The 121994-nt window shown below is 34.5% G+C and overlaps 14 protein-coding genes, 1 non-coding gene and 1 pseudogene across 25 annotated transcripts; 7 read left to right on the forward strand and 9 right to left on the reverse strand.

Moving 5' to 3' along the window:
- The first annotated feature begins 7155 nt into the window (after positions 1–7155).
- LOC109006537 (B-box zinc finger protein 19-like) lies at positions 7156–11819 on the forward strand. 4 transcript variants are annotated; one of them, XM_035686268.1, is made up of 8 exons: positions 7156–7291; positions 7676–7677; positions 8014–8176; positions 9317–9413; positions 9728–9843; positions 9928–10170; positions 10277–10370; positions 10451–11819. In XM_035686268.1, exons 3-8 carry the CDS (start codon positions 8084–8086, stop codon positions 10540–10542), a joined length of 735 nt encoding a protein of 244 aa, XP_035542161.1. In that variant the 5' UTR covers positions 7156–7291; positions 7676–7677; positions 8014–8083; the 3' UTR covers positions 10543–11819. The 4 variants fall into 4 exon arrangements, with proteins under 4 accessions (XP_035542161.1, XP_035542160.1, XP_035542162.1 ...); XM_035686267.1 differs by lacking the exon at positions 7676–7677; XM_018985840.2 differs by lacking the exon at positions 7676–7677 and having other exon boundaries at positions 7158–7291; positions 10285–10370.
- Positions 11725–14373, reverse strand: LOC109006536 (fructose-bisphosphate aldolase 1, chloroplastic). The gene is made up of 6 exons (XM_018985838.2): positions 14100–14373; positions 13574–13843; positions 12904–13013; positions 12699–12789; positions 12310–12579; positions 11725–12211 (listed from the first exon to the last, which is right to left on the reverse strand). Exons 1-6 carry the CDS (start codon positions 14271–14273, stop codon positions 11933–11935), a joined length of 1194 nt encoding a protein of 397 aa, XP_018841383.2. The 5' UTR covers positions 14274–14373; the 3' UTR covers positions 11725–11932.
- A 1054-nt stretch (positions 14374–15427) lies between these two features.
- On the reverse strand, positions 15428–18600 carry LOC109006535. Its single transcript, XM_018985835.2, has 2 exons — positions 18478–18600; positions 15428–16688 (listed from the first exon to the last, which is right to left on the reverse strand). Exon 2 carries the CDS (start codon positions 16684–16686, stop codon positions 15652–15654), a length of 1035 nt encoding a protein of 344 aa, XP_018841380.1. The 5' UTR covers positions 16687–16688; positions 18478–18600; the 3' UTR covers positions 15428–15651.
- A 761-nt stretch (positions 18601–19361) lies between these two features.
- Positions 19362–19434, reverse strand: TRNAE-CUC. Its single transcript has one exon. It is a non-coding gene; the product is annotated as a tRNA-Glu (tRNA).
- A 4471-nt stretch (positions 19435–23905) lies between these two features.
- Positions 23906–26997, reverse strand: LOC109006534 (endoglucanase 24-like). The gene is made up of 4 exons (XM_018985834.2): positions 26210–26997; positions 25244–25543; positions 24912–25073; positions 23906–24801 (listed from the first exon to the last, which is right to left on the reverse strand). The coding sequence occupies exons 1-4, from the start codon at positions 26621–26623 to the stop codon at positions 24190–24192; spliced, it is 1488 nt and encodes a 495-aa protein (XP_018841379.1). The 5' UTR covers positions 26624–26997; the 3' UTR covers positions 23906–24189.
- A 1742-nt stretch (positions 26998–28739) lies between these two features.
- Positions 28740–35988, forward strand: LOC109006532 (pentatricopeptide repeat-containing protein At4g19191, mitochondrial). 3 transcript variants are annotated; one of them, XM_018985833.2, is made up of 5 exons: positions 28740–28859; positions 31818–31898; positions 32273–32395; positions 33616–34515; positions 34789–35988. In XM_018985833.2, exons 4-5 carry the CDS (start codon positions 33687–33689, stop codon positions 35640–35642), a joined length of 1683 nt encoding a protein of 560 aa, XP_018841378.1. In that variant the 5' UTR covers positions 28740–28859; positions 31818–31898; positions 32273–32395; positions 33616–33686; the 3' UTR covers positions 35643–35988. The 3 variants fall into 3 exon arrangements, with proteins under 3 accessions (XP_018841378.1, XP_018841371.1, XP_018841375.1); XM_018985826.2 differs by having other exon boundaries at positions 33616–35988; XM_018985830.2 differs by lacking the exon at positions 32273–32395 and having other exon boundaries at positions 33616–35988.
- A 559-nt stretch (positions 35989–36547) lies between these two features.
- Positions 36548–40609, forward strand: LOC109006531 (zinc finger protein GIS2-like). 2 transcript variants are annotated; one of them, XM_018985824.2, is made up of 4 exons: positions 36548–36719; positions 38004–38203; positions 39465–39557; positions 39856–40609. In XM_018985824.2, exons 2-4 carry the CDS (start codon positions 38085–38087, stop codon positions 40391–40393), a joined length of 750 nt encoding a protein of 249 aa, XP_018841369.1. In that variant the 5' UTR covers positions 36548–36719; positions 38004–38084; the 3' UTR covers positions 40394–40609. The 2 variants fall into 2 exon arrangements, with proteins under 2 accessions (XP_018841369.1, XP_035542164.1); XM_035686271.1 differs by lacking the exon at positions 36548–36719 and having other exon boundaries at positions 37937–38203.
- A 1498-nt stretch (positions 40610–42107) lies between these two features.
- LOC109006530 lies at positions 42108–45711 on the forward strand. 2 transcript variants are annotated; one of them, XM_018985822.2, is made up of 5 exons: positions 42108–42373; positions 43013–43182; positions 43788–43839; positions 45229–45307; positions 45404–45711. In XM_018985822.2, exons 1-5 carry the CDS (start codon positions 42196–42198, stop codon positions 45522–45524), a joined length of 600 nt encoding a protein of 199 aa, XP_018841367.1. In that variant the 5' UTR covers positions 42108–42195; the 3' UTR covers positions 45525–45711. The 2 variants fall into 2 exon arrangements, with proteins under 2 accessions (XP_018841367.1, XP_018841368.1); XM_018985823.2 differs by having other exon boundaries at positions 45232–45307.
- A 1578-nt stretch (positions 45712–47289) lies between these two features.
- LOC109006529 (GATA transcription factor 5-like) lies at positions 47290–48978 on the reverse strand. Of its 2 annotated transcripts, XM_018985821.2 has the most exons (3): positions 48796–48977; positions 48360–48691; positions 47297–48243 (listed from the first exon to the last, which is right to left on the reverse strand). In XM_018985821.2, exons 2-3 carry the CDS (start codon positions 48687–48689, stop codon positions 47569–47571), a joined length of 1005 nt encoding a protein of 334 aa, XP_018841366.1. In that variant the 5' UTR covers positions 48690–48691; positions 48796–48977; the 3' UTR covers positions 47297–47568. The 2 variants fall into 2 exon arrangements, with proteins under 2 accessions (XP_018841365.1, XP_018841366.1); XM_018985820.2 differs by having other exon boundaries at positions 47290–48243; positions 48360–48978.
- Positions 48979–54136: 5158 nt separating this feature from the next.
- On the forward strand, positions 54137–55311 carry LOC109006475 (annotated as a pseudogene).
- Positions 55312–58013: 2702 nt separating this feature from the next.
- LOC109006528 (SH3 domain-containing protein 2-like) lies at positions 58014–63747 on the forward strand. The gene is made up of 10 exons (XM_018985819.2): positions 58014–58308; positions 59604–59726; positions 59847–59916; positions 60011–60162; positions 60875–60976; positions 61110–61310; positions 61416–61478; positions 61610–61762; positions 62843–62917; positions 63424–63747. Exons 1-10 carry the CDS (start codon positions 58249–58251, stop codon positions 63538–63540), a joined length of 1116 nt encoding a protein of 371 aa, XP_018841364.1. The 5' UTR covers positions 58014–58248; the 3' UTR covers positions 63541–63747.
- A 1538-nt stretch (positions 63748–65285) lies between these two features.
- Positions 65286–72568, reverse strand: LOC109006527 (squalene synthase-like). Its single transcript, XM_018985817.2, has 14 exons — positions 72139–72568; positions 71759–71801; positions 70922–71011; positions 70118–70193; positions 69299–69368; positions 68520–68663; positions 68323–68427; positions 67972–68118; positions 67608–67683; positions 66503–66591; positions 66034–66125; positions 65880–65925; positions 65684–65753; positions 65286–65575 (listed from the first exon to the last, which is right to left on the reverse strand). Exons 1-13 carry the CDS (start codon positions 72331–72333, stop codon positions 65685–65687), a joined length of 1242 nt encoding a protein of 413 aa, XP_018841362.2. The 5' UTR covers positions 72334–72568; the 3' UTR covers positions 65286–65575; position 65684.
- Positions 72569–80523: 7955 nt separating this feature from the next.
- LOC109015622 (G-type lectin S-receptor-like serine/threonine-protein kinase At1g11300) lies at positions 80524–89674 on the reverse strand. The gene is made up of 13 exons (XM_035686243.1): positions 89570–89674; positions 89043–89260; positions 88742–88952; positions 88358–88595; positions 88128–88275; positions 87533–87811; positions 83889–85257; positions 83673–83777; positions 82000–82214; positions 81674–81884; positions 81331–81568; positions 81111–81258; positions 80524–81002 (listed from the first exon to the last, which is right to left on the reverse strand). Exons 2-13 carry the CDS (start codon positions 89229–89231, stop codon positions 80697–80699), a joined length of 3657 nt encoding a protein of 1218 aa, XP_035542136.1. The 5' UTR covers positions 89232–89260; positions 89570–89674; the 3' UTR covers positions 80524–80696.
- A 102-nt stretch (positions 89675–89776) lies between these two features.
- On the reverse strand, positions 89777–91157 carry LOC118344829 (G-type lectin S-receptor-like serine/threonine-protein kinase At2g19130). The gene has a single exon (XM_035686244.1). The coding sequence runs from the start codon at positions 91088–91090 to the stop codon at positions 89777–89779; it is 1314 nt and encodes a 437-aa protein (XP_035542137.1). The 5' UTR covers positions 91091–91157.
- Positions 91158–100469: 9312 nt separating this feature from the next.
- On the reverse strand, positions 100470–104341 carry LOC109006514 (receptor-like serine/threonine-protein kinase SD1-6). Of its 3 annotated transcripts, none has more exons than XM_018985807.2 (7): positions 102947–104341; positions 102731–102838; positions 102183–102400; positions 101880–102090; positions 101476–101713; positions 101234–101381; positions 100470–100903 (listed from the first exon to the last, which is right to left on the reverse strand). In XM_018985807.2, exons 1-7 carry the CDS (start codon positions 104274–104276, stop codon positions 100595–100597), a joined length of 2562 nt encoding a protein of 853 aa, XP_018841352.2. In that variant the 5' UTR covers positions 104277–104341; the 3' UTR covers positions 100470–100594. The 3 variants fall into 3 exon arrangements, with proteins under 3 accessions (XP_018841352.2, XP_035542286.1, XP_035542287.1); XM_035686393.1 differs by having other exon boundaries at positions 100754–100903; positions 101256–101381; XM_035686394.1 differs by lacking the exon at positions 101234–101381 and having other exon boundaries at positions 100754–100903.
- A 7833-nt stretch (positions 104342–112174) lies between these two features.
- LOC118344830 (receptor protein-tyrosine kinase CEPR2-like) lies at positions 112175–112573 on the forward strand. The gene has a single exon (XM_035686245.1). The coding sequence runs from the start codon at positions 112175–112177 to the stop codon at positions 112571–112573; it is 399 nt and encodes a 132-aa protein (XP_035542138.1).
- The last annotated feature ends 9421 nt before the right edge of the window (positions 112574–121994 follow it).

Raw genomic sequence — 121994 nt, forward strand, 5'->3', positions numbered from 1 at the left:
TGATTTTTGTTAAACGACACGGGCTTTTCACTTTTAAGCACTGAGAAAAAAAAAACTAAAACTTGAAAAAAGGACTTTCGAAATCACAATTATTGGATTTTTTTTAATATAGTTATGAATTGTAAATATTACATACTTATTTTTAAAAAAATAAGATTTTTTGTTAAAAAATTAAAAATTTAATTTTTTTAATTTTTTTAAAATGAGTGTAGAACGTTTCAATTTTTTTTTTCTTTTTGTTTTATGATGTGTTGAAAAAAGATATTGGAGTGGGTGGAAAAGTCAAGGGCTTCAACAGCAAGTATTGTTGAAAATGTTCACTAAACTTCTTGTAAGAAAAATAAGAGAAAATAATCAGAATTTTTATCCCTAAATAAATAGCAAATAACGATCGGATAAGGATATTTTTTTTATTCGGTTTGGAATTAATAACGTAAGTGTTTTTATTTATTATGTTTTCAAAAGGGAAAATAATTTACTAGCTGTTGAAGGATTAGGTTGACAAGTGAAATGATTAGAAGTTTTGTATTTGAAAAATGCTTGTTGCAAGCGCCTGGTACAAACAGCGTGTAAACGTGGCTGACGTGGAGACACTTGATAAGAGAAAGACCGAATTGATAGAGCTGATGAGAGAAGAAGAATTCATTTTAAATCTGACGTGGCATGAATAACTGCACGCCAGTTGTATCTAACGACTGTATATAAAAGAACTGTTTGTATTTTGAGTTTTCTATTCAACAGCTCTATAACATACATATGTTGAGAGAAAAAACTAAAAAGATATAAAATAAAAACAAATATACGATATAAAGCTGATTAATATAATTTTTCTCGTATTTTATATTAAATAATTGGTAAGCGAGTCCAACAGGTTTCTTCTATTATGGGATTACAACGGCATGGGTTCCTCATCCAATTTTAAAGTCTTTATCGTTTAAAATATAAGTAATACTAAATATATACAGTTATAAGATATATAAGTCTCGCACGTCTTATTTAAAAAAATACGAAATCAATTATTAAAAAATAATTTTTTCATATGATTCTCATATTTACTTATTTTAAAAAAAAATACTCAAAATTTACACATATTAAAATTACGAATATCATTTATCTATTTCAAAACTCCATGGACAAATGTATAGATTACAAACCCTAAAGAATTTTTTTTTTTTTCTCCCTCTTTTGTCTTTTGTGGATTACAAGTTACAAAGGAAGTAGGTGAAGAAGTCAAAAGAGAGGGAAAGATGCAATAAGGCCCCTCCATTTTGCTTGCTTTGGTACCAAGAGCTGATGTCCCACGAGTTGATGTTTTCTTCTTGTTGGTGGCTCCCTTTACGTTAGAAGTAAACGGCTAATTTTTAAATATTATTTATTTGACTAAAACGATCCTACTAATTTTAAATAATTTCACAGCACACTTAATAGACGTGTTAATATACGTGCTTACCTCTAAAATTTGGCTCCCATTTTATGTTTTTTTTTTAATAAAATAATGTCTAATGATATTCCTAGAAAACATTGCTACGTTTACTGAAAATAGATCCTGAATAAGGATCCCGAACAGTTTATTTTATTTTTTTCTTTTTATTTTTATATTTTTTTTAATCATTATAAATATTTAAAAAAATAAAAAATTCACAATATTATTAAAAAATATTTTCTTAATCACTAAATAAAAACAAAAAAATCATTCGGAATACAAATTTGGGATCATTTTCGGGACAAAAAGTATTTCTCATTCCTCTTAGATCTTACACTATTTGTTGTACATTTGAAAGAATTATAATCACTTCTGAAAAAACGAATAAAATATTTTATTTCCAATTGAAGAATGTTTCAAGCATTTTTTTTTTCCCAATAGGAAAGCTGGAAATACATTACAAATAGAGTTGGTGGAGCGTTTGTTGACATTTGAAAGACAAATATATTATTGATAATAATTATGGCCGAAATAATTATTTGAAAGAGACTGATATCTATGGCTTTGAATGATTAGATTCGTTTGGAATCTAAATATATATTAATTTATTATTATAATTTTTTTAAATTTTAATATAAAATATAATAAATAATTTAATTATTTTAAATCTTAAAATAATAATAATAATAAATAATATTTTAATAATATTTTATCATCTCAACTCAACTCAGTTTAATATTCAAATGCAACCTTAAGATCTAGTTTAGATAGTGAGATATTGAGAATATCTTACTATTATTTTTTATTTACTTTTTACTGTTATATACTATTATTCAATAATCTATCATTATTTTTTCATTATTGTTAATAAAATACTTGAGAATACCTCGTTACGTACCCAAACACAACTTAAAATACTTGTTAGCCAGTTTGGTTTCCTAAAATGCTACTGTAAATTTCATCTTAGAGTAAAGATTTATACAAACCATAAATATACACAAATATACAAGCTTTGCACAGTTATTTGTAAAAAAATAAATCTCACCGTAAAAAAGTGTAAAATAAATATATATATTTTTTTGTGAAATCCACTTTTATTTTTTATATATAACAAATTTACGTGAGATTTAGACACCTTATAAATTTTGCACCTAGCATTACTTTTCATAGTATATGAAACACTCATATGGATAGTATATATTATATATATACTGTAAAATCCACATATTATGTTTATTTTATTCGTTTTAAACCGTTAAATTTACATTAAAAAAGAAAAGAAAAGATAATTGTATCTCTATTCTTACGAATATATAATCACAAATAAACAAAATGGAACCCAATAGACTTTGTTTTAAGACAAAAGAAAAAGAAACAAAGCATCCTTTGTTGAGAGTTTTGGATTGCAACTACTAAACTATAAGTAGCTAGCTAATGAATTGAACATATAATTTATCAATTATATATTTATGCAGTCCGGTGCTACATATACCCTTGTGATCAATTCGGAGAATTAGGCCGGTTATTTGAATAATAAGATGAGTTAAAATGACTTGTAAATAATAGTACTGAAATTATTAATTAAAATTAGATAAAATGATCTGATCAAATAGTTTCATCTCGATCATGATGGTAGCACGATGTAAGACATCTCAAGTGCTGACAAAAGAATATATATATATATATATTATATATATATATATATATTGCGTGTGTGTACACACTTATGTATGCATATACCACTTATTAAACAAGATCATTAACGACTGTACTAGTAAGTGATATATAAGTGATACAGTCAAAGACTTGCAACACCTTTATCTGGGTTTATATATGCATGTTGCATGCACGCGTACCTATTATTATTAGATGGGTCCATCAGGTTACCCACTATGAAAGCAATACCATGTGAAAATTAAAAACTGTTTTTAATTAGAATATTGGAGCTATATATTTAATATATATAGCTGAATATTATATATTGGGCGAAACTTGCTTATTTTCCTGTATGTTTTCTGGTTGTAGTAAATTAATGAAACTCGATGCTGATCATTTAATTGCTTTAAATCCTTGCAAAATTCATAACTCATTGATGATCAGCAAGTGGTACTGAAGTTGGAGGCGTCACCCAATGATTTTCTTTATCAGAGTTGCATGCAATATTGGTGCATATATGAATTTTATTATTTAATTGTGAGTTAGAGAAGTGTTAGAATCATAAAGAGATCTTATAAAAATAAATTCATAAATTGACGTTATGTATGTATGCATGCGCGCGCCCCAGGTTTCACCCCAACAGGATTGTAATAATGCTCTGCATGGCATGGAAGGTGGTGGTGGGGCGGGGAGCGGGGGGGACTGGATAACCCAGTTGAAGGACGACCCCTCTACATGCATCTCGTAATCATTAAGAGCTATATATCTTTTATAGCTTTTCTTCTTTCCTGATCGCCAAAATTTCGAGGTGATCAAATATACAAAGATGTTAGTGAGCTAATTAGGATTAAAATGATGAATGTGAGAAATCACTTTTGAATAGATAAATATTTCGTCGAATAAAACTTACAAATTAATATAACTTATTGTAATGCATGATATTATAAAGCTCTTTTTACATGAATATCGTATCTAAACACTTCTCTTTCTAATATTCTTGTTCTTTTATGTATCTGTTTACTTGGGAAGCACGGCAGAATAATCACTCGGAGAAAGTTCACATGTAAAAGAATAATAATGTTATATGCAGTCATGGAATGCACAAATGACGTGCAGTTGCTTTAAAAAAAAATAGAGTCTATTATTAAAAAATTAATTTTTTTCTCATGTGAGTCTTATATATATATATATATTTTTTTTAAATAATTACGCAACGCTTGTACACTCACAACTGTAACTATCATTTATTCATATAAAATGACTAGTGTTTGACTTCTGCCCCTCCTCAAATTGTCTAATTACTTATATCTCATTACCAATAATTAGTTTAGTTAATGGAATATCCACGCACCAGTGAAGTGGTTTCGAACCAAACTAAACATCCTACTAATTCCCACAAAATGATTACACATCAAATCGTGGTTATTTAACTTAACATGACATTTTTCGGTTGTGTTTAGTTGTTAAATCAAACTCAATTTATTTCAAATTAATTATTGATAAAATTTATTACTTTTTTAATTTTTCATAAAAAATTTAAACTCATTTTAATCTATTTCATACATTTTAATCTAAAAAGTTAAACTCATATCAACCTAAAAAAGTTAAACTTGACCAACTCATCTCAACATCCAAACGTAGGCCTAGCCTTCCAATGGTACAAATGGTTAAGACACGTGTGAGGGTATCCTACGCTACATAAAAAATGGACTATATATGTTTCATGAATATTAATATTCCTGCAGAAACCCTTAGGATCAAACAATATCGTAGAAAAGTAAGGGCATACTATCAAACAAAGTAGTCGCATGTTATTTTCAAAGACACCATGATCATCTCCATCCATTTTAGCTGAAATTACGCCACAAATTAACGCTGATTTAGATTAAAAAGGTATTAATCAAGTACTGTAGTTTTATATTAATGTATAATTAAGCTAATTAAGTTTAGACAATATATATATATAAAATATCCTGTAGAAGGTCAATTGGGTGTCCTTTTTATTCCAAATTGTATATAATAGATACATTAATATTTCATGGAGCCCCTAAAGTCTTTCATGGGGACTCTTATATCTATGGAACTGCACCCATTAGAAAGATAAGTCAATCTTCCAAACAACCCTAGACTGCCTTAATTTCTTGGCTTATCTGTTGGTGGCAATGGATTCGGTTTGGATTTTCTGAAGAATGATTTTAAAGGAGGTGGGTAAAATAATAGGACCTGTCCTTCTAAGTATTGGCTGAATGGGGCTATGTTAATTTGGAGGGTTGCATGGCTTTGTCAATGGGGCCAACCATTTGAAAGAATATGGTTTAAGGAAAGGGGATGAAGGCAGAAGGCTTTCCATATTTTGTTTTGATATTTGATATGATTGACGGACTCGTTTGTTTTCGTAGATGAGATGAGTTGAGATAAATGTTGAAAATTAAAAAAAATATTATTATTATTTTAAAATTTAAAAAAGTTGAATTGTTTATTTATTGTGTAAAAATTTTAAAAAATTGTAATAATTAGATGAGATAAAATGTATTGTATTGTATATCAATATATTGCTTCTAGAGAGTATGTATATAATTTCTATGCTTTTTATACAATCAATTTCAGTTTGGTGAAACTTGAATAAAATATTATTATTCATCTTAAATTTTATCATTTTCAATCACGTTTGTTGATGTGATATCTTTTAGAAAGTATTATATATTTACCACCTAAATTAAAAAGTCATTTACAATAAATTACATCAATAAATATAACTAAAAACCATAAAATTTAAAATAAGAAATAAATTACAATAAAAATAGCATATCCACCTACATTTCAAACGAGGAATGAATCATTGAATACGGTTTCGAAATAAGCCCATAAAACAAAACAATAAAGTAATAAACCTTGGGGGCCCAGTTCATTTACCCTCTCAATGCCAGCTATTCCCTTTTCTCTATAGCTAGGCCACGCGTTCAGAATAGCCCAATTCAGAACCACCTCCATCCGAAGCCGAGCAAGGCTATAGCCTATCTATATAGAAGGCTGCTCGGGTGCCGGCCAGCAGTACAGCTGGACGTAACCCTACGCAATTTTTTTTATTTATTTATATTTTTTTACTATTTTTAAATTTTTTTAAAATATAAAAAAATATATCGATATACTAATAATTATTTCTATAATAAATGAGTAAGAAAAAAAAAATTAAATACATAAACGATTAAAATAAATAAATAAAATAAGATGACATAGTAATATTATTCACATGAAAATTACTATACTGTCCAAAACTTATCGTTCCATTTGACGACTTAGTAATTTTATTTTTATTTTTTTATTTAATAATGAAAGAAGTAATTTTAAACATATTGATGTATTTTTTATTTTTTAAATATATTAAAAAATGTGAATATAAAAATTATAAAAAAATTATAAAAATAACTAGTAATATAAACGAGCAATGAGCTACTCAGGCGACAGAGTGGCATGAATCTAAGAAAAAAGCATTGGAAAGAAGATGAGAGGGGATGGATTAATGTGAAGACAGAAATTATGAGGAAGAAAGAACAATAAAAACTAATAATTTAGATGATAAAAAAGTGATAATTTTGGATGTAGAATTATAAAAGGGATAATAAATTTAATGATAATAGGAGGTGATAAGGGTATTTTCAGAAAAAGTAGGGAGTAAAAAGAAAGTTGTATTCCGTTTAAAGAAGGAAGGAAAAGGAGAGGTGTTGAATGTAAAGGTGGGGTAATGGCAGATATGGCCGAGAATGGACTGGATGGAGCTTTCAATGACTCACTACTCTCGAATCTTGTGGCTTTGGATATAATAGTTGGTAACCCACAAAACACCTGTTTCCCCGAATTTCCTTGCATTTTCTTTCCGGATAAAGATAGGGATCCCGCTGGCGGATCCCGTTTAAATATAAAATATTTAAAACTTTTTTTTTATATTATTTTTTTAACATTTTTAAATATTTTTTTAAAAAAGTTCAAAATATTATTAATCACTATATTAAAAAAACTAAAAAAAAAAATTGAGGACGGGAAAATAAGCGGGATCCCCCCAGCGGGACACCGTCATTTTCCTTTCTTTCCAGACAAACGACACATCTCTCTCTTCTTTTGGCCTTTCGTTTCTCTATTGGTCTCTCTGCTACAGCTACAAGCTCTTCTCCCAATACGCCATCTCCAATCCATCTTTAGTACCAACTTCTTCTGGTACAGCAAATTTACTCTCTCTTTTTTTTTTTTAGTATGATAACCTATTAACATCACGATTTAGTTTTTTCATCCTATCACAAATTGTCACCATCTTAATAAGCAACTAAACATTATCAAAGTTATGATTTTTTTTTTTTTTTTTTGATTCATTGAGGAGGGAGATCGAACCTCCTGAATTTTGGAGGCTTGAGTGTTATGACATCAGTCCATATACCTTACTATTAATTAGTGTTTATTTTCTTTCGATATCTCTAATAAGACAACATCATAAATACCATCAAGCTGCAAAAACCATTAGATGTAGTAGAATATTTATGCAAGTGTTTCATTTAATGGAAGTTTGAGGTATCATAATTTTTGAAAGCAGGGAAGAAAGAAAAGAAGTGTGTAGTAGTAGTCCCTACTACTCATGAATGGATATGGTGTAATAGAGACTAATAACAAAGACAAAGTACAACAACCCAAGGGGTATTAGCCAGGTGTCAACTGTTACAGAGAATACATCTACCCACTGTCTTGTTACATGTTCTTCCATCTTCCTCGGCACTCGGTCGTTTACTTTAGAACATCCTGCACTGATCCGATTTCTTATTCTAATACAAACAACAAATCTCTCTGTTTTCATCTGTTTAAAGTTTTTCTTTCTTTCTCTCTCTCTCTCTCTCCAAGTCTGATTGACTATGTGTTCTTGATTGTGACTCCCTTTTATCTTTGAAAAGAAAAAAAAAAAAAATTACATTGAAGATGATAAAGGAGGAATGACTAGAAGCAGATTGCAAGTCAAGGAAAATGCGAACGCTTTGCGACGTGTGCGAGAGCGCCCCTGCCATCCTTTTCTGCGCCGCCGACGAGGCTGCTCTTTGCCGTGCCTGCGATGAAAAGGTAATCTCTTTTTTTTTTTTTTTTCCATATTTAATCTTTAAAACGTTGACTTCGAGAATCGGGTTGATCAGAACTTCGTTGCGTATGTATAATTCAACTCAGTGGTACCGTAAACGGAAACTTGACGGGTCCTGTTATGCTTTTTATGAGTCGGGTAATATGAAAAATGATTCTTTTAGGTTTTTTCTGAGGTGGGTTAGAGCTAATCGAATATTTAGAGGTGTGGTCAACCGTAATTTGCTTTCCATTTATTTAAATAATCGTTGTCAATCAAATTCTATGGTCTCCTCTGGCTTCAATGCAATTGTTCTCTCTCTCTCGATCGCTCCTCTCACGCACTCGCATTTGGAGGAGTTTCAGTGTCCATATTGCTCATCTCGAATAGTATGTTCTTGGCCGACCTTTACCTTGAATTCAATAAAATTCCCCTTACCTTTTTCATGTTGGTATGCGGCTTTCTTTGTCAAACGTGAGCATGCAACCTGATAAATTTCACTCATATGTGGTTGCCGGTGGGCGTTGCTCAGTGTGTTGAGATCATTTTCCCACATCACATACTCTTTTAGGTATGGTCAGTGTTTGATATGTTATTGCTTGGACAACTTGCATTAGGCATTATCGGTTGGATGGTTTATATAGATCTCTCTTGAAAAGGATAAGTTTAGTTATCTATTTATTTGTTCATAGGGTTCAATTAATAAGGTTTGCAGGGAGTCAATATCAACTAATCTAGTGCTGATTGTTATCTAGTGCCCATTGTTATCTATGCATGAATGATCAGTTTTTTTTTATCTAAGCTTGACTTGATCTGAACATGGGATTTGAGATTTGACTGGGGGGACTCACATAAGGCCTTTTTTTTCACTGTACTCGAGTAATTGCTTTAAAACATGACAAACTGGCCTCATTAAATTAAAATTGGCTGATAGATCATGGTAACTTTCTAATGTCTATTGTTCTATCAGTTCACATATCACAAATTAAAATTCTTTAAGTCGTTTTTCCATTTAGAGGTACAGGAGTTTTTTTTATAGGAGAGAGGTGATGATTATGTAAATTCTGAATCATTCTGCTTTCTCTGGCCTTCAAATAAAACAATGACACTGGCATTACATGGTTTTCTGTATTTTGGACTTGTAGGTCCATTTGTGTAACAAGCTTGCTAGTAGGCATGTACGAGTTGGGCTTGCTGCTCCCTCTGATGTCCCGCGCTGTGACATATGTGAAAATGCACCTGGTATGTTATTTTATTTTATGTTGTCTTTTGGGGTAATGATTTTAGTCCCCCATACTACTACCGTTTTTTCACAATTTGGAACCCAAAACATCAAAACTTTCAATTTGCACCCCAAACCACCACTTTTTAGCAATTGCATTCTCAGTTTGGACTCAACCATTGATATCAATGAAAAATTGTCGACTCCAAACCGAGTGTGAAAATTGCCCAAAACAAAGGAGTGCAAATGAATGGATTTTGTACTTTTGGTTGCAAATTGTACCTTCCTTTATTTTTTTGCAAGAGTTTTTCATTGAACTTTTGTATGTGCATAGCTTTCTTCTACTGTGAGATAGATGGCACTTCACTTTGTCTGCAATGCGATATGATTGTACATGTTGGTGGCAAAAGAACCCACGGGAGATATCTCCTACTGAGGCAGAGAGTTGAGGTTCGTGTCTGTGTACAAGCAACTACTGGTTTGGGTTTGTGTTTCTCATAGGCCACCTGAATCTTTGCCTTCCACTCTGTGTAGTTTCCAGGGGATAAATCTGGCCGTTTGGAGGAACTAGGGCTGCAACCCCGTGATCCAAATGAAGCAAGAAAAGAGCAGAGTCAGCCACCTAAGCTCATGGCAAGAGAGAATCAGCAGAATCACAGAGTCCCTCTCATTCCAGTGCTAGACAACAATATTGGTAGTGATAGCAAGATGGAAAACCAAATGATTGATCTCAATAGCAGGCCCCAACGGGTACATGAACAAGTTTCAACCAACCAGGTATTTGTTTTTTCAATGTCCATCTAGGTCAGCAGTTCTTTCACTGGGGCACTATTATATATCTCTCTATGCTCTAATTTTTTGGACTTAAAGATATTGTGGGAAGTTGAACAGGGTGTGGATGTTGGGAGCGGCACTAATCATGAATCTGCAAGTCTGGCTCCTTTGCGATCTCAAAAGAGAGCTGAAAAGTGAGCAAGGTACCACCTATATTTAATACCGAAGTGGATCATGTTGCTCTCTCTCTCTCTCCCAATGAAGTTGACACCATGTTTTACAGCTTTACGGATTGGGAAAATACACTACAGTACATGCTGTTCACTAAATGCTACAGGATTAGTGGGACTGCTACTGTGTGGTGGCTCAGTATGAATTTTTAGGTTAATACAAAAAAACCACAACGTTACAGAAGCTGTTGAAGAGCTGTGTATATTGTATATTTTCTCTCGACATGGAGCCTCCTTTATGCATTCGAAGGTTTTTTTTTTTTTTTTACAAGTAAATGCAGTTGAAGGTTGACTTAACTTTCGTTTGATTTCAACATTTTCTGAATATTTGTTTACTTGGGTACAAACAACATCTGTTTACTTAAGTGAGAAAAGTAAGTTCTTGAATGCATGGAATTTATCGACTGTAAAGGGGAAAGTGGCTACTATTTTAAGCATCCAGGCTCTTTTCTTATATAAAGACCCTGATGAATCAGTAGTTGAAAGCAATGAAGTGAACTGAGTCAGGCAGCCTTTTCTCCACACACGCACTCATATTTCATAATACTGGCTGCTACATCTTTGCTTGTGACCAACTGTGATAAACTAGCACAAGACTGAGTAGAACTTATCCCAAGACAAAAGGCAAACGTTCTACTTACGTCTCCCCTAACACACATTTTACATGAACTCAAATCTGACAGTTTAATTCTGAACTTGAAAGAGGAACTTATCTCCCGTTGTAGCACTCGTGATATACTTATAACGTGCAATGAGTAGCTGTAAATTGAGCCATTGCTGCCTTAACCTTAGCTTGAATTGCTTTGATGATGGTTTATGTTTTGGTCCCATACACACTGCCCCACAGGATACCGATTACTGAGACCTTAACTTGCAAAAGAAGAAATGATTTTTAACGCATCATTTGAATCACTCTTCCATTACCGTGGTGTAACACAATCCAGCTAGTAGATCAAACATGGCTAGAATACCGTGAGAAATTGAAATTTTGAATGGTAGGCTTTGGCGATGCACTAACGGTCAAAGAAAAATTGAAAATTTGGGGTGCTCATAGGTCTGAAAGAATTTATGTTTGGCTGTTCTTGTGCCAACAACCAGATCCAAAGATTAAATCAGCTTCGTGCTAGTGGTATAAGATCAACCAGTGAGATATACTAATGCTTTCTTCTGCGACCCTGTCTTACGAACTTAGCTTGATGTTGGAATACTCTGACCAGTGGCATTGTTCGAAGATGAGCTAAACAGCTACACAGAACTAATCAATGGTAACGAGGAGTTGATTCTAGCGAGAATTCCGGCCAGATTTTAGATGTTAAACAACATATCAAGTTCAAGAACTTTAGCTTGTGATGATGCAAATTTAAGAACACATGCACTACCTAATCTCATTAAGAAGGCTATTAAGTAGCTAAAAGTACATGTAATCATGAACAAAAATAGTTTCCACGCTTTAAAGCACAGTACAATCCATAGAAACTAGTATTTCATTCCTCCATCATCATCATCATCTATTGCTTTTGGCACAAACAGCTTGATTAGTAGACATAGCCCTTGACGAACATGCCTTTCTTGGCCTCTTCTGACTCTCCTTCACCAGTGTACTTTCCAAGCTGGGCAAGAGAGTTGGCATTGGCACGGAGAAGCAGTGTCTCCTGAGCTGCCTTGACGTTCTCAGGCCTGCCTCCCCATGTCTTAAGACAAGTGTTCTGGAGGGCTCTGGCATAGGAGAAAGACACGTGCCATGGGTTTGGAGATTGGTTCATGGCATTCAAGTTCAAAGTTGCTTCAACCTCAGATTGGCCACCAGACAAAAACTGCTCAAACAAAAAGAAAAATCAAAATTAGTACCTAAATCATCACTATATTCAAGAATTGTGTATAGAACTTTATTATCATATGTTGTGACACTTGCCATGATTCCAGGCACGGATGGGGGGATTCTTCTGTGAAGGAGCTTGAGGGTGTAGTCGGCGACTTGTTGAGGAGTGGCCCTGTCCTTGCATTCGGCTCCAGGAGTCACCATACTAGGCTTGAGGAGAATACCCTCAAACAGGACATTGTTCTCAGCAAGGTAGAAGAAAACCTCAGACCACACCTTCAGGGCAACCTCAAATGTCCTGTCAATGCCGTGCTCACCATCAAGCAGGATTTCTGGCTCCACAATTGGGACCAACCCATTGTCCTACAACATCCAACACAATTCATGATTACCATATTAAAACTACTTCCCATTGCTTTCAGAAACACTCTCTCAAATGCTGACTGAATATTATATATATGGTACAATTTATGTGTTCTTACTTGAGAAATGGCAGCGTAGCGGGCAAGACCCCAGGCTGCTTCCTTCACTGCCAGGGCAGATGGACCATTGGGAATGCTCACAACGGTACGCCTAGTTGATCAAGTTGATATATGTTACATTACATTCTCTTTAGTTATATATATATATATATATATATATATATGAGCTATAGTCTTCGTAAAAGATAGGGGTTTGGATTTGTACCATTTGGCGAAACGAGCTCCTTGCTGGTAGTAAGCAGCTGTGCGAGAAGCGAGGCCGTCGAGACCTTGGCACCATGACTCGTTGTTGGAACCGGCCAGGGGCACCAAACCCTTTTGTTCTCATTAATTAAACCACATATTGATGTTATTTTCCATGGAAACAAAATGTTCTCTACATACTTATATTCTCTCTCTCTCTCTCTCTCTCTCTATATATATATATCTGTGCGCGTGTGTTGGTTATCAAAAGTGCCAACTATCCATTTCATTTATTGCAGAGAGAGAGGATATTGAAGTGAAAATAAAACGTGTACAAGTTTAGTGACAGTAAAGTCTCTTTTAATAAATGAGATGTACAAAACATTAAATACCTCACTGTAAGATTTGTTCGAAATTCTTAGATAGCTCATAGCATTAAAAGTTGTAGAGTCTGTCTCGTATATCTCATCTCTTTTTAGATTTGGACCATCCGACTCGATCAGTCTATCAAAGATGATCTTTATTCGTCTTTGTGATAGCAAATATAGATATACAAGGCCTTAAAGCATATATATATATATATATATATATATATATATATATATAATATATACCGAAATTAAACGAAAACCCAGAAAACCTTTTCAACAACAAAAACTGACTCAAAATATCAGGGCTGTTTCGTCGCTTACCTTGTCAACTTTGATACCAGGGACAATTTTTTGCTCAACGAGAATATCCACAATCTTTTTTCCTTCAGTGGTGGATTGGTAGAGGGTTTCCTCAAACAGGATAGCACCAGAGATGTATTGACCCAGGCCAGGAGCTGTCACAAGGAGGGTACGGTATGCTTGGCGGTTGGCCTCAGTGTTCTCTAACCCAATTGAAGCCAGACGCTTCCCACATGTAGCATTAGACTCGTCCATGGCCAAAATCCCACGTCCTGGTGATGCGACGATTTTCTACATCCGAGAAAAGACATATTATTATTAGTAGTTTTTCCTTAGTGTGGCTCTATGAGATGCAGCAAGAGAACGGAAAGCTCGAAAGAATTGAGAATTGTGGGAATGGGACTACACTTTTTTTAGGCAATATTCTACGTGTTTGAACATGTTTCTTCCCAAGTTCTTATCATGAGTTTGTTCATGAAATTTGATAAGCACAAAGAAGTATTACTCTAGTAATGATAAAAAAGTGAAGAGAATTTTCTATCCATACCGCTGTCTTGACAAGCTCATCAGCATAGGACCCTGCGCGGATGGTGAGGGCGGATGTGGCGGTGGCCGGGTGGCACCGGACGACGGAGAACGAGGGCTGGCGGAGGGTCTGGCCCTTCACCCACTCGGATTTATCAAGGACAGGAGATGACTTGAGGAGAGATGCCGATGCCATTGCTTGCAGCTTCTTGTTGCAGATTGCAGCAATCTTATCTCCTCCTCTAGCTGCTTTGAGCCTCTTTACCACACATGCACTCTCACTCACTGTATTTATAATTGTAAGTGTACTCTCAAAGATGTCCCATTTGAGGCTGGTGTGAGCCAACGTATCACGATTCGCCAAGTGGATGATAACTTGCTGACTTGTCATGCTGCATACGTGGTTGAAATGGATGGTTTTTTTCCCACCTCGTAAAAACATGATATATAAAGAGGGAAAAAAAGGAAAAAGAAAAAAAAAATTGTGATATTTGTCCTTAGGCTCCGTTTGGATTGAAAAATGATCTCAATTCATTTCATCTTATTATTATAATTTTTTTAAATTTTCAGATAAAATAAAATAAACAATTCAATTTTCTTAAATTTTAAAATAATAATAATATTAAAAAATAATATTTTATTCAATTTTTAACTTTCATCTCAACTCTCAATCCGTTTAAGCTAAGAGGAATGGACAAAGATATCACATTGACCATAAAAGGAATCCAATCAAGCATGAGGCTGCTATTTATTTCTCTTGCTTTGAATTAATTCGCTTCTTACTAATGGCCATGGTTAAGTTTTACAGTACGAGAGGTTGTGATTTTCCTGTCGACGGTCGATAGCTTGCCAGGTCAGCTGATTCACGTGATCACCCATGATTTTCCATACCAGTAGTCCACCATGCATACACAAATTGGTGTTGACCGTTGTCCGTTTATGCATATCATTGGGTGGGTCCATCCAATTTGCATATGCACGGTGGATGTACAATGCCAATGACGTGTGGGTTAAGGTCCTGCCAATTGTTATGCGCGTATCAGGGCCCTGCTTCTGATTTTTGTTTCCATGAAGAATTCATTCATCAAAATTATGTAGAATTGCAATGCAGAACCCCAGTTCGGTGAGCATGAGGGACGCAGTTCTGGCGTTTACACGGCCTTCAACATTGCAAACAGCTGCTGCTAGTTCTACATTGAAAAATCTTGAAAAAATAAATAACTAAATAAATAGGTAATGCTGTAAACCGATTATCTTCAAGCATCCAGATAGAAGAATGAGAGAAAGTTGCAGGTAATTGACTTTCCATGAAAATCAATTGGTATTACGACAATGGAAACAAGAACAAAATCTCAAAATCTTCTACGGTTCACTGTGGAAGATTCAGGGTTCATATCTAACTGTCATAACCCAATGAACTGTTATGGCTAGATGCTATTTAAATTTCGAATCTGTCAATGCATAGTGAAAGACAGCAGGTTCAATTTCCGGGGAAAGTTTAACAACCACATCAAAACAACTTGAAACCATACGTCAGCAGCAGGGGGAAAAACAAAGGGAATATGCACATTCGTTTAACTAGAAGTTTGATTCAAAGAAAGGTCTGCCATGGCTGAAACTAGATGGTCAGGAAACACTTCTTCGACATCTTTGGATACTTCTAAATCATTCAAAGTTGATGGCATTGGCTTGAATGAACCTTCTCTTAGGGCTGCCTTGTTTAATTGTTTACCAAATTCATCTTCCTCGGATGGAATGCCCAAATCCCAAACCCTGAAGATATCCTCAGTTGAGGGCTCCATCCCATAAGCTGAAGAACCCAAATCAAGCCTTGGTTCAATACTTTCACTCTCTTTCACGCCTTCAGTGTAAGTTGGCAGAAATGGATTTCCCTTCAAAGTTAAAGACTTCAAACTGTTATTCTTAAACTTGAGTGGAAGATGATCACCATCTCTTTCTGTTTTTTTGTTAATGAGAACAAGGTCATCTGAGGTTTCTCCCTGGAACTGCACAGTCTCTGACTCCTCATAGGAAGGTAGTATTTCAACATCAGTTCCTTCGGGTAAACCACCACTAACTGCAGCAAAGGAGTCGAATGATCTGAAGTCGGAACTGACAATTTCTAGTAAGGCATTTTTCAGAGAAGCCCAACTAACTGAATCTTCGGGATCTTCGATCAGGCAGGAGTTAACCCAAGCAATATCTTCTCCGGAAAACACTTCTCCACTCAGGTTAGAGCTTTCTATCAGGCCATCTTCCACATCCATGGCTGCACATGTTTGGAGAACAATGCCATCATCACTTCTTCCTCGGAAATGCACAGTATCTGCCTCCTCCAAGGAAGGTGGTATTTCCACATCAGTTCCTTCTTGAAAAAAACAACTAATTGCAGCAGAGCTGAATGATCTGGATTGGGAACTGAGGAGTTCTTGTGAGGCATCTTTTAGAGAATCGCAACTCCCCTTTGAAATTTCAGGATCTTGGACGAGGCACGAGTCAACCCAAGCAAAATCTTCTGGGGAAAGCACACCTCCTCTCTGATTAGACTCTACCGAACTCAGAGTAAGAGAAGAAATAGAGCCTTCCTTCAGGACATGTTCTATATCCATGGCTGTAAATGTTTGGGACCAATGTCAGTGGAGAAAAGGACTTCAAAAAAAAGAGAAGTGTTAAGTTCACAAAGAGATCTCACCAAAGTAAAACTCACAAACTGATGTGGTTAAATGTAATACATTAAATCAAAAGAACTTTGCAATTTGATGCACCACAAAAAAGCCACACCAATTTGTGAACTTTAGTTTTGCGAGATTTTTTTGCGAACCAAACATTTCTCTTAAAAGAAATGATTGCAAAAGCATACAAATGGAAACAAGTTCAACAAATGACACATTATATATATAATTCCTCAGTAATAATTATTTTAAATTGGGAGTTCCATGCATGTCTAATCCGATCAGTTGCACCTATTAGAAAACTTCAAAAATGCTTACCTTGTCGTCCATTTCAGGTGCAAGTGTCCCTTATCCATAATCAGTTAGACCTAGAAAACTATACAACGCAAAAAGAGATATCCTCCTTGCTACCACTTGCACAGCAGCACCATAACACTGGCGCCAACCATTTCTTTCACATATGAGGATATTGCTTACGAGTAATATTAGATACAGTCATGGGTTGTACAAGCACCGCACACTCCTTTTGAAAAAATGTGGGGTCCACTATTAAAAAATTAATTTTTCATATGGGTCTCATGTTACTCACTTTTTTCAAAATGAAGTGCTGCACACTAGGACTGCAAGTAGTAGTAGTAGTAGTAGTAGTAGTAGTAGTAGTATAACAACCACACAAACAGCAGGAGAATTATGGCAGTTTGGGTGCCTGGGTCAAATATGCAGCTTATCAGACTCGAGATTCCTTCTATTTAACCTTTTTAAGAGAGCTCACAATTGTGGCAAGCAAAGGGCATCAATAGCAAGTGTCGTCTATACCATATCCACTAGTTTATAAACAAACAACATATGAATCTATGATAAGGCGCCTAATGAATACCATAAAATGAAAAGCAATACAGATTTCATGGAATTAATAAGATTGTTAGAACTGGAGCAAAATAAGACAATTGTCAAATCAACAAAGCTCAACATGATAGAAAAGAATAAACTTAATAGGAAAATCATCGATATACTTTTCAACACTCCCCTCATATATGGAGAAGACAGAAAACCTATCATGACATTTTAATTTGGAGATAAAATCGCAATTGGAATTCAGGATCATTGCTTTGATACCACTCTAAATCACCAATAGTCAGTCTTATCAGCTTAAACTCTTGGGATAATCTTATCAACTTGCACTCTTCAGAAAATCGTTGATTAACGCGATTAAGGCTCTAATTTTTCACGTAATTCTGGCACTTCGAACCTTAAGAAAAATCATTAAACCGTCCTCAATTAGCCTCGGGAAGCGACATCTCTCTTTTGAAAAAAAAAAAAAAGGGAAAATTCTAGGCTTCGGTAAAAATTGAAAGCAATAGTAGCCAGTAGGCAAGCTTCAAGACGACCCTTAAGCCCTAAACCTCTGCAAGAACACTAACAATTTCGGATAATCGGTGATTAACACAATTAAGGCTCTAATTTTTCATGGAATTCTGGCACTTCTGACCTTGAGGTAAATCTTTAAACTGTCTTTAATTAGCATCGGGAAGCAACATATCTCTTCGGAAAAAAAAAGAAGCAAAATTCTAGGCTTGGGTGAAAAATTGAAAGCAATAGAAGCAAGTAGGCAAGAGTAGAGATGAACCTTAAGCCCTAAAACTCTGCAAGAACACTAATAATATCGGGAAGATAAGGAAGGAATTGATATTCGAAGGCAAGAAAAATAGAGAATCGGGAGCCGCTTACCTTTGTGGATTCGAAAGCACAATGTCGCAAATAGGGATCAATACGTAAGGGACTCGAGGGGAACCCTTCAGAGAGCTAATTACCACCGATGCTTTGCTTAGAATCAATAACAACAATAATAATAATATATTGTATTTTAATTTTAATTTATTGTATTGATATTTGAATATTTTTATTAAATATATATTTTAAATATCTAATTTAAATTGTAAACAAAGAATAAATTTTTAAATTTTTAGAAAACAAAAGTCGAAAATTTTACGCATATTCTCTTTTTTAAACTTTAATGATCCCATATAAAATTGAATGGGTGGCACTACAGCGGCACCACTGTTGAGAATTATCGTTTTATGCATTAGTTATTATTTATTTTTATATTTTATATTTATAATTTATTTTTATAAAATATAGAGACATTTTTTATAAAATTGAAAGGATTTGTTTATTTTTTAAATATATTTCAACTCATCTCAATTTATTATTATAATTTTTTTAAATTTTAATATAAAATATAATAAATAATTTAATTTTTTTAATTTTTAAAATAATAATAATATTAAAAAATAATATTTTATCGTTTCAATTCGACTTAATTAAACGCAGTCTTAGAATGATAAATAGTATGAGAAGAATTTTTTTTTTTTTTAATCCAAATTGAATTGAATTGCCTATATCCACAGCTCAAATAAGCTTTTGGACTGGATTTGCTCTTATCAGAATGACTTGATCTTAACAACTTCTGGCTCTCGGACTTCCAAATCAAGGTTGGGCCTTTATGCTGTTGCCTAAACCTATGCAAATAATATCAAGAAGCCCAGTACTCAATTTATACAGTTATTGAGTATAATATCAAAGGTTTATTAACTTATTATCAAAAAAATAAATTCCGTTGCCGGGACTCGAACCCGGGTCTCTCGGGTGAGAGCCGAGTATCCTGACCAACTAGACTACAACGGAGGCTGCCTTACTTTAAACAAAAGTATTAAATAACACTTTTTTATCCACAGATGTTCTAAGTTCTACGGAATCCCAGACGAAAATCGCAGATGGATGATAGCTCCGTAAACTGACAGATGACTTTACACGTAGAAAAATGTTACTCTGCCTAGTATGGGATACGAGAAAAAAAAAAATTTAATCCTAAAACCTTTCCTTGTGTTTTTATGGGTTATAATGATAAGCATCAAGATTATAAATGTTATCACCCTCCTTCTGGTCATACTTTCATCTCACGCCATGTTGTGTTTGATGAGTCAACATTTCCGTTTAAACAACCTGGTAACCTTCACCTACCAAGTTGGTCTTTTCCACGTTTGATATGTGAATTATTCCTCCTACTCCTTTCTCTAACTCCACCATACCCGAAGTAGGTCCCAAACCTTCCTCATCCACCATAGTGGTGGATATTCCTCTTCCACCTCTATCCACTTCAGTCCCTTGTCCTGCACCTACTCCACCCTTCATTAGTGCCAAGAGACTACTTATATCTCCATCTTCAGCATCTGATACTGCCACGACTGCGCCCCTACTACACACTAACCCTCCCACCATTTCGTTAGTGACCCTTGCTACCATCGTTGTCACACGATCCAAGTCTGGTAATCGTAAGCCTAACCCCAAATATGCTCACTTGCATGACCTTGTTTTCATTCCGACTGAGCCCAAATCCATTCGCTCGGCCCTCAAACATCCTGGTTGGTTACAAGCAATGCATGATGAATTACAAGTCTTACTTGTGAATAACACTTGGACTCTTGTCCCTCAAGATTCTACTATGTCTATTATAGGTTGTAAATGGATTTTCAAAAGCAAACTCAAAGTTGATGGCTCCCTGGATCGGTTAAAAGCTCGTTTAGTAGCTAAAGGTTTTCATCAAGAAGATGGCATAAATTACCATGAGACATTCTCTCCTGTTGTCAAATAGGCTTCCCGAGCTTGGTTTGACAAATTCAACAGTTTTTTATTAACTTATGACTTTCTTTGTAGCACTACTGATTCTTCATTATTTGTTTGTCATTCACCGCGTGGTACTCTTATTTTACTCTTGTATGTTGATGATATTTTATTAACTGGCTCCTCTACTGAATATCTTCTTGAATTTATTTCCATTATTCATAGTCAATTTGCCATGAAAGACCTTGGTTCTCTTCACTATTTCCTTGGTATCCAAATCAGTCCAGCCACTGATGGCCTTACCCTCTCTCAAACCAAATATGCCATTGATATTTTAGAATGAGATAAGATGCATGACTGTAAACCTATGGGCACTCCCATGATGCCAAAGACCAAATGACTTACCTCTCAAAAAACGTTCTCTGACCCTGCTCACTACCGCAGTATTGTCAGTGCACTCCAATTCCTTACCCTTACTCGTCCTAACCTCTCTTACAGTGTTAACTTTGTTTCTCAATTTATGCATTCACCTACTGAAGCAAATTATAAAATGGTCAAGCGCATTCTTTGGTATTTGAAAGGTACTGTAGACCTTGGTCTTCATTTTAGTTCCCATTCTACACTTGATCTATATGCCTTTTCTGATACAGATTGGGCAAGTTGTCCTATTACTAGGCGCTCCACCACTAGCTACTGTGTCTTTCTTGGAAGTAACTGTATCTCCTGGTTTGCAAGAAAACAACACACAGTCTCTCGATCAAGCTCTGAAGCTGAGTACCGAGCAATGGCCCATACAACTGCCGAGCTAACTTGGATCTCGTTCTTATTACGTGATCTGGGAATTCACCTCACCTCTACTCCATTGTTACTCTGTGATAATATTATTGCTCTCTACATGATTGTTAACCCTGTCTTTCACGCTTGGAGCAAGCATATTGAAATTGATTATCACTATATTTGTGAACGTGTCGCTCTTGGACTTCTTCACACTCGGCATGTCTCGGCCTCTCATCAAATTGCCAATTTTTTTTATCAAGCCCCTTGGCCAATCGGCTCTTATTGATCTTCGGATCAAAATTGGCCTTGTCTCTTGGTACAGTTTGCAGGGGCATATTAACATAGAAGATAAGGCAGAAGAAAACTTACCTTGTGAATAACCAAACGACTACCATCTATATAAAGAACCAACGGCTACAAGCAATATTACATCCATGAATTGTGGAACAGCCAGCCCATCTCCATAAATCATGCAACGGCTAACATCTTTATTGTAATGTAATTACTTTCAATTTCCACAACATTACCGTATGTATCGTAAGTCTTCAATCAGTACAAACTCTCATGTATTGATACAATATGCTAAGTATATAAATAAAATAGACTCTCACGTTTGAAGAGGTATTTCATCAAACAACTTGTTGTCATTGTTTTTACAACTATAATTTTTGAACGAAAAAATTATGCGCTATAATTTATTGAACAACATTGATCGTACATTACATAAAGACCGTTCTAATAAATAAAAAAGGATTATGCTATAAAAAAATCTTATAAAAAGAAATCTATAGAATAACGTGATTTCATATAATATGTTAGATTTATTTTATAATAAAAATAAGTTTATATGTGCCAAATCATTAATTTAAAAAACAAAAAAGATTGCCACACAAGATTAGGTATAAACGGACTCTTACATATAAACATTTAGGCTGTGTTCAGTAGGTAAATTATTTACTATTATTAACAAATTATTTATTAAATTTTCACTATTTTTTCACCATTATTTACATATTATTAATTTCCTCATATCTAAACGTAGCCTAAATTTGCTAGCAAGTAGCATGTGAGGAACCGTTTACTCCATGCAGCTACTAGCATTAACTCCCAACCAAGAAGTGAACCAATTTATAAGTGCGGCATGGAATTGCAGATGTATCTGCCTCTAGCTTTAAAAGGTAGAGCACTTAAATTTTGGTAAATGGTAGGTGAGGGAGGGCCATGCATGCATCTTTATATCCTCCAACCACTAATGAATATGTCGGTCCATATATCATCAGTCTCCTGTATTAATAAATATCCTAACTAGGTGTGTTTATACATGTGTTTCAGTAGTACTTGCTCCTCATCCATGCACCTTAATATTCTTTAAATATCTGTTCCCTTTTATGCCTTAATCTCGAAGTTAATTTGTTAATTATCTGTTCCCTTAGCCATCGGGAGGATATTAATGCAGGCTGGGGACACATGTAGTACTTACTACTCATGATGGTCCCAACTACCTGCACATATATATATATTATTTAATTTCTCCTAACGAATTAGGTGGCTATTCATTCATTTAGAGGGGGGTGCAACTATGCCGCTCAGCGGTGTCCCAGGCCAAATGCCACTTTTTTATTTTTTATTTTATATATTTTTAAAAAATCGGAAGAAACAACCGGATTTATTCCTATGAAGTTATGAATGGTTTCAGAGTGAAGCTATTGTTTGCACCAAAATTGTCGACGACTCAGATCAGTAAAAGATGTGATTTTGGAGAAATGTTCTTGCAGAAGATCGAGGCTTGAAAATGATGCTCATATCCATACAGGGTTTGAGAGCAGTAGAGTAGTGATAAACACACAACACTTTGTACAACACTTTTCATAATACATGTTATAAAATAAGGATATTTTTGTAAAGTGATGTTAGTTTTATAAGGTATTTTACAAAAATATCCCTCCTTTTAAAATATTGTTGTAAAAAATGTTGTATAAAGTGTTGTGTGATTATCATTTTTCCTTTAGAAATTGGTAAAACGAAAACTCTACTTTTCAACTGGGCAATTGGTGCGCGGTCGGTGCGCGAAACTGCCTGCACCTAAAAAAACACAACATAATTTCTTGGGCGGCAGAATTTGTTTCTTTTGGATCATGTGTACGTGTACTGCTGCATATCATACATTGGAATCATATCCAGAGAAATGCTACATATAAATTTTAAATAGATAAATTTTATATAAGTCTTTTGTAAAAAAATAAATCTCACTAATAAAAAATAATTTTTTTTACATTTTTAAAAAGTATGATCTACTTTTTTACAAGAATTTATATAAAATTTATCTATTTAAAACTTGTACAAATTATTTCTCATCCAGATAACCTCAACACTAATAATACTACTGTAAGACATTAATAATAATTACATATAATAATCATAGATAAATAATAACATGTTCGATCTGTTACCCCAAATTCAAGATCTACTTTTTTCAAAAAAAAAAAAAAAAAAAAGCATGCTCTACTAATCCATGCAGTTCATAATTAAACTTATCATGACTTCTAATTATTGTTTAAATTGGATGCATGGCTTATATAGAATTAATATATGAGTAATTCTACATATAATTGTAAAATATATAAATATCGCATAATCGCTTTAAAAAAGAGTGGAATCTACTATTAATAAAATTAATTTTTTTTATGTAGGTCCTATATTTTATTAATTTTTTCAAAACAATTACATAGCAGTTGCACAATTCACAATTGTAAATATATTTTCTCTTAATACAAACACAAATATATATTAAATGCTCAATGTAGACAAATTGGAATTAGTAACTTCAATTTTGCATGTTGAAATAAACTTCCAAAAATCCTTCTTGAAAAAGTCACAAGAAGGTAGCTCTTGTGACTTGAAAGTGCTAAAACTCGAGAATTAATCAAGCAAATTAATACCCATAAACCTATAGCTCTTCTCTCTTTGATTTGCCAAAGACGAGAGGCATCTAATTTCCCTATGCTGCTCAAACGTTGATGATGACGAATTTGTGTGTTTGTGCTAATTACTAAAGTTGGGGTTAGCAACCAAGTATGCTAGCGCCCCAACTAATGGAGCATTAATGTAGGTTGTGGGCTCCGACTTCTTGTAATCAATTCGATCATCCTCATAAAAATCATCCTCACCTGGCCCGCCAACAACAGCCCCAACTAAGACATTAGGGTTAGGGTCTGTTGAGTTGAAGTATATGGAACCCTCTTTGCATGCAATGAACTGGGGATGGTCCTTTATGGATGGCAAAGACGAGCCACGATGGTGAATACGTTGCGGATAGTAGTTGCTATACCCAACCATATAAGATAAACCCTTAGGGTTTTCGCCCAAAATGTAATCAACTTGGCGCTTGGCCTGTTGGCGAAGCCTAGTCGGAGTTACGTAAACGTTCCCACAATTAATAGCTTGAGATGTTCTAGCCAAGGAATTGGCATAAACCAATGAAAGGAATGCAATGGATGTTGTGTGCTGCAAGTTGCTGCCTCCGGGCCTGTATATGAGCCCTCCGGGACTGTACTCTATGTGCGAGGCCGATGATTCGGGTATGAGCGTGCACATGAAGCTGTCCGCCGAGGCTCTATACGATTGGAGAGAATACATGTTTCCTTCTATGACTTCCTAATTAAAAGACCAAAAACAGTCGATGAATCTTAATAATATTATAGACTCAAGTTCTCAAACTAGCATTGAAAACATGAATTAGAACAGTTTTATTCTGTTAGACTAACCTTAGAGACTAAAACATTAAGGCCAGCATGTTTGTTGTCCCACCCAAATTCATTGATGTTTTCATCGGCTCCAAGGGTTTGGCCATTGCTTTGTATGTAATCAAGGTAAGTATCCTGCTGAGTTGCCCTCCTTAGCCATGCTGCTCCCCAGAGTAACTCGTCCTGTCCAACCCCACCAAAATTAAATACATTAAATTGAAGTTAATTTACTGATTTAATTATAAGAACTCACCTCAAATTGATCATTAGAACACGTACGTACATAAATGGTGATCTTTTTTTTTTTTCCCCTAAGCAACAGATTTAGCTTGTCTTGTGTTTATAAGCCATACCTGATAACCATCAAAGTCGCAATAATATGGGCAGGCGCCATCTTTAATATTAGAATTATCGCTGTAAGCTCCTCTGTAACTATTTGCAAATTGAAAAGCATTGATGGCATTTCGTAACAGAGTATCTGAGTATCCCGGGTCCGATGATCGGAAAGCTATGGATGAAGCTGCAAGAGCTGCTGCGGACTCTCCGGCAACATCAGAAGCTGGATTTGGTGCATCAACGGCGTAAACAGTCCTTGCCGTGTCCATATCTTCAGGTCTTTCCCAACAACTGTGGTCTATGTTTGGATCCCCCACCTACATGACCCACCATCTTTCAAAGCAAATTAAGTGATGTTTCACACACAAAGTTAATACGTAACTTTAGTAGATAATTTATACTATATTAGCTTCGTACATTCACGGGCATCCTTGGCATGTGAAACCATATGTGACTATGAGATATGTCTCATCTCCCCGTAGTATAATCTCATTTGTTTTTGTAGATGAGTTGAGATTAAAATTAAAAATTAAATAAATTAATATTGTGCGACAATATATATTATAAAACTTATTTATTTGTCAATCTTTCTTAGCGTTAGATCCTTAAATTTGAGAAATAATTTAAGATAATGTTTTTCTCGATCCTTCGATTTTAAACAAAACTAATTACTTATAGTTTTAAGAAAAAAATAAAAAACAATATTGTCTAAGATGTTGTCTTATTATTCTTAGGCCGAATCGAGTTAATTAAATAATCAAGATTTCTAGCCCTTAGATGCCCAAGAGACGGCTTGTGTGGGCGGTGGGCCAAAAAGGTCAAATGTTCGACCACCAAATGGACCACATGAGTCAAGAGAACCATATTCCTCGATTAATTCACAGATTAGATCAACTAAGCCATAAAATATTACAACTGAGATTCCCCATACTGCCCACCCCCAACAGTTAATTTACACAACCACCACTGTAGCAATTACGTACCTGCACAAAAATCCGGTTGGGCAGCTGAGACAGAGCCTTGAGCAAGTAATCCGTTGCCCAGCGGATCGCCACCAGAGAGTTCCTTAGCTCATGTGGGGGCATGGAATCGCCGAACTCGATCACGCTCCACGCCAACATCGTCGTCGTGAAGGCCATTGGGAAGCCGAACTTAACGTTGTCGCCGGCGTCGTAGTATCCCCCGGTTAAGTCGGCGTTGTACATCCAGCCATCGCTCAGTCCCGAGTTGGAACGCCAGGTGATCCGCTGGTCCTGTGGCAGGAATCCCGAGCGCTGCCCCTCGAAGAACAAGATGGCTTTTGACAACGCGTCTTGGTAGTCCTGGGTGCTTGACGCAAAATTTAGCAAGCCAACAAGAAGAGGAAGAAGCAGGCCGGGAGCCAAGGAGAAGGCCATTGATGGCGGTGGCTCAGGTTTTTGATTTGATGCGCGCGGGTACTGTGTCTGTCTGTGTGTGGGCTTTTGGGTTGGTTTTAACTTTTATTGGCTGTTGGCGTCACGAGGGAGAGACATGGGGGAGAGGGCGGAAAGGCAAAGTTCGTATAAACCGACACTGAGAAATGTGTCAGTTGTGACTCAGGGCTCACATGCTGATGCAGCCGCAAAAGGCCAGGGCACAGTCCCTTGTGCGTGAGCGACTAGGGGGCTTCTCACCTGGGGTCCGTCCAATTAGTCCAGTTAGCTTCTTTGGAAAAAAAAAAAAGAAGCGAAATGGGAGTCTGTGCCAAAACTGCAAATGGCTTTATGCTCTGTACTCGCTGCTCGGGGGACGTTGAGAACACCGTCCATCACGTTGGAAGGAAAGGGTAAAGTTGACCATCTTGCAAAGCAAGAACACATTGATGAAATTTTGAATAAGTTTTTAAGGCTTCGTCTGTTTTTACTAATGATTAATATAAGATAAATTAAAATTAAAATTAAAAATTAAATAAAATATGATTGTAATATATTTTTTAAATATTATTTTTATTTTAAAATTTTAAAAAATTAAATTATTTATTTTATTTTATGTAAAAATTTAAAAAAATTATAATAATTAAATGAGATGAGATGAGATGAGATGATATGATATGAAATTTTTTATAAAAATGAACGAGACCGTTGTGATAAGGTAAATGCTACAAGCCAAAACAAACGCAGTTGCTTGTATTATTGTATATAGAATATGGGCATGCAAAGTCCACAAAAAAATAATGCCAGTAGTTAAGTACATTAATATCATGACGTTATAAGAGCATTAGCATTTACTTCATTTGCATAATTGTAGCAAAATCTGAGTTAAAAAAAAGGCATTCAAGTGGCTTTAGTTCACCTCGAGAAAACAACAATTAAAAATGTTTAGTTGAACAACCGTAACAAAAGTCAATCTTGATTGATCAACGACTAACTTATGTTAAATCTATGTGCAATATTGCTGGTTAATAGTACTTTATACATTATCAACACTTTAGCAACTTTATAGTCAAAGCCTAAAGACAATAAATATTTAATGGAAACCTTACATAGTGAAGCTTTACCAAAAGTTTGTGGGGGCGATTTTGCCGTAGATGTAAAGAACCCTCTTAATTCTCTCTCACAAGAACGAGCTACTCACTTTTAGATAGGATTATTATTATTATTATTCTTCTTTTCGTGAGGATGGTGGTTGCTCACTTTGGATTAGATTGGGTTGTCAAGCTCGGCATGTTATAAGAAGAGTGCTACATTCGTAATGAATCATATAAAAATAATTTTACAAATTAAAGTGATTTTATTTAATTATTTAAATCTACTTTATCATAAAATTAACTTTATAATATGACGAATTGTTAGTTCAAAGGGGCTGCAAAAAAAAAAAAAAAGTGAGTGAAAAGTTTGCTTCAATATGCATTACAATGTCGTTTTCCTTAATATAATATTTGCCCCCATCAATAATAGTATGCAAACGAGTCATAAGCGAATTTGTTTATAAGATACAATAAAGTTTAAAATAAATCTGTTTGTCTAACTGTATTATGCACACTAAATTAAATCCTAAATACCCTTAATTTTACTATTCAAGCAAGAATTTAGAAAAGAGTGGGGCTACTCTGCCGCCCCACTCTTACCGCTGGGCGTACTACCCAGCGTTTTTTTTTTTTTCCTTTTTTTTTTTCATATTTTTTAATATATTTAAATATTTTAAAAAAATAAAAAAATATATAATACATTTAAAATCACTTTTTTAATCACTAAATAAAAAAAAAAAAATTTAACCAAGGGTCAAATAAAATCGGCAAAGTAGCATTTTTCTTTAGAAAATTGTGATCTGCAAAGCGAACAGGTCCGGCCTGAATTATCTACCCGACCTGTTCTGAAAAAACCAACCCGTTTAAGTGAAAAAGGGAAATGAAATACCCGAATCTTTTTTGTTTTAAACGGGTAATACCCGATACCCCATTTTAGTCTAAAACGGGGTCGTTTTTGGCCTTTCACAGAATCCATCCCATCCCATCCCTCATGTTTCCTCTCCTTTCTCCCGCTCGACGCTCTCTCCCTCCCTCGCAGAGGCAGCTCTCATCCTCGCAGCCTCACTCTCTCCCTCGCGGCTCACTCTCTCCATCGCAGCTGACTCTCGCAGCTCTCACTCTCTCCCTCGCAACTCAGAATCAAGGTTTGTGCATAGGTTTGTAGGTTTTTCATGATTAGAACAAAATATTGCCGTTTGGTTTGGATCTAGGACTCGAAATCGGAGTTTTACTTCTTTGCACGATTTAGGTTGGTTTCTCGGTTGTTTATTCATGGGTGTTCTGGTGGCTGAATAGGCTACATTTTCTTACTCGTTTGCTCTTCATGGTTTATGCTCGCCCATTCTCGGTTTATGCTCTGCTATTCGTAGTTTATGCTCTGCTATTTTTTTATTTATTATTATTATCATTTTCATTTGGTTAGGATCTCGGGTTGGAAAACAGAATCTTGCTCCCTTGCATGAGATTAGTTTGTGAGTTTGCAATTCGTGGGTTTATGGGTGTTTGGATGGTTGAATAGGTTATATATTGTTTGCTTGTTTGTGCTTGATGGTCTATACTTGCTTATTCTTTGTTTATGATCTGCTATTCTCAGTTTGTTCTCTGCTATTCATGGGTCTGTGTGTAAAAATACTGTTCTCTATTGTGTAGAACAATGTTCTCAGTAAAGTGAATGATGTTGGTTGTCGGAATCATTTTATTCTTTTTAAGTAAGGTCTAAGTTCTGGCCTAATCTTAGCCTATATCAGATATCATTGTTCCGGATATATATTTTTAAATACAGTGTAGGTGGAAGATATATCTTCAATCACTAAGGAGCCTATTCGATTCATTTCCTGTTTCTTTCATTTTGAAACTCATTATCGGAATCCTCTAGGATACGATTTCAGTGTGAATGGTTTAGGACCAACAATTTCTTTTAATGAGGTCTTTTAGTGCACTGTTTCCCTTTTATTTCATGGGGTATATTGTTTCTTATGGATTATTTATGAGCTTTTCTTCTTGAGCTTGGGTAACCTCCCTTTTTTTTTTTTTTTTAATGTCGGGGAACCTCTCCAAGGCAGGGTCCTTAAGACCCACCCCTGCAGAGTAAACCCTGATCCCGTACACAGCACACTCGGAAGTTTCCCTACACAAAACTGGTTAAATCGATGACTTTTCACCAGGGGGTGTGGCCCCAAAGGATTGTTTGCACCCATGAGGTGTTGAAACTTGGACCTTGAAGGGAGTGATATCCCAAGACCAAGACCTTCACCACTTGGGCCAACCCCTTGGGGTTAAAGCTTGGGTAACCTATGCATAAAACTGGCTATGTTCATAAAGGTTTGTGCATAGACCTTCACATAAAGGTTTATGCACAAACAAATAGAGGTTTTTTTTTTTTTTTTCCTTCTTTTCTCTTTTTATGCAGACCATTAGAACTGCATTGGGTGATTGTGGTGAAACTGAGATGGTTGTAACTTGTACCCCATGTGCTGTTTTGCCATATGAAAAGCCTCTGCCCATTGTAACATCCCAAACCGTGGATATGGATTTTCTTTTGCAAGCCAAGGAATGCTTGGGCTCGACAGTCTAAGTGTTGGGTTTGGAAAGTTGTTTTCTTTTGGGTTATCAAACCATGGTTGAACTAGTCTTGGAAAACAACAATATGGCTATTTATTCAGGATAGCCGAATATCAGGTGTTAAGCAAGCACAAAAGGCTTTGAAAGAGAATGTTTATTGTTTACAGGAGGAATAATTATGCTTATTAATAATAAAAAATCATACACAATTATTTAGAATGATTTGATGTTTTTTAATTTTGTGAGTTTGAATCTAAGATTAATGGATGAACATATATTGTTAATAGGTGTACTAGCAAGTAAATTATTCTTTTTAGAAGAATACAAGTTCATATGACCTTGCACATCTGTCATTTGTAGTTTTTTCGAAAACTCAGGGAAATGTATAGATGAAAGCTGTTTTTGAGAAATAGAAAAGAATATTATTGTGAATTTGTGAGTCCTATAAAAGCAAGCCTTCATACTTCCAAAGCTATATGTTGTAGTAGATAGTGGTGCCTTTTCAATCAAATTAGATGACTATTCAGACAAGAACCTGGACAGTTTCTGATGTAAGATTAGGCTAATCCATAAGATATTCTTTTTAAATAGGTTCCTCACTTCATTGTATTGCTTTTGAATACATTTAGATTACATTACCGATGATGACAATTGCTTTTTTCTGATTTGGTGTAAGATATCAATGGCTCTAGGTCGGATCAGGTGATCAGTCCTACTTTTAGGTACTCACCGTTGAAGTCCTTTTGTCCAAACGGGATTACTTAGCCTTTGAATGTCTATGCATGGTTGGTCTAACATGGCTCAATTTGAGCCAAATTGGTTCTTACTTCTATATGCTCTGTCTTTCAAGAGAGAAAGTCTATTTTCTTTTTTCTGTTTTTTTTTTTAAAGAATAAAGGAAGTTCCTTAATTTGTAATTTGCAAGATCTCATAATCATGTTTTAAGACAATCCTGGATCAACAACCACCAATAACACCACCCTTTCGAAGGTGCTTACTCACTCTCATGCCCAATGCCCCTTTTGAGCTCCTTCCCCACTTGCTTGTGTTTGCTCCATCACTAGTCAAAGTTCAGTTCTACTTCGCAGAACTGTTGCACACTCTTTGCCTAGTTGCTAAACCTGTTTTTTGTATTCCCATCTAACCATTTTACGTTGCTTGATGGTAATTTATATATGTGTACTCTATGACATTTTAGTTCGACCCATCTTACACTTCATCTCCATGTTGAGCTCAAGACTCTTGTCTTGACTTTCTCTCCTTCCAAAAAAAAAAATCCTACCCAGGCCTCCATCTTCACAAAACGGGCTTATGCTCTAACCATCCTGTCTATTTCAAGTACCTTCACATCTCAAATACTCAATATTTTCTCGGGCTTCAATCATTATTTGTAACTATGACAGTTTTTATATAAACTTTGTCTAGCTATGTCTTCTTGTAGTTATTAGAAATATTGAAAATCAAATAATATATGTTTCTATGTTTTTTAAATTGCATGACTAAGTTCTGTTTTAAGCATAAGGTGGTTGTTGTGCCTGCAGGTTGGGAAGCATACGGTGGTTGGTTGCTGTTCGAGATTGGTCCTGCTCTCGGGGGTTTAAGCGATTGCATTGCTTTCTTAGGTAGCCATAAACTCTAACTTCTGTTTTAAGCTTAGGTCTGCTTGTGTGCTGATGTGCTGATTGTGTAATTTTCTGCTTATTGAAATGAGGTTGGTTGCTATTTTTTCCATGTTTGTGTGCCATGCTTTTACTTTGTTAGAGGCTAGAGCTAGCTTCTATGTCTTTGTTATGGGATTATGAGTATAGGAAATTTGCACACGCAGGAATTATTCTAGCTGACTTTAATTTAAGTAGGAAAGTACCAAGTAATATGCACAGAAATTCAATTCTTTCATAAATATTTTTATAATAACATTTTTTTAAAAAAATTTTCAGATCACAATCAAATCCCTTTTATGATACTAATATTTTTTTAATTTCTTCTTTGTTTCCAGATATATGTAATGGTGGAGCCTAAGAGGCGGTGAACAATGAGATGCACATTCCTTTTCGATCTAGTTTTTATTTGTGTAGCTTTATTCATACGAAGTGCATTTGTAGTCACTGATTATAAAGAGGTATCTTATAGCTGAAAATAACCACAGTTTTATCAGCTTGTTGGCCTGAGCATCTTATCATTCAACTTGATTCTACAGATGAGTGATGACAATTACTGGCATGTTGCGTTGAAATCTTATCAATTATTATATAAACTAAAAAATGGAAAATTACTCTTGACAGCAACTGATAGATATCATGAGAGAGAAATGGCATTGATGGTATATGAGAATCATTATACATGCCCATATTATGCTAATATTAGCAGCAACTGTTACTAAATAGCTTGTTTCCATGCTGATGCATCTGTGCATATGTACATGAATGTATGCCATTCTCGAGGGCTTTGCATGAATGTGCAATTTGCAAAGATTTACTGTTATTGTATTATTTTTTAATTTTTACTAGCTATCTTGGGCGGGCCGGGTTGCAGGCCTAGTAACGCTCAGGCCGACTAGTAATCTGTAATACTCGCCTTCACCAGCGCTCCTATGTACCTCCTCAACAAGGAGGACATGGATGCAAGACTTTGTTGGCATCTTTAGTTTGAGATATTAAGCGAAAGTGAGTTCTCCTTTACTACAAAAAAAACCCGAGCTGGCCTTCTTGTGATTATGATTGGAGTGGTTGTTATAGAATGTGTATATTTACAGGACATAGATACCGAGCAAATATGTAATCTATCCGTTGGCAAATGATATAAATCTGTTGGTAAATGATAGTAGTTGAGTTGTATAAAAAATGTTTGACAAAAGTCCAAAACGAAAACTATCAATTATAGATGTGGCAAACCACCAGGTGTGGAAGCCAAGTTTATTTTAGATATTTGTACCATATTTTCTTGTGTTCATCTACTTTATTGAGCATACCCCACCCACTCCATGGTATACCTTTTGAAAGTTTTCAAAATTTCTGTTTCTCATGCTAGAGCTCAAATCCTTGGTTTTCCTCCTGATATCTCAAGGCAGGTGCTTGTGATCTGCTTGTCCCTGCGAATGGCAATCCCTTTTTCTGAAATCTCAACATTACTCTCTTCAATTTTGAACTGTGTTTTTTTAATAGCTGACGTGCCTGCCACGTCAGCGGTGTGTCCTGGGGTTTGCACACCTGGAACTGTACATAGAAGAACTCTTCCATTTTATCTCAAACACATAAATTTGAGTTGCAAATCTTTCAAGTAGAATTCTTATCTAATATGATTGCACCTAAATTCTGTCACGGTTAATTTGCTTGAATGCAGGGACAAAGAGAAGGTGCATTCTCGCATTTGTGTTCTACATTAAGCTTTGCAGACAGCCAAAACAATGAGAAATGGTAAAATATTCTCTAACTCAATATCAGAATCATGTTTTGAATTTCTCAGCCATTGGTCAATGGAACTCCAGAATCAAAGAAGCTGTGAACCATGGAAAGTCCCACAAAGCCCTCACCCTCTTCCGTCAAATAAAGCAAAATGGCATTGAACCAAACAATTTGACATTCCCCTTTGTAGCAAAAGCCTGTGCCAAGATCTCTGATCTCAAGTACTCCCAAATTGTTCATACTCATGTGATGAAATCTCCGTTCAACACCCATATCTTTGTGCAAACTGCAATAGTTGACATGTATGTCAAATGCAATCAGCTGGATGATGCACACCAGTTTTTTGTGAGGATGCCTGTGAGGGACAAAGCTTCTTGGAATGCAATAATTTTTGGGTTTGCTCGATCATGTTATCTTGATAGAGTGTCATGTCTTTTACATGACATGAGGTCTGAAGGGATTCAGCCTGACTCAGTTACATTTATGGGTTTAACTCAAGCAGTTTTGCATACAAAGAGTGTGAAATTGGTGAAGTCACTTCATTCATTTGGAATACAACTTGGCATAGGTGCTGATGTTTCAGTTGCCAACACTTGGATTGCTGCATATGCCAAATGCGGTGACTTGGGGTTGGCAGAGGTGGTATTTAATGAGATCAATAGAAATTTCAAGACTGTTATCTCGTGGAATTCCATGATTGCAGGGCATGCAAACTTTGGAAATGTCTTTGATGCTGTTAATGTTTACAAATGCATGCTACATGATGGATTTATACCTGATGCAGGTACCATTGTTAGTCTTCTTGCATCATGTATGCAACCAGAGGCACTGTTTCAAGGTATGTTGATTCATTCTCACGGAATCCAATTGGGTTGTGATTTGGACATATGTGTGATCAATACCCTTGTGTCTATGTACTCCAAGTGCGGAGATGTGGATTCTGCACGATTCTTGTTTGATAGCATGTCGGACAGAACTTGTGTTTCATGGAATGTTATGATTAGTGGGTATGCTGAAAAGGGGGATGTTAATGAGGCGTTTACCCTGTTTAATGCTATGGTTGTGGCCGGTGATAAACCTGATTTAATTACCATGCTTTCTTTGATCTCAGGATGTGGCCAAGTAGGGGCACTCAAGCTTGGAGAATGGCTTGATGACTACTCCGTTTCCAATGGATTAAAAGATAATCTAATTGTTTGCAATGCATTCATAGACATGTATGCAAAATGTGGAAGTATAAGTGATGCTCGAGAACTCTTTTACACCATCCCTACGAGAAGTATTGTCTCTTGGACAACTATGATTGCAGGTTGTGCTTTTAATGGAGAATTTACTGAAGCTCTGAACCTATTCTCCCAGATGGTGGAGTTGGGACTGAAGCCAAACCATGTAACATTTCTTGCTGTTCTTCAAGCTTGTACTCACGGAGGTTTACTTGAGAAAGGACGGGAGTACTTTGACGTGATGACTAGAAGATATAATATAAGTCCTGGGTTAGACCATTATTCTTGTATGGCAGATCTTCTTGGACGCAGAGGGAGGCTGAAAGAAGCTTTGGTGTTCATTCAACAGATGCCTATCAAGCCAGATGCAGGCATATGGGGTGCATTGCTTGGTGCTTGTAAGGTTCACCGTAATGTAGAGATTGGTGAATATGCATTGCGTCATCTCTTTGAATTGGAGCCCCAGGCTGCAGTTCCATATGTGGAGATGGCTAACATATATGCATCAGTAGGAAGATGGGATGGGGTTGCCACAATAAGAACAAGGATGAGATCTTGCAGAGTGAGAAAATCTCCTGGACAAAGCCGCATTGAAGTGAATGCAAAGACTCATATATTTACTGTTGAACATAGAGGTCATCATGAAGGCAAGCTTATATATGAAATGTTGGATGCATTAAATTTGTATTCGAAGAAAGAAGGATACTTCCAGCATTTAGATGGTGCTGATCATGAATCGTGATGAAACTAGATGAAGAATTCCTTTTCATTTCTCTTCTTAGGAAAAATTGCACGTCTATGTGAATATTAACGTGGCATTAGTTAGGATCTTTATCTTGGCCTATGAATGAGGAATTTCATCATACAAGCCTAAGCTATTAACCTCAAACAATCTTTACCAGAGTACAGACAAATCAAGACCCAATAATAGTGTCTCGACAAATTATACTGGAGATCTTACTGAGCTTTAGATTATGCTTGTATTATAATTTATACAAGTTCTCTGTGTAATGTACTACAAAAATTTATATACATATATATATGTATATATTCTTTGTGCAATGAAATTTACAATGAGATTCATTTTATTATAAGACGATATTTAATTTTTATGGACACGATGCTACTACTCTCATACATGAGTGGAATTTATGATCCCATACGTCATTCTTGTGCAAAGATCGTGCTCCTAAACACATTAGTTATTTTATTATCAGGTGTAAATGTAAAGTATAAAAAGAAAGTTTATAGAAAATACTAATGTTACATGCAATTATAGAATGTGTAAATATCGTACAGTCGTTTTAAAAAAGAGATGTCTATTATTAAAAAATTAAAATTTTTTTTTTCACGTAAGTGATATATTTATTTATTTTTTTCAAAGTTATTACATGACATTTGAACACTCATTATAACTATCATTTCTCTTTTAAAAATGAGCATTTTTCATAACATTTGAATCATCATTTATTTAAAAAGAAATTAAAAATTAATTGACAATGTCGACTATGTCGTAACGAGAGAAGACATGAATGTTATGGTTTTAGAGAACATTTATTGGAAAGTGTGGATAGTAGCCCAAAACTCGGCCATTAGGTACTTTGGACCGCAACAAGAACAAACACTTGAGGGCGGGCCTTTGATCCAAGTCTTATAACTGAGAGGTTGTCTTCACGACGTAATTTGATAAACCACGTCTTGTGGGTAGTCTCTCCCAGATCGAACCGTCACGGTTTTGCTTCTGTGCATCTTTTTGTCTGCCTGCAGCTCTCGAGCGACGCAGCATCTCCAGCTCCCCGTTACTGAGCCGTAGTATCAGGTTCGCCCCATTCGTCTGCGAATATAATCTTATTTTCTTTCTGTTGCGATATTATTAGGGTTAGGGCTAATTGTTCCCTTGAACGTTTTCGCACTTACGGATTTACATTTCTATGATTTTTTTTTTGTAAGTAGGAATAAACTTACATCTATGTATATAATGCGTGCATGTATCCTGACGATTGCCTTTGTGATTGTTTCCGTTGTTTGCCTATTCGGATTGATCTTTTGCTTGAAAGTCATAATTAGGTTTCCTTTTGATGTGGCTGTTGTGTGTGATTTGAATCTCGGTTTGCGTGATATTTATGAACATGTACCTCTTTGTTTGTAAGCTGTAGCTCGGCGGTGATTCTTTATTGACTCGAGGCTCTCTTGGAGAAAAAAGCAAGAGAGTTGTTACTTTCCCTGAGAGTGGACGGTTCTGGAGATATAAGACTGCTGTTATGATACTGTGTAAAAAATGCATAAAGAATGAGAGGTGGTTGAGAATGGTGTGACAAGTCTGTTGAAGGAGGGACTTGCTCACGAAAAGGAGAGGGAAAACGAGAGTGGGTGTATTTTTTTTCTTCAATTTTTTAGAGGAGCAATGCAAAATTATCCCTTTTTTTGAACTTTTTTTTTGTCCAATTTTATAAGCTTTTTCGAAAGCTCTCCAAGAGGCCCAAATGTTTATTGCTTGTGGTGTTTCTTTAATGAATTTATAGCTGTTAAAAGGTTGAGCTTGTTTTAAATTGGATTTGATTTTTCAACTGCGAGATTTAGCTCGTTCAATGTACACATAATCTCTCTGTATCTGCTCTATTGAAAACATACCTTTACAAATTCTTTGAATACTAAAAAATATCCTATCTTTTTCATATAATATTCCATCCATACGTAGTGTTGAAATTATTCTCCTATGTCAAAAGTTTGTCGCACCTTATCCTCTAAGTCTTCTCTTTTCAATTGCTTTCAGACATTATCTAAAGAACTTCATAGATAATTTCATGAAAAGTTGGAGTCTCGATCCAGTTTATGTATATTGATATAGGCTTGGTGTTAAATTGGGAATGTTGAATGTTTGCCAGGGATGCTTGAGTTTATAATGAAGGATACGGTTGAGGAACTGCATTATCAATATCTTGGTGTTGATTAAGTGATATTTACTTGCTATGAGATGGTTGCTTGTTCAAAAGTTTATATTCTTTGCTGTTGGGTTTTGGTGTTTTCTTTTTGAAGAAGAAAGGAAGGGGTCTGGTTTGGACTCATGGATATGATCTTGGGTGTATGGTTATATTGTGGACAGGGTGGAGGCAGCAGCAGTGTGGTGTTGTTGTGGTGTCTGTAGGTCAGTGGTGTTAAGGTGTTGTGAAGGATAATTTTGTAAATGAGTTCTGACAGCGGGAGCAGAAGCAGGAGCAGGAGCCCAATGGAACGTAAGATCCGTTCTGATCGCATTTCCTATCGCGATGCACCTTACAGGAGAGATTCGCGTCGGGGTTACAGGTTTTTAACTTTTGAACATGGATATTTATTATGTTCTTATTATTTTGCCTAAATCATATATGGGCTAGGGGGAGAAAGTAAAACTCTTACGAGTTTCACTAGTTACAACCTTCAAGTGTAATTTTCATCCAACTTTAATTTTCTCCAAATGTAATTTTCACTAGCTCTCAGGATTTTGTATTGCTCCTCTGTTTTTCTGATTAGGCATTACCTCAAATACTCCTTGTATACCTTGATAACACATCCTTTTTGATTGTCACGCAACTTATTAACAAAAAGTTCACGTTTTATAATTTTACGTCTTGAATGATTATAAGCTTTTGCTTTCGTTTTTTGAACTACTGTTTGGAAATAATGTGATCTTCTAAGAGTGTTGCCATTTCTTCTTAGCAATTTCAGCTTGAATAGTTACATGAAGGTCATGTAGGCTGTAGAATTTCTTCTTCCCATTTTGATCCATAAATAATGATTCAATGTTACACTATGCATGTTAGATTATCACCACGGGAATTTTTACAGATTTGCAGCATACTAACAATGAAGATTTATATTTCCTTGTATACCTTGATAACACATCCTTTTTGATTGTCACGCAACTTATTAACAAAAAGTTCACGTTTTATAATTTTACGTCTTGAATGATTATAAGCTTTTGCTTTCATTTTTTGAACTACTGTTTGGAAATAATGTGATCTTCTAAGAGTGTTGCCATTTCTTCTTAGCAATTTCAGCTTGAATAGTTACATGAAGGTCATGTAGGCTGTAGAATTTCTTCTTCCCATTTTGATCCATAAATAATGATTCAATGTTACACTATGCATGTTAGATTATCACCACGGGAATTTTTACAGATTTGCAGCATACTAACAATGAAGATTTATATTTTGAACGCATTTGCTTTGCATATGTCTATGCAATCATATGTTGGTTTCCTCTTATCTTGATAAGAATATGTTTAGGTCTCATTTATCTGCCGTCATTTATGGCTTTTATGTTGGATCAATCAGTCTTTAGAGGGACACAAGGATATGGGTTCCTTTTAGTTTTCTGGAGGAGCCATTTTAAAAAATGGCTATGACGTCTAACACTAATGTATTTTTTTTGTCATGTATTGCTCTTTCATTCTTGCTCTCACTGTGAGGACACCGGAATTGAATAATATTTTAGCTTCTTTTACTGAATATCAGAATAACCTTATACGTGATGATATACTTCTAATATGCTCTCTCTTGATTTTTACTGTATTTGGTTTTGTTTTCAGCCGAGACAACCTGTGTAAGAATTGCAAACGTCCAGGTCATTATGCTAGAGAGTGCCCTAATGTTGCAATTTGTCACAACTGTGCCCTGCCTGGGTCAGTAAACTTATTCTTCTCCCCTTTCTAGTTGAAAGATATATTTCATCCGAGTTACTTGTCAAAAAACAATATTTCATAAAAGTTAAAGCCTTTCTGCTAGTAATTCTATTACTTTCTCATGATAGGAATGTAATTTGCCTCATTCAATATTGGTGATATCCCTCCTAATTCTATTTTTTAATGGGATCTTTCATCCAGTGCTGATTTGTTCTTGTCTTTCTATCCAGGCACATTTTATTTTTATTTCTTTTAATGGAATCTTTCATTCAGTACTGATGGGCTCTTGTCTGTCCAGGCACATTGCTTCAGAATGCACCACAAAGTCGTTGTGTTGGAACTGTCGAGAACCTGGTCACATGGCCAATGACTGTCCCAATGAGGGCATCTGCCACACCTGTGGTAAGGCGGGACATCGTGCTAGAGAGTGCACGGTTCTGCCACTGCCACCTGGGGATTTGAGGTTGTGCAACAACTGCTATAAGCAGGGTCATATTGCAGCTGAATGCACAAACGAGAAGGCATGCAACAATTGTAGGAAGACAGGCCACCTCGCACGCGATTGTCCAAACGATCCTATCTGCAACTTGTGCAATGTAGCTGGGCACGTGGCTAGACAGTGCCCAAAAACCAACCTTATAGGAGAACGGGGCGGCGGCGGCATTCGCAGTAATGGCTACCGTGACGTTATATGCAGAACCTGCCAGCAGCTAGGTCATATGAGCAGGGATTGCATGGGCCCCTTGACAATCTGTCACAACTGTGGTGGCCGGGGGCATCTGGCATATGAGTGCCCTTCCGCCAGGTTTATGGATCGCTATACAAGGAGGTACTGATGGATGCAGACCATGTTCAGGACAAGCTATTTTTTTATATTTATTTATTTTTATCGTCCTTTTAAAGCCATATGTATTGGGACTTGATAGATTACGAGTGTATTTGAAGCTTTGTGGTAGGGATATTGCTGAATTAGTTTGTTTGTGCTTGAGTTTGGAATAGGCCATCAGAACTTTATATTAATAAAAGCTGTACGCCGATTGTTAACTAACCTAGTATAATTTTCTTGGCAATTTCCTTTTGAATTTATTATTGTCGGTTTAGAAGCTTGCAAAATCATATCATTGCAGACCGGAGATTCCGTGTGGCGAATTGTTGGGCATCTGTCGTCGATGTGCAGTCTGTCAAAATTTCAAATTTAGTAATATTGACTTGCGTTTGGGTCGGAAATTGTAATTTGTTGAAAATTTTCGCCTATTTGGGGTTTAAATTATGAAAATGAAGTAATGGAAATTTGTATGTTGGATTTCACTCTTGGTACACAACGCAACATGGGTTTTGGTTTGTTGATCGGCTTGACCTAAGAAATTATATTTGCAGTCGTGAAGTGTGTAAGCGCTGCATAGTTTTATTTTAAAAAGTGAGTAATATGGAACTTATATGAATAAGAATTAATTTTTTAATAATAAATTCTATTCTTTTTTAAAATGATTGCGGAGCGCACTCTACTGGTGGGTTTCGGGGAAGACTTCTGGGGGCACCTTTTGAGTGTGTGATGCTCGTTTCTTATTTGCCTGGGTGCACTACATTTTCAAAAGCTTCCCGTCGAACTGACTTTTATTTTTACACACTCTAAAACTGTATCTAGCATTATTTTTAATTTAAATTATTTCACTACTATTTATAGATCATCTCATCTCATTTCATTATTACAACTTTCTCAAATTCACACATAAAATAAAATAAATAATTCAACTTTTTAAAATTCTAAAATAAAAGTAATATTAAAAAAATATATTTTAACTTTCATCTCAATTCATATAATTTCATATGTAAAAACAAACGAGACTTTAATATATTTGAGACGATAATAAAAAAAATTATATTTATAAGCTGATTGGATGATGTGTTCTACACATTAGCTTGATAGTAGAATAACTCAACTAATGCATAGAAATATCTCAAATCACATCCGACATTTGAAGGTTTTTTTATTTTTATTTTTTCTAAGGACCTAAAAGTTTTCTCGCCCATAAGGATATTTATTATGTTTAGACTTTAGAGATTTCTTAATGACGTGTGATCTCATTATTATGGTAGTATCTCGGATACACAATGTTTGCTGATATAAAACATTACAGGATTTTGATTAAAAAATTATTATTATTTTTTTATTTTTATATTGATTAAAAAATTATCTTCAAACACCTCTTATAAGGTACTTAAATTCCCTTCTTCCACTTTTTTTTTTTAAATAATCATGTATATTATAAATTAGTTAAAAGCGAGTCACTTTAATAATCTTTCTATCTATCACTGACCAATATTTCCATTTAATTATTCATAATGTCTTTATTTCAAGATGAAATAGTATAACCTGCATATCAAAAGGTATTTAATATCAGTTAAAAAATAAAATAAAATAAAAGGTATTTAATATAATTTCTTACTATCTAGAAATAAAAATTAAAGTTTTAAGCAAGTTATGCAGGGTATTTTATTTTTTTAAAAAAATTAAAAATTTATTTACTTTTTAAGATGTCCATACGGCATAAACTAGTGCAAATGGCCTGGCTGATCCAGATGCTAACCTGTAGGGTTGCATAAGAGAGGAAGAGAGGGATTGGGAAATTTTTGCAGTATGGAGCCGGAGGTGGACAAAGAAGACACAGAGGGAGGATTGCAAAATCAAAAACCTAACCCTAATCAGAGCGAAGGATCAAAAGGAAAGTCATGCAAGGGATGTCTCTACTACTCATCGCTACAAAAGTCCAAATCCAAAAAACCCACCTGCGTTGGATTATCCCAGGCACTTCAAGGTCGCAACTCTCCATCTTCAATTCAATTTCCCATGTTGTTCGATTTTTGTGATGCTTGCGCTTTGGTTGGTCGCTGAGAAAATTAAGGAAATATCGCAACTTTCCGTTTGATGTTTTATTTACTTAGCTTGAATGAAATGCACGCAGGATCAGAATAGTGGAGGGTGTTATTTTCTTGTCCCCAATAATGAGAGTTCAAATATTTTAGATATTATTTGATTGTTGTCAAAATTTGATTTTTATGGTTGATTTCCTTCACTAGTAGCTTCATGATGATTTCAGGTTTTAAGTACATCATATATGGTTGCCTGACACAAAGGCTGCTTTTCAACTTAGTCTATATGCTATCTCTTGAGCATTAACACCTTTTTTATGGTGCTAGTTGCTTTTGAGAATCTAATGCTTGAAATATGTGCTCTTTGACGGCAGACGCTAGGACTTTTCACCAAAGTGTGTAATGAAATTGTTGAGATATAACTATGTGGACTTGTATACAAGGACTGATGTATCAATGATTTTTCTTTCTAGTTTTATTCTAATAAACTTTCAAAAACTATGAAAATTTCAGTTCCCAAATGAGGATGTTTTTCATTGAAACTTATGCAATACATGTACTGATTTTTTTAACTGCATGATCAGTACCAAGGTATGTTGTCGGGGAAACTGAGTTGGAAGCTTCCAGAGAGGGCCGGAGTCTTGCAGATTTCAAGTATGCTTGTCTTGGTTACTCAGTGTATGTGGACAAGAATAACTCTTCAAGTGATCAGCAGAATAAACAAGCAGAATTGCCGTTTTGTGTTGGGCTTGAGGTGTTATAACTTTACTCTTCCCCATTGGTTTTCCTGATAAATGAAACTCATTTCACATTGTATTTTTATGTTTGAGGCCTTGTTTGATATTTGGATTACAACCTTGTACACAAATGTTGTTTCGACCCATATATAACTTTCTTTTTTCGACTCGGATTTGTGCGAAATGAGGGAATATTACTAGCTATTGAACATTTATGATTTATGTTATCAGAATTACTTTGTCCAAGTGTGAGAACAAACCCTTGAGTGTAGGTACACAAAGCACAAAGCTAAATTATAAATAAAACACCCATTTCTCCAGAAGTGGATTTTCTTTCATTTCTTAAGTTCTGTGCAGTTCAATCACTGCTGAGTGCCTGCTGCTCCTTTTGGTATTCTCTTTCTGTGTATTTTCTATTTTTCCTGACTACATGGATCTGTGGATGGGATTGTATCTCGGCCCTGGGGCTTGATGAGGTTCCACGTCATATAAAAAAATGATCTCCTGCCTACATAAACTTTAATATCGAATCCTTCTATATGGAAGGGATTACTGCTGCCTGCTGTTGTCCTCGCTTATTGCTTCATCAAATTATGATCTAACATAATTTCTCCTCTTTCAGATATTGTTGGACAGAAGACCTGCAGACCATGCTCCTGCACATGTTCCTAAAGGTATTGAAATTCATGTGCTTGTCCTTGCTGAAAAATTTTATTTAATCTCTGGTTGTTGTGTCAGAATTTTTTTCCCCTCTGGCTAATTTTTATGGATGGTTCGAAGTAGTGAAGAATTCATCCCTCGAGGAGTTTTGTCACAGTTAACAATATTGTGGTTGCAAAGAGACAGATTTGCATTTAACTTTTATGTTACACATGCTTGATTAGATTGAGTCTTGAAGAAGTTTGCTTTAAGATTAGATTCTCTCAAAGCTGTGGAAAACTTGCGACTTGCTGGTCATTAGATCTGCAGTGTGTTTTCCTGAAATAATACAGTTGTGTGGCTGCAAATTGAATTTGCCATTTGTTTTCTAGTTTGTTCCTTTTTTGTTCAAGGTAAAATTTCATATGGCTGCAGAATGCAACCCCCAAAAAATAGAAGAAAAAGAAAAAGAAAGTAGCTGCAGAGTTGGAGGGCTGTTAATTCTGGGTGCTATGAATCTATCAGCCCAGTGCCAAGTTGCTGGAAAATTAAATAGCCGAATATAAATATGTAAAACCAAGGTGTAGATGTGTTGGGAAAGACTCAATTTTTTTTAAGGATTGAAGGGAATATTCTGTATTAAGCAGATGTGCCATAGCTGTTGTTTAGGTGTTACTTCCTTTCAAAATTTACAATATATATATATATATATATATATATCAAACAATTTTGTAATAATCTGGATTCCAGAATCCAAATGCCTCTAGATCTCTCAATGGATTATCTATAATGCATGAAAATAAAATCACGCTGGGATGAGTAATGCACTTTCACTGTTGAGGAGGTACCTGCTTTGCTGCCTCTGTATATGGTTTATTCTTCCGTGAGTTTTACTGACAGTTGGCCCGGTCCATGTTTTTGAAATTCTAAAAATTGTGAAGTGATATGAGATTTCTTACAGCATAAGATTTAGGACTTGTTTGGACGTTTAGAATATTTCAGAATATCTGTGAATAGTAGTGAAATGATTTTAAGTTAAGACATTTTATTGGGTTTTGGGAAAGGAGAGAAAAAGTTGAATAAAAATATTATAATGTTAAAAAATTATTTGAATGTTATTTTTTAATATTATTTTTGTTTTGAAATTTGAAAAATTTATATTGTTTTTTTTTTGTTTTGTTTGGAAGTTTGAGAAAATTGTAATGATTAGGTAATAATTAGATTAAAAAATTGAAGATTTGAAATCAAAAAGTATTTTGTGTTTTGAGTGATGTTTGGAAAGGAAATATCTGATAATATCTTGTTACTTAAACAAGGTATTCTGTTTAAGCTTGTTACACAAACAAGGAAATATATGATAATGTTTGATTAGTTTGCTTTGGACTTCTGGAATTTAAGCTCTCTTTCTGTTTCTTCATTTCCAGAAGATGCTCATGCTCTTCCCCAACCGCAATCTCGGACCTACAAGCCAGCTCATCATATAGGAGAGGAGTACCTGAACAGGCATGAAAAAAAAAATCTGATAAAAACATAGTAATATAGTAACTTATTAATGTGCTTTCCATTTTAAGTATTTCAGTGAAGTCCATGTATATGCAGGTTTAAAAGGAATGCAGGCCTGGTAGCATCAGGGGTGGCCAGGAATGTGAATAGAGTGTGCATCTACGTCAAGGATAGTTTGGATGACATTTTATACCCTTACCGAAGGCGACCCAAGTAAGATTTTTTTTATTTTTATTTTGACATCCTGTTCTGAGTAATAATACTTTTGTTGAGGAAGGAATAGGATGATCTCTTTCACAGCATTGTAACAAATAAATTATGGTTTCACTACAATTTGTATTTCTCGCTCGACATTTGTGGTTGTAGTTTGTCTTAATATTCATTATAAGGCCATGTTGACGACATGAACACTGCGTTGTTTTAGCTCTCGTTTGGATAGTGAGATGAGATGAGATGAGATGGTTTTAGATAAAAGTTAAAAGTTGAATAAAATATTTTTAGAATATTATTATTATTTTGGGATTTGAAAAAATTAAATTGTTTATTGTATTTTGTGTAGAAATTTGAAAAAATTGTAATGATGAGATGAGTTAAGATGGTTTCTCAATCCAAACAGGATCTTCAAAATAAAATCAGGAAGAATGACATATCCAAATGATGAAACTTATTTTGTAATGACTTCTCTATGTAGCTTAGATGGCTTTAGTTAGTGCACGGAGTCTATTGGGAGTCATAATTTCGTTATGTATCTATCATTGGTGAAAGATTGGTTAGCAGTGATACATAGTGAAGAGTAGTGATATCGGTTGGTGTGATTGGAGATTGAAAAAATTAGAATGAAGAGTAATATCAAAACCCTAATTTCTTTTCAAGAGAAATGTTATTCTCTATCTTGGGTTTTATCATCTTATCATTGACTTGTTGCTTATTTTAGGTGATGCTCCATCCAAAGTAGTTAACTTTGAAAATCACTACACCCTTATTTTAATATTAACTTTGAACATGTGCAAATATTTTCTTTTACCCTTGTCTTGTTCTTATCTTCTTGTTATCATCTTCTTGTTAATCTGATTCTTGATGAACAGTTATTACCATAAGATAAAAGTGTGCAGTACAATTATTTTTCATAAATCTTTGACAACGAGGAGCCATTATTGAGGGAGAAAATGGAAGTGAAATAGAATGTTAGGCAGGTTTGGGGGATGGGATGTGACACAATTTTCATCTCATCATTACACATTTTTCAATTTTTTATATAAAATATAATAAACAATTTAACTTTTTCAAATTCTAACATAATATTTTAAACTTTTAAACAAAACATAAAATTCTCATTTCATTCTTCAAACCTACTTGCCTTAGAGGCTTAGGGGCCGCTTGGTTTTACATATGGTCTCAATTTATCTCATTCTATCTCCTTTCATCTGATTTCAACATTTAAATATTATTTAAATATAAATATTTTTTAATTTCAAATTTCTAACTTTTTTTTATCGAATTATTACAATTTTTTTAAACTTCTAGACAAAATATAAAAAATAATTTAACCTTTTCAAATCATAAAATAAAAATTATATTAAGAAATTTAATTTTAATTTTATAATATTTTTAATCAATTTTTTTTCACATTTTTTAAAATTTCATAAAATATCTTAAATTAAATTATTTTATTATTATTTATAGATTTTTCATCTCATTTAAGAAATATTTAGATAGTGAGTTGAGATGAAAGTTAAATATAATATTATTTTTATTTTTAAATTTAAATTTATTAATTATATTTTATATAAAAATTTAAAAAATAATAATAATTAGATTAAATAAGACGAAATATTTTGAATTCAAACCTAACTTATATAATCAAATGATTAGGACGGGCATAGAACAATTGGCCGTACTGATATGTCTAAACCCACACGCACCTCTGGCTGTCTCAAATCAGTCTAACTAATCAAATTGCAACACCTGACCCTACCAGTCTTTTGTGTCCCTATCCATTTTAAACATAAGTTGGTCATCCATTTAACACCAAAATCCACCCAACTGTTTTGAATGTTTCAAAGGAAAATCAAAGTGAGGAAAAATAATCAAATAATTGAACTAAACATTAGAACAAAATACAAATACTAGCTAAGTTTAAACCTTAAAAATAATAATAAAAAAAAATACCAAGAAAAAGAAGAGCTATAATTAAGAACCTTCCTACGATACTGTTACAAGTCTCTTAACTCCGCTTCTCGCATGTATTCTGGGTTAAATTATCAAAAACTTGGAACCATCTGTGTCAACCCTGATCCTGGTTCAGTCACCATCTCCTTTCTCTTCCTTATCTCCAACACTTTGCGGTGGCTATTCGAGTGAATATTGCCAGAAAAAGTAGGACTACATGCCGGTCTGTACTCCGGGAAAAGCCGTCCAGACTTAAACCGTACCCCACATGCGTTACAGAGCGTTTTGGGACCCAGCGGCCCGGTTCTCCACTGGGGGGTCTTCTGCACCTGGCAATGGCTGCACCTACGCTGAAACAGGGTCCCACCGGTCAGAACCCTGGGTTTCTTCTTCTGCTTCTTCGTTGACGGTTCAGCCAACGCGAATAGCTCCATGTTTTGGAAGGTGTTGGTGAAGATAAGACAAGGTATCGAAGAAAACCCTGGAGAAGATGCTGAAGACGGTGGCGTTGACTCAGTGAGCCCCGACCCGAGTGTCCAAACGCGATTACTGGTCCTGGTCCGTTTGGTTCTGGTTTTTGAAGGAACCGCCGAGGAAAAACATGGAGGTCTTGTTGAACTCGGTCTCGGTCTGCTCTCCGGTTGTTCGGACCGGTTCGTAGTAAGAGTTTCAGCTTTCTGTGTTCCGGCGACATACGAAAGAGAGAAGTCTGACGGAGAATCGTCAACAAAGTGGGAAACCCATTCAAGCTCTGCCAAATCATCATCCTGCAAAACCCAAATAAGAAAAATATTATATTTATCTCTAAATTTAACGGAATTCTGAAAAGAAAAAAAGGGTTTTCTGAGTGAAGGAAAACATGGTTTTCATCTAAGAAACATACAGGAACGGCAAGTTCGCTGGCGAGATGAGACTCAGACTCAGCGGTGCCAGAGAAATGGGTGGAATTGGAACTATCATCGTCGACTTGTTCCTGGGAGGACGAGCCGGAGAGGGAATCTTTTACGAGTTGTTCCTCTTCTTGTCCCACGACGTTCCCATCTTCAAACTCTGCATTAGACAAGTCCAGAAGGTCATCCACGAAGAAATCCTCGCCGGGAACCCCGATAGCACAACAATAGTCGTCCAACGACAACGCTTGCTGCGTCGATTTCTCCGGCAACTCTCCACGCAAACTTGATTTAAATGCTCTCTCTTCCACGCACTGCTCCATCTCTACATTCATTCAACATATATTTACCCAACATAAATCCACAGAGTCACCCATAATCCAAAAATCCTATCTTTTGTTATTGTATTTTCTTTTATATAAGTTTTACCTGATAAGGATGAAGAGGAAAATGGAAACTTAAGGATGGTTCGAGTTTGTTGGTCGGGACACTGAGAAGAAGGCTGGTTCGTGGGCGAAACTGGTGCTGAGCTATTGGTTTATTATCTTCACTTCTTGTGTCTCACAAATTCACTGCTATTTGAATATTTAGCTTTCCCCTGAATATTTAGATACGGGGTTGCTGACTATTCTATTCTGGCTCTCCCTGAGCTGGCTTGTTCGGACACATTCCACATTTTCCTACTTTTTTTTTTTTAATACTAAAAAATATTACTAGTCATCGAAAATTTTTAAAAAATATTTTTCCATCGCATATTATTCACTTATTATAATTTAATTTTAAATTTTAATTTTAAATTTTAAATCACGTCGTATAAATTATGTATAATGTAAAGATTTTTAAATATCATTTTTTTGTGTGTAGAATATACTTAATTTAATTTAAAAAAAATTAAAAATTCAAATTTTATAATTCAAATTATGTATACGGTGTACTAATTTGAGAATAAAATATCTTACTATTATTATTTTTAATTTTTATGAACAACGTGAAGGTGACAGCCGACAGGGGGTTTATGGCGCTACCTACGATTTTTCAAAAACGGAAACCGTAACGAAACCGCCGTGATTTTGTGCGTTTCTTGGCTTTTTTGGAATTTCGGGTCTGGGTATTGCGATTATTTACGGTAATGGGATTGCTTCGCCGCGTCAATCGCGGCTCCTTTACGGCTTCCGCTTTGCATTACATTACTCTCTCCCGCTCCTCGATTTCCAATTTCGGTGAATTGTCACGGCCACGCAATGGAGTCTACTACGTGTCGAATCTAGTGGTCAATATGCTCACCCTTCCTCATCGGACGGTCTTTCTTTGTCGGAAGATGTGTTACTCGCGTGGTTATCACGTGTACAGGTAGTCGTGGTTTTGACATTCGAGTTTAGTAAAAAGCCAAGGTCGAGAATACTTAACCGCGTTGCGTTTTATAGCTGCCATGGAATATCTCGAAGGTGGTGTCTACAAATACAGACTACAATTAAGATTTGCTTCGACATATGTTCCAAATATTCTGAGCAATTAGAAACTATATTATTCAAATTTATATATATAATAAATATTAATTTTGTTGGAACATTTTTTCAGATGTCAAAGGTTTTTATTTTTTTAGTCACGCGACCTTTGATGATGCACCCAATATTCATTTGAAAATAAGGATCTCTTTTGTTGATGTATTTTTGTGTCCTCAATAATATGAACGAATGACCCTATGGTTCTTGGTGGTAGTGTATGGGAGGTGTTTATTCATGGCTTGCTTGATGATAAAAAAAAAAAAAAAAGACTATTTACATGCTTCGGTTTTAAGACTTATGTTCATTGGTCTTAAGTATAAAATTCATTATTAACACGGTTGAATAAGGCCCGATTTGAATATACAGTTCAGATGAGATGAGATGAGATCATATATTTTAAATAGTAGTGAGATTTTTTTGAGTTAAAATGAGATAAGATAGTTTGTAAAAAAAATATATGTTTGGATAGTGAATTGAGATTAGATAGTTTTGACATTTTAAGATTTGAAAAATGTATGGGTCCCATAGTATTTATAGAGTACCCAAATCATTGAGATTTTGAACTATTCACGTTAGGTTGTACTGTTCATTTACTATTTTGAATTGTTCATTGTCAGTTTTATACTTTTTATTTACAGTTTATTTAAGTGGATGTTTTCAAAACTTAGAAATTAAATACAATGTTTGAATAGACAAAACTTTAGGACCGTACAATCCAAATGAGTTACAGATGAGATGCTTTGGTCATCCAAATCGGGCCGGCTAGTTTGGTTATACAAAATTAAACTATCTTATCTCATCTCATATAATCATTATAACTTTTTCAAACTCTTACATAAAATATAATAAATAATTCAATTTTTTTAAATTTTAAAACAAAAATTATATTAGAATAATATTTTATTTAACTTTCAATAAAATATCTCATCTAACCTATCTAACTAAACGATACTGCACAGCTCTCCAAAAGTTACCTTGGGGCTCTCTGGTTTTCTCCTGATCCTCTCTAGCGATCCTCCCTCTCTCAAATGAAGCCGACCTCCTCTATTGCCTCCTCTCATTTTCAAGTCATTTCCAAACAAGCCTAATTCATTGAGACACGCTCTTTTTTCCTTTACTTCCTATCATAGCAGGCTGCTTTTATCTTCCATGACTTTCGATGGGTTTTACATTGGCGTTCCTTTTATCCCAACACCTTTATAACACAAATAATGACATTTTAAATTGCATTATTAAAGTTAAAAACATAATCATGTAATAAAATTTATATAGTAAAACTTGTAATAGATATAATATTATTCTTAAAAAATTATGATTTAATATTATGATCTCAACGTTAAATGTTGTAGTTATCTTAATCGAAAAAGATAATTATAAAAAGATATTGATCAAATAAGTACTTGTTGGGAACACAACGCATTACGCAACGTTCCAAGTGGGAGGAGGCACCTAGTTTCGTGAGCAGATGAAGTCAAGTAGAGCCAACCATTGACTAAAGAAGGAGTGGCAAACAATCTACGAATCGACATTTGGCACTGAGAGTGATCTGCGGAGAGATTAAAAACAATACAAATATATCTTCTGGTGAAAAGATGACAACCACTTTTGTTTTGAGAGATGCTACTATCTATCTAGCTTCAGTTATATTGTTTTTTTTTTTTTTTCATTAACGTGATTTTTAAGGTTTTTAAAAATAAAAATGCAAATATAAAAAGAATGGAGAGAACTTGAAAATTCACTTTTCATCTTTTTGTATTTTTATATGCCAATTTGTTTTGAATATATATTTTTATTTTTGACACCATCATGTAGTGTTACGTCAATAGAGCAAAATGAGCGGTATAACTGGAACAAAATATTGGTAATTCTCCTTTCCTTTTAACCATTAAACCTAGGGGTGATACCTGCATATGTAGGGATAGGGTCAACCCTTCCCCGTACCCCGCCCCCGCATATGCAGAGGTAGTATTTTCAGCCCTGCACCTGGCCCCATGGAGGCAGAGGCGAGCCGCCACATTGTCGGGGGGCAGGGGCGGACATCTCATCCACCTTGCCTCCTGCCCACTTCAATGGTATTGATGGTCCATTAGGCTTAAAAATTATTTTTGGATCCAAAAATATTATTTTGGATCCAAATTATTTTATAATTAAAATTATAAATTAAAATTTGTAAATATAACCATAATTTAAAAACTAATAATATTGTTTTTAAATTTGTTAGACTTGTATTCACAAGATTGTATTATCTTAACTTTCTAGGCCAACGTTTATATAGGAGACCAATGCAATATATATTTTATATATTTGTATATATATATATATATATATATAAGCAGGGGGCGGAGTGGGAAAAATGCAGGTCGGGGTTGGGCCCAGTCTGCCCTCGCTAGGATGCCAGATGTAGGGTGGGTGGAGCCACCTGCATCTAGCGGATGGGGGCGGGGCAGCGGGGTGTGGGGCCTCACTGCCCACCCCTAATTCAATCTTGAGTCTGAACCTTAACTATAAATGAGTAACATAATTATATAAATGATTATAATTTCCTTATTTTATTTATGCTCGGAATTTCAGCTATTAATATAATGTATTATATTTTCTATCCATTTCGTTTGGATTCAGAGATGAGTTGAGATAGTTTTAGATGAGTTGAATAAAATATTGTTAATATTATTTTTTAATATTATTATTGTTTTGAGATTTAAAAAAATTGAATTGTTTATTATATTTTATGTGAGAATTTTAAAAAATTGTAATGATGAGATGAGATGAGTTTCCAATCCAAACCAAGTTTCTCTAATTTTGGGTTTTTCTTTTTTCCTTTAAGATATATACCCCCTAATGTTTTTCTATAGGATAAATAGGCATTCCTTGGTATTAATTATTAAAGGGTTGCTTGAAGAATGAGATGAGAAATTTGTGATGTGAATAGTAGTGAAATAATTTGAGTTATGATGTTTTATAAGATCTTAAGAAATGAGAGAAAAAATTGAATAAAAATCTTATAAAGTTAAAATATTTTTAAAATATAATTTTTATTTTGGAATTTGAAAAACTAGATTTTTTTAAGTGTTTTGTTTGAAAGTTTGGAAAAGTTGTAATGATTAAATAAAAAAAATTGAAAATTTGAAATTGAAAACTATTTGTATTTGAATGATGTTTGGAAAAAAAATGAGATGAGATAAAATGAGATAAAACCATCTCATCTTCCAAACAACCCCTACAGTTCAATCTTCCTAAGCATGTATGATTCGAGGTAATATTTTATTGGGAGGGATTTCCAGATAGTAATTTGTAGGATTTTTAGAATATATATGTATCTGACATAATATTGTTTATAATTATATTTTAATCCCATGCTTTGATTTTTTGTTGGGATCCATAGTTCCTTAATTGGAAAATCTATCTCTTTATGGGCAAATTAAATTAATAAACTAAAAAAGTACAAACGCATATGGTAGGAACCCCAACAAAGACTATATGTAGATCCAGCCTTTAATGACTCGAGGGAAAACGAGAACAACTAAAGAAAAATGGAAGGAAAATGATGAGATATAGAGGAGGATTGCACTCTTGGAAGAAGAGGGAGGGTTGCTAGAATTTTGAGTTTTGGAGGAGAGAATTGGGAGAGAGTGTTGTACCTTGGCTACTAAAATCTAAGCTAATAGGCTGAAGTAGTTTAGAAGAGACAATTAAGGGGAACAATGTTCCTTGTGGAAAAATATCACCACCAAGGTGGTAGCCCAGTTGGCAAAGGTTAGGGGATCGTTCTTCCCTCATTAGCTTGAGGTCCAGGTTCGAAATGGTTTGTCTTAATAAAACTTGTGAACCAAAGTTTTAGTAGCCTTTGCATGCTGGCACTTTGGTGGGGTTGCGGTAATTGACTGCTTCACCCGAAGTCAGTAGCTATGGCTCAATCCGAACATGCTGCAGCGAGTGGGAACCCTTATGGTCACATCTAGAGAAGAAAGTTACACTGACCGTCCCTCCTCACTCTTTTGATGGAAAAAAAAAAAAACAAAAAAGTAAGGAAAGACCATTTATCAGTACAAAGGACATGCCCAAGTTTCATCTTAGAGATCAGGCTCTTACAGTTAAGGGTGTGCAACCGGTCCCCTTTTTTTCCGAATTCGGTCCGAAACCCGGAAATCCGGGTGCATTCGGGCGGTTATCCGCCTGGATTACACCCAGGCAGATGAGAAGAATCCGGATCCGGTTCTATGACCCTGTTATTCGTAATCGGGTTATTTAAAGCCTCATGTAGGAAAATGGATTCCAAGACTGTAGGTGCACATAAGCCTCATGTAGTTTGTATTCTATTCCCAGTTCAAAGCCACATAAAGACAATGCTAAAATTTGCAAAGCTTCTCCATCTTAAAGGTTTTCACATAACCTTTGTTAACACTGAGTTTAACCACCAACGTTTTCTGCAATCTGGAGGTCCAAACTCTTTAGATGGTTTGCCTGACTTTCAATTCGAAACCATTCCAGACAACCTCTCTCCATCGAATTTCAACGCCAACCAAGACCTCCTTTCTCTCAATGATTCAATTATGCTTACGCCCTAATGGGTCTTATGCAGCTTCCTTCTCTTAGGGACAAAGGCTTTACACCGCTTAAAGGTGTACCAATTATAAGGGTGTTTCTCCTCGAATCTTCCATTTCGTTGTTATCATTATTGTTAAGTTTTAAAACTAAAAACATGCATTCTTTGTTTTTGCAGATGAGAGCTATCTAACAAATGGCTATTTGGACACAGTTATAGATTGGATTCCAAGCATGAAAGAAATTTGAATGCAGGATCTCCCAACTATTGTTCGAGCCACAGATCCAAATGACTTCAAAATTGCCTTTGAAGCAGCAGAGAGAACTCCTAAAGCTTCAGCAATAGTGATTCACACATTTGATGCATTAGAGCAAGAAGTTTTGGATGCTCTCTACCCCATGTTTCCCCGAGTATATGCCATTGGCCCTCAACAACTCTTACTCAATCAATCACCCAATGACTCTCTGAAGTCAATTGGGTATAGTGTATGGAAAGAAGAAACTGAGTGCCTCCATTGGCTTAACTCTAAGGCACTCAGTGGTGTATGTGAATTTTGGAAGCATAGCTTTCCTAACACCACAACAGATGCTTGAGTTCGCTTGGGGACTTGCAAATAGCAAGTATCTGTTCTTGTGGATTATTAGGCCCGACTTAGTTATTGGTGAGTCGGCTATTTTGCTAGCTGAGTTTGTGGTAGAAACAAAAGAAAGGGGTTTAATAGCTAGTTGGTGCCCCCAAGAGGAAGTGCTGAACCACCCCTCGATTGGAGTGTTCTTAACACACTGTGGATGGAATTCAATTCTTGAAAGTATGTGTGCAGGAGTGCCGATGCTTTGTTGGCCAATATCTGGTGATCATCATACAAACTGCAAGTATACTTGGACGCTCACTTTTTAATTCTAAGCTTGCATGTGTTTTTCAGAACCACTAGAAATGAGCACAAGATGGAAAGAGCTCGGCACTTGCTTGGATTGTGAGGACCAAAAGTTTTTAGGCAGATTCATAACTAACCTAGTTTGCAAACAAACTTTGATCAGGATTTTGTAGTTGTTGTAATATATATATATATATTCTTCATGGGCTCATTAAAAAAAAAAAAAAACCCGGATTAAATCCGGATATAACCCAGATCCGGGTTAAATCCGGATATCCGGCCGGATTAAATCCGGATTAATCCGCCCGGATTTTAGCGTCCGGATCCGAATCCGATTATGGCAGGATATCCGGATTTGGATCCATAACCGGATTCGGATCCGGTTGAACACCTCTACTTACAGTAGCTTTATGGTTGATACCGAGGTATCAAGGTCAGCTAAGCCTGTATGCTCACTACCAACTAAACAACAGGGAGACTAACCTTTCCCAAACTCAGCCATACATTAATTTGATAGCGTCGTAGCGAGGATTGGAGTCCCTTTTGCGTGTATAGGGGGCAAACCATCAGCCTCAGCCTCAGCCTCAGTCTAGCCAGCCTAATTTGACAATTAACGTATATCTTGGATTTTTACAAGCTTAGCAGAGTCTCCAATTCACAAGTTGGTGTCAATATATGACTACATACTGAATTCTATTCCGTCGATTGCATATAAACACAGAGATACCCAAATCGATTGCAAAGCCCACTGTCAGCTACTGTTGCAACAAGTACCTTACTTCCATGTTCAGGGTGCTGGCCTCATCTTTGTCCAGTTTCCCACAAATTCCCACAATTAGCAAGGCATGCATTACACCTTGTACAGTCTTCATCTGTATCGGCATGCATCTGCTATGTCTTTGTCCATTCGCAATGGCATGAAACTTGTTCATATTCTTCCTTATGTCCTTACCCTGTTTGAGAAAATAAAGCATTTCCCATTACAACTGAGAGTTGTCGATGACATTAAAACTTGAAAGAAATCTAAACAAATGAAGAGGAATGGAATACTATTATAACTGCGAAAGCAGAAGTGTCAAATGAAGTTATGAACCAAAAAGCTCAGGGCCGCTCACTTCATCACTCCCACTCTCAGAATCAACCAAATAACCCAGACCTTAACACAAAAGCCTAATGTTACATATTATAGCAGATGGAACAATAGATAGAAGACACCGAGGAGGGAATTCAGAAGGAGAAGGGAGAGAGAATGGGAGAGTAGTTCAGCAGTGGTAGAGTATAATTAAAATAATTGATTTACCTCTTTCCATGCAAATTTAATACCCAGTCTATACAACATAATTATTTTTTAACTGGCAACTCTATGCCCATAATTTAATTTTCCTGTGGCTAATAATTTAAAATTTAAAATTTTAAAAAAAGCATAAAAGAAAGATGCATTATGTATTAAAAGATGACGTGAAATGCAAGATTTAAGAGTGGTTTGGATTCAGAGATGAGTTGAGATGGATTGAGATGGTTTGTGAATAGTAAAATAAAAGTTGAATTATTTGTTATATTTTGTGTAAAAATTTAGAAAAGTTGTTTTGAAATTTGAAAAAATTAAATTGTTTATTATATTTTGTGTGAGAATTTAAGAAAGTTGTAATGATGAGATGAGATGAATTGAGATGGGTTAAGATGGGTTACGAATACAAATGAGGCTTTAGAGCATTGGCATTGGCTTCATCAAAAACTTAGCCAAATGTAAAATTTGATGAATTTGATCAAAATCTAGCTGCATTGGATTCATCAAAAGGATAGATGGGAAGTTGCGAGCTACAGTAAATTCATAGTATCCTTCAAATTTGAAGTGTTACTATTCATCAAGCAAATGTATTTTTTATTGTGTTTTAATCTTGCAAGTTGAATGCCATTGGAGTAAAATGACTTGACACTCTTCCTCCCATTTGTCATTGGAGTAAAGTGTAACCGAATGATTTTTTTTTTATATATTTTAAATTTCTATTTGAATAAGAATTAATGATTTTTCTAACTGATTTTCTATTTCAAGAAAAAATTGATTGAAAAAATGTATTTGTTGGATAATTAAGTTGAGGAAAAAAATTAGTTGGGAAACAATAATTTAAATATAAATTAAATTATTAATTAACATATGATTAGTGTAGTTCCAAAAAATTAAAAAATAATATTATTAAAAAAATAATATTATATTATTATTTTGATGAATCAAATGACTAATCCAATGTGGAGTTTTGGCTAAGGAAGTTTTAGATTTATGCAAAACATGTAATTTTCATCAAATTTTGAAGATGACTTTGATGAAGCCAATGCCAATGCTCTTACAGATGTTAATGATTCAAGAGTACCGTGTTTGAATATTGAAGTGAGTTAAGTTGAGATGATAAAATATTGTTAAAATATTATTTTTTAATATTATTATTTAATATTATTATTATTTTAGAATTTGAAAAAGTTGAATTGTTTATTATATTTTATATTGAGATTTAAAAAAATTGTAATAATGAGTTGAGATGGATCCAAACTCACCCTAAACTAGCCAACAAAAAAACCCGCTTCTCGTGGAATGAAGGCAAGAGGCTGAAAAACATGGATATCAGTTGTAAAGTTATTATAAGATTCAATTATTCGGATTTTTTGCAGTAATTATTCTATGAAAGAATTCGTATAAAGATTATTTGTAAGTTTTATTTTGTTGTAAGTTTCTTTATAATATATCGTTGGAGATTTCAAATCCTGTTTTGCTTTTCTTTGTCTCTCCCCAATTCGATAGTGCCTGAACCAGGGGACCAAAAGTTCAAACTGACGACCCGAAGTACACATTTGAACCTTCACCCCACCCCACCCCCCGCCCTGTCTCTCTGTCTTAAAACTCGGCTGCTTATCCTTTGTCCGAGACCGAAAGTCTGCTCGAGCAGTTTAAATCCGGTCTGTCGTGAATGGAGGCTATTAGAAAGCAAGCCACCAAGCTCCGAGAACAGGTCGCTAGGCAACAGCAGGTTCTCTCTCTCTCTCTCTCAATTTGATCATTACGGCCAAGTTTTTAGACCAGATCGCCTAATATTTTCACCTGTTCATGGCAACTAGATCCGTTGTAATGCTAAAGATATAATCTTTTTGTTATTCTTTTTATTTGATTTTCCTCCAAAATCTTTTTTTGTTCGGTTTATACATTGTTTTAGTAAAAACATTTTCTTAATTTGGGCTTGTTTGGAATGTGGCAACACGGTAATAGCTATCCTTGCTGATATTTGGTTAATTATCCGACTAAGCCATGTTTGTACGGTAACAACGAGTATTGGATCTATCAAATTCTGATTTTGAATTGGGCAAATGAATGAGAAACCTACAAAATGTTTTGCTTTCTTTTGTCTAATAAGCCATCATTGCTGCTGATCGATGAGCTGGGGAAATTTTTTTTCCTTTCGGCTTTAATCGGCACTCTGTGTTTTGGGGACACGAAATGGAACCTATTGCATCTAGGGGTTTGATTTGATAAATCAAAAAATGGGTTTGTTGGGTATTTCACAATGAATATTTCTAAGTTTGCAAAGTTCTCGTCTTTAAATGTACATTTTGTTATAAGCTAGGACGTAGAGTTATTGGCTTGTCTTCGGTCCTAAACCTACTATCTGGAATTAGGCCATAGATAGTAAAACTGGTCCTATCACTGCAACTAATGATGCAATTTATTTTGCCATTGGGATTTCCCAATCATATCTGTTGATGTTTGTCTTACCTATTCAAGCCTCCTTTACCATGATGGGGTTGTAAATAAGATGTCATGGAAAGCACAGTGGTGCAATATCATTCTCCTCTTGGATGCTTGAAAGTGGAAATGGAAAAACAGATCTGGTCGTGGGATTTATTTTGGTTTGCTAGAAAATAAACTAGCATTTTATGGGAGGCCTTTATTTGTTGTGCAGTCATTTATATGTGTATTTCTGCCATTTCAGATATTCCTGGTGTGCTTTTCATGCTTGTATTCAGTGCTCGTTGGCCTTCTTTTTTTGTACATCCATGAAACTTGTGGGTTCAAGACTATTAAGTGTCTGCTTAACTTGCTAATCAAGAAAGATTATAAGGCTTGTGTGCTTACTTTCACTTTGATCATGGATTTGGTGCTCCACCTCATTCGTTCTTTCTTTCTGCTTATAGCTCCATATATTTTTTTTAATAAAAAAATGCATGCCTTAATTAGAGCGTGCTCTTTATTTAACCTTTAATTTCATTATCTTGTTTTGGTTAGTTTTACTTTAATAATAACGTGTGTTAACATTGAGGGCTTTTTTAGGCTGTCCTCAAACAGTTTGGGGCAGGGGGATATGGAGGTTCAGATAACCTAGTTACTGATGAGATGGAATTCCAGCAGCATCAGAAACTTGAGAAGCTTTACATATCAACACGTGCTGGGAAGGTTTGTCTTGTCCACCTCTGGTCCATCTTTAATCTTCTTTTTTCTCACTAAGATTTTATGCTAAAGCATGTATTTTATTTTTCTCCCCCGACTTACAATGATTCACCCTTAAATCTTCAGCATTATCAAAGGGATATTGTTCGTGGTGTAGAAGGATATATTGTCACAGGTTCCAAACAAGTTGAAATTGGTGAGTTGGTGAACTTTGATGCCATTTTCTTTAAGAAGGATTCGACGTACAATGACTTAAAATGTTGATTCTGTCAACCATATCTTGTTCATAGGAACAAAGTTGTCAGAGGATAGCAGGAAATATGGCATGGAAAATACATGTACGAGTGGTAGTACATTATCAAGAGCTGCGATGAATTATGGGCGTGCTCATGCTCAAATGGAGAAGGAGCGTGGAAATCTGCTGAAAGCTCTTGGTACACAGGTTTGACCAAGATTTTAATGTGCCAGAAAATGAATTTCCATGAATGTAGGTTGCAGGAGCATGATATCTGTTCCATACCTCCCAAGTCCATGTTTCCTCACATGAATTATTATGTTTGATTAGATGTCCTTGCAATTTTAACTGTCAAGTTGCATATATAGGCCTGGGATTCCTTTTACTGGATGAAACAAAGTAGGTCATGCTTATTTGGGATGAACAAGTAGTGATCCAATTATTAGTTGCATAATTGCAATTGCATTTTGCTGAGTTACTGCTGAAATATGTCTTGGACTTACAAGAGGATCTGAAAGGGTTAGTGGGTTGAGAGAGAGAGAGAGTAGTCCATTGGACAGAGAAATCAAGACACTGTATTTGACAAGGTATTTCAAATATCAAATGCTGCTTTTATGCAGTACAAGTGGTATATGACTCTATGTTAAGTTGGCAGCAGAAAATCAAGTGACTTGTCCAGTGCATGGTCCTCTTCTAGTTGATTGTCCAAATACAAAAAAAGAAAAAAAAACCTTTATATTTCACTTGAGTTCTTGTTACCTTGTCTGAGATTTTTTTAGAATTGTTGAAAGGCTTATCTTAGGTCTTGATTATGTTAGATATAATTCGTTGATTTCAGATTCAATATGTTCCTCACCATTCTCCCATTTAATTGGCATTTTGATGTCTTTGGGATTTTGTTGAATGCTTTGATTATTAGGTGGCAGAGCCATTAAGAGCAATGGTAATGGGAGCGCCATTGGAGGATGCCCGACATCTTGCCCAGCGTTATGACAGAATGCGACAAGAAGCTGAGGCTCAGGTATTATTCAAGATGGCTTCTTGCTGGGGTTCTTTTTTTATTGGAAATCTGGAGATATTGACTTGACAAGTGTACTGGAACTGTAATTTTACTCTTACGAGCCTGTAAAACACTTCATGTTGAACCTAGACAGGCAATTGAAGTGTCGAAACGCCAAGCAAAAGTGAGAGAAACACCAGGCAATAGTGAGAATGTTATGAAACTGGAAGCAGCTGAAGCAAAGCTACAAGATTTGAAATCAAACATGGCAATACTAGGGAAGGAAGCTGCTGCAGCAATGGCTGCTGTTGAAGCTCAACAACAGAGGTTAACTCTCCAGCGACTTATTGCCATGGTACTGAAAATTCCCATCCAAATTTAGTACCGGTTCAAATCTATAAATATTTTAGGAAATCAAATTAGAAATTTTGCCCACCTTTTTTCCTTCTGTATTGTGAAGGTTGAAGCAGAACATACTTATCATCAGAGAGTGCTTCAGGTGCTTGATCAGCTTGAAGGCGAGGTATGCAATCATGTCACCATGTCCTTAACCATTATGCTATTTACCATTGCGACTGAATTTACAGTAAAATGACTTCAATAGTTTTCTGTATCAATTTGTGAGTTTTTACTGTCAGCCGTTTTTATGCACAGATGATTTCCGAACGACAACGGATTGAAGCAGCTCCTACTCCTAGTATGGATAACACAATGCCTCCACCTCCATCATATGAAGAAGTTAATGGCATATATGCTTCTCCAACCAATAATGGAACAACAGACTCCATGGGTTTCTTTTTAGGGGAGGTCGGTAATTTAGTATATCATGTTCCTACCTACGAGTTTTGACTGATGTACTCATCAAAAAAAAAAAAAAAGTTTTGACTGATGTAGCTTCCGCATTGGCCCAATCAAGTGATTGGGTAACTGGATTTGGTTGGACCACATCCTGACAAAATATTAGTCCACGCATAATACTTTTAAAGAGATGCTAAGAATGATGAGAAAACTAGAAATATTTTTTTAATTTTTTTAACTATTATTTATAACATTTAAAAAATAAAGCAAATAAAATATCGAATAAATTTTTTATGGGGAATAATATATTTGTTAGATTGATTATGTGTATTTACATGTGTGTGCGCGCACGCGCGGGGGGATATATATCCTTATGATTTGTGTGCCCATAGATGAACAAGGATTAATTTTACTTCCCCACCTTTTCCAAGGACAATGCAAAAGTTTCTTTCAATAACAAAAAAAAAAGGGGGAGGTGGTTGGATCCAGCCCATTCAAATTGAAATTGTTACTGAATGAGACATATGTTTTTGTATACCAGTGTAAGCTTTTTTATGCCAAAACCTAAAAATGCTAAGTTAGGTAGTTAGCAGTACTTCCAATGTGAGTGTTGATATACATGTATCAGAAATATGAGTAATACTTGATTAAATATAGCAGATGGTAAATGAATACAGTGGTGTTATCATGGATTGGTGGTTATTGGTTTAGTTGTTTGCCAAGCAAGCTTGAGTTCAACTCATGGTACTTGCATCTTTTAAGAAACTCATACTTTTAGGGTTAAGACCAAACCCGGCTAGCTCATTGGAATGTGGCTGGGTCGCACAGGTCAGACATAAACCCTGATGGGTGAATGGGTTTGCTGGATTTTGACCAGGTTAAAACCAAACCCAACTAGGTCATTGAAACATGGCTGGGTCAGTCAGGCCAGAATAAAACTCTGATGGGTCAATGGATTTGACTAGATTTTGGCCACATCTGATCTTATTAAACAGCCAGCCTGGTCTAGCCACCGGGTCTATGAGCAAGCTGTGTTTAATAACGAATTTGTCTTTTGATTGTATGTGATGATATGTAATTCTGTTGCAGGTTGTGCATCCATACCAAGCCGAATCTGATGTGGAGCTCAATTTGTCAATTGGTGACTACATTGTTGTCCGAAAGGTTCGCAGCTTGCTTGACTTAATTACTTAAAACAGCTTTATAATCTAACACTTTATATACTTTGTTCCCTTTTTTGATAGTTTGGCTAGTAATGTCTGTCAACTTAAACTGATTTGGTGAATGCAAACCTGATTGCAACCCATTTTGGCTTGGCCCGACCCACTGACATGATAATAAGTGAAAATATTTTCTGAAATAATCTTAAGTCTAACATAATATTTTTGAAAGATAATGATGCTAATTTTCTTTCATACAACTATAATATAGAATATAGCACATCAACAACTTTTGGGTTAGTTTTTGTTTGGTGGTTAGAGGAAACTGCTTATCCTGTTGGGTTTTCGTGGGGCAAAAATCATGTTCAGTGATTGCGTATGCAATTTCTTCCAAAAGGAGCATGTCGCGGGTTCCTGTCAAAAGCTTTTTTATTGTCTGTTATGTTCTACATGTGCCGAATCCAGGAATCCTGCCCAAGTATAATCAATCATGTTCTGTCTTCTGGACAGGTGACAAACAATGGGTGGGCTGAGGGTGAATGCCAAGGGAAAGCAGGTTGGTTTCCATTCGGGTACATTGAAAGAAGGGAACGTGTTCTTGCAAGCAAGGTGGCTGAAGTGTTCTGAGCTATTGTGTTCTTTTGGCATCTTTAGCCTAAGGATTTTGTACGTGTGGATGTTTTGCTCCAGCCTCCAAGGTGTATCTTGTTTTCTTGCAAATAGAACGCACAATGTTACATATATCTATGTGAAATAGATGCTGGCTTACCCTTCTTTGGTCTCTCAAATGTTATAAACATTTCTTTCTAATTTTATGGCCCCTTTTTGTGCAAAGGTGTCATTTTTTTTTTCCCTAACCAAGTAAATATATAATTCAAATAAGGAAAACGGAAGATATATGAGGAGGGGGTGGGATTTTTCAACAAACACTCCATTACAACAATTACATTGCAAAAGTAAGAAAAAGTAAAAAAAAAAAAGAAAAAAAAAGAGAGGGTTTTAGACCAAATACTTGGTCCCCACCCATACCCTGCAAAGAGGGCACTATCTTAAATGACGATTTTTTATAGTTTGCACAGCTTTGCGAACTATGAAGCTACCGTTGGAGGCGGTGGAAACTGAAGGTGCACTGTAGTTTGTTGACTTGACATGTTTCTCAAAGAGACCTGTATTCATTTCCTCAAGATCATCGGTTAGGGAAGGCAGAAACATAGTAGGAAGAGTCAAAGACCAACATCGGATGGGCTGGATTGCGGTGGGCCAAGTTTCTTCACACGCACATATGGTGGCACGTGGAGACCAGACACCAGTGAGTGTGAGATGGGATGGGGTAGATTTGGAAGATCTTGAGGTGGAGAATCTACTGGTGCGAAACGTCTAGCCGACAAACGCATTATGGTGCGACGGTGTGTGACGACCACCTGCATAACAAGCCACCCGTGAGTGTCACACGTCGAGATTCTCGCCGCAGTTCCGCTTCATCCCAATAGATAGGTAGTTGGGGAGTTGCGTGGTGGAGTGTGTGTTGATAGTCGGTTACCGAAATACGGTAGATCTGTCCAAAATCAAGCTGGTGGAAAGGAGATAGAAAACACTATCATAAAAATATATACATAGATCGGTACTGAAAAAAGAACAGAGACGAGCATCCTCTCTGATGGAAACACTCAAAAAATATGAGTAGTTTTTTAAGAGAGAATGGGGAGTTTCTCTTTCTAGAAACGAAACTTCAAGCTGCATGTGCAAAGATGTCCTTATTTGTACGTGTTGATGATGAGTGAAATAGATGGCCCCTTTCTTCATTTTCTATCTTTTGTTTTCTACTTCACCTTCTTAGACTATCCCTCTGGTTGTAAATCTTACGTTCTCTATAGCCTTGTTATGACTTAAAAAGAAATTTTCCTTTCCCAACCATTCAACACATGATGGTTTTACAGTGCAACGGAACTTGGGAGAAAGATTATCTGAACATCGTAGCCCCTGCCACGTGGTTATTTTCTTGTTTTCAAATATAGAGAATACAATGTGCGTCATGGAGCTGAGATTTCACACGCAAAGGTTAAAAAGTAGAAGCACTGCTACCATTGAGTTTTATTAGGTACAAGTAAGTCTACGTATCAATTTGTGTATTAATATTATTGCATTCATATTCTAAATTCAAATTAGTACTGTTTTCAATAAAATCTATTTTCTAACCAATCATCTTGAATGGGTGCGCGTATTAGGACGCAGAATCGCTTACAATTAAATTTTTCCACTACGATTTGGATCAAGCAAACGGGAAAATATCTCTTTTTCTCACGGTGGGAGTCATGGCAGGGAACAAGTGGAGCCATCGCCAAAAACTGTAAACAGTCTAATTGAGGGTGAAAGAAAGAAAAATGTAATAGATATCTCAAGTGTCCAATGCTTAACATTTCAAGGAAAAGTACTAAACTGGGGCTCATTTGATGCATCAAGTTTGGAAACTACAGGTTAAAGGTTTTCTCCGAAGAGGTTGGGAACTACATGAACTGTATTTGGTATCTTTATAGTTGATATACAATCTTCAAATTTATGTATATATATATATTAATGATATTGAACACAAACATAAATCGAGTTTTATCGAACAAAGCATGCACATGGAAGCCAACCATGCCGACAGGAAACTCGAGAAGTTCTGCATAAACACCAAACAACAAAATCAGCAGCAGGCCGTCAAAGAAAATAATAATCGTCTTTTAATTGTTCCATCAAATCATCAATTTTAACGCCGATGAAAACTTACTTTAATTGTTTGGTCGTTTGGCATTGAGATAAGCAAAAAGGATGGACAATACAATGAACAGCATAACAATCTGCATTTGAGGTCGACATATTAGCATTAGATTTTCTAACTATAATATGGGAGAGGGTGGCTCAAATAAAGAGAACCGTCAAGTGTTTGGAAACAACATCAGGTTGATATATTAGCAGATACTTACAAGAGCAGAATTGTATCTAGGCTGGCTCCTGACTATGTAAGATTTTCTGACAAAATCCATAAAAAAGTTGGTCAGAAATTATATAAAAATGACAGCAATAACAGTCACAAAACATGTATGAAGTTCATAGAAGACATATAGAAACTGTGACAACCTTTTGTTAAGGACTCCAGAATCCCTGCAGGTTTTCTGTACTGCTTCCAGCCTGCTCAACGTTTTTGTTGCATTAGGGTCACTCTTGTTGACCTATAGTAGTCAATAGCGCGTTATGCAGTAAGAAACAGATTAGAAGCTTGGTTTCACAACAGAAACAACACAGCTGAAATATGTTAGTATAACACTTCCTCCATAGCAAAAGTATAAATATGTCCACATAGCTTGGAAGCATTGAATATTTATTTCGTTCCCACAAACAGAATTCATGTCCAGAAAATCTGTTTGGCATAAAAAATGCAGGTCATCGTATCTAGGGGTCTGGAAGAACAATCAATACGTCCAAACTGGTTTATGACAAATTCTAGAAGCATAGGATATGAAAGATACTTCCAATATATGAACACAACAGAATAAATATTTTGCTGCAATTGAACATATCTTGCTAAATATTAAGAAAAGCATCGTACCTTCGACTTTAGCATACAAGAGAAATCAAAGAAAGCACCATAGACATCAGCCATCATTTTTGTTCGGTCAATGACTTTGGCAGTAAGACCTAGACAACATAACCACAATCAATGAATACCATTTGGATGGAAACTATCACACGATAAATATGAGAGAGAACTAGGAATGACAGCATCACAACCCTTTATTATTTATCTAAATACGCTGTTATTTTCTTTTTCATAAAATGAAAAAAGGACATCAAATGTTGTATTGCGTTATAGTTTAAGCAGGTTCTGGAAGGTGGGGTTGTGTATACAAGGTTTCCTTCCTAGGGGTGGGTTCCGAGAGCCTGCCATGGTGAGGCTCCAGATCATCAAAAAATGAAGTGTGGGAAACATTGTGAGAAGCATATGATATGATAAAATAGCTAATACAGTCAGGTTAAGAAAACCCATCATTTTAATAAGTCATCCATCAGCAGTTCTTCGAAGAAATGGATCAAAGTCAAAGTCCATAAGCATACATAACATCTCTCCATTTCTTATTTCAACCACCAGTTTGTCAGATAATTGCACGATGGCCAAATGTGAACCCAACAGCAGCACTGCCATTCGTATAGTTTCAGATTGGCCCAACAACCCCCAAGGAAATCACTGCTAGGTTTTAAGCCAAGGTGCAGTGACTGCAGTGAATATAAAACTGTTCTTTGTAGGCTACTAGCTCCCTTAGTGTCCACCTTAAAGCAAGTCCATATCTTTTTTCCCCACAAGTCATCACTTTAAAAGAAACCGCACTACGTACATAAAGTAGAAAGGTCTAAAGAGTTGCCAACAATGGCATGAGAGCTCGCAAAGGCCCATTCAAATGTCTCATGAAATTGATGTGGTACAGCATTCTACCACAACACTCCACATCACCAAAACTGAGAAAACTTTTAGGTAGCTTAAATGAGAGCAAAGATCTGCAGTGATAATTCCTTTTTTCTCAATGACCCTATATAAGAGAAAAACAGATGTATGGAAGATGCAAAATTTAATTTCCAAGAGACCTCCACACATGCTGATCAAATTCTTGGTTGTCTGACATGCATTCAGTTTCTGCTGAAAGGGATGATTAACTTACCACGCCTCATTTTCACTACACCTCGGAAGACTTCAATGTTGTTGTAGCACAATGCCAGTGTTCCAATTGCCATGATCTAGGAAGAAACATCTAATAATTATTTTTAAACATGAAAGAAAAAAAAAATCTAAAACCACACACCACAAATCAGGAACTTCAGATTTTGTACCACATGCAGATCAGAATAAATATATGAAAAGTTGTAACTTTACAAGTTACATGTGCATAAATGCATACACTCATGCCTATATGTCAAATTATTGGACATGATAAAAATAAAAGCTCAGAGTTTATTCATTTATTACCTTTTTCTTAAAAACATTAACTAAAAAAAGCCACAAAGTTCATTGAGAAGATTCCGTACCTGGGGAATAGCACAAAATCGAAATATTGAGGGATCTCGTAAGGCAGCCATGTACTTCAAGCAATCTTCCACATGCATCAAAGCATTGGTGACCATGTCATTCAAACATTGCACTGCCTTTTCAGAGTTTTCCTCGTATTTCAAGTCCTGGATCACAAACATTGAAAAAATGTCAATGAGAAGAGAAAAACTCAATATTATGATGTTGAAGTACGGTTTTATGGTTTTTAGACTCCTACCACTCTACTGAAGATCGGTGATAAAATTTGGTTTGCATACATGAGAAGGCAACAATCATGGAAAAAGAGACCAAGTAGTAGAATTGAGATAAAACATGGAAAAGAGTTGTACCTCAAGTTTGTTAACATACTTCCTCCAGATCTCACGAGGCCAAAACATGCGAGACTTTGGTATCTCGTTAATATCCTCAAGATAATCTCGTATTATGTTTGTTTTCTGTGATTGTAGAATGTCTAGTATTGTATCAAACTTCCAAGCAAAAGGAACTAAAGTGAATTCATTGGTTGCTCCAAATATTTATGCATTACCTGAAGAAATAAACCCATTGAATTTGAGAGATAATCTGAAGCCAAATCTTCTGACCCAGAGGCATGGAAAAGCTTGGACAAACCAAGTCCAACAAGTCCCGCTACGTAGTGGCAGTATTCATCATAGTCATTAATGGTCTCTACCTGCAGCATGAGGAAATATATATGGGTGTCACACAAATACGTACTTTCTTTGCATTTTGTACATTGTGTCTTCAGCTCTTCAGCTTATAGAGAGCAGTTCCAATAAATGGTGGGGCATTTTAATGATCCAAACTAGCCTTAATTACTTCCTAAGAGAACATGATTTCTGGTGAAAAAAATATAGCTCACTACATAACTGAAATATACCCACCAAATGGGGAATATATATCTAATTTGGATAACATATGACAAAAAAAAAATATACATATCTAATTTGGATAACATATGACAAAAAACGGAGAAAGCTGTGAGCTGCTCTTAGTAACTTATGGTATCATAGGCCTAAGAAAAAACCGTACAATTTACTTTATTTTGTGGTGGGTGGGAAGGGTGGCAGGGATGGTCCAATTACACAGATGAAATTCTGATACAAGCTTTTGTCGGATTCGGCTAGGTAGCACCCTTTGGGCAGGTCATTATAATGATGGAAAACTTGTGTCATTTAATATCATTAGTTCCCCCAGCGAACCATTTCCAACTGGGGATCATTTATGAATGAACATAAACTCAAGAAAACAATATGAAAATCTCCAGCCACCGTTAACCCTTCTCCAGAATGAGCATGCATAACAAACCTCCTTGCATATAAATTTTGCCATTCCTGCGCCCATTCTTTTGGTAATATCCTCAATTGCCTCCTGATAACTGCAAAATTGACAGGAGTAATGTAAGTTATTTTCCAAAAGAATGTAAAGCAAGAAATCATACAACTATTTATAAGTGACATAAATACAGATGCTGCAAAGTTTTGAATCATATAGCATATCCTATAGATCCCAAGTCAGTTATTCATTTGACGCAGACTTAGAAAGGGCACAATCACACAAAGGGACCAATAAAACATGGTCCATAACTTTTCTTGGACCCTAATGGGATCTTTAGATTCTAGAGTGTCTTAAACAATCACTCTAGGCATCTTAACTTGAGTATTCCAATTTAAAAACATCAACAATATGTTGAAGAAGCAGTTGATAATATAATTTATCAGCATATTGAACCAGCGGGACTAACTATTCATTATGTATCCCACAAACAGTAGACTTAGGGAAAAAAAAGATTCAATCTAGAAAATAACCTAGTTGACTGTATAGTTTCAGCACACCTCATTAACTACTTCAGAACATTCAGCGATACAGAAGAAATGCAAGGGTAACATAGATATTGTACATACCATGTTATAAACTACTAACTAAAAGAAATAAGAGACAAACCCCATATAGGTGCAGTATCAGCAACAAATAACTGTACATAAAAAGTTAAGAAAACAAGGGAACCGGTGATTCAGATTATGATCAGGTCATGGAAGGAAAAGCTGTAACAGGAAATATCAAAAAATGAAACCAATGTTCTCACGTCCTCAGAAAATCATTTCAGTTATTCATAGAAAAAGTAACCTCTTTCCAAGCTCCAGAAAAGCAGTTGATACATGGTGAAATTGGTCCATGAGAACTTTGTAGTTCTTTGTACCGCCTTTAAGCAGAATAGAAGAAATATCAGTAGATGGATGAAGACTCAATTTTCTTTCACATGTTAACAGACATGCAACAGATAATCATACCTAAAACTGATTTCCATGGACTTTTTTTCAAGAACATAATAAATATGGAACCTTTTTCTTGTAAGAGATAAAATTTGTTTTTGATAAGTAAACGATTGTATTAATAGAATAAGCATAGCCCAAAGTACACAAGAATCACAAGATGGAATACAAGAGGACTTGTAAGAGATAAAATGATTAAATAAGAATGCTCAAGTCCTTGGTTTGGAAGCCTACGGCATTAAGCTGAGATTGGAAACTTTACACATACACAGGTAATAAATTGGATAAAATAGCACATGAAAATCAATTAAAGAAACTCAATAACAGATATTAGAAATTGGTTAAATCGTTTTGCTTACAACTACATGCATATATGTACATATGTATGTATGAGACACACTGACAAACAAAAGGGTTAACAGCAACAGAATTGAAGAAATAAAATGTGGTCCACAAAACTACAGCTCAAATCACCCACTTAATTGGCTACCTACAAGCACTACAAGTGATTTCTTAATGAATTTAATAACTTGTGTCAATAATGTGTATCAAATTGGATTTTTTTTATGGCAGAATGAAATAGATGAAAAGTTCCTCACTCTATAGAATCTAGAAAAATAAAGTGAGAAATAACAGTGCAAAATTTCATATAACTCACAAGAAAAATGCCAGTCGCAATCATAAATGTGATGCTGAAAAGCTGTCAAGATAGGCACTTTAACATCTGTAGGTATGCTTGTATCATCCTCTGAAAGAATAACATCATGGAAAAGTTAATTAGTTGGGTGAATCGATAATAACACATAGAACTGAGAGTTGGAATCCAAAAGGAATTGAAATTGATGCCAAAACAAAACCAACAGCTTTTTTTTTATTGCTTTGTATGTAACAATCTATGGAAGAACATTACGAAAATGATATCAGTTTGATAGAGTGAGAAGCTATTAAACATATGCAGCCTTGTGATTCTAAATTTAGAACTTGATGAAGGAAATCATGTATAAGTTTGAATGAAATTCACCAACATTCAGAACAAAGTCCAACAGAGAGTTGAGTATTGACATCAATAAATGCAACCCACAGTGAGAAGTTGTATTCTTTAACAAATCCCTGATGAGACTAAGGTATTTAAAATGAAAGTGCCTGGCTGGTAGTCTCCACTATTCCTCTGTCAACACAAACATAACTTTATAACCTTCATTCATGATCTGATATTACCCATAAAAAAATATAACTAGAGCTACCGACATGTAAATGAAACGTGGTCTCGTAAAGAATTTCAAGTTTAATGAAAAGACACACCAAGCTTGCATTTTACACAAGACGTAAACAACCGATTTGATACAGAGACCTTAAATTCATTCCCTCAGACAGAAAATTAACGAAGAAAAATCACATATAAAATATAAGGTTATAGATAAGAATAATGATATATACAAGCCTCAAATGTACAAGCCTCGATACCAACATTACTCGATAGATAATGGGAACATACCAACAGTATCAAGGGCTCGAAGAACCAAATAGAATATGCATACCTGCAAAACCGTGAAAAGCATCACTGAGGCATCAAATATGATACATTGCTAGAAAGTAAAACAGGGAGTAATCCGACCACAAGATGGCCAAACCCGAACCCAGATAATCACATTCATATCATTCAAAATCCCAAACAACCAATCACTTTCCAGAACAAGAACATTACGAATCACAAACAAAACCACCAAAATCATTCAGATTGCACACTCCCCTGCCCCCACGCAAATTAAAACAGAAACGTACGCCACCTACGAAAAAATGGAAGAAAATCAAACCCGGACTAACCATAATTCTATACAATACAAGACATACGTAAAGTGCAGGAGGAAAGCTTACAGCGTTGCGAAGCTCGGTAGGGAGCTGCTGAATAACGAGAGCGAAGCTACGAGAGACCTTGTGGAGCATGCTGTAGCAAAAAGCCCAGTGTGGTTCGGGAGGGATCTGCTTCTCGGCGTGCCTAGCAGCTATCTTCAGCTTCATCAGCGGGTAAAAGTCATCGGGGTGTTTCAGAATTACGCCCACGCACCCCATCCTTTGCCTTCTCTCTCAAATCGAATTCTATTTCGTCTCCGGAAACCGATCCAAAAACCGAGAGAAAGCGAAACTACGGAAACGCGAAGTAGCTGGCTTTTCGTAGATGCAGATGAAGTCAGTTTTTTTGGTCTCTTGAGGAGTCTGAGAAGAGAGCGAGAGAGAGAGATATGCGAGCGCAAAGTCGTTGAAGTGCGATTCGTAATATGACTTTCTTTCAGAACGATATTCATATAATGCGTGTGTATATATTATATATATATATATATATATATAATTTCTTTTATGAATTCAGCAGAAGCAATAAAATTACGATGAAAATGGGTTGTATTTTTCGTGCATCAGAGTTCAGAAAAGGGATTGGCTCTCATTTCTCTGTCTCTTTTCTTGAAAAACGATGAAGTTACCAGCAGTGTGGACTTCAGGTTTGAACGTCTTTTCTAAATAGATTTTGACATCATCAATATCTTGCAATAGAAAAAGTTTTATTAAAAAAATATAAATAAACGGATAATTACACCAACTCTTTACAATTTATTTTAAAATAATTTTATTTGAAAGTTTTGCAGCTTAAAGATTTTCAAATAGTCCTACTCTGTAATCATACTCTTTGTGGCTAATTTTTCATTTTTCTTAAATCTATATTAAAAAATTTAAGAAATATTTTTGTATTTTAAATTTCTGATAATACAAGTGCACATATTTTGAGTTTCTCCTAATTATGGAATAGGGAAATAATTAGCCACAAAATGATCGTATAAAAATAATTTCATAAACTAACATAATTTTATATGATTTATTAGATTATAAAATTTTTTTTATTATAAAATAAATCTAACGAATCGTATAAAACGATATCAATTTATGAGATTAATTTTATATAATTTCTTTATAGTTGTGCACTTCTCGTTTAATAATTGTAGATTTTCTTCTTTTTTCTTTTAACATCGTATGACTATGACACTAGTGAGATAGTGATATAGTGATATAGTGATAATGTTTCTATATTTTTCAATACTAATTTATTTCTTCTTGTTTTTCATTTACGTAGATTTTATATTTATTCAATTTTTAAAAAGATGGAGTTTGGATATCTTAGGATTGAAAATATCATGTCTATAAGATGTGTAAGTCTCGTATACTCATTTAAAAAAAAAATTTGGAATCCACTGTTAAAAATATAATTTTTTCATGAATTCATATTTACCTAATTTTTCAAATTTTAGATAGAGTGTGCATGGCTTACAGTATTGCACATCTTAAGATTGAAAATATCATTTATCATGAAATTATAATTCTTTATTTTCATTGCTAGATTAACTTTAAAAGATATTTCAAGCTAAGAATTTCAAGTCTTGAGTTCAATTTGCGGGGACAAAATTCCATTGTACAATCTTTATCAACATAATCAATTGATCATGCCATACTCGTCATCACCTGATCTGTCATTGTTATTACTTACTGTTATCACCATTTTTCAACATTGAATCACTAATAAATATTGATTTTTGAAAAAGTCTATTCATAACAACTCAACTGAATTGATGTGGCAAAAATAGATCAATTATTTATTTATAACTAAACGTGACAAATATGTCAATATATTTATAAGGTTAAAGTTGTTCAAATTTGTCAAAAAGGATGCTCGTAAGAGATGAAGAAAAAAATTAATAAAAAGATTAATAAGCAATGAAACACGTACAATATTTTTTTTTATAAATCTTTATATAATTCTATTTTAAACTAAAGATATTTTCATAAAATAATATTATTTTTATAATTTATATTATAAAAAATGTCACAAAATTATGTAAAGAGTTATGAAAGAAATTAGAGAAATGATATTTACAGTTATAGAGTACGTAAATATCGTATATTACTTTTTAAAAAAAGTAAATAAATATAAGCTAACATAAAAAAATTAATTTTTTAATAATACACCTTATTATTTTTTAAAAAGAATGTGTACTATTTTGTATAATCCATAATTATATATGCAATACTCAAAAAATTATATTTGTATTAATTTTTTAAAAAATAATTTATACATAATATTTTATATAATTATATTTTAAATGAAAAATATTTTTATAAAATATTATATAAAAATAATAATATTTTATAAAAATACAAATGAAGGAGGAATGAGTTGCCAGCTCAGCACCTTCCTTCAAAGATAATAATTCAAGACTTGTGGCTTAAAAGCTTCTGTGCCGACTGAAGTTGACTAGCTTTATAGTCTTCTAGCACAATAGAGCACGGGCCTCACGCTCGCTTAACAATTCATGGGTCCAAATTAATGTTTTGAATATCATATCGGAGGACGTATCGATTAAAATATATTGATATCGTTTTAAAATAATATTTTAAAATAATATTTTGAAATAATTAATATATAAATAAATTATATTTTAAAATAATAGTCTTTATATAAATAAATTATATATAAATATATATATAAATTATAAATAGTCTAATATAAATTTAGAGTTAAAAAATAAGATTGTAATTTAAAAAATTTTAACCATACCAATCGATACGGTACGAAATTCAAAACTATAGTCCAAACGCGGGAGTAAAGAATCACCCCATGCAAGTAACGAACGATATAAGGCTATAAGTTTACCGTATTTAATATTCATTCATTTTTTTTAAGAATAAAAAATAAAATTCATTATTAAAAAAGTAAAATTTTTCGGATGGGTCTATTTTATTTAAAGGGTTGGATTTGTACGTGTAATTATGTAATTATTAGGTAGTATTAGGAGATATTTGGAGAATGAAATGAGATGGTAATTTTTTAAATAATAGTCAAATAGTTTGAATTATGATATTTTATTAGATTTTAAAAAATAAGAGATAAAAATTTAAATAAAAATATTTTAAAAGTTAAAATATTATTTTTATTTTAAAATTTAAAAAAATAATATTATTTTTTGTATTTTGTTTAGAAGTTTAAAAAAATTGTAATGACTAGGTAATAATTATATGAAAAAATTGAAGATATGAAATTAAAAATAGTTTGCATTTGAGGGATGTTTAAGAAGAAAATTATGAAAAAATTTACGATGAGATGAGATGAATATAATTTTCCAAACATGCCCTTATAATATTTCTTGAATAAATTTGTCAGCTCAAGCACCTAGAATATGAACATATGGTACTCATAACCTATTATACATTTTACATTGAGTCACGTTTTTATAAATTTATTTTTGTGAAATTTTTTTGTAGTAAAAATATTTTTATAATTTTTCATGATGATGTAATAGGTTAGGAATGCTATATGTCTATACTCTGAATTCAAACAAGACTCGAGAGAATATCATCCTTATAAAAGTGATGCACATGATAGGATTCATGCCCACATAAGCCAAAACGAACCTATTAAATGTCTTATCCGAAATTATGAATCTTAATATTGAGTAAATACTAAAAGATATAAACCCCGTGGCATACCTTTCAAATCTTGGGATTCATAACTAAAGAAAAATTTTGTTTGCAATTCCCGAATGGAGACTACTTATGCACGCCCATGACTGAAACAATGTGTTTCACTAAACGGAAATATGCATCGTTTTGGCAAATGGAAAAGAGAAGAACGAGACCTGTGGGAGAAAACACTACCAACCCTTTTTGAGCCCTTTGTCAGCTTGAGACCATTGCCAACCCCTTCCCCCTTCCTCAGTACGAGACCCATCCCCTTCCCCCTGCCTCAGTGCAAGACCCATTTGAGCCTTTCGTTAGCTCAAGACCGCTGCCAACCCCTTCCCCACCCTCGGTGCGAGACCCATCCCCTTTCCTTGCAGCCTATCTCTATACATAACTAAAGAAATACTACTATGTTTTGGCAAAAAAAAAAAAAAAATATTACTTTGCTTGCAATTATTCATATCAAATTCCTTGCCAAAATAAAAATGAAAAAAATACAAATCATAAAACCTTCATTTAATCTTTTAGTTCCCTCGTGAGAATGCTATTTTCAGCTTTTCTAATTCCCTGTTGTTGGTATTGTTTGTGCTCGTGTTACAAGGCAACAAAAAATCTCTTTGAAACCAATTAGCAACAACAATTTTCCAAGTCAGGAAAAACATACCTAGCAGCACAGGAATTTTGTGCTTGTGGTACAACGCATGGATAATGAGAGAATGGTCGAAGTCGATGCCAACAGTGGTGGGGGAGAAACTCAAGCCGATAGCAGCGAAGTAGATGGATTTCAAGAATATTCAAAACGAAACTCTAAGTCCCACCAGGGAGATTTACGAGGAGGCCGACAGTGGTGAACGATCCAACCACTGCTACAGTGCTACTCCGTGGCACAAGGATTGAAGAGAGGAGGGTGGTAAAATTTTCAATCAATTTCAGAGGAATACAAATGCATTTCAACGGAAGACACTGATCGGTGGCATTATTGTAATTCAAAAAATTTGTAGGGAAAAAAATGTATAGGCTTGCATGGGACTGTAGGGAGACGAATTCATAACTAAAACTTTGACTAATATGGTAGGGTTTTGGTTGGTCTGTACTAAAAGAAAGAGAGACAAATAAATGATCCTAATATCTCCTTATCCTTAAAAGCATCTATTGCCCAATAAACAGTAATGAACAGTATGAACAGTACTCTTATTTTACACTTTTCATCTTCGTCCCTCTCTACATCCTCACAACAATATTCTTTCCAAAATATCACAAAATCACCACAACAGATTACAAAATTACAACAATAGATCATCACAAAATCATCACACAAAATCACCACAATAGATCACAAAATCATAGTAAGCACAGACCAAACTCACTTTAAATTATCTCAAAATCACCATAGGATGATTACAAACTCACTGTAAATCATCCTGATTTTACAAAATCACAAAATGGAAGAGGTAGAGGCTCGACTGGGCATGAAGGAGCAGGGAAGGTGCCGTGGAAGGCTGCCCATGTAGGCGGCAGATCTAAGCCGTTGTGGTGGTGCGATGGCGTGGGCTTGGCTAACGGTAGCATTATGGGGAGAAACTCGTGTGTGTAAATGCGCTGCGTAGTGGGGCTAGGGAAGAGCTACGGGCGCTGCATCGAGGAGCTGCGTTGTGGGGAAGAGGTGGCTGTCGAAGCTCGTGGGAGGAGCTGCTCATAGCGGCACGGTGGCGGCGCGATGGAGGGAAATCAAAGGGAGAGGAAGAGATGGCTACATGCTTTGACATGTTGCGGAGAGAGAGAGAGAGAGAGAGAGAGAGAGAGAGAGAGAGAGAGAGAGAGAGAGAGAGAGAGAGAGAGAGAGAGAGGTATATATCATTATTCTTATCTATAACCTTATATTTTATATGTGATTTTTCTTCGTTAATTTTCTGTCTGAGGGAATGAATTTAAGGTCTCTGTATCAAATCGGTTGTTCCAACCGTAGAATGGTATGTTCCAACCGTAGAATTTCTATATATTTCCTTTGGGTTGATTATCTGTACGTGAAAGATCAATTACGATGACGTGGTAAAAGTTTTGCATGAAAGTTTCAGCTCTACAAATTAATCATATTTGACGATAGAAATCAATGCATGCATGTCATGTTATCTCCAACTATGCAGAAGATGTAGTAAGCTCGTATAAAGCAAATCCACTCTCTATGTTCCTGCTCTCACGTTCTTTCATCATTAAAGTAAGCCTCTCTCTCTCTCTCTCTCTCCGCAACATGTCAAAGCATGTAGCCATCTCTTTTACAATACCCACTATATATAACGGGTTACTGTAGGGATTTGTATTTTACATATTCTTTTATCTAATTAGATGAAACTCATTTTATTAACAATTATTCAAATAATTTACATTTTTTATATTATACATGAGTCATTGAAAATGCTCTAAATAAAACAAGAGCTGTGGGTTACTGCTTACTGGTCTAAAAAAAGATGAACAGTGTTTTCCTAGGGAGGAAACCCGACGAGATATTTCAGGACCAATAGAAAAAGAAAGAGAAAATCTTAAAATCGGATGAGGTAAAAATGTAATCACAAATAGACAAAACAAGGATTTCATATAACTTATTGTAAAATCATATTATAATTTCATTTCTCTCTCCTCAGAAATTGCTCAATTTTTTAGATTATTTATTTTAAAATTCTTCCGTTAACTTTATCTCTTACAAAATTTTCTCAATTTCACCAATTTTTCAATACAAGTTTCCTCATATCAGACTAGCAATCGACCGTACGAGTTGTTGTCGGCATTTTAGCATAAGAGCCATTGACTTCCTAATGTCTCACGCACTCTTTTTTTTCTTTTTTCATTTATGATAACTCTCATATTGAACGTGTTATTTAGTATTATTTTCGATTCATAGACTTTCTACAAAGTTAATGAATCACCATTGGTGATAAGTGTTATATTCAACATGTGTTTTATTATTTTTTTTCCGTTCACCATATGTTCTCTTTAGACTTCCTACGCATTTAATAGATAACCACTCTTCAATAATAATGCTGCAAACTATACTTTCATTTTATTATATAAAACGTGGTCTTTTAATCATCTTTAACTATCTTTAATTTTTTTTTAATTTAAAGGTTACTAAAATCTCAAAATACAGATTTATTTTTTATTATACAGATATAATACTTAAAAAAAAAAACGAACAATCAATGCCAAAAGCATGCGCCCCCGGGAACAAGTAACTCGATCGTGGAGTCAGTGGTCATCGGTTCATTACTACAGAAAGTCCAGGAGCCGAAGGCAATTCCTGAACAGTCCATGCCGGCACGTCGTTCACATCACCTCATGGGAATTGCTGATTCGACACGCCATTGCCATTCTCGTCGTCCTCCTACGGAATCTTGTTTTTCATTCAACCGTTGCCAACGTAAAGGATCGTTAATACATACTTTTTTTTTTTCCTACGAATTAGGATGATACATGATGTTGTTCTTGGACGCTGGATTTTAATAATTTCTCACACAGACAAAGCATGGGACATCCTAATTATTTCCGGGAGGTGTAGAAAACATGTCATATGCCAGCTCTCCATCTACTCATCTATGGTAAGATGTCAAAGCTAGGAGCATAAGATGCAAAAGTGCTAAACGTATTCGAAGTTGGAAAATAATATTACGTCCCTCGAGTTTGTCTCCTCAATTTGACTGCTTATGTTATTATTTTTTTTTATTTTTTTAAATAGTTAAAGAAATAATTATTAATAAATTGATATATTTTTTAAAAATATTTAAACATGTTTAAAAAATAAAAATAAAAAATACAAATAGATGACTCGTTTATTTTTACAGATGAGATGATATGAGTTAAGATTAAAATTAAAAAGTTGAATAAAATATTGTTAAAATATATTTTTTAATATTATTTTTATTTTAAAATTAAAAAAAATTAAATTATATATTTTATTTTATATTAAAAATTAAAAAAATTATAATAATTAAATGAGATACAATATATTTTGAAAATAACAGAATACACGACCAACCATACAAACTGGACAGCATAATAGCACCGTCCTTCTAAGTTCAAGGAGTCCAAGTCTTTTATCGGACTGCTGCTATGTGTTCTGAGTGACCTATGCACGAGGATTCGGCGCAAAATACAAATTGGAGTCACCATGGGCTATTTGCTACATTTTGATTAAATTGATCTCTTTTCGTTGGTTAAGATTTTTGGGAGAAATGATATTTCAGCCCTAACCCATAATCATCTTCATGCTATGATGCATTTTTGACAATGGATCGTGCTACAGCCCCCGCTGGGAGCTCCCGCTGGGATTGTAGTGTATTTTTGTATGTGTTTTTTTTTAAGTTGTTTTTTATATAATTTTTTTTAATATTTTTTAATATTTTTTAAAAAATAAAATAAATTTAGAACATTATTAAAAACACTTTCTTAATCAAGAAGTAAAAAAAAATTATTAAAAAATACTTCCTTAGTCACGAAGTAAAATAAAAAATCATATAAAAATATTTTATATTTTACTTCGTGATTAAGCAAGTATTATTTAATAATATTATAAATTTTTTTATTTTTTAAAAATATTTAAAATTATTAAAAACATCTACATAAAAAAAAAATTAAAAAATACACATAAAAAAATACACTAGAGTTCCAGCGGGAGCTCCCAGCGGGAGCCCCCAGCGGGAGCTCTAGCATTTTCCATATACCCAGTTGGAAAAAATAATAAATTTTAAATATGTGATTGCTGTAAAAGAGAGAAAAAAAAAATGAAGTATTTAAATGGAAGACGGTGAGATATATTATTGTGTTTTAGAAAAGTATGTTTCTAAAGTACGAAAGATGTTGACTTATTAGCTAAAATTTGACCAGCTGAAATGGTGAAGAGACTCTTTCACTCGCGGAGGTTGTAAAATGGTACTTTGTAATCATCGAGGTTCCATGATTGAAATAGTTAAAAGGTTGTTTACTCCTGCACTCATGTTGACTGCAGAATTTCTATCCATTGCAGTCCGGCCTCTGATAAAAGCAGGTTTTTTAGGTGTGGGCAGAGGTGCATGTTCATTGCTGATCATTGAGACTACATCGAGCATGGCGGGTCGATCAGTCGGACTTTCTTGGACACAAAGAAGCCCGATGTGAATGAGTCTCAACAGAATAGAAATGGAAGGAGGATACCCTATAATCAAATCCATCAAGTCCAAACTCTGATCGGTCGTCCACAACTCCCAAACCTGTAATAATTTTAAAGCATTGAAAACTTGATTGATTACTCTGAGAGCATTTCAATGCAACTTACATACAAAGCAATAAGAATTTGAGAGGGTTGAAAAGTTACGCACATAATTAAGAAGATTGAGTGACTCGCTGTTATAGAAGCCAGTATTCTTCTTGCCGCTCACAATTTCTAGTAGCAATACTCCAAAGCTAAACACATCAGACTTTATCGAGTAGAGACCCTCCATTGCATATTCAGGAGACATATAACCACTGTGTTTCAAAACAATGAATTATTCAAGCAATTGATGAAGGTATTATATAACAAATAGATAGCATACTTACTAAGTCCCAACAATTCTCCTCGTGTTAGCGTGTGTTTGATTGTCTCCTACTATTCGAGCCATGCCAAAATCTGATATTTTCGGGTTCATTCTACTATCCAAGAGAATGTTACTGGGTTTGAGATCTCTATGTATGACTCGTAATCTTGAATGTTGATGAAGATAAAGAAGCCCCTGAGCAATGCCTTCAATAATGTGTATGCGTGTCTCCCAATTTAACATCTTTTTCTTGGTCGGATCTGTTGCAAAAGAAAAAAAGATGATACATTTAAACAACTATGTAGTTTACATGCATATATCTGTGTTTATAAGACACATTAATATATGATGAAAGACGCTCGCACCAAAAAGGTAGAAATCCAAGCTTTTATTGGGCATGTACTCGTATATTAATATTTTCTCATCTTGCTCGATACAGCAACCCAAGACTCTGACAAGATTTCTATGCTGGAGTTTTGCAATTAGTATCGTCTCATTCCTGAACTCCTCAAGTCCTTGTCCTGAATTTTTTGAAAGCATTTTCACTGCAATTTCTTGCCCTCTGAATAACTTCCCCTATGAAAGAGAACCACATATAAGCTCTTTAAACTTTTTTTTTAAAAGTTTTACGACGTTGGTTGACATAATTTTTTTAGCTCATTCTCTAGGATCAAGAAGAAAACGTATATACCTTGTAGACAGGTCCAAAACCTCCTTCCCCGAGCTTGTTCGCAATCGAGAAATTATTGGTTGCGGCTAATACACTCTTGTAACTGAATAGTGGTAACTCAGCATCCTTCTTCCCTCTTCTCTTCAGATTATCTTCAGTGATCGGTTCATCACTCATTGCATGAAATTCCGTATTAAAATCAAAACACCGTATATCATTGCTTGAAGCCTGCTCTCCTGTTTGATATAGAAAGATAGAAATCTCACTCTGAGTACTTCGGCTGAAAATCTAGTGCTCAATCAGTCTGCTTGAATCAATTATTAGTAGGTTACAACATTAGGTTCAAAAAAGCTCAATCACTATGAGCCATTTGAGTACACGTAGGTTAACCCGTTCCTTTAGTCGTTTATTAGGAAAAAAAAGGTTGCATAGGCTACATTAGCAAAGAGCCCTTCCCATGGATGTGGTTGGTGAAAGTTTGTAGGAGGACCTACATGTAAGGCTGTAAATGAACTAGTTTGTTCGATAGCCCGCTCGGTATTCGTCCAGTCAAACTCGAATCTAATTTGACTCGTTAAATAAAAAAGCTCGTCCGTAAAAGCAAATATTTGCTCAATTAGTAAATGACACATACTCAACAAAACTCAACTCGGTTAGGGCTCGTTAAGGCACGCTCGTTTATGCTCGAGTCGACTCGTTAACTCGACTCGATTAAAGTTCATTCATATATTGATAAATATATACATACACCTATGTATATATATATATATATATGTATTAGCTAATAATATAAGCATAACATTTTTATAATTAAATATATAATATGTAATCTAATTACTTATGTCTATATATTGAATATACTTCACAGCTATATTTTATAATTTGTACAATAATTAGTCGATAAGATTTAATAATTTCATATACTAGTATATGAGAATCATATATGAAATAAATATATGCTATCATATTATGTGTATGTATTAATAATTTATGTATGCATATAATATTTTGTTATTATGGATAAATATCATATTAATTATTTATAAATTCTTAAAATCTTATAATTCAATAGAGGTTCTACTTGTTAGTTGTACAAATTCAATATTAAATTTTTTTATTTATCTAATTTATTAATTATTAAAAAAATAAAAAATAAAAAATTCGAGCTGAGCTCGAGCTCATTGTGACTCGAGCTCGTCGCTCGAGCTCAAGCTGGAAGTTTAGCTTATCAAGTTGAGCTCGAACAAAGAATAAAAATCTCCCCCGCCTTGTACCATGCGGGTAGCACCTCTCTCTACATGCAGTTAATCTCCAGAGCCTGAACTCCATCTTCACCAACAGATGTGAGGATCATAGTTTTAGGTCCCACAAAAGTAAATTTATAGACCGTCATAGTTTCATATAATACATTAGATTTACTCTACAATAAAAATAATTTTACAATTTAATATACTACATCAAAATATATCAGTCTGTGAATTTACTTTTGTAGAATCTCTTTATGACTAAAATATTTATCTAATTTTTAGTGTTTGGAGCAGGAGAAAGTGTGGAGTTTTTTTTTTTTCTTTTTTGTTCTTAGATATAGGTACATCTTTATACGGTTGTCGTTGACCCACAAAACCAAAACAATGAACAAATAAAGCTTGTAATTTTTGTAAAGTGATTTCTCTGCGTGCAGAACTTGCGCTTACCTTTGCGTTTGAGCTTTCCCCTTGAAAAACAAATACAGAGACATAAGATAACCACTGCTGCAGGGACCAGAACACCTATAATTACTCGTACTCTCCATTTGTTTCCTGATTAGGAGGATAAGAATAAATATTAGCTCAACCATAACCGAAAATTTAGCACTCACTCGGATAAAATGATAGCATAAACTTCTGTATATTTAATCTCATTCATCATGCCTTTGGTTCTAATTTGATGCTCATCGCCAGCAAGTCTGAGATGGATGACTTTTCCAACCGGATCACCATCTGGAAGTTGCGTTATGTTCAAAAGAGCTCCTTCCCATATCATACACGTGTTGATATTATAAGCATATGCTGTGCAAGAGCATTTTTCCATGCAAGACTTTTCACATATCCTAGCACTCCCTGACAAATACGTTATGGGATTGACTGGCAATCCCATGTTTGACATTTCCAGGAATGAATCACTTTTGCCATTAGCAGGCTTACTGTTCTCACATTGCAAAGGCAATTTCCTCACACAAACTCCTGACCAATCTTTCAGATTGGCGTCTTCAATCGAAGATGGTTCAAAGCCTTTTAGACATTCACAATTCCCATATTTAGTACACACGCCAAATGCACCACACGAAGCATAGACACCACATGGATTTGCCGGTTGAGACCAAAATATAGCCCAAGCCCAAGGGCTAGGATTCCGCGCCATTTGCTGGATCTGTCCTGAAGGCGTAATGTAAAATCTAAACCTGGAAGTATTTTTAACAGAAAATATAAAATATTGTTCCTTTTCGCTGGATACAAAATTGTAGTTGCTGACATCATTCATCCACATATCAGGAGCTAAGCTGAAAGATTTTCCAGTCCAATCTCCAGTTCTCCAATATATTTGGGTTCTGTTCCACCGTAAGATAAATTGACTCATGCTTCCATTTGGGTCTAATCCAAACGAGAACATACCCGGTGCAGGATCTTCCAAACTCTTCCAAGAAATAATCTGCTTCGATTTTCCAGTAACCTTATCGATACCAAGCTTTGCGCCTGGCAGCCATGTATCGGTTGGATGGTCGAAACTCTCCCAAAATATAGTATTCAGGCTCGAGTTATCTCTTAAAACAAGATTTCCGTCATCGCGAAGTACTGCTTCAGTTGATTTTGACAGTGGAGAAGACAGCTTTGTGGACCAAAATGGTATCTTGGAGGAATCTCCGAGCAGGACCAGATTGCCATCTTCCGAGAGTTTGAGTTTTAAGGAAGATGGGTCAGACAGTGGGTTCTCTCTATTTGCCACCCAGACAATGTCTTTTGCATCAAAGTTTTTATACCATATGCAGAGGTAGATTCTTGAAGAAGAAGAGGGTAGTCTGTTGAAACCGAGTTCAAATATCCCACCTTGAGATTCCAGCCTGTCGTTCACTGTAAGAACCCGACCCGCTGAAATTGTATCACCCACAAGGGAGAAACATGCTTTGCAGTAGGAAAGGGTTAGAAGCAGAACAAAGAAATGCCATGACTTGGCAATATTCGTAACCATTCCTCGCAGAGAGTGAGTAATTGCAGCAAAATAAAAGAAAGAAGAATAATGATGCTAGAAATGTACGAGTAAAGTGGAGATATTTAATTCGGCCTTTTGCTACTGAGAAAATTGACAGAGTCATTCCAGACCATTGACCGAGATATTCGGCCTTTGCTAACAACTGAATATTCGTAATTTATAGATAATTTTAAATAAAATAATATTTTATTAAACTTAAACACATCAAATTAAAATAAAATTTTAAAAAATTATTTTATTACATAATTATAAACAAATTATTATCTGATTGTCAGTCTACCATATCTCTTTCCAAACTACTCTAAGGTTGTGTTTTGATGTTGAAATTAGTTGAGTTGAGTTGAATTGAGATGATAAAATATTGTTAGAATATTATTTTTTAATATTATTATTATTTTAGAATTTGAAAAAGTTAAATTATTTATTATATTTTATGTTGAAATTTAAAAAAATTATAATAATGAATTGAGATGAGTTGAGAGAAGTTCATCAACCAAACGAATCCTAACACGCAATCGGAAGAAGTATTCCGATGTATTTTAATTTTTAATTTTTTTATGTATTTTTTAATTATTATAAATATTTTAAAAAAATAAAAAATTTATAATATTATTAAAAAACACTTCTTTAATTTTGACATTTTGTGTTTATGATGGATTTAATACTTGTTTAGAAGTGATCTCAACTCAATTCATCTCATCTGATCATTATAATTTTTTAAAATTTTTATATAAAATATAATAAATAATTTAACTTTTTTAAATCTCAAAATAATAATAATATTTTAATAATATTTTATTCAATTTATCTAAAATCATCTTATGATATTTCTCAATCCAAATGGCGTTAATAAGAAGTGATATTTTGCACACTAGACTTTGTAAATAGAATCACTCGTACGGGCATCCTATAAAATTTTTCCTTAGTTTTTCTCTTTAATTTCCTTTTTCAATTATTTGATATATGGATGTTGGATCCTAAAGTTAGGTGCAAACAAATTTCAGGAACCATCAATTGAGAAAGTTTTTTTTTTTTAAATATCCAAATTATATTTACAGGAAACTCAAAATATACATTGTAAAAAAGTTATATCTAGTTAGTATAATTGTTTTTTAAAAAATAAATAAATATTTTCATAAGAAAGAATAATTTTAATTTAGAGGTTACAAGAAATAGCAAAACTAAAGTTGTTATAAAAACTATAAACAAAGGAGATTTTTGGGAAGATATAATTTCAATGCACGAGATTTGTAGTCCAATTGATAAATTATAAAATTAAAGAGTCAATACTACGAACTGCGGTAGGGATCTAATGGCATGAGGGTATCACCGGTAGATCTTTGCTATTTTCATCATCTCCACGTATCACATGCCACACACTATAATTTTTTTTTTAATTTTTTTGATTTATTCTTTTTAAATTTATTGAATTCTTCTATTCATTAAAAAAATAAAAAAAAAATGATGTAGTGTGTAATGTCTAGACACGATGAATATAATTTTCATCACCTGTAATGGTTTGGATGGGTCGCGGGGAGTGCAGCACAGCCAAGGAATGAGTCAATGATGTGGGTCGCGGAGTGAAAGTGGGGCTGCGAAAGGGAGACGAACGGAGGAGCACTGAAAGTGTTTTGCTTCTAGTTGTTGTTCTTTTTAGACCCAATGGGGAACATGACTGTTCAACACGAACGCGTTAGTCATAAAGTTGCAGAGGCGGCATAAATTGTCTGGGTCAAAATATCTTATGGCATTATTTTTAATTATGTTTATAATATAATTCTATAACTTTTTAAATATGTTATTCTTCAATTAATAATTATAATAAATTAAAAAAATAGGATGAAGTATTTTATATAAATGAAATATTCTACATGCCTTTCACACCATTGACATGGCATGTAAGGAATCAATTGAAAACCTTTTAAGAATTGAGATGAACAACATGCCGTTTATTACTCAATTTGTAAAGCATAAAGCTCATGGTTCTAGCTGGCCTACACAACTTATAGGAATTATTATTTCCCTTGTGGTGGCTGAAGATTTGAATAAAAAGGCAATATCTACCACAATTGTTATATGTATTTCACCATGACCTACTTGTCGTATTCTATACTCTTCATCTGAAATAAAATTAAAGAGAATTAATATTACGAAGTTCCTAGCCGACTTCATGAAATTACAATACTACCTGTCTGTATGGACTCTGCATGCAGCATGTTTGAAACCATCTTGTGACCCACAAATTACTTCCTGGAAGCTTTGCCTATCAGCTTGCCCAGTTAATTAATAAACGAAACACTAGTATTCATCGAGCCTCCATTATCGAAAAAGTTGCACTGTTTATTGAACAATTTTCTTCTGCAGACTTAATTGCTGTAAAAGCTGGTTGCTTGGGTGTCGGCAGAGGTGAATGTTCATTACTGATCATCGAGACTACATCACGCATGTCAGGTCGATCAGCTGGACTTTCTTGAACGCAAAGTAGGCCGATGTTAATGTATCTCACCGGGGTAGAAGTGGAAGATGAACACCCTATCGTTGAATCCATCAGCTCCACACTTCGACCGTCTCTCCATAATTCCCAAGCCTGTATTCATTTTAAATTAATGTAAATTTCGTTAAACATTAAAAGTAATTCGGTTTATAGCTTAAATCCTCTACAATTGCCTGAGCAAATTGGATGGCCATTTCGAGAGACAGATGGCAAATCTTTGGGCTTTATATATTTTAATCTTAGCAGCATAGGATTTTCGAGCAATGTTGATTACACATGTGCATTTAAAATTGTGTCTCTCTCTTTGCATTGGACCATCCGATACACTCGGACAATTAAAGAAGATCTTAATTTATAAATTATTGATGTAAAAACATGAAAAATGTAATAGGGTATAAAAATCACCCACATATCTAACAAGATTGAGTGACTCGAAGTTATAAAAGCTTGTGTTCTTCTTCCCACTCACAATCTCGAGTAGCAATACTCCAAAGCTAAACACATCAGACTTTATCGAATACAGACCCATCGTGACATATTCGGGAGACATGTAGCCGCTGGATTCCAAAATTCAGTGCTTAGTAAATTTAGGTGGCACTTACAAATATGAGATGCATGTGGAATAGATTGCATACTTACATAGTTCCAACAATCCGATTTGTGTTTGCTTGTATTTCATTATCTCCAACTATTCGAGCCATGCCAAAATCAGATATTTTCGGGTTCATTTCACTATCCAAGAGAATGTTACTGGGTTTCAAATCTCTATGTATAATTCTTAACCTTGAATACTGATGAAGATAGAGAAGTCCTTGAGCAATCCCTTCAATAATGTGAACGCGTGTCCCCCAATCTAACATTTGTTTCTTAGTTGGATCTGTTTAAAGGATGCAATAAAGGAAATTAGCACTCAAGAACTCAGAATATATATATATATATATATGTGTGTGTGTGTGTGTGTGTATAATTTGTATTCACGTGTATGTGTATAATAAGCATCGAGATGACGAAATAAGGACACACCAAAAAGGTAGAAATCCAAACTTTTATTGGGCATGTACTCGTATATTAGTATTTTCTCATTTCCTTCAATACAGCAACCCAAGAGTTTGACAAGATTTCTGTGTTGAAGTTTTGCAATTAGTGTTGTCTCATTTCTAAACTCCTCGAGCCCCTGTCCAGTTCTTTTTGAAAGCATTTTCACTGCAATTTTCTGCCCCTTAAGTAACTTCCCCTGTGAAAGAGAACCATAAATTCTTTAAACTTTCTCAAAGTTTACCATATTTTTTAAGCACATTCATTTAGCTGAACGGAACATACTTACCTTGTAGACTGGTCCAAAACCTCCTTCTCCAAGCTTATTTGCAGTTGAGAAATTATCAGTTGCAGATGATACGCTCTCATAACTGAACAACGGTAACTCAACATCCTTCTTTCCTCTTTTCTTATCATTATCTTTAGTGTTTGTTGCATCAATGATTGCATGAGTTTCAGTACTAAGATCAAATAGCATTAGATCATTGCTTGAAGCTGCCTCCTCTCCTGTTTGGTACAGAATGATGCGACTTGTGTCGTTTTAGTGGAAAATCCAGTGTTTTCTATGATAAAATCAATTAAAGGAGTTTTTGAATATGTTGGTGAGGCTTGTGTGATTTTTCTCGAAAACTTGGTTCAAATGATTTCATGAGCATGAAGAATATATATATATATATATATATATATATATATATTTATATGAGGGGAGAACCACCCCACGGTAGTCTTTAGGACCCAACCATGGAACCAGAAACAAAAAATAAAAAACTGTAACTTTCTAAGGATTTCTGTGTAATGTTTTTAACTTACACTTACCTCTGCGTTTGAGCTTTTTCTTGCTTGAGAAACAAAGATAGAGGCATAAGATTAGCCCTGTTCCAGCAACCGGTACAGCTACAATCACCCATGGTTTCCATTTGTTTCCTGATTATGATAATGAGAATAATCATTAGCTCTATCAGAACAGAATTATGGTATCAATTCAGTAAAAGATAATGAAAACTTAAGTGGATTTCATCTTATTCATCCTGCCTTTGGTACTAATGTGTTGCCATCAGCAGAAAGTCTGAGATATATATCTTGTCCAGCCTCACCACCATCCGAGGCTCGCTGCAAGTTCAAAAGAGCTCCTTCCCATATCATACACCTGCTGCTGTTATGAGCATAAGCTGTGCAAGAACAATTACTGATGCAAGCTAATTCACATCTCTGAGCACTCACTGCCAAATATGCATTTGAGTTAACAGGCAATTTCATGCTTGATATTTTCAAGAACCAATCTTTTTTGGCATTACGATTTTCACATTGCAAAGGGTGTTTCCTCAAACAACCACCGGACCAATCGTTTAGTCTGGTCTCGATATCTGAAAATGGTTCAAAACCTTCTGGACAGTCACAAGGATTAGATGTATTATCACGATATATGCCAAATGGACCACACAAAGCATAGACATCAGATAATGATTCTGGTCGAGCCCAACCTCGAATAAACGGCGACTCAACGAAGGACAGCCATGCAAGTTGCTGGAACTGTCCGGTAGAATTAATAAAAAATAATGTCCTGAGAGAAGTATTATAAAGAGAGTAAATAAGATAGGTTTCATTTTCATTTGACACGAAATTGTAGTGAAATATCGTATTCGTCCTCATCTCAGGAGTATTGCCAAAAGTTTTTCCATTCCAAACTCCAGTATTCCAATAAACTTGGGACCTGTTCCACTCCAAGATATATTCACTTCTTCCATTTGGGTCTAGCCTGTACGAGAACAGACCCGGTGATGGATCTTCTGAAGTTTTCCATGAAATAAGTTGCTTCGGTACTTTGCCAGCTTTATCGATCCCAAGCTTTACACCTGGCAGGGCTGTATCAGTTGGGTGGTCGAAACTCTCCCAAAATATAGTAGAAAGGTCCGATCTATCTCGTAAAACAAAATTTCCATCATCAAGAAGTGCTGCTTCAGTTGAATTTGAGGGAAGATTCTGCAAATTTGTGGACCAAAATGGTTTCTTAGAGGAAGCTTCAAGAAGGACGAGATTTCCATCCTCTGAGAATTCGAGTCTTGCAGTATAAGGGTCAGACAAATGGTTTTCTCTATTCGCTACCCAAACAATCCTCTCGCTGTGGAACCGTTTACACCATATCCCCAAGTAGATTTTTGAAGGAATTCCTCGTTTGAAGAATCCGAGTTCAAAGTTGCCACCTTGGGAGAAGATGATGTCGGTATTCATCACTGAAAGGGACTGACCTTTCGAAAGGGTATCATCTACATTAACGGAGAAGCATGCTCTGAGGAGTAGAAGCAGAACAAATAAGACTAGGAATGCATCATTACCCATATATATCCCTCACTAACATACAGCTAGCACTGCAAATTCAAATTGTAGTTACAGAAAGATGCTTTAAGAATAATGATGCTAGAAGTAGAAATAATCGAGTGTGCAAGAAAACTTTTGGATTATTAATAGTTAGCCACCCGCCACCGCCCTTCGACTTGACCCATTGACTCAACTACTCTTCTAGGACCGAGTCATAACTCTTTAATTCGAGTAGGGTTGTCAAAAACTAGGATGCCAGATAGTCGGGTTAAACTCTGCTCAGTTAAATCTGGATCTAAATACGTTAATTTGTAAATTCTTTTTACCTGTCCATCACATTTTTTTTTTTTTTTAATTTTTTAAAATTAATTAAAATTTTCTACTCATCATTCATATATCACACATTTAATAATAATAAAAAAATATATAATATGCAATGTATAGAAATAATAAATAAAATTTTTCTTATTAAGATCTTGAAACCTTTTTTCAAAATCATCATTTGTCATACAACTTGACACGTTAAATTTATTTTATAATAAAAATAATTTTATAATTTAACGTACTATATATAACAATATCAGTTTATAAATTTTACTTTTGCAGGATCTCACCTGTCATTCCTCCAATGTTAAGGTTTATTTTCCAACGGATTAATATAATAATGTCACTTCATAATATATATATATATATATATATATTATATACACACATTCTCTTTTGCTAACTTTAAAATTTTCATGAATTTTTATGCTTACATAAAAGTTGTAAAAATAATTATAAAATAGAAAATAATTTATACAAAGCCAAGAATTAAGTGTAAAGTAATTAATCTTATAAAAAAAGACGTACTTAGTAGGTAATTAGACAATTCTATAATTATCAGGAACTCAATAGTCTAAATATTTTACGAAGAGTTTTGCTATTAAAAGTCAGCGTGTTAACACGCTATTTATAGTAGGGTCTGAGTCTATTATAATTAAAAAAAAATAAAAATAAAATATCAATAATTTTTTAACATAACTCATATAGAAGCTTTTCACATTAACGGTATATTGGATGTATTAAATAGATATTCTCATTTACGAAAAGTCAATCGGACCAAAACATGTATAGCTGATAAGGAAAAATATCCATAGCAGCTACGTATAGTCTTTGCGGACCCAATGGGCACGTGAGTGTATTTAACACGAACGCATTAGTTAACACAAACGCATTTGTCATATGGTTGCGAAGACGGTCATAAATTATAGGTTGCGGTCTAATTGATTTTGTACAAAATATCCTGTGGTTGTTGTAAATACATTAATGTAGTTAAATGCATTCTATATATTTGATAGATGACTATTAAAATTCTTATCCATTCATTTATTTATATTTCTCATGTTTATGTATTCTTTTGATTCATGTATTGTCATTCCCTAAATTCATATATTCATTTAATATCATGTATCCTCTCATGCATATAAAATGGAGTCTTGATGAGCAATTGTGGTAAACACAAAATAAGAAAGTATAGAAAAATAATATTGAGTTTCTGAAAAGCTAGTTTCATATATTGTGGTCCTTCAATTCTCTTGTTACTTATTCTTAATTTCACAACACATTATCAGCATGAGACTCTGACTAACCGTTGTGTTCTTTTGATTTTTGGCAAATACTTGCGTAACATTCCCCGACCATTGTAAATTTCTATTATATAAATATTGATATCCGTTTATTGCGATATAAACTATTTTATAAAATCTTGATATGAACTTTACGATATTATATAGAGTATAATGTAATTATCATATTAATGCGACAAATATTCTTGTTTTCTATATGTTAGTTGGATTTTAAATATTTATTTCTCATTCAATACTTAATATATTTGTTATAGATCATGTTAAATCTTACAAAACTTAAATTTATTGTCCTAAATATTTATAGCAACAATTATTTATCATAATTTGTTTATGCATGCTCACATATTCATCTTGATGAATGAACGTCCTTGGAAATATTATTAAGGAAAGAAATGAAGCATTCCAGAAGGATCATGCGAAAGTAATGATTTTCTTTTGCCACCATTTGTATGAAAAATTAAAATCTGACTACCTCACTATTAAATACCTATTAATTCTATGGGATAGTTTAAGAGAGTGATCCTAGTACTAGAAGACCATGATCCTCCCAAAAAATGCTCGTTGTGATTGGATGCACCTAAGTTGTATAATTGAAATTGTGTAGAGAAAAAACCACTAGGATATGTTTGAAATGAAATATATAACATGTTCATGCTTCAAATGTGCTCTTGCAATAGCAATATTGAGTACGAAAATTCACTAAATATTCTGAACTAATATCTTATTTGCTAGTTGCTGAACAAAATAACGAGTTGTTAATAAAAAATCACTAGTTTGATCTAACCAACTCTACTTCATTCCTTATAGTGAATGGAATCTCATTTTATCATTATAAAGGAATGACGTGGTAGAAAAAAATTATTGAAATCAAGACGAGTGTACTCAAAATTTTTTAAAGAGAAATGTTACATACCACAAAAGGTGGAAACACACTGCGATAAAACAGGATGAAAACAAAGACTTGCTAAATATGCCTGTAAAAAAATATGAAGATAAATATGTCACAAGTGTAATACAAAATAGCATTGGTCACGTACCTGTCGTATGTCTAAATATTTGGTGGACTTATATCAAGCATCTATGAAAGAAGAAAGAAAAATAGTTCGAAATGAATTTTGCCTATCACAATCATCCAAAAATCATTTGACTTATTCTAATAATCCAAATTTGATTGACCTAACTCATTTCAATATTTTTGATTTCTTTGTAGATCCAAACGGAGATAACGATATTTTTATTAGTGAAGCATATGGTCATAATAATTAGTTTTCTTTATTACGTAATCACATTATGTTTGAGTTGTTATATTTTAATATATCTTGTTAAATTTTCTTCTGCATTAATAAGATTTTATAAATGCTTTTATTTATAAGGATATATATATATATATATATATATATGGATTCTATTAATGTATTGATCGATTTCAAGATTATTAGTAAAGACTTGTGTCTAAAAGATAGTTGTATAATACAAAATTCTGAAAGATAAGAATTATTTTCAATATTTAACTTTAAATAAAGTCAATGTCAATACAATATTTGGTTTATCAAACCTAATTGAAGGCTTCAGAAAAGCTAATATAATGTTACCAAAAGGAACAAAGTTATGTATTAACGATATTGTATATTCTTCAAAATTTAGAAAAAATTTACTCAGTTTTAAAGATATTCATCGTAATGGTTATCATATTGAAACAACCAATGAAGGCAGTGAAGAATATCTTTACATTACAACAATAAATTTAGACTAGAAGCTCATATTAGAAATATTCCCAGCTTTCTTTTCCTTGTCATATTATACAACATTGAAAATAATTCCATTACATTTTGTAATGCACCAAAAGTGCTCTAATCCAAAAATCTTTAAATTTTGGCATGCTCATCTTGGTCATTCAGGATAAATCATGATGCGTTGAATAAGTAAGAATTCATATGAACATCCTTTAAAGAACTAGAAAATTCTTTTACCAAATGATTATCCATCTGTAGAATCTCCCAAGGGAAAGCTAATTATCATACCATCTCATTCCAATGTAATTATTGAGTCTTCATCATTTTTACAAAGAATTAATGGTCTATCGTGTGAGACATTTAGATATTTTATGATTTTAATATATGCATCAACTAGATGGTCACATGGTTGTCTACTCTCTACTTTAAATGTTGCATTTGCTAAAATTTTTGCACAAATTAATAGATTACAAGCTCAATTTTTTTATTATCCAATTCTATCTATTTGATTGGATAATATAAGAAAATTTACATATAAAACTTTTGATGATTATTGTATGTCAGTCAAAATTAATGTTGAACATCCGGTTGCCCACTCATATACTCATAATGGTTTAGCTGAGTTATTTTTTAAACGTTTGCAATTAATTGCTTGATTATTATTTTTTCAAACAAAACTATCTGTCTCTACTTAGAGACATGCAATTTTGCATGTTGCATTATTTATTCAAATAAGATCAACTACAAATAATAAATATTCTTTATTGCAACTTGCAATTGGTCAACTATCAAATATTTTTCATCTTCATACTTTTTGTTGTTTTGTATATGTTTCAATTGCATCTCTCCAACGCACTAAGATGAGTCCTCAACATATATTTGGAATTTATGTTGGGTTTGATTCTCCCTCCATAATTAAATACCTCAAGTCTTTAGCTGGGGATATTTTTAAAGCACATTTTGGTTTTAAATTTTATGAAACAGTCTTCCTACCATTAGAGGGAGAAAAGTTGCCAGAAGCATAAAAGTAAATAACATGGAATACTTTGACGTTATCTCATCTTGATCCTAGAAGTTTAGAACATCATTCATTTGTAAGTTATTGCAAATTAAGTACAAGATGTCTTTACTGACATAAGAAAATTGTGAAGTTTTACATTTCGGCTACTAATACTTTAGCAAAGATCGATGTCCCTGTAGGACTATCAAATAATGTAGCAACTAATGAGTCTAGGGGTGCTACCTGCACCATATGGTGCGGGGTAGCCCCCTCCCCACCCCCCATTCAGTTTAATAATGGACTACAGTCCACTAGGTTCAAAAATTATTTCTGAGTCCAAAAGTGATAAAAAAACATATCTTTGGACTCAAATTGTAAATTTAAATTTGTAAATATAACTATAATTTAAAAACTATGTAATTTTTAAATTTATCAGTGCATATTTTGTGTAAGTTATAGTGTAATACAAAAGTCTCACATTACTTAAGTGTGAGACTTGTATTGTCAAGACAATCTATAAAAAGATCATCCTATTACACTACAACTTACACAAAGTATTAAGTAAAAATTATACTTAATACATATTAATATATTTATATATGGTAAAAATATTAAATATTATAAATATTTATATATAAAAAAAATTGGGTGCTGGGCGAGACTAGGGACGGGGCAGGGCAAGGCACCACTAGGGCCATAACCCCCATGCAGGGGTGGGACGAATGAGGGATGGGCAGTGGGGTGTAGGTTTAAGACGTACTTGAAGCATAGAAGACCTATTGGTGCAAAGGATAAGATTCATTGGAAGAGAAAAACACAAATAAAATAAATTGATGCTCCTAAAGAGGTCATACCCACAAAACAAGCAACAAAAACTACAGATTCATTCAAAATCTTGGTATAAGATTTATCTAGAATAGAATTACCTGAAGCAGAATCACCTAAAAAGTTATTTCCTGAAAAGGAAAATGTATCTAAAAATAACGAGATCTCGATACATTATGTAAGTATGAGAGAATAATTTTTTAGAAATAAAATTATTGTCGACAACATATTTTTCTTTAAAGTTGCTCTTGATATCACCAGAGGTGATGATGAAAATGAACAAAAAAGCATCAATGAATGTCAACGTAGAAAATATTGGCCAAAACAGAAAGAAGCAATTCCTGTAGAATTAATGTTACTAGCAAAGTTTGGACCTGTAGTCTCCTAATTTTATGTATTCATTTAATATCACGCATTCCTCTCATGCCTATAAAAGGGAGTCTTGAGAAACATTTATAGTAGACGCACAACAAAAAAGTATAGAGAAATAATATTGAGTTTATGAATAATTCATTTTATATATTGTGATCCTTCAATTTTCTTTTTAATTTTTCTCAATTTCACAAACGTTATCAGCATGAGACTCTAGCTTACCGTTGTGTTCTTTTGATCTTTGACAAATACTTGCGTAACATTTTTTGACCATTGTAAGTTTCTATTATATAACTGTTGATATCTACTTATATATATTGAGATATAAACCATTTTATAAAATATTGATATAATATATGTGATATTATATAGAGTATAATGTAATTATCATATTAAGTTTATTATCCACACCATGTTATTAGCTCGAGATCTAGCTAATTGTTGTGTTCTTTTGATCTTTGACAAATAATTGTGTAATATTTTTTGACTACTGTAAGTTTCTATTATATTAATATTAATATCTACTTATTGCAATATAAACTATTTTAAAACATTTTGATATGATTTATGTGATATTAATATATTATATAGAGTATAATGTAATTATCATATTTAAGTGTACTATCAACACTGGCTTATTAAGACTGCTTTGACCGGTGTTAGATATCTTTGATATTTCTATTATGAATAACTTCTTTATTGACACATCAAATACACTGCTGATGTAGAAGCATGCTAGATCAGTTAATAACATAAAAAACAATATTAGTATTTTGACTCTTTTGATGAATATAACAGGTCGAAACTAAGTGATATGTTATACACTAGAATTATAAATAGCATAATTCTTCTATACTATTTCCAGAGTGAGTTTATTCAAAACGCTAGAATAATGATTATTGAAGAGGAGAAAGAGAACAACGATAGAAGAAATAACATTACTTGTTACTCACAAAGAAAGCCAGTAAGAAATCGAAATGGACATCAATTCAATATGACATAATATTTGAAAGTCTTTACACCACACACCATCTACATGACATAATTTGATTTGTGAGATTCAAATTTTAAAAATTATCTTCTAAATCAAATTATGTAGTGTGGATAGTGTATTGTGCAGGCCTACAAATAGAATTATTCTTATTTTATAGGATATTTAATTCTAACGTTATATATATCTCACACTAGATTAACTATATGCTAGTGAAAATGCGTTTGAGCTAAAAATTCCGGGCTTGAATCATTATAGATTGGAAAAGCTGAGGGCTACCTCCTTTAGGAATTGACATGAACAACATGCCGTTTATTACTCAATTTGCGAAGCATCAAGCTCACGGTTGATCTATCTGACACAACTTCTAGGAATTATTTTTGCCCTTGTAGTGCTGGAAGACTTGAATAAAAAGGCTATATATATCTACCTCAATAGTTATATGTATTTGATCACCATGCATTTGTTGTATTATAGACTCTTCACCCAAAATAATAGAATCGGTTCCAAGCCAATTACCATGAAGTTCCTAACCAACTAATTCCTGATGCTAGATATACAAGTTTCAAATAGATAAATTTTGTACAAGCTATTTGTAAAAAGTACATCCCACCAATAAATAATAATTTTTTTAGATAGGGTTTATTTTTTTTATAAAGACTTGTATGAAACTTATCTATTTAAAATTTGTATAAATCATTTCTCAATTGGTGAAATTACAATAGTATCTGTATGTACTCTGCAACATGTTTTGAGCTCGTGACCCAGAAAATTACTTCTTGGATGGTTTTCCAATGCATAAAGACGAGAAATTCAGTGCTAGAGTCTCAAGTTGTTGTAGCTCTAAATTGGTCAAAGAACAAAATGTTCCCGAGAGCATTACGTCGTCAGATATAAGGCAACCACGATTGAACTTTTAGCCAAAATGGGTCGTAAGCCCATAGTAAGGGTTATGACCCATTTACCACCGGTTGATGTGGCCGCTTTCACAATTAATTAATAAACGATATGATGGTACTCGTCGATAGCATGGACGGGGTAGCCCCCTCCCTGCCCCCACATGGGCAGGAGTGGTGGTTTCTCAAGTAATACACGAGTTTCACATTATTTAAGTGTAAAACTTGTATCATCTTAACTTTTTATATAAAAATTATTAATCACATTTAAGAATTTAAATTTATAATTTAAGTCCAAAATTATATTTTCATACATTTTTAAATCCAAAAATAATTTTTTAGCCCGGGTTGAGAGTGGACGGGAACTTAATTGGAGCTAAGTATTGCGCCGATCAAAGTTGAACAAACAGGGTTTTTTTTTTTTTTTTTTGTAAGGGGATGGGGTTTCAAACCCAAATTTTATATTTGTATAACCAAATCTTATGCCATTAGGTCATCAGGATCTTGGCAACAAGTTCTTAAGGGTTTGTATAGGTTGTGAGATGAGATGAAAATTTTATGAATAATAATAAGATAATTTGTGAATAGTAGTGAGATAGTTTGAGTTGAGTATTTTTTAAGTTTAGAGAAATGAGAGAAAAAAAATTCAATAAAAAATATTATAAAATTAAAATCTTATAAGAATATAGTTTTATAATATTATTTTTATTTGGGATTTGAAAAATTTATAATTATTTTTTTGTGTTTTATTTGAAAATTTAAAAAAGTTGTAATGATTAGTTTAAAAATTTTGTATTTGAATTATATTTGAGAATAAGATGAGATGAAATAAAATAAGATCAACTAAGAATTTTGTGTTTGATATGCATTTTTTATTTAACAAAATACAAAAAATAAAAACGAACTTTTATTCAATTCGCTGAAAATGAGTTATCAAATCAAGTTATGCTGACTATTATTCTCATTCAATATTATTTAAGACTTGCATTACCATTTTGAGCCCTGCGTTTCTAAAAAAATAAACTTCTTAATTATTTTTCTTTGTTTTAATTTTTTATCATTATTTCTAGATTTCTTTAATTGCATGAGATTAGTTTTATTAATTTTTCATTACATATATACATATATGCAGGGACGACCGGACAAAGTCAAGATCATAAAAATATTGAGGGCTAAAATTTTTGGATTGAAACATTTAGTTGTTCGGTTGGCTTGTAGTACTACTACCATTAGTAGACCAAAAAAAAGCCACGAAAAAAAAAAATTATCTTATGATAGAATGGAGCGGTAGAATTGAGTGGGAAGAATAGTATTATCTTATGCATTTTTCTAGTCGTGGCACTAAATTTAAGCTACCTGGGTTTTTTCAGTCAATAGCTAGCGTGAAGACCAGGATTGGCATTCTACGCCGTTGCCTATGGATTCTGCAGGAGGAAGGAAACAACCGCGTAAAGACCAGGATGATGATCATTGTAGAAGAAGTATTGTTGTTTTGACTCCGGTTTTCATTTGTCATTGGTTCAGTTCTCATTGCAGTGGTTATAAGTTTTTGGTTTTTTGTCAATAGGAGAGTCTGTTAGACTAGACTAGACTTTCTGCTACCAATAGCATACGTTATTGAATCTCCATACACACACACATATATCTAGAGCTTCATTTTACAAATTAATTAGCCTGACTTCCTTACTTGGCAGTTAGCACAGTTGCAATCTCAGACTCAACTTGCATGGATGAGTCATTGCATTAGACTTGGAGTAATATAATTCTATAACTTTTTTAAATTTGTTATTTTTCAATTACTATTTATAATAAATTAAACAAAAGAAAAAGATGAAGTATATTATAAAAAAACAATATTCAAGTGTTACAAATTTTTATATAAATGATCAAATTCATGATCATAAAATTGAATAAAAAAGGCAATATCTACCTCAACAGTGATATGTATATCATCATGAAAAATTACAATACTCTCTGTCGCAGAGCACGCTCGAACCCTCCTTGTGATCCAGAAATTACTTTCTATAAGCAGCTTTGCCTATTAGCTTGCACAGTTAATTAGTAAACCAAACAGTAGGATTCATCGAGCCTCCATTATTGAAAAAGTTACATTGTTTATTGAGCAATTCTCTGCAGGGTTAACTGTTGGATTCGTCTGCATCAAATTTCGGCCAACTGTAAAAGCAGGTTGCATGGGTGTAACCAGAGGTCCATGTTCATTACTGATCATTAAGACCACATCAAGCATGGTAGGTCGATCAGCTGGATTTTCTTGAACGCAAAGTAGCCCGATATTAATGTATCTCACTAGGGTAGAAGTGGAAGATGGATACCCTATCGTTGAATCCATCAACTCCAAGCTTTGACCATCTCTCCACAACTCCCAAGCCTGTATTCATTTCAGGTCAATGTAAATTTCATTAAAAATTAAGAGTAATTCAGTTTATAACTTACAATATAGATTCTCTACAATTGCCTGACCAAAATGAATGGTCTGATTCTAGAGATAGATAGCACATCATGTGGGCTCTAAAACTTTTAATGAAAGCATTGTGGGATTTTCGAGCAATGTTGACCACACATGCACATTTAAACTTGTGTCTTATCTCTTTTTACATTGGATCATCCGATACATTTGGACAATTAAAGAGAATCCTAATTTAGATAAATTATTAATGTAAAAACAGGAAAGACCTATTAGAGTATAAAAGCTACATACATATCTAAGAAGATTGAGTGACCCGTGGTTATAAAACCCTGTGTTCTTCTTCCCACTCACAATCTCGAGTAGCAATACTCCAAAACTAAATACATCAGACTTTATCGAATACAAACCCTCCATGGCATATTCGGGAGACATGTAGCCGCTGGATTCCAAAATTCAGTGCTTAGTAGTTTGCTAAGTAAATTTAGGTAGCAGTGGCAAATATGGGATGCATGTGGGATAGATTGTATACTTACAAAGTTCCAACAATCCGATTTGTGTTTGCTTGTATTTCATTATCTCCAACTATTCGAGCCATGCCAAAATCTGATATTTTCGGCTTCATTTCACTATCCAAGAGAATGTTACTGGGTTTCATATCTCTATGTATAATTCTTAATCTTGAATACTGATGAAGATACAGAAGTCCTTGAGCAATCCCTTCAATAATGTGAATGCGTGTCCCCCAATCTAACATTTTTTTCTTAGCTGGATCTATTGAAATGATGCCACAAAGGAAATCAGCATTCAAGAACCTAGAATTATATATATATATATATATATATATATATATCTGTATGTGCCCGCGCGTGTATGTGCGTGAATAATTTTTATACATATGTATATAATAAGAATCAAGATGACTGAAATAAGGACGCACCAAAAAGGTAGAAATCCAAACTTTTATTGTGCATGTACTCGTATATTAGTATTTTCTCATCTCCTTCAATACAGCAACCCAAGAGTTTGACAAGATTTCTATGTTGAAGTTTTGCAATTAGTGTTGTCTCATTTCTAAACTCCTCAAGCCCCTGTCCAGATCTTTTTGAAAGCATTTTCACTGCAATTTCCTTCCCCTTAAGTAATTTTCCCTGTGAAAGAGAACCAAAAACTCTTTAAACTTCCTTCAAAGTTTACCATATTTTTTGAAGCAGATTCATTTAGCAGAATGGAACATACATACCTTGTAGACAGGTCCAAAACCTCCTTCTCCAAGCTTATTTGCAGCTGAGAAATTATCGGTTGCAGCTAATACGCTTTCATAACTGAATAGCGGTAATTCAACATCCTTCTTTCCTCTTTTCTTATCATTATCTTGGCTGTTTGTTCCATCACTGATTGCATGAATTTCAGTACTAAAATCAAATAACATTAGATCATTGCTTGAAGCTGCCGTCTCTCCTGTTTTGCACAGAATGATGCGAGTTTTGTCATTTTAATCGAGAATCAAATGTTTGCTCTGATAAAATCAATTAAAGAAGTTTTGGAATATGCTGGAGAGACTTGCGGGATTTCTCTTGGAAACTTGGTTCAGATGATTTCAAAAGCATGAAGAATATCTTCACCAATTGACGAGACAATACGTTGAGAAACACTCTACGAACAAGCAAATGTCACAGCTTTCTTGTCCTAGATTTTGGTGGAGCATTTTGTTGTTGCTAGTGATCCACTCACCCATAAACAAAAAATAAAAAATTGGAACTTTTTATGGATTGTAATGTTAGAACTTACCTTTGTGTTTGAGCTTTCTCTTGATTGAGAAACAAACGGATAGGCATAAGATTAGCCCTGTTGCAGCTACCAGCACAGCTACAATCACCCATACTTTCCATTTGGTTCCTGATTATGATGATAAGAACGACCATTAGCTCTATCAAAACAGAATTACATTTCGATTCAGTAAGAAGATAATGTAAACTTATGTAAGTTTCATCTTTTTCATCCTGCCTTTGGTACTAATTTGACGCTCATCAGCAGCTAGTCTGAGATATATATCTGATCCAACCTTTCCACCATCCGAGGGTCGTTGCATGTTCAAAAGAGCTCCTTCCCATATCAGACAGCCGCTGCTGTTATGAGTATAAGCTGTGCAAAAACAATTATTCATGCAAGCTAATTTACATCTCGCGTCACTCATTGCCGAATATGCTTTCCAGTTAATTGGCGATGTGACGTTGGGTATTTTCTGAAACCAATCTTTTTTGGCATTACGATTTTCACATTGTAAAGGGTGTCTCCTCAAACAACCACTGGACCAGTCGTTTTGTCTGGTCCGAGTATCTGAAAATGGTTCAAAACCTTTTGGACAATCACAAGGCTGAGATGTATTATCATGATATACGCCAAATGGACCACACAAAGCATAGACATCAGATAGTGATTTTGGTTGAGCCCATAGAACCCACGGCTCAGACGTGGGCGGCCATGTAATTGCCTTGAATTGTCCGGTAGAATCAAGATAACATATTGACATGATAGAAGAATTATAACTCATATAGGCTTCTTTTTCATTTGACACAAAACCGAGTTTAAATACATAATTCAACCTCATCTCAGGAATAAAGGCGAAAGTTTCTCCATTCCAAACTCCAGAACTCCAATAAACTTGGGACCTGTTCCACTCGAAGATATATTCAATGCTTCCATTTGGGTCTATCCTCAACGAACATGAGAACAGACCCGGTGATGGATCTTCTGAATTTTTCCATGAAATAAGTTGCTTCGGTTCTTTTCCAGTTTTATCGATCCCAAGCTTTCCACCTGGCAGCCATGTATCAGTTGGGTAGTCGAAACTCTCCCAAAATATAGTAGAAAGGTTCGATCTATCTCTTAAAACAAGATTTCCATCATCAAGAAGTGCTGCTTCAGTTGAATTTGAGGGAAGATTCTGCAAATTTGTGGACCAAAATGGTTTCTTGGGGGAAGCTCCAAGAAGAACAAGATTGCCATCCTCTGAGAATTCGAGTTTTGAATTATAAGGGTCAGACAAATGGTTTTCTCTATTTGCTACCCAAACAATATTCTTCTGAGTCTGACCCACTAAGCTTTTAACCCATATCCCCAGGTAGAATTTTTTTGGAGTACCTCGTTCGAAGAATCCGAGTTCAAATATGCCATTCTTAGATGAGATGCTGTCGTTATCTATCACCGAAAGGGGCGGCTGACCTTTCGTAAAGGTATCATCAGCGTTAACGGAGAAGCATGCTCTGAGCAGTAGAAGCAGAACAAATAAGAGGAATGGCCTGGTACCATGAATACCCATATCCCTCACTAACATGCAGCAACTAGCACCGCAAATTGTAGTTACAGAAAGATGCGTTGAGAATGAGGATGCTAGAAGTAATCGAGTGTACAATAAAACTTTGAGCAATGCTATATTCGTGGAGTCAAGCACCGTACAATTATTTTATAAAAAAGTGAAATTCATTATAAAAAAAAAAATTAATATCCTTTTGGCGTGGACAGATATGCCGTCCAAGACAAATAGACCGCAACCTATAATACATGTTAGTTAAATACAATACGTTCCGTCGGAGATTTTTCCTTGCCAGGCGACGGACATGTTTTGGTCAATTGACTTCTTGTAAAATATTTGGACTCTTGACCGTTATAGGAAAGAAAGGATAATTACAATCGTGAATATGAAAGCTCTATAAAATTATTTAAAAATAAATAAATAAATACGAGAGTTATATAAAAATTTTTTAATAATAAATTTCACTTTCTTTCAAAATAATTGCATAATATTTATATATTTCACGAATCTTTATAATATTATTCCTAATAGAATTGTCAAGCGAGAAAAAAAAATATTTTCTTTTTTATAATTCTTTTACAACTTTATATAAGAATAAAAAGTCATAACAAAAATAATTTAGGTCATACTGTATTTTATATTAATTTTAAATAATCTAATAAAAACCTTATTTTGAATATTATTCTATATTTTATATAAAAAAAATACAAAAATAGAGAAGCCATTGAAAGTGCTAGGGTAATCACCTGCAATACTTTGGAAAACGGTATTTTGTCACTTTTTTCATTACAAATATTGAGGACTAAGATTTTTGGATTATAACAAGTTGTTCGGTTGGCTTGTAGTACTACCAATAGTAGACAAAAAATAAGCCAGGAAAAAAGAAGAGAAATATGCCTGAAGAAAACAGTCGTTTCAACAAAATTAATTAATTAGCACAAAAAATGCGTAAATAATTTATAAATTTAAATCTGTGTACAATTACTTTGGAGGAAATTAATGAATAGAAAGTGTAAAAATTTTATATATTCTTTCTTTTTTAAAATAGCTTTGAAACCGAAAATTTAAGTAAATATATTTACTTTTTTTCTAAGTATTTCCTTTAAATTATCAAAGTTTTATTATTTGTTAGAGACTTTATAAAAAAAATGATCAAAATATAAATAAAATAATATGACTAATTGAACTTCAATCAGGATGAAATAATTTGAGAATCTAAGGTGGTTATTATGAAAAAAAAAAGAAAAAGAAAAAAGAAAGTAGCGGCAAAGTCTAGAAGAGAGGGGGAAAAAAAAAAGTGATAGGAAGCAGAGGTAAATTGTTGCCATAAGAAAGGGTAAATGGGTCAGTAATGCTAAAACGACAAAACTTCCACTTCCAACAATCTCGTTGCCGGCAGTTTTATCCAAAAAGAAAAATGTCTGTTTTGGGGTCCCAAAAAAAAAAAAAATGTTTACAAATGACAAGAAAAATAATTGTTAGGAATTTGGACCTCTTAAATTTACCTCTTAGAATTCACCCTTTGGTAAAATATGAAGAAAAATAGAGAAATAATAACAACACAAGAATTTACGTGGAAACTCTCAAAACAGGAGAAAAAACTACTAGACCCAGAGAAGAAAATACACTATGTGAAAAATTATTACAATCACACAATTTTTCTCCTCACCCCAAATGACACCCACAAAGCTTCCCCACTAATAAAACTTTAACTCTCACATCTTTCCATTTTTCAAGAAAATGCTAATAGATAAATTTTACTAGAGTCACAAGTTACTAAATAAGCTTATAATTTGGTGTAATTAACTAAGAGGCCAAGTACCCTTATTTATAGGCCTTGAGGCCTGCTCCTTACTTTTCACCCACCGGTGTGGGACTCCAAAGGAGCAAACCCAACAATCTCCACCTTGCGACTTTGGCTTATCCCACAGCCACGCTCCACCGCAATGAAGATCTTCATAGCTTCTGTTATCATGCTTCACCATAAAAGCATACCCACTCAGAATAAATCAATTCCAAGCATTTCAATTTCGGCACATGTCGAAAATAACCTTGTTAAAAAATTATGGTGCAACTTCCACGTTTGGCTTTCCTGGAAGTTCATCAGCCATCGACATAAATTTCCACCACACACTCTACATTAATGCCAAACCAATGCATGTGTGCAAACTTGTGGACCCGCTAACATTAACACATCCTCTATCATGGCAACTTTGGGAATTAACGGCATGCCATGAGGATGTACATGTCCCTTTAACAGACATCGTCTTCCATGGAGAGGGACACAACGTTAGTTTCATTATCAGTATCTCCATTTACTGACTTGGAGCCACTTTTCAACCTGCTCCTGCTCTTGGACAATTTTTCTTGACGTGCCCAGATTGTCCACACCCCTAGCAGACTACTTTCATCTTCATGTAGTTCTTCTTCTTCTCATTACCAGTTACTACCAATGCTAAGTTCACAGGTGGACCATTTCTTCCACCACCTAGTCTTCTCTCTTCAGAAAAGAGTTTACTGGTAACTTCTGAAAAAATTATTTTCACCTTCCCATGTATCAAAATAGGCTTCATATGCTTATAGGAAGATGGAAGAGACCAGATGAGCCTCAAGGCTTGATCCTCATCATCAAGTTTAACTCCAATAGATTCTAGCTCAGAGACAATGCCATTGAGAACACTGAAATGATCTGAAATAGTCGTACCTTCACTCATATTCAGTGTATGAAACTGCTCCTTCAGGTACACCCGATTTGAGACGCCCTTTGTCTGATACAACTCTTCTATTTTTTCCCAGAGTTCCTTTGTTGTAGATATTCCATGTATATTTGCAAGAACATTCTTGGCCAAGCACAGACGTATCGCACTTGCTGCTCTCAAATCCAGATCTTCCCAATCTTTATCGCTCATTACAGATCTATTCTTTGTTTCATCAGTCATGCTAGTATCACTGCTGACTTCAGGGGTTGGTCTGCCTTTCAACGCCTTGTGTAATTCTGATTGAATCAAAACATCCTTGACTTGAACTTGCCACAAGCCAAAATTGATTCTCCCATCAAATTTCTCTACCTCGTATTTGATAGAATTTGAAGCCTTACTTCCTGACATTGTCTCGATGAATTTTACCGTAAAAATGAATGGTACTCACTAAGTAAGTTCCCAGGAAAGATCATTCTTTTCTGGACAGAACTTCAAGGTTCCCAGGAAAGATTGGAGGGTCACACTGGACCAATTAAATACCAATCTCCTAGACAGAACCTCCTTAGACTGTACGTATCCACACTACCACACCAAAAAGAACCTAGTGGCTCTGATACCACTTGTTAGGAATTTGGACCTCCTAAATTCACCCCTAGGATCCACCATTTGGTGAAATATGAAGAAAAATAAAGAAATAATAACAACACAAGAATTTACGTGGAAACTCCCAAAACAGGAGAAAAAACCACCAGACCCAGAGAAGAAAATACACTATGTGAAAAATTATTACAATCAGACAATTTTTCTCCTCACCCCAAATGACACCCACAAAGCTTCCCCACTAGCAAAACTTTAACTCTCACATCTTTCCATTTTTCAAGAAAAGGCTAATAGAAGAATTTTACTAGAGTCACAAGTTACTAAATAAGCTTATAATTTGGTATAATTAACTAAGAGGCCAAGCACCCTTATTTATAGGCCTTAAGGCCTGCTCCTTACATTTCACCCACTGGTGTGGGACTCCAAAGGAGCAAACCCAACAATAATCATGTTAAACGACAAGTTGATCATGACTTAGTGCCATTCTAAAGTCGTCTTTGAGGGTAGTTCTAGATGACAATAGTGTTTGACATTAGTTTTCATTATATCTCAAATTATGAATATTTTTATTTTTATTCACTTAATCTGGACACGATCTAGAGAGTAAATAAAATCTCGTGTTGGATTGGGTCCGATTAAGAGAGATGCTTATGTCCCGCTCGGGCTGGATCGAGTCTATACCAAAGGCCCTTCACACGTTAACTACCTTTACGCCACAGGCCGCCAGAAGATTAGAGGCCTTGGACCTGGGCGAGAAGAAGCCCAAGGCCTAGGCCTGGAAATAAACAGATCTAAGGTAACGGGACGCCAACATTTTTGACACCACCCTACACAAGCACGTAATGCTAGGGTCATGCCGTTAAAACCCTATCATAGAATAAAACGTGTTTAAAATACCAGTCAAACATCTATAGAGTAAAACGTGTTTAGAGGACTTTCGGTTACAGAGTAGTTATTACACCTGTAGCAGTGGCTACTCGGGATGTAAAATAAATCGGTTGAATCAGATCGAATTCAGTTCTAAATCGCGCAGTTGAGTATCGATTTTTAGAACAATGCCACACAACCTCCCAAACCTTCACACACCACATTTTTTTAGTTTTTTAATATTTTTAAAATTTTTTTGATTTTATTCTTTTTAAACTAATTCAATTCTTTTATTCATTATTCATATATTAAATATTTGATAAAAGTAAAAAAATAATAAAAATTTAAAAAAGTGTGGTGTGTAGAGGTTATGTGAATAGTAAGAGGTTGTGTATATTTTTTCTATGTATTATATGTTAAATTACTAATTAATATAATATAAAATTTTAAACTTATTATTCATATTTATTAATCTTATAACATAAGATTAATCTTAAACGTTTTAATATAACATTTGAGTTATGATATAACATAAATTAATTTTATATTTTTAATATAATTTTTGAATTTTGATAATAACATATAAATTTTAATTTTATAACTTTTTAGCTAATAATGTTTGCCAACGATTATGTTAGCAACCGTAGGGACTTTTTTTGGCGAATTATTTACTATTTACAGAGATTTGATTGCGCTGCAAATAAATTAATTTCCAACGATTTGGTAAAGAGATGTGGCAACCGGTTTTTGGCAACCAACATGCAGCGATTATAAATTCATTGTAAATAACTTTTTGCAACATTTTTTGAGATTTTAACAGCGAATTTATAGCGTTGGAAAAGACTGAATTCCTGGTAATGATTGAAAAATCCCTTCAAACGGAAACTTGAAAGCCAAAAAAAAAAAAATGTAACCAACTACATACTACATTTCAACTTCGAAATTGCAATAATGGTCGTAATCTTATAATGATGAATGTTATAGGCAGTAGCCATCAAGTATTTGCACGCTCGCCGACCAAAATCTTCCAAGCTCCATCCTGTACTTGAAATGCCTCCCAACTCACTGCCCACTTTGCTATGTGCTAGCTTCCTCCAATTTATCCTATTGCCCAATTGGGTTGGTAGTGGGCGGGAACTTAATTGGGGCTAAGAGCATTGGTATTGACTTTATCAAAAATATAATCAAATGTAAAATATGATAAATTTTATCAAAAAAGAGCTACATTAGATTAACTAAAGAGATAAATGTGAAACTTTGAACTACAATAAATATATAGGTTTCTTTAAATTTGAAGAGTTACTATTCACTTATCAAATCTATTTTTTATTTACTTTTAATCTCCAATGGTCTTTTTTATTCACGTTTAATCTCTAACTGTCTTGTAATAATAATGTAAGAATCAAATTAAATTATTAATTAACATATGATTAGTGTAATTATAAAATATGAAAAAAATAATATTATTATTAAAAAAATAATATTATATTATTATTTTGATGAATTCAATAGCTAATTCAATGTGGAGTTATGAATAAGAAAGTTTTAGATATATAGAAAACATGTACTTTTCATTAAAATTTGAAGATAAATTTGATGAATCCAATGCTAATGCTCGCATTGCGTCGATCTAAGTTGAACAAACAGGTTTCCTTCTTCTTCTTCTTCTTCTTCTTTTTTTTAAAGGGGACGGAGGGTTTCGAATCCAAATTTTCTATTTGTATAACCGAATCATATGCCATCAGGATCTTGGCAACAAGTTCTTAAGGGCTTGTTTAGAGAGTGAGATGAGATGAAAATTTTGTGAATAGTAGTAAGATAGTTTGTGAATAGTAGTGAGATAGTTTGAGTTGAGTATTTTTTTAGCTTTAAGAAAGAAGAGAAAAAAAGTTGAATAAAAAATATTATAAAATTAAAATATTATAAGAATATATTTTATAATATTATTTTTGTTTGGGATTTGAAAAAGTTATAATTGTTTTTTATTTTTTATTTGAAAATTTGAAAAAGTTGTAATGATTAGTGTAAAAATTTTATATTTGAATTATGTTTGAGAATAAGATGAGATGAGATAAAATAATATCAAGTGAGAATTTTGTGTTTGATGGAAGCTACTCTGAAACCGACTTTTCGATATGCATTTTTTATTTAACAAAATACAAAAAATAAAAACCAACTTTTATTCAATTCGTTGGAAATGAGTTATCAAACCATGTTATGCTTACTTTTATTCTCATTCAATATAATTTAAGACTTGGATTACCATTTTGAGCCCTGCGTTTACATGTTACGACCGGACAAACTCAAGATCATCAAAATATTGAGGGCTAAAATTTTTGAATTGAAACAAATTGTTCGGTTGGCTTGTTAAGGTAACAGGACGCCGACATTACTGACACCACCCTACGCACACGTAATAATAGGGTCACGCCGTTGAGACCCTATCATGTTTAAAATACCAGTCAAACTTCTATAGAATAAAACGTGTTTAGAGGACTTTCGGAACATCCCAAGTTTTTGTGTTCAATAACGTTAAAACATGTATATGCCTTTACTAGTCGTGGCACTAAATTTAAGCTGCCTGAGTTTTTCCTGTCAATAGCTAGCGTGAAGACCAGGATTGGCATTCTACGCCGTTGCCTATGGATTCTGCAGGCGGAAGGAATTAACAACTGCGTAAAGACCAGGATGATGATCATTGTAGAAGAAGTATTGTTGTTTTGACTCCGGTTTTCATTTGTCATTGGTTCAGTTCTCATTGCAGTGGTTATAAGTTTCTGGTTTTTTGTCAATAGGAGAGTCTGTTAGACTAGAGCTTCATTTTACAAATTAATTAGCCTGACTTCCTTACTTGGCAGTTAGCACAGTTGCAATCTCAGACTCAACTTCAAGAATGAGTCGTTGCAAGAGACTTGGAGAAATATAATTCTATAACTTTTTAATTTTGTTATTTTTCAATTATTAATTATAATAAATTAAACAAAAAAAAAAAAGATGAAGTATATTATAAAAAAACAATATTCTAGTGTTCCAAATTTTTATATAAATGATCAAATTCATGGTCCTAAAATTGAATATAGCGGCTCAACAATTTCGAGAATTATATACACAAGCATATATATATATTTATGTTATTAGAAGTGTTGTGAATCGTGTGTTAGGTATCTTTAATGTTTGTACTAATTGTTATTCACTAAGAAATAAAAATTCTTGATTTGTAAAATAAATTTGAAATTTGAAATCTTCAAAATCAAATATTGCTGTGTGAATAAAGTGTTCCACACACTATCCACACCATTGACATGGCAGGTAAGGAATCAATTAACTACTTCAGGAATTGATATGAACAACATGCCCTTTATTACTCGATTTGTGAAGCTCAAGCTCATGGTTCGAGCCTACACAACTTGTACAAATTATTATTGCCCTTTGTGGTGGCGGAAGACTTGAACAAAAAAGGCAATATCTACCTCAATAGTTATATGTATATCATCATAAAAAAATACAATACTCTCTGTCTGTGCTCTGCAGCATGCTTGAACCCTCCTTGTGATCCAGAAATTACTTTCTGTAAGCAGCTTTGCCTATTAGCTTGCACAGTTAATTAGTAAACCAAACAGTAGTATTCATCGAGCCTCGATTACCCAAAAAGTTAGACTGTTTATTGAGCAATTTTCTGCAAACTTAATTGTTGGATTCATGTGCATCGAATTCCGAAAAAGTTAAGGGAATTGCGATTGTCTATTGTTACGAATGTCTAGACTCCAATTTTACTATGCAGAGCTGGCATGTAGTCTTAAAGTCACTGAAAATAGTGACGTATATAGCTTTGGCGTGGTGCTGCTAGAACTAATTACGGGTAGAAGACCTGTTGAAGAGGAATATGGAGAAGGAAAAGATATTGTTTATTGGGTTTTAAATCATCTCAATGACCGTGAAAGTGTTCTCAGGGTTCTGGATGATAAAGTGGCAACTCATTCTGTCCAAGATGACATGATTAAGGTCTTGAAGGTTGCAGTCCTTTGTACTACTAAGCTTCCATCCGTTCGTCCTACTATGAGGGAGGTGGTCAAAATGCTCATTGATGCCGATCCTTGCGCTTTCAAGTCCCGAAAAAACGATTCTGACAAAAACAGCAAGTTTTTCCTCTAGTCATATATTTGCTTTCAGGAATAGCTGAGGTTCAAAAACTTCATGCAAATCTTAGGACTTCCGCAAGTGTTGGCCAAAGTGTAGTTCCTGTGATTATGATAAGACCTCCTAGAGTACGTATCAGACGAAATGGTGTTGGTTGCTGTAATCTGATGCGGAGCCTATTGCTGGTTTTGTATATGCAATATATATATCGATTCAGGAATAATTTTGCATATGAAAGGCACAAGAAACATTTCAAGCAGATTTGATGCAATATTACCTCGAAATCAACTACTTGATATTTAAAAATACCTTGTAATTGCTGATGTGGAATGTACAGATTATATATTGGTCTCAAGAAACCAAAATTTATGGAGCAACAAAACATGAACATTAGGGGCCGAATGTTTGTTATTTGTTCTACATTTGTTCTTTAGATATAATAGCCCGACTTTAAAAACAGACATAATTCAGAAGAAAAGTAAAAAAAAAAAAAAAAAAATTAAAGAGGGAATCAGCTTAACCACTCTGGATTAATTGGATTGAAATCCAGAGGGAAGACAAAAAGTTTCAGACCACACACCATGGAACTAAAAATGTCCTACTCGGGTTCATAAAAATATCATTTTAATGAAATTAGTCTACTTATTTATTAAATAAAGTAGTTCTTACTTGGGTAAAAAACATATAATTGGTTGCTCTTAATGGCGATGATTACCAATTTGTGATACGTGGATAATGGACTTTAGAGTTTAGATGTATGAATTATGATTGCATAATGGACTCGGCTGACTTCAACTTGTATTTTGGTGTAGATAAAAAATATTAAATAAAAAGAGTCAAATATATATATATATATATATATATATATATTTATATATATATGAAAGTCGTTAATCACTGATGATGCAATTGCAGAGAAATTACTCAGAGCATAGGATGAGATTTATTTTGAATAAATATATATATATATATAAAAGTCACTATTAGAAGTATCTATTTTACATACATAATGTAGTATCATCTAGACTACACATCTCTTCAAATGAGTATTGTAAACAATCAATTAGAAGTAGCCATACAGTGAATACAAAGTGTACACTACTATAGTAACTTCTATGTAGCATTACTGCTTTTGTGGGTCCTGACTCCTTCCTCCTTAACCTGCACGTATGATACGAACCTACATCCCCAGACAATTGTGGCTGCTCAGCTAAACACCACCCCCCACCCCCCCACCCCTCGTAAACTCCTATACACACTTCAAATTGGCCGAAAACCTCGTGCTCTGGCCTCCTTACCCACCATGATATTATCAAAGCTTGCCCATCATTTCTATGGCTTTCATCTTAAACAACTCCAACTTTATCCTCCCCTTAGGCCTCTCCTTATCCTTGGTTTCTTGTATTCCGTTCGTTTATTCACTCTCCGCTGTATCGATTTCTGAGACTTCTGATCAAACATTAATCTGTGCAATAACTAAGTCCCCTAACCAGCCAGTTTTCCTCAACTGTACTAATTTCCCTCAAGGAATTCGAATCCCGTAAATCCCAACACGTCATTTTCTGGGATAGTCGCTGGAAACGGGTTTCTCTGCGCGTTGAGGCCGCCATCTTCCTCGTCCACATCGATCATGCGTTGCTGGAGGTTCTCTATCGATGGTACTGTGTCCTCCAAGCGTATCTATCGTGGCCCGGCTCTCAAAGAACTTGATGCTGGGAATTCTCACATTTGTGGCCTTGTAAACGAGACCACTCGCCTAGAATGCTGGCAGTGGCGCGGATTCCCTCCGAGTATCGATCATAACTTTTCAAGAATTGCAGTGGGCGAGAATTTTGTATGTGGGTTATCGCAAATTGGAAAGATTACTCGCTTTGGGAGCAATAGTGCTAATCAAGTTGTTGGCAAGGAGCCTAGCGGGAACTATAGCGTGGTTTCTGCTGGGTTCAGGCATGCTTGTGCCATCTATTCGGACAACAGTAGCTTGTATTGCTGGGGAGATATGGTGGGCGAGAAACCTCGGGGGGAGTTCACATCATTGGCTTTGGGATAGAACCGTAGTTGTGCTCTGAAGCTTGATCATAGAATTGTTTGCTGGGGCGAACAAAATTTCAGTCTGCCAGAAAACTTGCAGGGGACCTATTTCTCCGCGATTGAAGCAAAGCGCAGCGTTTTCTGTGGAGTTGCGTTATCGGACTCCCTTTATTGTTGGGGTGATAATACTCTTGACTCAAACTTCACGGTGTTTGAGCATGTTTTGCCAGGGCCGTGTAGAAGTGAACGTCCATGCGATCCATCGGCAGGGTCTTCCATAATTTGTGGTCAACAAATGATCTGCAGCATTAGTATAGGAGGCCAGAAGCTACCAGCCTTTTGGAGACCATTTTACCATTAATCACATGTCGTTTTATACTTATTTCCTTCAGTTAAAATATTACTTTCTGTTAGGAACCTGATGCGAAATGCACCGTTTGGGAAATTAGTAAGGAGGCCAGAAGCTACCAGCCGTTTGGAGACCATTTTACCATTAATCACTTGTCGTTTTATGCTTATTTCCTTAAGTTAAAATGTTACTTTATGTTACTTTACTTTCCACGTGTTGCATTGTCATTAGAGAAATTTGTTATGACTGCATTCCTTTTATGTACGTTGAGCGAGGAGTGGAGATCATCTGGAATTTTATCGAGGAAATCTATAAGGAGGTTTAGGAGCCCTCGAAATACTCCGGTAGCAATATATTTTCTTGTAGCAATTCAATCAAACACCTTGTGTGGCCCCTTTTCCATTACAGTAACCATAGCAGTTCATCTCGACCTTATTCCTCATTACAACAACAATGACAATAACATTTACATAGCAGCAGCAATCTTCCATTTCCCTTATCGTCTTATTACAACAACGTATACAAGAGGATTCTAACAGTGGTATCAGCTAGCCGTCGACCCTCATGGACGGGATAAGGTTCAACGAAGAGCAAACCAAATTGCTTAAAAAAATTTTGGAGAAGTTGTTAGAGGTGAAAGAAATAGTGAAATGAATGCAAGAACATTGTGCGAGAATGCAGCAGAGTTTGGTATTGTTGAAACAGACTCTACGGGACTGGCCAGACGAAGAGGAGGAAGAAAATGGACCGATAGCTGTAGATGAAATCGTGCAAGAAGAAAAGAAAAACGCAGTTGGAGTGGAGGAGATAGTGGCAATGCCCACGGTATCGGTCTCGAAACCCATTTTTCCACTTGTCAAGCTCAAATGCCAACACTAGAGTCGTCTTGCAGATCACGGAGATGGTGAAATATCAGGAACTTCAAAGGAAACAAAGTGTAACACCCCGTATTTTAGTGTAATTTTTACTGAAGGATTTTTATTATTTATTCAAAAATTTATCCTCTTATTTTAAAATTGGTTGGATTTTTTAGTGAGTTTATTTCTATGATTTTAATTTGTTAATTTGGTGAAAATTATTTTATTGTGTGCTTTCTTGATATTTATTTATTGTTATGCATTTAAATTGCTTTTAATATTTAAATTAATCACTGGGTGATTTAATTATTTCAATTTGACTTTACCATTACGTTTAAATTATTTTATTTAACTTATGGTTTTAAAATCGTTTCCGTTGGATCATTTTCGTGACCCAAGTTATAAGGATTGGACCTCATTTCTTTTTCCCTCTTTTTTCTTTCCTCTCCTTTTCTTTTCCTTTTTTTTTCTTTTCTCCTTATTTCCTTCGGTTTCTTTCTCTCCCGCGCGAGCCCGACCCTCTCTCTCTCCCCGTGCGACTTCGGCCTCCACCCAGCCCACCGCCGTCGAGCCGCCGTGGTCGACACCGCCCCCTCCATTTGGTTCCCCTGCCGCCGGCGACCTCACCCTACCAACCTCACTTCCATCCGAGCCACCGTTAGCCTCCACGCACGGCTTGAAGCCGCGGCCTTCACCTCCTTCGCGCGCCGCCGTCGCGCCACCATTGGCCACCATCTTCCTACCACTTCATCCCTGACCTCTTGGCAACCCTTTGGACCCAACCCCAGCTCCGATCCGTCACCGGTGAAGCCCCACCAAGTCCATTTCCGATTTGTACGTTTTTTGCCTTAAACCACCATTTGCGCCGTCATCCACGGCAAACCACCACCACCATTGGCTTCACCGACCTCTCTAGGCCCTACCCTATCATTTTGGGGTCTTCGTTTGTCTCCGTTGAAAAGTGGGTATTTGTGACCCACGGCCACAGTGTATTTTACACTGTGGTGTTGCTCAGACGTCGCCTTTTTCAGTTTCGTGATCCTTCGGAAATCATTATATAGCAATGTAAGTATTTTTTTTCAAAGAATTCTCGTGAATTTAATGTATTTTTGCACTAGCACATTACACTGTATTTTAATTGCTGGTTGGTTTTGCCGGACTGAGTCCGAGGAGTAACGGGGTTGATTGGATTGGGTGATGGAGTTGTTAGTATGATTGGTTTAGACTATGAGATTTGTTGGCTGTTCGGGTTTAAATATTGGTGTTTTGTGTATGACGTGGGTTGTGGTGGATATTGGTGATTTTATGAAGTAATGATATACTTTGGGATTATGAGGATTTTTAAGTTTTGAGAAATTAAGATAGATTATTTTAGAAGCTTAGGCTTAAATATGGAAATCCGTAATTAGTTGAAAACTTACGGAAATTGTGTGATTATTTTTTATAGGTGACGATTATTAGTCGACTCAACATTTTTTTAAGAAATTTCTGAAAAGCTAAGAAGTCCAGGTAAGCGGGGTTTATATACTAGTTTTGCATAAAATAAATGAAAGGAGGTTGACTTTGAGAATAAATGTGTTTATTTTTGAAAGAGATGATCTGAAAACAACCTCAAATGTTTATTCTGCATATGCATAAATTCTATATAAGGGAAAATGTTTTTCTGTCATGACTAGTGTAGACATGAGCAAGTTTTGTGTACTTTATTTCTGAACTATGTAAAAGAGCGAATATGAAAATCTGGAAGTTTTGTTATGAACAAATGAGAATATTTTGTTTATGTTTATCTCGAACATGTGAAATGATCTGAAGCCTTTCAATATTTTGTTTTGTTTTGATATGAGGTATCATCTGAGAATCTTGGCATGATGTTCTGATTCTATATATGATTGTAACCGGATTTTCGATGAAATCCGTTCTGTTTCTGTTAAGGCCCAGCCACGGGTATAATGGTGGTTTATAACCCTACCACGGGGGTGAAACATGGAAAATGGCCCAGCCACGGGTATAATGGTGGTTTATAACCCTACCACGGGGGTGAAACATGGAATATGGCCCAGCCACGGGTATAATGGTGGTTTATAACCCTACCACGGGGGTTAAACATGGTATTGTCCCGATGTGATGCTAAGAGATGATTTAATTATAATGTTTCAGTTTGGAAATGCCAACGGAAGTTCTTTTTGGAATAAGTTTATTTTCTGAAAACTTCGCTCTAATGTTTTGTAAAAGTTTTGTTTCTGCATTCTGAAAGTAAATATTTTGTTCGGCTTATCAAATGTTATAAATGCTCATGTTTACATGCTGGTATATGCTCCTTGCTTACTGAGTTGTTGATAATTCACCCCGTTAATCTTCATAATATTTCAGATGACATCGATGGCTCAGCTGAAGATCAGTATTAGAGTCTATGGAGAAGATTAGCATTGTTTTGTTGTTGGGTATCTCATGATATTAGTGTTGGTGTTGGAGGTTAATTATCTTTCTTAAGTTTGCTTCAATGGATTTAGACGGTTTATGGATACTTATGTTAAATGTTATATTATTTCTAGTTGTTATTTGAGACATGAAGAAGAGTTGATTTTATTTGGGTTGTTGGATTGAATATTGGATAGATGAGTTTATTTGATTTATTTAATTGAAGTATATACGTTCGATTTGAGGTTTGGGAAAATGGATAAATTCTTGAATTTGGAAGTACTCTAGCCTTGTTAGAGTTGATTATCAGGTTTTATGAGTTAACTCTCCGGACCCTCGGGGTCGGGGTGTTACAGATGGTATCAGAGCCAGGTTAGAGATTCTGCATACTATAAACCTTGGAGGTTTAGATATCTGTGGGTTTAAGAAGAAACTTCAGATTTGAGGTGTAGAATTTTAAAGAATAAGAGATGATTATGTGGATATTGGAGGTTTAGATTTTACAGACTCTATGATTGAGTTTCGAGATTTTGAGGTTTAAGGATTTTAAATCCGACAAGCTTACTTGGTGGACTGTAGGAGATAATCTTTATAAGATTAATTTAAGGTTTAGATTTTTGAGGTTAGATTTCTAAAGACGAAAGAGAGTTTAGAGCGATCTCGGGTTTACAATATTAGATGGTAGGAATGACTATATGTGCTGATTAATTATATGACTAAGTTTGGGTAAAACCATGTGTGCAGTACCAGAAAAGTTTAAAGGTTTAATTGGAAATTATTATTTTTATTTAACTTGAATTTATTTGGTTTTGTTTGATTTTATTTTATTTGAATTGAAATTATATTATTATATTTATTAAGTTTATTTTGTTTTGTTCGTTTCGTTCGAAGCTGAAAAGCAGGTTAAGGATTAAGTTATGGCAGGATGATGGTATGACTGAGAACGCTTTTGTTATATTTAGCAGAGTAAACTAGAACTTTTATCAACTTGGTGTGCATTTATAATATCAAGGTTTGAAAGGAACGGCATAGTCTGGGTGATCTATTTGGGGAGTAAGATAGTTGAGATTTTCGATTTCATGGATGTATGACACGAGGCTTTAGAATAGAAGATTGTAAGTTCAACAAACTTTAAAGATAGGCTTACGGAAATTTCACCAAAAGTTTAAGGTTTTGCAGATTTTAGGAAATGATTGTTATCATTTAATGTTTAGATTTTGAAAGTTTTGGGAGTCAATTGTTTTATTATTAGATATAAGTTCATCGATCTTACAGATTTCGGAAATTGATTCTTATATAATTTAAGATCTTAGAATTGCAATTTGAAGGACTGATTTATAATGAGATTGAAATTTTTAATTCTGCAAGCTTGGAGTGTTAGCTTGATTTATTTTGGAGACTGATTAATCTGTGACCATTAATGGGGTTGATCGAAGTTGAGTTATTAATATAGGAAATTTTAAGGGATTATTTCTTTGAGGATTGAAGGTATTGGTCCAGTTTGGATAATAATTGTTATTAATTCGAGGTTTTAGTGGTAGGTTTTGGGATTAGATCCATATCAGATTTAAGGATAATAGTTGGTGCAGATCCAGGAATTAATTCTTGGTGAGTTTGAGGAAAGTGTGTAATAGTTCATGGTTTTGGAGATAAAGAATTTTCTACCAAATGTGGTGAGAGTTTTTTTTGGTTAGTAGGCGTTGAGCTACCTCGTACTCAATGGTATTATGTTGTGTTATATTTAAGGATTCAAACCTTATGCTGATCTTAAGGAATTAGAGATTAAACTTTTGGTGGTGCGGAATTAGGATATAATTCTTGTTGATTTTGAGATAATAGGTCTGGATGATGGAAATGTTTATTGATGGTTAACTTTAGAAGTGGCTAATAGGTTACCAACCTGTAGAATTCAATTAAGGTTTGTGAGTTTTAACATAAGAGTCGATTGAGGTTAGCGCAGATCGTGTTACGAAAATAGTAATAATCATTGGGATTCCTTGGATGTTGTGTAAAGGCTCTTGTGGAAAGATGAGATTTTGGATAGTATTGCCACCCTAAGAATACTGGACGTGTTGTGCCACTGGGGGACTAATACGAGTATGATGGAATTGCCTATGAAAATAGACTTGAGAGAACATTACTCATGCTTGTTGGGAGTTGTTGTTGGTATGGTCTTTTCGAGCGTGTTTTGAGTTGTATCTGGCATCCTGCTTTAGCGTGATGTTTGACCTTACAAATTTCGAGGACGAAATTTTTTTTAAGGGGGGAAGGATGTAACACCCCGTATTTTAGTGTAATTTTTTACTGAATGATTTTTATTATTTATTCAAAAATTTATCCTCTTATTTTAAAATTGGTTGGATTTTTAGTGAGTTTATTTCTATGATTTTAATTTGTTAATTTGGTGAAAATTATTTTATTGTGTGCTTTCTTGATATTTATTTATTGTTATGCATTTAAATTGCTTTTAATATTTAAATTAATCACTGGGTGATTTAATTATTTCAATTTGACTTTACCATTACGTTTAAATTATTTTATTTAACTTATGGTTTTAAAATCGTTTCCGTTGGATCATTTTCGTGACCCAAGTTATAAGGATTGGACCTCATTTCTTTTTCCCTCTTTTTTTCTTTCTTCTCCTTTTCTTTTCCTTTTTTTTTTCTTTTCTCCTTTTTTCCTTCGGTTTCTTTCTCTCCCGCGCGAGCCCGACCCTCTCTCTCTCCCCGTGCGACTTCGGCCTCCACCCAGCCCACCGCCGTCGAGCCGCCGTGGTCGACACCGCCCCCTCCATTTGGTTCCCCTGCCGCCGGCGACCTCACCCTACCAACCTCACTTCCATCCGAGCCACCATTAGCCTCCACGCACGGCTTGAAGCCGCGGCCTTCACCTCCTTTGCGCGCCGCCGTCGCGCCACCATTGGCCACCATCTTCCTACCACTTCATCCCTGACCTCTTGGCAACTCTTTGGACCCAACCCCAGCTCCGATCCGTCACCGGTGAAGCCCCACCAAGTCCATTTCCGATTTGTACGTTTTTTGCCTTAAACCACCATTTGCGCCGTCATCCACGGCAAACCACCACCACCATTGTCTTCACCGACCTCTCTAGGCCCTACCCTATCATTTTGGGGTCTTCGTTTGTCTCCGTTGAAAAGTGGGTATTTGTGACCCACGGCCATAGTGTATTTTACACTGTGGTGTTGCTCAGACGTCGCCTTTTTCAGTTTCGTGATCCTTCGGAAATCATTATATAGCAATGTAAGTTTTTTTTTCAAAGAATTCTCATGAATTTAATGTATTTTTGCACTAGCACATTACACTGTATTTTAATTGCTGGTTGGTTTTGCCGGACTGAGTCCGAGGAGTAACGGGGTTGATTGGATTGGGTGATGGAGTTGTTAGTATGATTGGTTTAGACTATGAGATTTGTTGGCTGTTCGGGTTTAAATATTGGTGTTTTGTGTATGGCGTGGGTTGTGGTGGATATTGGTGATTTTATGAAGTAATGATATACTTTGGGATTATGAGGATTTTTTTAAGTTTTGAGAAATTAAGATAGATTATTTTAGAAGCTTAGGCTTAAATATGGAAATCCGTAATTGGTTGAAAACTTACGGAAATTGTGTGATTATTTTTTTTATAGGTGACGATTATTAGTCGACTCAACATTTTTTTGAAGAAATTTCTGAAAAGCTAAGAAGTCCAGGTAAGCGGGGTTTATATACTAGTTTTGCATAAAATAAATGAAAGGAGGTTGACTTTGAGAATAAATGTGTTTA

This window comes from Juglans regia, chromosome 16 (assembly GCF_001411555.2).
Source record: "Juglans regia cultivar Chandler chromosome 16, Walnut 2.0, whole genome shotgun sequence".
In the NCBI taxonomy this organism is placed as follows: Eukaryota; Viridiplantae; Streptophyta; class Magnoliopsida; order Fagales; family Juglandaceae; genus Juglans; species Juglans regia.

What these genes read in the sequence shown, in the direction of transcription:
- LOC109006537 (XM_035686268.1), top strand. Translation starts at nt 8,084, where the DNA reads ATGCGAACGCTTTGCGACGTGTGCGAGAGCGCCCCTGCCATCCTTTTC. An exon ending in CATATGTGAAAATGCACCTG is followed by an intron (nt 9,414 to 9,727) that starts GTATGTTATTTT and finishes GTATGTGCATAG; the next exon opens with CTTTCTTCTACTGTGAGATA. An exon ending in TACTGAGGCAGAGAGTTGAG is followed by an intron (nt 9,844 to 9,927) that starts GTTCGTGTCTGT and finishes CACTCTGTGTAG; the next exon opens with TTTCCAGGGGATAAATCTGG.
- LOC109006536 (XM_018985838.2), bottom strand. Translation starts at nt 14,273, where the DNA reads ATGGCATCGGCATCTCTCCTCAAGTCATCTCCTGTCCTTGATAAATCC. An exon ending in ATGAGCTTGTCAAGACAGCG is followed by an intron (nt 13,844 to 14,099) that starts GTATGGATAGAA and finishes TCTCGGATGTAG; the next exon opens with AAAATCGTCGCATCACCAGG. An exon ending in CATCCGTGCCTGGAATCATG is followed by an intron (nt 12,212 to 12,309) that starts GCAAGTGTCACA and finishes TTGTTTGAGCAG; the next exon opens with TTTTTGTCTGGTGGCCAATC.
- LOC109006535 (XM_018985835.2), bottom strand. Translation starts at nt 16,686, where the DNA reads ATGGATATAGAACATGTCCTGAAGGAAGGCTCTATTTCTTCTCTTACT.
- LOC109006534 (XM_018985834.2), bottom strand. Translation starts at nt 26,623, where the DNA reads ATGGCCTTCTCCTTGGCTCCCGGCCTGCTTCTTCCTCTTCTTGTTGGC. An exon ending in CCAACCGGATTTTTGTGCAG is followed by an intron (nt 25,544 to 26,209) that starts GTACGTAATTGC and finishes TGGGTCATGTAG; the next exon opens with GTGGGGGATCCAAACATAGA. An exon ending in TTAATGTTTTAGTCTCTAAG is followed by an intron (nt 24,802 to 24,911) that starts GTTAGTCTAACA and finishes TCTTTTAATTAG; the next exon opens with GAAGTCATAGAAGGAAACAT.
- LOC109006532 (XM_018985826.2), top strand. Translation starts at nt 33,687, where the DNA reads ATGGTAAAATATTCTCTAACTCAATATCAGAATCATGTTTTGAATTTC.
- LOC109006531 (XM_018985824.2), top strand. Translation starts at nt 38,085, where the DNA reads ATGAGTTCTGACAGCGGGAGCAGAAGCAGGAGCAGGAGCCCAATGGAA. An exon ending in GATTCGCGTCGGGGTTACAG is followed by an intron (nt 38,204 to 39,464) that starts GTTTTTAACTTT and finishes TTTTGTTTTCAG; the next exon opens with CCGAGACAACCTGTGTAAGA. An exon ending in CACAACTGTGCCCTGCCTGG is followed by an intron (nt 39,558 to 39,855) that starts GTCAGTAAACTT and finishes TTGTCTGTCCAG; the next exon opens with GCACATTGCTTCAGAATGCA.
- LOC109006530 (XM_018985822.2), top strand. Translation starts at nt 42,196, where the DNA reads ATGGAGCCGGAGGTGGACAAAGAAGACACAGAGGGAGGATTGCAAAAT. An exon ending in CGTTTTGTGTTGGGCTTGAG is followed by an intron (nt 43,183 to 43,787) that starts GTGTTATAACTT and finishes CTCCTCTTTCAG; the next exon opens with ATATTGTTGGACAGAAGACC. An exon ending in TCCTGCACATGTTCCTAAAG is followed by an intron (nt 43,840 to 45,228) that starts GTATTGAAATTC and finishes CTTCATTTCCAG; the next exon opens with AAGATGCTCATGCTCTTCCC.
- LOC109006529 (XM_018985820.2), bottom strand. Translation starts at nt 48,701, where the DNA reads ATGAATGTAGAGATGGAGCAGTGCGTGGAAGAGAGAGCATTTAAATCA. An exon ending in CCAGCGAACTTGCCGTTCCT is followed by an intron (nt 48,244 to 48,359) that starts GTATGTTTCTTA and finishes TGGGTTTTGCAG; the next exon opens with GATGATGATTTGGCAGAGCT.
- LOC109006528 (XM_018985819.2), top strand. Translation starts at nt 58,249, where the DNA reads ATGGAGGCTATTAGAAAGCAAGCCACCAAGCTCCGAGAACAGGTCGCT. An exon ending in GACAAGAAGCTGAGGCTCAG is followed by an intron (nt 60,977 to 61,109) that starts GTATTATTCAAG and finishes GAACCTAGACAG; the next exon opens with GCAATTGAAGTGTCGAAACG. An exon ending in TCCAGCGACTTATTGCCATG is followed by an intron (nt 61,311 to 61,415) that starts GTACTGAAAATT and finishes TGTATTGTGAAG; the next exon opens with GTTGAAGCAGAACATACTTA.
- LOC109006527 (XM_018985817.2), bottom strand. Translation starts at nt 72,333, where the DNA reads ATGGGGTGCGTGGGCGTAATTCTGAAACACCCCGATGACTTTTACCCG. An exon ending in CTACCGAGCTTCGCAACGCT is followed by an intron (nt 71,802 to 72,138) that starts GTAAGCTTTCCT and finishes ACGGTTTTGCAG; the next exon opens with GTATGCATATTCTATTTGGT. An exon ending in CTTGTATGCTAAAGTCGAAG is followed by an intron (nt 66,126 to 66,502) that starts GTACGATGCTTT and finishes TGACTACTATAG; the next exon opens with GTCAACAAGAGTGACCCTAA.
- LOC109015622 (XM_035686243.1), bottom strand. Translation starts at nt 89,231, where the DNA reads ATGCTATTTGATCTTAGTACTGAAACTCATGCAATCATTGATGCAACA. An exon ending in CACTCAATCTTGTTAGATAT is followed by an intron (nt 87,812 to 88,127) that starts GTGGGTGATTTT and finishes AAATGAATACAG; the next exon opens with GCTTGGGAATTATGGAGAGA. An exon ending in GCATCAAATTAGAACCAAAG is followed by an intron (nt 83,778 to 83,888) that starts GCATGATGAATG and finishes CCTCCTAATCAG; the next exon opens with GAAACAAATGGAGAGTACGA.
- LOC118344829 (XM_035686244.1), bottom strand. Translation starts at nt 91,090, where the DNA reads ATGGGTAATGATGCATTCCTAGTCTTATTTGTTCTGCTTCTACTCCTC.
- LOC109006514 (XM_018985807.2), bottom strand. Translation starts at nt 104,276, where the DNA reads ATGTTAGTGAGGGATATGGGTATTCATGGTACCAGGCCATTCCTCTTA. An exon ending in GAGAAAGCTCAAACACAAAG is followed by an intron (nt 102,401 to 102,730) that starts GTAAGTTCTAAC and finishes TGTGCAAAACAG; the next exon opens with GAGAGACGGCAGCTTCAAGC. An exon ending in GTTTTGGACCTGTCTACAAG is followed by an intron (nt 102,091 to 102,182) that starts GTATGTATGTTC and finishes TCTCTTTCACAG; the next exon opens with GGAAAATTACTTAAGGGGAA.
- LOC118344830 (XM_035686245.1), top strand. Translation starts at nt 112,175, where the DNA reads ATGTCTAGACTCCAATTTTACTATGCAGAGCTGGCATGTAGTCTTAAA.